Raw genomic sequence first — 103,028 nt, 5'->3', positions numbered from 1 at the left:
GTGTGCTGCTTATACCCATAATAAGGTAACACACACACAGGCACACACACACACGCACACGCACACGCACAGGCACAGGCACAGGCACACACACACACACACACACATACAGGTTATAGTGCTTAAGCCGCTGCATGAAGCTAACTGCACATCCATCATTAAGGATATGGGTTGTGTGTAAGGAGCCTCCTCCCGCCACACACATACCCCCTGGCTAGGGGAAATAAACCCAGTATCAGATTGCTGGGGGTGTAGTGAGGAAATGAGAACTGTAATTAGAACACCTATACCATGCTGTCAATAAATTCTATTACAATGAACAAAAATAAAACGCGACACCTAAAGTGTTGGTTGCATGAGTTGAAATAAAAGATGCCAGAAATGTTCCATGTTGTGCACAAATGTGTTTGGTTAAGGAGCATTTCAAGAAGGTGATTAAACAGCATGATCAATACACAGGTGCACCTTGTGCTGGGGACAACAAAAGCCACACTAAAATGTGCAGTTTTGTCACACAACACAATACCACAGATGTCTCAAGTTTTGAGGGAGCGTGCAATTGACATGCTGACTGCAGGAATGTCCACTAGAGGCCAGAGAATTGAATGTTAATTTCTCTACCATACGCCACCTCCAACGTCATTTTAGAGAATTTGGCCGTACGTCCAACCGGCCTCACAACCGCAGACCACATGTAACCACGCCAGACCAGGACCTCCACATCTGGCTTCTTCACCTGCGAGATCGTCTGAGACCAGCAACCCGGACAGCTGATGAAACTGTGGGTTTGCACAACTGAAGAATTTCTGAGCAAACTATCGGAAACCGTCTCAGGGAAGCTCATCTGCGTGCTCGTCGTCATTACTAGGGTCTTGACCTGACTGCAGTTCGGCATCGTCACCAACTTCAGTGGGCAAACACTCACCTACACCTTCGAAGGCCACTGCCACCCTGGAGAAGTATACTCTTCACGGATGAGTCCCGGTTTCCGTAACGAGATACCATGACGAGATCTTGAAGCCTGTGGAATCCCATTGTGACGTAGAGGGGGACATTATTTGGCATGACAGGCCCATTGTCGTGCCATTAATTTGCCGCCATCACCTCATATTTCGGCATGATAATACACAGCTTCTGATAATCCAGCCTGACAGGCTGATGCTGTGACGGGGACCGGAAGCTTGCCATTGTCCCACCACAGCCTCTCCCTCCCTGTTGGCTGCTGAGTTATGGATCATTAATGAGCTAATACTAGCTACTCGATCTTATCAGACAGTTTCTCTCTAGTCTCTCTCTCTCTTTCTGTCTGCCTCTCACTATCACCCTGTAAGGAAGACTGAAAGTGAGGAATTTCATCTTCTTCATAATCCTTCCAATTTCAGAATCAGTAATCTGTCAGTGTTTTTTTTTTTGTTCAAAAGAGGTAAAGCGGTATAGAGCTAGAAATGAAGAGGACGAGACGGGCTTAACCTATTTGTCTCTCTACTAGAAAGTTATAACCTCCAATAAGACAATGTGATGTGGCAAAACTTAAATATAGAGAGGGCATATGGTCCAATCCACAGTTTAGAAAAGTTTGTGGTCATACGCACATCTCTAAAAAACATAGGTGCTGGGCTAATAAAGAATACTAGTATAGAACAAGAAGGACCGCACACTGTTAAAACTCCCAATTCACCGCTTTATGACAACGTTTCGAAATGTCAATAAAGCGGTGAATTGGGAGCTTTAACAGTGTGCGGGCCTTCTGGTTCTATACCCAATCCACAGTTTGCCACCAAAATTGGTCCTGTCATTCCAATATCTCTCGAGTAATGACATGAAAAATTGGCATGAAAAAGCCTCTCTGAAGTTGCCTCATAAGTAATCTCACGCACCAGTCGGCTCGCGCTAGCAATTCAAGCCTGGAGACAAGGTTACCTCATATGAAAACAATGTCTTCTTGACCCAATTCATTGCCACTATCATGCAACTTTCACCACAACACGTTCACCAGTTACAGGAGGCTGCTGAGGGGCGGATGGCTCCAGCCATTACCATGACCCCGGTCTCCCCAATGAAGGTGCCACCAACCTCCTGTGGTTCACCTACAATAGAACCCGGTCTTTGTGACAGTCTTTATGTATGTATAGCATCTTGTCATCTTATACCTAATGGGATGTAATAGATAAGTGCCCTACATTTACACATACAGTTGATTTGACATACGTGGCCTGATTTATCACACATTGCCACTGGTACAAAGTCCGTAGCCTACAGTTATTTTCATTGAGGAATAAAACACAGATTTTGACCAAAAGTACATAAAGGTTCCGAGAATGCCTAAGACAGTATTGTGGTCTATCTTTGTTACTTTAGTTCTGAATTCACCTGAAAATACAAGGCATACAATATTTGCTCTGGTGCCCATACATACTTGTTTTATGTTCAAGTGTGTATCGAGGGCAACAGTGAACCTGACACAATGCTGTAAAGCTAAAGAGACTTCCTGTGTGAGTTAGTCACATGGCTTTCTTCAATCTACAGAGGAAAATCTCTCTTATGCTGATGATTCTGCTGAGATAAAATGGCTGTCATTGAAAGATTTACTGTGGATTTACTGTAAATTACATTTAGAATGTCTAGATATTTGCCCTTATGAGTAAATTAAAGTGTGTGTGTGGGAAAAAGACTGACTTTGTCTTTGACAAAGTAGCATTTTGACAAAGAAGCATATCTGATCATATACAGGAAATATATCTGTTAAGAAACCTTTAAGTCATGCAACCAGTTCTGTATATCTTGTGTTTATCCTCTTAGCAGAGTTCTCACTTTCTCAGCATCATCTCCAGTAATAGAGGATGAACTGAAAGGGCAAATGATCACCAGCTATCAATGTCATATCATTGACAGAAACATTTTTCAGCACCGCAAAGCACAAGCACACATCCAGCTAATGACAAAAAATGAGTGGTATTTTCCAACTTGCCCTCTTGTAGACTGTAAACATATTTTTCACGTATTTCATGACAAACTGTCAGAAACATGAATTTACTAGTATTGTTTATTTAAAAGCTAGAGGTAACCTTCTCAATATTGTTTGTCATCATTGTTCTGTTTGTCATCATGAACCACCCTCTGTGTCCCTTCTGTGCACCGCTGCTCTCATTTAGGGACAGATACAAGTACTAGATACAGATTCATAATAATGATTGTCCCTTCCAGTGTCCCTCGTGACCCATCCCCTCTCTCCCCTCTGTCTCTCTGTCTACCCTCTCTAACACTATTGCTTCATCTCTCTCTCTCCCTCTATCCCTCTGATTCTGTCTCACCCTTCCTCTGTCTCTCCCCTTCTCTCTCAGATGGTCTCTATGCCACTCTCCCAGCTTCCTGTCTCTCTAATCCTTAATCCTGTGGAAATCGGTCAGGCGGAACGGGGCAGCTTTGATCAGGCTCTCATATCAGACGTGGTAACAGTGTCGGCTCCCTCGGATCTCACAGAACCCTGGAGCCCAGCGGTATGGAGCCAAGCAGGGCATAGTCGAGGAGCTCCAAGCAAGAGGACACACCCAGCCACCCAGCCCGCCCTGGGAGACAGGCAGACTGCCACCTCAGCCACAGCACCAGGACACCAGCCTCTCCGTTTCCAAACATTGCATCATCACAGCGGCATCAGTGACAACTGAGTAACCCTGTTGTATCATTTCACTACGTGATATCTGCATTGTTTTTCCACTTAAGGCAAGCAGTGGCTTTCAGTTTCGAAGAAGATCTTCCATCCCTAGACAATGTGACTCAAATCTGTATGGATCTCGTAAAACAGCCATTGTTTTTGTCGATCCCGTCCCTGAGAATGACTTTCTGGTGTCTGGTATTGTGTGGCACAGCCAGTGATAATATCTGCTGCCCGCCCCGTGGCAGCGATGCCACCCAACACCTGTTGGGTAAGGTGGCACATGTGACAGGAACAGGAAAGCTAGACTCCTGTAAAGGTCAGGTTTGCTAAGGACATCCACCAGAGAAAGGTCCAGACACGGCACAGCTTGTACTGTGTCAAACGGCTTCCCCCTGACACCCACACTCTTCCCTGTCTCGGACTCCTGTCCTTATCAAGAACCTCAAGTACCTCGTACCTCTGCACATTGATCAAGTACTGGTACTCCCTGTATATAGCTCAATTCTTGTGTATTTTATTTTATTCCTTGTATTAGTTATTATTTACTTTTTATAATATTTTTTTACACTCTGAATCATTGGAAAAGGTTAGTAAGCAAGCATTTCAGTTTAAAGTCTACAGGGTGGCAGGTAGCCTAGTGGTTAGAGTGTTGGACCAGTAACCGAAAGATTGCAGAATCAAATCCCTGAACTGACAAGGTAAAAATCTGTTGTTCTCCCCCTGAACAAGGCAGTTAACCCACTGATTCCTGGTGGGCTGCCATTGTAAATAAGAATTGTGATAAATAAAACATAAGCATGTACTAGTACTATGGAAAAGAAAACCAATCTCTCAAATTTTTGTCAGGCACCCAATGCTGCTGTAAATGGGTAATGCATGTCTTCCGATAACATAAAAGGTTAACGGTCTGGGATATGTGGTGTAAAAGAGGATAATGATATCAGACAGAGGAACATAGGGTGTGTCAGTGTTAACAGGGATGTCGCTCCCCTTACTCTACATGATCGGCGGGCTGGAGCTCTCTCCCTGCATCCACTACAATACTGACACTGCGTTCAGACCCCATTTTAATATTCAGTTCAGAAATGTAATCAGGTGTTTTGAATCAGCCTGAGAGACTGTCGCCCAGCTGTGAACAGGATGTGCAGCATCTGATATGACCCACCATCACAACTTATTCTACATCTCCCTCTCTCACTCGCTCTCTCTTCAGATGATTTTCAAACCACTGCTCATTTCCTTCAGGGGGGGGGGGTTTTGAAACAGAAATTAGCACAGTGCAGTTGGTGAGATGATTACATATTTGACTAACACATTTGATCACCCACCAGTTCTCCAAAAATGATCTGCATTGGTATAACTCTGATTGTGCTTCTCCTTCGAGAAGTTCATCCCTGTGCCCTTGGCCTTCATTAGACAGAGAGAGCGAGAAAGATTCTTCCACATAAAATGGTTAAGAGCGATACATCCCCAACCAGAGCTTGGATGCTCTACATCATGGCAGCTAGGACAGATGTACTGGTGATGAATGGGTATTTAATGAGCAGGGATGACACATGAAACAATGAGAGCAGAGAGCAGAGGCAGTGGGTGGCAGGCCTGAGTAACAGAAAATGTTCAATCACAGATTTGGTACAAAGGCGTGCATCAGAGAATGAGCACTCCCCCTGTTGACCTAGATAAAATCTAACAGCAGGCATCGCTCTATCTCCATCTCCCGCTTCCTCAATCTTCTCTTCTCTGTTTGTCTCTATAGCTCACTTCCTCACTGAAAAACATGTATGTAGGCATAAAAAGGAAAATAATATTCAGACTACTCTAGTTAGTAGACAGACAAGCAGATGATGCAGCAACACATTGGTGCCTCTCCTACAAGTCCCTGATGTTGGATTGTGTTTGTGTGGTCGTTTTCTGGGATGTGAGAATGTAGATGGGTTGTTGAGATGATCAATGGCAGCGGTTCAGGTAAAAATCATTCACTGAATGGATCTGGTCCTCTATGGTTCCTGTGCTATCCTCATCTGCTTTGATACCTGCTCCACCCTGGTTTGAATGTAAAGCCCGACATCTAGTGGCCAAATATAATAATGTACCCCATCGATATATTGTATTTTTACACCCAACTATATCAAATCTTAGAACATTACATTTACATTTTACATGTCAGAAACTGGCACTAAGTGAATATAGGAGAGGGGTCATATAGCTAGCTATGACAAACTTTTTCAATAATCCTTTTCTGAAAGTCTGCATTACATATTTTTTGTAATTTTATTGCACTCTAATCCACTTCTGAATTTGTTTTGCGATGCATCAAAACAGATGTATCTAACTTAAATTACAACAGTATTACCGTTCTACAGTTTGGCCCCAAAAAATGGTATTGCATTAACAAAAATAGGACTGTATTATATACTGTAGACTTACTATGAATTACAGCTGCCATGCATTTGACTTGCTGCGCCATATGCATATGGCAGTCATGTATCTCACAAAGTGCCAAAGCCTTGTGCAAACAAACAGAGCTTTGAGCTTATCTCTTTCACACACACAACTGCAGAGTGTAAAAACATACCTACAACAACATCCCTTTTCTGCATACTACAGGTAGTGCTTCACGTCAATGTTACCATTGGTGACCCAAGCATCAGGGTCACAGAAACTGTAACTGGGTGTTATGAAAAGTTTACAACCTTGTAACAATCAGTAATGTAACAATAATGGAGCTTGGTTACTTGTATATTACATGAAACAGCCTCTTGAATAACTGAATCTGTACAGGAAGTGTAAAAAATATGTTATAACATGTGTGCTAGAATGTAGATTCTACTGACTGATCTCTCTGACTGTTCCCCTTTCCAAGAACTAAGGAAATTCATTTTAACATCCATCTCTGAAAAAATCTAAAGAAATTGTATGAGTCACATGCGCCGAATACAACAGGTGTTACAGTGAAATGCTTACTTACGAGCCTCTAACCAACAATGCAGTTTTTAAAAATACGGATAAGAATAAAAAATAAAAGTAACAAGTAATTAAAGAGCAGCAGTAAAATAACAATAGCGGGGTACCGGTACAGAGTCAATGTGCGGAGGCACCGTTTAGTTGAGGTAATATGTACATGAAGGTAGAGTTATTAAAGTGATTATGTATAGATGATAACAACAGAGAGTAGCAATGGTGTAAAAGAGAGAGGGGGGGGGGGGGGTCAATGCAAATAGTCAGGTAGCAATTTGATGAGGTGTCCAGGAGTCTTATGGCTTGGGGGTAGAAGCTGTTTAGAAGCCTCTTGGACCTAGACTCAGCGCTCCGGTACCACTTGCTCTGCAGTAGCAGAGAGAACAGTCTATGACTAGGGTGGCTGGAGTCTTTGACCATTTTTAGGGCCTTCCTTTGACACTGCCTGGTATAGAGGTCCTGGATGGCAGGAAGCTTGGCCCCAGTGATGTACTGAGCCGTTCGCATTACCCTCTGTAGTGCCTTGCGGTCGGAGGCCGAGCAGTTGCCATACAGGCAGTGATGCAACCAGTCAGGATGTTCTCGATGGTGCAGCTGTAGAACCTTTTGAGGATCTGAGGACCCATGCCAAATCTTCTCAGTCTCCTGAGGGGGAATAGGTTTTGTTGTGCACTCTTCACGACTGTCTTGGTGTGCTTGGACCATGTTAGTTTGTTGGTGATGTGGATACCAAGGAGCTTGAAGCTCTCAACCTGCTCCACTGCAGCCCCGTCGATGAGAATAGGGGCGTGCTCGGGTCTCTTTTTCCTGTAGTCCACAATCATCTCCTTTGTCTTGATCACGTTGATGAAGAGGTTATTGTCCTGACACCACACGGCCAGGTCTCTGACCTCCTCCCTATAGGCTGTCTCGTCGTTGTCGGTGATCAGGTCTACCACTGTTGTGTCATCGTCAAACTTAATGATGGTGTTGGAGTCGTGCCTGGCCGTGCAATCATGAGGGAACAAGGAGTACAGGCGGGGACTGAACACGCACCCCTGAGGGGCAACAATGTTGAGGATCAGCATGGCGGATGTGTTGTTACCTGCCCTTACCACCTGGGGGTGGCCCGTCAGGAAGTCCAGGATCCAGTTGCAGAGGGAGGTGTTTAGTTTCAGGGTCCTTAGCTTATTGGTGAGCTTGTGGGCACTATGGTGTTGAATGCTAAACCGTAGTCAATGATTAGCATTCTCACATAGGTGTTCATTTTGTCCAGGTGGGAAAGGGCAGTGTGGAGTGCAATAGAGATTGCATCATCTGTGGATCTGTTGGGGTGGTATGCAAATTGGAGTGGTTCTAGGGTTTCTGGGATAATGGTGTTGATGTGAGCCATGACCAGCCTTTCAAAGCACTTCATGGCTGCAGACGTGAGTGCTACAGGTCGGTAGTCATTTAGGTAGGTTACCTTAGTGTTATTGGGCACAGGTACTATGGTGGTCTGCTTAAAACATGTTGGTATTACAGACACGGACAGGGAGAGGTTGAAAATGTCAGTGAAGACACTTGCAAGTTGGTCAGCGCATGCTCGCAGTACACGTCCTGGTAATCCGTCTGGCCCTGCGGCCTTGTGAATGTTGACCTGTTTAAAGGTCTTACTCACATCGGCTGCGGAGAGCGTGATCCCACAGTCTTCCAGAACAGCTGGTGCTCTCATGCATGTTTCAGTGTTATTTGCCTCGAAGCGAGCATCAAAGTAGTTTAGCTCGTCTGATATGCTCGTGTCACTGGGCAGCTCTCGGCTGTGCTTCCCTTTGTAGTCTGTAATGGTTTGCAAGCCCTGCCACATCCGACAAGCGTCAGAGCCGGTGTAGTACGATTCGAACTTAGTCCTGTATTGACGCTTTGCCTGTTTGATGGTTCGTCGGAGGGCATAGTGGGATTTCTTATAAGCTTCCAGGTTAGAGTCCCGGTCCTTGAAAGCAGCCGCTCTAGCCTTTAGCTCAGTGCGGATGTGGCCTGTAATCCATAGCTTCTGGTTGGGGTATGTATGTACGGTCATTGTGGGGACGACGTCATTGATGCAGTTGTTGATGAAGCCAATGACTGATGTGGTGTACTCCTCAATGCCATCAGAGGAATCCCGGAACATATTCCAGTCTGTGCTAACAAAACAGTCCCGCAGCTTAGCATCTCCTTCATCTGAGCACTTTTTTATTGATCGAGTCACTGGTGCTTCCTGCTTTAATTTTTGCTTGTAAGCAGGAATCAGGAGGATAGAATTATGGTCAGATTTGCCAAATGGAGGGCGAGGGAGAGCTTTGTATGTGTCTCTGTGTGTGGAGTGAAGGTGTTCCAGAGTTTTATTCCCTCTGGTTGCACATTTAACATGCTGATAGAAATTGTGTAAAACGGATTTAAGGTTCCATGCATTAAAGTCCCCAGCTACTAGGAGTGCCGCCTCTGGGTGAGAATTTTCCTGTTTGCTTATGGCAGAATACAGCTCATTCAATGCTGTCTTAGTGCCAGCCTCTGATTGTGGTGGTATTTAAACAGCTACGAAAAATACAGATGAAATATACAGATGAAAACTCTCTAGGTAGATAGTGTGGTCTTCAGCTTATCGTGAGATACTCTACCTCGGGTGAGCAATAGCTCGAGACTTCCTTAGATATCGTGCACGAGCAGTTATTTACAAAAAGACATAGTCCGCCGCCCCTTGTCTTACCAGACGCCGCTGTTCTATCCTGCCGGTGCAGCGTATAACCAGCCAGCTGTATGTTGTTAGTGTCGTCGCTCAACCACGACTCCGTGAAGCATAATATATTACAGTTTTGAATGTCCCATTGGTAGTTTAATCTTCCGCATAGGTCATCTATTTTATTGTCCCAAGATTGCACGTTTGCTAGCAGAATGGAAGGAAGTGGGGGTTTATTCGATCACCTAGGAATTCTCAGAAGGCAGCCCACCCTCCGGACCCTTTTTCTCCGCCTTCTCTTCACGCAAATCACGGGGATCTGGGCCTGTTCCAGAGAAAGCAATATATTGTTCGCGTCGGGCTTGTCAGACTCGTTAAAGGAAAAAAAGGATTCTGTTAGTCCGTGGTGAGTAATCGCAGTCCTGATGTCCAGAAGTTTTATCGGTCATAAGAGACGGTAGCGGCAACATTATATACAAAATAAGTAAAAAAGTAGAGTTTGTGAAGTTGAAATTAGAGACTAAATGGATTAACTAGGAACTTCACTACATGGTGCACATAGCATAGGCCAGTGTTTCCCAACTCCAGTCCTCCAATACCCCCTACAGCACACATTTTTTACACATTTTTCTGTAGCCCCAGAGACAAACACACCTGATTCAACTCATCAAAGGTTTGATGATTAGTTAACAAGTTGAATCAGGTGTACTTGTCCAGGGCAACAACAACAATTTTGAAAACAGTGGGAAGTGGTGAGTTGGAGCTTGATTCATTCACCAGATACCTCCTCATTTCACATAGCCTAACAGAGGCCTCTATGAGCCATCACCACTGCATCAATTTAGCTGAAGCAATGGCCTCTTAAGGCCTGTATCTGAATGAGAGACATTGACATGATGGGCCCTCAACACAGGAAGGCTCAGGCTTCAGTCCTGTCCAGTCTGCAGAGTCCTGATAGATTTTGTAATAAACTGCCCCTGTCCACCGCCTCCCACCTGTCACGCCCTGACCTTAGTTATCTTTGTTTTCTTTATTATTTTGGTTAGGTCAGGGTGTGACATGGGGGATGTATGTGTTTTGTCTTGTCTAGGGGTTTTGTATGTTTATGGGGTGTTTACTAGTCTAGGTGTTTGTATGTCTATGGTTGCCTAGATTGGTTCTCAATTAGAGGCAGCTGTTTATCGTTGTCTCTGATTGGGAACCATATTTAGGCAGCCATATTCCGTTGGGTATTTTGTGGGTTATTGTCTATATGTAAGTTGCCTGTGTCTGCACTTGTTTAATATATAGCTTCACGTTCGTTTGTTGTTTTGCATAGTTTGTTTAAGTGTTCTTCGTTTCGTTAAATAAATAGAAGAATGTATTCTTATCACGCTGCGCCTTGGTCCTCCTCTCTTCATCCAAACGACGAACGTGACACCACCCTATCTCCCTGTAACATACAATGGACTTCCATCAAAATGTAGACGGTGGACATCTAGGGGCCACAAATGACACAATGCAGGACTTTGTGACATATATTATAAGAGATAATTGTTGACTTAGTTGAGCCTTTAAGGAAGTGAATTAAAGTAAGCTTGTGGTAAATACTGAAGGATGCCTCTCTTGCCCCCTAAATCTGTTGTGTTGGTAGGAACAGATTGTACATAATCTCTAAGAACAGCAGCTCCTTGCAGATTTTGGTAATCCTAGGCTGATATGTCTTGGGGAGAGGGAATCCCTGAACCTATGCAGTGGCGACCCATCATCTGTTTTGAGCCCCACATTTTTAGCAAAAAATGTTAAATGTAAAAATAAACAGGCTTGTTTTGCATGTTATTTTGGCATTAATATGTGTTACATATCAGTTTGCAAACAATGTAAAAATATATATCATAAAGCTGCATACAAACATTGTCTCTTTTTTGTTTTCTTGAGTAAAGCAGCTCCTTAATGCAGGTGTTTCAGCCTAGCTCAGTGCTTTCTATGGTGGTGGGGCAAGCCAGCAGAAAATATGGAGCGTTGCGCCGTGATTGGCTCATTGTTCTGTCACTCATGGGGACACTACGTCATCGCCAAGTCTAAGGGTAGAGCTCGAAAATTCAAGCCATTTGGGTGCTGCCATAGAGTTACATTAGAAGTGCCCATCCAAGATGGCTCAAGGTCATTGGCCACAGATAAAATTGTCAAATCTACAGTAGCTTTGATTGAACATCATACTGGACATCATACTTTCAAAATCTTAGCTAGCAGTCATCATCATGAATCAAGTCGACAATCTACTGGCAAATCCTTTTTAATCCTTGTCATATGATGAGAAATAATGAAGAGAAATTATAGATAAAACGTATCGGTGCTCATCGGCCATTCGACATAAACATTCCACAACAAGTTGGAAATCACAAATTCAACAATGAGTAGTTTGGAAGGAATACATCATGCTTTACTTGCTAAAATCTCCACTGACCCTATGTATCGCCTCTTCTTTCATCCCCAGAAAAGGCACCATACCCACTATCCTGTCCCCATGTGCACTATGCATTCACAGGTGGCCTGTCACTGTGGTCACCTATGGCTGTTGCATCCACTGTCTTTGAGTTGACTAGGGTGAAACTAACAGGTTGTACCACAGCTCAAAAATAGCATATCAGCTATGGCATGAACCACCTCAGATCTCTGCTCAGTTCAAGAGTTCAAGGCTAAACAACATTTCCTCTTCAATAATCTGAACATTGATTGATCATCATAGAAAGGACGCTTTCTTTCTTTATTAAGGATGAGATACAGTAGATCACAACATATATACTCCTCACATAATTGGAGTGGTGCTTGCAATGGTCTCACGTTCACTCACTTGACTACACTGGAAATGTGCACTTACTGATCAGAAATATGACTGCCTCATTTGGAGGTACCACCGCCTATGTGAAAACATCTCAATATTAGGTCCATAGTTCTGTACAATGATTAAAATGGTGTGTTTGTTAATTAATGAAATTGACTAACAAAGAGTAAAATGTCACATAATATGGTTCAAGTGGTATTGAGGTGCATTCACCCACGTGGTATCTCCGCCGCTTCCACACTGCTAACTAGCGAAAGAACCGAGTTCAAGTTCCATTGTACTTCGGTGAACACACGTTACTTGTGTAATCTGTGTGAAACTAGCCTCAATAAGTTTTAGCCACAATAATGGAATTTGCGGTTCGCCTTCAAAATAAAAGTTCTAATTGAAAGTGATTGAAAGTGATAAAAATTGTGGAACATGCCATATTTGGACTAGACCAGGGGTGTCAAACTCATTCCATGGTGGGCCTAGTGTCTGCAGATTTTTTTGTTTTTCCTTTCAATTAAGATCTAGACAACCAGGTGAGGGGATTTCCTCACTAATTAGTTACCATAATTCATCAATCAAGTACAAGGGAGGAGCGAAAACCTGCAGACACTCGGCCCTCTGTGGAATGAGTTTGACACATGTGGACTAGATAATGATTAACAAGGTTGGAATGTTGTTATATAAATTAAACAAAAGATAATAATTAGTTAATTTGAAAAATAAAATGTATATCTGTTGATATCGCACTGTGGATATATTACACTTCAAAACTGCATTGGGGGCATACTTATATGCACTGTACTTATATATCCAGAGTCATATTCCTGTTAGGCTGAGAGAGGATCTCATGTCATATGATGTGGAAGTAATATGGCTACAGGTTCATCTGCCTCACCTAAAGGCTATTCTCGTAGGAAGTTGCTATAGACCCCCATGTGCTAAAAGTCAGTATTTGGACTATACAGTATGTGCTCAATAATGTATGTGATATCAACAGAAAGGTATATTTTCTGGGTGACCTAAATATTGACTGGTTGTCATCAAGCTGTCCACTCAAAAAGAAGCTTTAAGCTGTATCCGATGCCTGCAATCTGGTTCAGGTTATCAGTCAACCTACCAGGGTATTTATAAACAGAATAGTGATCATAATATAATAGCCATATCTAAAAATTACAAATAAAAGCTCCAAAGACTGGAACTAAAATAGTGTATAAGCAATCATACAAAATGTTTTGCAATGATTCATATGTCGAAGATGTGAAAAATATTTGTTGGTCTGATGTGTGTAATGAGGAATAACCCGACGATGCACTTGAAACATTCATGATATTTATTTTTCTGGTTACTGATAGACATGCACTTATCAAGAAACTGACAGTTAGAACTGCCAAATCACAATGGATAGATGATGAATTGAAAAACTGTATGGCTGAGAGAGAGGAGGCAAAGAGAATAGGAAATAAGTCTGACAACACAGCAGATTGGCAAACACACAGTAAATTGAGAAAACGCGTAACTAATCTAAACAAAAAGAAGAAAAAACTATACAATGTAACCAAGATAAATGATCAAAAGAATACCATAAATGAAATTCTCATCTCCATCCTTCATTGAGGCAGATGGCCTTTGATGTTACCAACCACTTTAATAACTTTTTTGTTGACAAGATTAACAAACTTAGGCATGACATGCAAACAACAAACACTGAGCTTTCATATTCATGCATATCGTACAAAATAATGAAAAACAATTATTGTAGTTTTGAGTTCCGCAAAGTTGATGTGGAAGAGGTTAACAAAATTGTTGCTATCTATAAATAAGGACAAGCCACCTGGTACTGACAATCTGGATGGTAAATTCCTGAGGTTGGTAGTGGAATACATTGCGACTCCTGTTTGCCACATCTTCAATTTATGCCTAGAAGACGGTGGGAGGCAAAGGTCATTCCGCTGCCCAAGAATAGCAAAGCACCCTTTAATGGTTCAAACAGCCGACCAATCATCCTGTTACCGGTGCTTAGCAAACTTTTGGTAAAAATTGTGTTTGACCAAATACAATGTTATTTTACAGAAGGACTTTCAGCATGCTTATAGGGAAGGGCACTCAACACGCTCGTCACTGACAAAAATGACTGATGAAATGTAAGAAATGTATAATAAGAAGATTGTGTGAGCTGTTTTGTTAGACCTCAGTGCAGATTTTGATATCATTGATCATAACCTATTGCTGAAAAACTGATGTGAATTTACATCCTCTGCCTTATCATGTATTGAGAGTTACCTATTTAATAGAACGCAGAGGGTTTTATTTAATGGAAGCCTCTCTAATGCAAATAAGGTTGAGTGTGGTGTACCGCAGAGCGGCTGGCTTGGGCAATTAATGTTTTCTGTTTTAACCAATGACATTCCACTGACCTTGAATAAAGCCTGTGTGTCTATGTACAGTGCCTTGCAAAAGTATTCATCCCCCTTGGCATTTTTCCTATTTTGCTGCATTCCAACCTGTCATTTAAATAGATTTTTATTTGGATTTCATGTAATGGACATACACAAAATAGTCCAAATTGGTGAAGTGAAATTTAAAAAATGACTTGTTTAAAAAAAATCGATTTACACGGAAAAGTGGTGCGTGCATTTGTATTCCCCCCTTTGCTATGAAGCCCCTAAATAAGATCTGGTGCAACCAATTACCTTCAGAAGTCACATAATTAGTTAAATAAAGTCCACCTATGTGCAATCTAAGTGTCACATGATCTGTCACATGATCTCAGTATATATACACCTGTTCTGAAAGGCCCCAGAGTCTGCAACACCACTAAGCAAGGGGCACCATGAAGACCAAGGAGCTCTCCAAACAGGTCAGGGACAAATTTGTACAGATTAGGGTTGGGTTATAAAAAAATATCTGAAACTTTGAACATCCCACTGAGCACCATTAAATCCATTATTAAAACATAGAAAGAATATGGCACCATAACAAACCTGCCAAGAGAGGGCCGCCCACCAAAACTCACGGACCAGGCAAGGAGGGCATTAATCAGAGGGGCAACAAAGAGACCAAAGATAACCCTGAAGAAGCTGCAAAGTTCCACAGCGGAGATTGGAGTATCTGTCCATAGGACCACTTAAAAAAATAAGCAAACATGTTTGGTGTTCACCAAAAGGCATGTGGGAGACTCCCCAAACATATGGAAGAAGGTACTCTGGTCAGATGAGACAAACATTTAGCTTTTTGGCCATCAAGGAAAATGCTATGTCTGGTGCAAACCCAACACCTCTCATCACCCCGAGAACATCATCCCCACAGTGAAGCATGGTGGTGGCAGAATCATGCTGTGGGAATGTTTTTCATCGGCAGGGACTGGGAAACTGGTCAGAATTGAAGGAATGATGGATGGCGCTAAATACAGAGAAATTCTTGAGGGAAACATGTTTCAGTCTTCCAGAGATTTGAGACTGGGACGGAGGTTCACCTTCCAGCAGGACAATAACCCTAAGCATACTGCTAAAGCAACACTCGAGTGGTTTAAGGGGAAACATTTAAATGTCTTGGAATGGCCTAGTCAAAGCCCAGACCTCAATCCAATTGAGATTCTGTGGTATGACTTAAAGATTGCTGTACACCAGCGTAACCCATCCAACTTGAAGGAGCTGGAGCAGTTTTGCCTAGAAGAACGGGAAACAATCACAGTGGCTAGATGTGCCAAGTTTATAGAGACATACCCCAAGAGACTTGCAGCTGTAATTGCTTAAAAAGGTGGCTCTACAAAGTATTGACTTTTGGGGGGTGAATAGTTATGCACGCTCAAGTTCAGTTTTTTTGTCTTATTTCTTGTTTGTTTCACAATAAAAAAATATTTTGCATCGTCAAAGTGGTAGGCATGTTGTGTAAATCAAATGATACAAACCCCCCAAAAATCTATTTTAATTCCAGATTGTAAGGCAACAAAATAGGAAAAATACCAAGGGGTGAATACTTTTGCAAGCCACTGTATATAATGTATTTTATATATTCTATTTGTTGTGTTTTGTTGCCTTGGCAGAAGCTAATTGGGGATCCTAATAAAATACAGTAAATACAGCTTAAGCTATGGATGTTGCACCCATTAAATGGGGTATCAGCCTACTCAGTGAAAGCCATAGAACACAACTGTGAAGAGTTTTCACAAATATTACCATCGCAGCACTTATTGCAGGACTTTGAAACCAGTGTGAAATGAGCCATATTAAGCTCACCAGTCAACATACTTTCTATTGAACATTCATATTGCAATATACAGCCTTAACTATGAATCTTGGGTCCATGAAATGGGGTATCAGCCTACTTGGTGACAGCATTTAAGATACCCAATAATGACAAATTGCAACATAAATAATGTTTTAATCAGCATTTACTTAAAGAAACAATTTTCCAGAGATCCATAGGTAAGGCTGTACAATATTTGTGGAAACTCTTCACAATTGTGTTCTGTGGGTGTCACCGAGTAGGCTGATACCCCATCTCATGGGTGCACAATCTCTAGTTTAGGCTGTCCAGTCCAATATGAATGTTCAATATGTATATAATAGGCTGAATGTTTAATGTGGCTCATTTCGCACTGGTTTTTAGAGTCCCACAATAATAATATTTGTGGAAACTCGACACAGTTGTGAGTGTCACTGAGTAGGCTGATACCCCATTTCATGGGTGCAACATCCATAGCTTAGGCTGGACAGTGCATATACGTCTAATACATCCACAGATAATTATTTCGTGTCAAATTAACAAATTATTGTATTTTGTTGAATTTATATAACAACATTCCGACCTTGTTCATTTGCATTCTCTAGTCCAAATATGGCATAATTCCACAATTTGAATCAATTTCAATGGGGAGCTTTTATTTTGAAGTCAAACCGCAAATTCCACTATTGTGGGTAATCGTTATTGTGGTTAGCTTCACACAGGTACTTGTGTAAACCTCTCTTGCAAGGGCGATATTGCGCGTGCCCGTGACTCTCTCGCCATAGAAAATAAAGCTATCTGCGCGGCTTCCATTACAGCCGAGGTTGCAGACTTAGGGAATATCTGAATATAGACGCTAGAAAACACCCCATAATATGGATTTACAGCGAGTATAGGATCCGTTGAGACTCAGGCCTGCTTGGGGGCAGTGAGACGGCAGGACACTCGCGAAACTGATGAAATATAGAGTTTTTTTTCTCGGCGTGCTTTGTCTTGGCCACCTAGCAAACCATCATTGTAATTCGATTGGAAGCTATTCGGCTGGTGTTTGCTAGCAGGTCTGGGGGCTGGTGTACATCGCCATGTTGTTATCAAATAGTGACTGTTAAAAAGACCAATCTTGAAGTAAAGGCGGCAATTGTGTCCACCAGGTTCTACCGATTTGCCACAGGGACACGAATATCTACAGTCGCGGAACCCACCACTGCACTGTTGTCGTCGGCGACATGGCGGAACAAGGCTACTCTTCTTGGTGAGTACGCATAGGCATTGCGCGAGCTGGCTAACCAGACTGAATTGATTGGTGTAGTTATGCCATTGTTACACTGCAATTCACATAGATACAGCAACATATTTCGTTCCTACATGAATCAGCCGCTATTTTCGCTTAGTTAGAATGAGATGGCCCTCTTCAAATTGTGTTAGTGAACTAAACGTTAGCTTGCTACGGTCCAAGTTACAGTAGGCTAGCGTGAACGGGGTTAACTAGCCAGCTAGCCGCAAGTTAGCTCTGACTCTCGTCTCCATGGTGGCATTACCATTGCTTTAGAACTACGAAAAGGGTTCAGTGGCATATTTAAGCTAGACGAATGCGCAAGGTTATTGTTAGCTAACGTTGGTTCGCCAACTCATACACACATCATTATTTAATTAGTTTAAGCCCCTCGACAACATTTGTTAAAATAAATAGCTTATTGCTACCTCTCGTAGCCAGTTGCACACAAAGGGAGCTTATCGTAACTAACGTTAGCCAGACAGTTTACGCTTGCTAGCCAGAAAAGCTCACCTTAATTCATGAAATGTCATTGTGATAACGTTATTTATACCACGCCCGGTGTTTTATCGCGTCAGATGAATAGATAGGGACGTTGTGCCATCCATTTTTATTTTGTTAGCGATTAAGTGCGCAGCTGACTTGCTAGCTATTCAACACAGCTAACTAATTTAGCTAGTTCACCAACTAATTTAGCTAGGTAATATTGATTGTCCTAAATAGTAGCTAGCTAGCTAAATAAGGCATTGTCTTTATAGATCTGGGTGTATCAATCACTAGTTACTGTAGCAATCACTAGTTACATGTGCCATAATGATAGCAAACTATTTTCTATTTTGTACATTGCCTACATTTTTTAAATGTATATTTGCGATAGATGCCATTCAGATCAGTATAGTAACTTTTGGGGCTGACTGATACAGTCCATGTCATGTCTCTCTTGTTCACAATTGGAGATCGGGTCATTTGTCTACACTTTTTTTAGGTGTTTTAATTGAAGTCTTGTGCTGCAGATCATGGAATTATTGAAGTCTAATTTTGTGACATCTAAAAATTACTAGTAGTATTTTCCTCTGTCTTAAGTATTGATGTGGAGGCAACCATTTAGGTTATGCCACTAAGACCAAGTGTATTTTTGAATAAGTATGCTGCTCCTGGTGACCAATGTTTGGAAAATAGTGACCCCCCCAGGTTTAGTAGAACTGAAATACTGTAACGCCAGAGCCATGATGTTATGTGGTTATAATAAGCAACACACATGGTCAGCCTAATAGTATTTTGACTGTTCTATCTTTTAAAATGTATGTTCTGTGTCTTGGTTACAAAAATGTATGTCATAATTACTTGTTACTTGTATTTCTTATTTGTATTTTTTTATTGCTATTTTTTAAAACTGCATTGTTGGCGAGGGGCTCGTAAGTAAGCATTTCACTGTAAAGTGAACAACACCTGTTGTAATGTGACTAATAAAATTATGTAATTTGAAGTTAAGATAACGTACCACTTAATTAAATCGCAACCCTTCTGAGTAGATTAAATACGAGTTGTTTTTAACCAGAGTTTGGCAATTTTTTAGCTGTACCTACCATCCTGAGACATGGTCTCACTCAGATTTCCCTCTAGTGAAGCGCATGAGGCCAGACTGAGAAACAATATTTTACCATGCCCATCTGTAACAAGACATGCCTCTCTTGTAAGACCTATAAGGAAGCATTGTTACACTAATTGTTACATTGCCTAATTGGTGGCAACTACCTAATGAAATGTAACAATTCTACCAAAATGCTGTAATTTATTACAACAGCCTCAGCATTGACAGTGTCATGAGGTGTTCTCTTGGTTTTCTGTCTATCACAACTTTTGGGGTAATATCCTACAAAAATTCTCTGTATACAGACATTTGAGAGATTCTGATTGTTTTGCTCATGTAGGGCTACCATGAATAACGATGTAATTTTGAACCAGCACTCATTTTTGTGGGTCAATCAGAATTGTCAATAGTCATTTGCTATAGCGACATGTTTTGAGATACTAATCCTCTGTCGCTTGGTGGCTGAGTCCTCAGTGGCCAAAGCATGCATGCCTTTGGCTTGGTGGTGTACGGTTTTGGAATTGTGTTATAGAAGCCTCGTTTCTCCCAAACAAGGAAGTCTTATGGCTCTTGGGCTTCTGTCCAGCCCTTAACATTCCAGGATTGTATTTGATTTTTAAATGTTCCATTTTTATTTAGCCCATCTCATCCATGTGAGCAGAATTCAGAGGGACAACTTGACCAGTTTACTTGCTGTATATCATTTTTTACTTAATACAATCCATTACTTTGACTTCAGTGGGGATTTTATATTTGTTTATAAATGTCCAAGCACTGTCTGGAGATGTATACCAGGCTCTTAAAACAATAATTATTTAATTTGATCTGAGTGAAATCCAAGACTGGCAACAGAGAAGGCCAGGCTAACCCTTTCTCATTTGAATGCAAGCCTACGGTGGCTGGTTCAGAAGGTGCCTGTTAACTTTTTAGGGATAGGGGGCAGCATTTTCACTTTGGATGAATAGCGTGCCCAAATTTAACTGCCTCCTACTCTGTCCCAGATGCTAATATATGCATATTATTATTACTATTGGATAGAAACACTCTGAAGTTTCTAAAACTGTTTGAATTGTGTCTGAGTATAACAGAACTCATATGGCAGGCAAACTTCCAAACAGGAAGTGGAAATTCTGAGGATGGTCGATATTCAACTCATCAACTGTTCAAATCCCAGTAAGATATGGATCTGTTTGCACTTCCTACGCCTTCCACTAGATGTCAACAGTCTGTAGAACGTTGAATGAAGCTTATACTGTGATGTGGGGCCGGATGAGAGGGGAATGAGTCAGTGGTCTGGCAGATTGCCAGTTTCTGGTCACACGCATTTCAAATGATATCGCCTTGCGTTCCATTACTTCTACAGACACGAAGGAATTCTCCGGTTGGAACGTTATTGGATATATATGATAACAACATCCTGAAGATTGATTCTCTACTTAGTTTGACCAGTTTATTCGACCTGTAATAACTTTTTGAAGTTTTCATCCGAGTTCGCCTGGACCTGCGCGAGCGTTTGGATATGTTTACGAAACGTGCTAGCAAAAGTAGCAACTTGGACATAAATACCGGACATTATCGAACAAAACAACAATTTATTGTGGAACTAGAATTCCTGGGAGTGCATTCTGATGAAGATCATCAAAGGTAAGGGAATATTTATGATGTAATTTCGTATTTCTGTTGACTCCAACATGGCGGAGAAATGTTGTTATATCTGAGCACCGTCTCAGATTATTGCATGGTGTGCTTTTTCCGTAACGTAACACAGCGGTTGCATTAAGAACAAGTGTGGCTTTAATTCTATGTAAAACATGTATCTTTCATCAATTTATGATGAGTATTTCCCGTTATTTGATGTGGCTCTGCAATTTCTCCGGATATTTTGGAGGCATTTCTGAACATGGCGCCAATGTAAACTGAGATTTTTGGATATAAATATGCACATTATCGAACAAAACTTACATGTATTGTGTAACATGATGTCCTATGAGTGTCATCTGATGAAGATCATCAAAGGTTAGTGATACATTTTATCTATTTCTGCTTTTTGTGACTCCTGTCTTTGGCTGGGAAAATGGCTGTGTTTTTTGGACTTGGCGGTGATCTAACATCATATGTTGTGTTTTCGCTGTAAAGCATTTTTGAAATCGGACACGATGGGTAGATTAACAAGATGTTTATCTTTCATTTGCTGTATTGGACTTGTTAATGTGTGAAAGTTACATATTTCCCAAAAATATTTTTGAATTTCCCGCGCTGTCTTTTCAGCGGAATGTTGTGGGGGGGTTCCGCTAGCGCACATATGTCAGAGTCAAGGCCCGCGGGCCACATCCGGCCCGCGAGAAGGTTTTTTACGGCCCCTGGGATGATCTTGATTTATTATTAGAACCGGCCCGCAGACCGCAGCAAGCCGGCAGCCCGCAGATCTTTTACACGCACCAATACTACATTTCCCACAATGCAACGGTGACGCACCGAGCAGTAGGCTGCTTCATTTCAATATTTATTGGCACAGCAGTCGTCAGCATCACAGTAAAATTAACTTTCAGATACCCATCAAAAATGGCAAAACGGAAGGTGGACACTGAGAACCGGGGGTTTCAAACAAGGTGGGAGTCGGAGTATATGTTCACGGAGGTAGCTGGAAAACCTGTGTGTCTTCTGTGTGGAGAAAGTGTGGCAGTACTGAAAGAGTATAATCTGAGACGACATTATGAAACGAAACACGCGGACAAAAACAAGAATATGGACATGGAACAAAGGCTACAAAAGGCAGAGGAATTAAAACGAGGCCTCAAATCTCGACAGGCTCTGTTCAAAAAAGCCAAATCACAAGGCCAGGCTGCTGTCAAGGCCAGTTTTATTTTGGCAGAAGAGATCGCTAAATCAGCCCGGCCATTTACGGAGGGGGATTTCATCAAAAACTGCATGATTAAAGTTTGTGACGAAGTTTGCCCAGAAAAAAGGCAACTCTTTTTAAATGTGAGTCTGAGCAGAAACACCATTGCCGAGAGAGTAGACCAGTTGTCCATCAATCTAAAAGAGCAGCTTGTGAAAAAGGGAAAAGATTTCATTGCATATTCCTTGGCTGTGGATGAGAGCACCGACATTTCTGACATTGCCCAGTTGTCAATTTTCATCCGCGGAGTGGACTCCAGCCTAAGCGTGACAGAGGAGTTTTTGGCTTTACGTCCTATGCATGGCACAACTACGGGGCATGATTTGTATGAAGAGGTGTCAAGATGTGTAAATGAGATGGAGCTGCCTTGGAAAAAACTCGTGGGTTTGACAACCGACGGAGCACCTGCGATGTGTGGACACAGGAGCGGACTGGTGGCGAAGATACGGGAAAAGATGCAAGAGGAAAACGCGACAGGTGAGCTGACAGCTTATCATTGTATCATACACCAGGAAGCGTTGTGCGGTAAAGCCTTGAAAATGGAGCATGTAATGAGCATCATCACGCGCACAGTTAACTTTATCAGAGCCAAAGGTTTGAATCACCGCCAGTTCAAGGCATTTCTGACGGAGTTAGAAACGGAGCATGGTGATTTGCCTTATCACACAGAGGTGCGATGGCTAAGCCAGGGAAAGGTGCTTCAAAGATGTTTCGAGCTTCGTGAGGAGATTTGTCTGTTCTTGGACAGCAAAGGGAAAGACACAACACAACTCCGAGACGAAATGTTTCTGTGTGAAATGGCTTTTCTGTGTGACATTACGAGTCATCTGAATGCAATGAACTTGCAGCTGCAGGGTCGGGATCATGTCATCTCTGATATGTACAGTACAGTGAAGGCATTTAAAACCAAACTGACTCTGTGGGAGACGCAGATGCGGAAAGAAAATTTGAGCCACTTTCCCAGCTGCCAGACCATGAAAGAGAAGCTCTCTACCAGTGCGTTCCCGAGCGCACAGTTGGCTGATAAAATAGGTATGCTTGCCGCTGACTTTCGACGCCGATTTGCTGACTTTGAAGCACAAAAAAGCAGGTTGGAACTGCTCGGTAACCCATTTGCTGTTGACGTGGAAAGCTCACCACCAAACCTCCAAATGGAGTTGATTGACCTCCAATGCAATGATGCACTGAGGGCAAAATATGCGGCAGTGGGTGCTGCGGAGTTCGCCCGTTTCCTCCCCGACACAATGCCCCAGCTGCGCATCCAGGCTGCTCAAACGTTGTCTATGTTTGGCAGCACATACCTGTGTGAACAACTGTTTTCTTTGATGAACCTGAACAAAACATCACACAGAAGTCGACTTACTGCTGAACACCTCCACTCAATTCTGAGGATTTCCTCAGCTCAGAGCCTTACCCCGAACATTGATGAACTTGTGGAAAAGATGGGACACCACCAAGTATCACCCTCAACCTCAAACAAGTGAACATTACTGTGCAATCACATATTTAGAGTTTTTACTCAGTTCAAGTTTAAAAGTTAAAGTTTAATATTTGTTTTCACTGCATGTTACTTCTCCTTAAACAAAGTGTTGTTTTTGATTAATAGATTTTTGCACTTTATTTTATTGTATTTCAATCCAATTATATTTTAAAAATATTTCAGTTGAGTGGATGATAGAAAATTGCTATTATTGTTTTTTTCTTTGAAGTAAATTTAGCCCACTTTTGCTAAAATAGAAAATATAGGCTACTGATGGTGCCTTGAATACCGGTTTCTTTCATTTAATGTTCATGTTATGGGGATTTTTATATAAAGGAAATTTGTCTTTTGTGTCTGTTGAAAATTAAAGATTACTGACAGAGCCATAAGAAAATATTGCTTTATTTATCTGATCATATTGGAATATATTTGTTAGGTTTTCAGTAGGTTCAATTAGGTTCACTAGACTATATGCGTCATTTAAAAATTTTTCAATGAACATTCGAACAGTCCGGCCCTCGGCTTGTAGCTAAATTTTTTATTTGGCCCTCCGTCCATTTGACTTTGACACCCCTGCGCTAGCGGAACGTGTGTCCTAGAAAGGTTAATGGTGTTTTACAGCTCTGTTAGGGATATAGACCAGCATGCTTTTTATGTTATGCAAATAGCATATATAATAAACAAAATTATAAAGGCAATATGCAACAAGATTTTACTGAGATACAGTTCCTATAAGGAAATCAGCCAATTGAAATAAATAAATCAGGCCCTAATCTATGGATTTCAAATGACTGAGAATACAGATATGCCTCGGTTGGTTACAAATATATTTTTTAAAGGTATTGCCATGTATCTGGTGTAACCACCATTTGCATCATGCAGCGTGACACATCTCCTTCCCATAGAGTTGATCAGGCTGTTGATTGTTATCCCACTCCTCTTCAATGGCTGTGTGAAGTTGCTGGATATTGGCAAGAACTGGAACATGCTGTCGTACACGTTGATTCAGAGCATCCCAAACATGCTCAATGGGTGGCATGTCTGGTGAGTATGCAGGCCATGGAAGAACTGGGACTTATTCAGCTTCCAGGAATTGTGTATGGCGCCTGCATTATCATGCTGAAACATGAGGTGATGGTGGGGGATGAATGGCACGACAAAGTGCCTCAGGATCTCGTCACGTGCATTCAAATTGCCATTGATAAAATGCAATTGTGTTTGTTGTCCGTAGCTTATGCCTGCCCATAACATAACCCCACCGCAACCATGGGGCATATTGACATCAGCAGACCTCTCGTCCACACGCCGCCATGCACGTGGTGTGTGGTTGAGACCGGTTGGAGGTACCGACAAATTCTCTAAAACAGGACGTTGGAGGCGGCTTATGGTGGGGAAATGAATATTCAATTCTCTGGCAAAAGTTCTGGTGGACATTCCTGCAGTCAGCATGCAAGTTGCGTGCTCCCTCAACTTGAGACATCTGTGGCATTGTGCTGAGACACAACTGCACATTTTAGTGGCCTTTTATTGTCCCCAGCACAAGGCGCACCTGTGTAATGATCTAGCTGTTTAATCAGCTTCTTGATATGCCAGACCTGTCAGGTGGCTGGATTATCTTGGCATAGGACAAATGGTCATTTACAGGGATGGAGCATTTTGGGGATCTTTTATTTCAGCTCATAAAACATGGGATCAACACTTTACACGTTGCGTTTTATATTTTTGTTTTGGGTAGAGTGCGAGTGCTGTGGTGTGTGCGGAAGGCGTGCGTCACTGTTGTGAGCCTTATGAATGAAATGGACAGGAGATTACCACTTTTTCTCAAACTAATTACAAGTGTGGCATATCGGGCCTGGTGATTCCTGTTTTGCAGAGCGCATGTATAGAGTAGAGCCCGACCGATATGGGATTTTTGAATCCAAATATGATTTTATTGGAAATATGAACAGATGGGCGATATCTGCCGATATTTTTTTTCAATTATTGTAAAAAAACTGGAATTAACTTTTTTGTGCTTAAAACAGCCCCGCGAAGATACTCAAAGATGATTTCTTAAATTTCAGGAAAGAACATTCATGTAAGCACCACAATTTTTTATGGAGAAACTGTTACTCTCGTAAAAAGGAGGATTAACTGCACTGATTCCAGCAAAGAAATTGTCTAGGCTCTGAAGAATGAGCTGCCTCATGCTAACCAGCTGCAAAACAACAACACAGTACACATTTTCAATGTATTGGTATTTAGTTGTGTATTTATTTTTTATTTTTTTGTAGGGCAGTAGCCACTGAATTCTGGCGGCAGGTAGCCTTGCGGTTAAGAGCGTTGGGCCAGTAACCGGAAGGTCGCTGGTTTGAATCCCAGAGCCATCTAGGTGATAAATGTGCCCTAGAGCAAGGCACTTAACCCTAATTGCTCTGTGTAAGTGTGTCTGTTAAATGACTGTAAAATGAAAGGGAAAAACATTCTCAAAATTCAAAGTACTCTCGCACAGCGAGTTAGCTGGCTGGCTAGCTAGCTAAAACTTGTCGTGGAAAAATGTGACTTTGGACCTGTCCTTATCAAGTGGAACCATGCATCAAAATGTAGCTACAAAGTGCTACTTTGTGACTTGCTAAGCTTTTTAGTGTATCAGAAAACATTTGAATGACAGCGCTTGAGGAATACCCTTCACAAAGAGCAAATATAGCACACCAGATTTCGCTGGCTTCACTAAAGGGCTGTAACATTAACGTTACCACAGATTTGAATGTTCTTTGTTTGTCACGACACCCAACACCCTAAAATGACACTTTGTGTAACAGTATATGGCCAGTGAGCATTTTTGGTTTGGTTTCTATCTACTTTGCGGTCACCGTAGAAGAAGTAACAGTTCGTCAGTAACTCTGTGGTAGTTCACTCTTATGAGACTGGTGTAGTTGCGTTGGCCAGGTTATACCTCTGTGGTCCAGTCTTACTGTAGTGCAAGGCAAGATGGGGCTTATAGCCATGTAAAGAGTGCCCCCCCCCCCCCCCCCAGGAGAAATAGTGAAATGCACAGTCATTCAATTAACTGCCTTTATTGCTGAGTGTTTTCTCTGCGTCTTAGTCGTGGCCAAAAGTTGAGAATGACACATTAATTTCCACGAGGTTTGCTTCTTCAGTGTCTTTAGATATTTTTGTCAGATGTTACTATGGAATACTGAAGTATAATTACAAGCATTTCATAAGTGTCAAAGGCTTTTATTGACAATTACATGAAGTTGATGCAAAGAGTCAATTTGCAGTGTTGACCCTTCTTTTTCAAGACCTCTGCAATCCGCCACGGCATGCTGTCAATTAACTTCTGGGCCACATCCTGACTGATGGTAAGCCATGATTGCATAATCAATGCTTGGAGTTTGTCAGAATTTGTGGGGTTTAGTTTGTCCACCCGCCTCTTGAGGATTGACCACAAGTTCTCAATGGGATTAAGGTCTGGGGAGTTTCCTGGCCATGGACCCAAAATATCGATGTTTTGTTCCCCGAGCCACTTAGTTATGACTTTTGCATTATGGCAAGGTGCTCCATCATGCTGGAAAAGGCATTGTTTGTCACCGAACTGTTCCTGGATGGTTGGGAGAAGTTGCTCTCGGAGGATGTGTTGGTACCATTCTTTATTCATGGCTGTGTTCTTAGGCAAAATTGTGAGTGAGCCCACTCCCTTGGCTAAGAAGCAACCCCACACATGAATGGTCTCAGGATGCTTTACTGTTGGCTTGACACAGAACTGATGGTAGCGCTCACCCTGTCTTCTCCGAACAAACTTTTGTCCGGATGCTTCAAACAATCGGGAAGGGGATTCTTCAGAGAAAATGACTTTACCCCAGTCATCAGCAGTCCAATCCCTGTACCTTTTGCAGAATATCAGTCTGCCCCTGATGTTTTTTCCTGGAGAGAAGTGGCTTCTTTGCTGCCCTTCTTGACACCAGGCCATCCTCAAAGTCTTCGCCTCACTGTATGTGCAGATGCACTCACACCTACCTGCTGCCATTCCTGCGCAAGCTCTGTACTGCTGGTGCCCCGATCCCGCAGCTGAATCAACTTTAGGAGACGGTCCTGGCGCTTGCTGGACTTTCTTGGGCGCCCTGAAGCCTTTTTCTCAACAATTGAACCGCTCTCCTTGAAATTCTTGATGATCTGATTAATGGTTGATTTAGGTGCAGTCTTACTGGCAGCAATTTCCTTGCCTGTGAAGCCCTTTTTTGTGCAAAGCAATGATGACGGCATGTGTTTCCTTGCAGGTAACCATCGTTGACAGAGGAAGAACAATGATTCCAAGCACCACCCTCCTTTTGAAGCTTCCAGTCTGTTATTCGAACTCAATCAGCATGACAGAGTGATCTCCAGCCTTGTCCTCGTCAACACTCACACCTGTATTAACGAGAGAATCACTGACATGACGTCAGCTGGTCCTTTTGTGGCAGGGCTGAAATGCAGTGGAAATGTTTTTGGGAGATTCATTTGCATGGCAAAGAGGGACTTTGCAATTCATCTGATCACTCTTCATAACATTCTGGAGTATATGCAAATTGCCATCATACAAACTGAGGCAGCAGACTTTGTGAAGAATAAATATTTGTGTCATTCTCAACTTTTGGCCACGACTGTATATCGGTCATTTTCAGTGGATTAAAAGCTGATACGCAAATATAAAAGCAACATGTAAAGTGTTGGTGCCAAAATCAAAGCTTATTTCTCTCATTTTGTGCACAGCGTTGTTTACATCTGCATTTAGTGAGCATTTCTCCTTTGCCAAGATGATCCATCCACCTGACAGGTGTGGCATAGCAAGAAGCTAATTAAACAGCATGATCATTACACAGGTTCACCTTGTGCTGTGGATAATCAAAGGGCACTCTAAAATGTGCAGTTTTGGCACACAACACAATGCCACAGACGTGTCAAGTTGAGGGAGTGTGCAATTGGCATGCTGATTGTAGGAATGTCCACCAGAGCTGTTGCAAGATAATTTAATGTTCATTTCTCTACCATTAGCGGCCTCCAACGTTGTTTTAGAGAATTTGGCCATACGTCCAACTGGCCTCACAACCGCAGACCATGTGTAAACACGCCAGCCCAGGAACTCCACATCCAGCTTCCTCCCCTGCAGGATCATCGGGGGAAGGGGTGCTGAGGAGTATTTCCGTCTCTAATAAAGCACTTTTGTTGGGTTAAACTCATTGTTTGGCTTGGCTAGGCCTATACCCTCCCAGGCCCACCCATGTCATGTGAAATCAACAGATTAGGGCCTAAATAATTAATTTAAATTGACTGATTTCCTTATATGAACTGTAACTCAGTAAAATCATTGCAATTATTGCGTTTTATATTTTTTTGAAGTGTATATCGGTGAACGGCTAATATTGACTGACAATGTCAGTCAACCAATAAATCGGTCGGGCTCTAGAATAGAGTAGACTAGTCGTAACTACAATGCTTTTTATATGAACGTAGGGCCTGGCTTTCTACCAGGAAAGGATGACTGGTGCCAAAGGATCAGCCCAATTCCAGTAGTAAAGACTAACAGGATTCTCTAAAATGACTGACTTTAAGCCTATAGGACTATACAGTGAATGCCTTATGAAAGTATTCACGCTCATGTATGTTTTATATTTTTTGATGTACATTTGATGTACATCAAACATTTGATGTACATTTAATATACATAATTGAATACTTGCACAGCCAATTGTCTTGCCATATCTCCTGGATGTTAAGTAGGCTAGCTGTATCTAAAGACATAAGACCTCTGCAGTAGGATTAGACTATCAATATTGTAATGCAAGCGGCACTTTTTCGCTATTGCCTTTCATTGATTGCACGGTGCTGGATGAGCGTTGTGGCATTAGGCTACTTCCGCAAAACACAATGTTAGCAGCCTCCACGAAGTCTTGCTTAGACCAACGCCAAGTAGATGTTTGAATACTTATGCAGTCAAGACGTCTTAATTTCTATCCATATGTATTTCACTTTGAAAGTGGTGAGTAGTAGTGCTCTCCCCGACCCCAAAAAATCTTAGTAGCCCGAGTGTCGTCGGTTCTTTCGTACCAATCGATTGGTCGAAATTTTAAAACATCTATTTTTCCCATATACAGTTGAAATCGGAAGTTTACATACACTTAGGTTGGAGTCATTAACTTGTTTTTCAACATCTCCACACATTTCTTGTTAACAAACTATAGTTTTGGCAAGTCGGTTAGGACATCTACTTTGTGCATGACACAAGTAATTTTCCCAACAATTATTTACAGACAGATTATTTCACTTATAATTCACTATATCACAATTCCAGTGGGTCAGAAGTTTACATACACTGAGTTGACTGCCTTTAAACAGCTTGGAAAATTCCCAAAAATGATGTCATGGCTTTAGAAGCTTCTGATTGACTCGAATTATGTCAATTAGCCTATTGGAGGTGTACCTGTGGATGTATTTCAAGGCCTACCTTCAAACTCAGTGCCTCTTTGCTTGAAAACAAATGTAGACCACAAGTCTGGTTCATCCTTGGGAGCAATTTCCAAAAGCCTGAAGGTACCACGTTCATCTGTACAAACAATAGTACGCAAGTATGAACACCATGGGACCACGCAGCCGTCATACCGCTCAGGAAGGAGACGTGTTCTGTCTCCCAGAGATTAACGTACTTTGGTGTGAAAAGTGCAAATCAATCCCAGAACAACAGCGAAGGACCTTGTGAAGATGTTGGAGGAAACGGGTACAAAAGTATCTATATTCACAGTAAAACGAGTCCTAGATCGACATAACCTGAAATTCCGCTCAGCAAGAAAGAAGCCACTGCTCCAAAACCGCCATTAAAAAAGCCAGACTACAGTTTGCAACTGCACATGGGGACAAAGATCGTACTTTTTGGAGAAATGTCCTCTGGTCTGATGAAACAAACATAGAACTGTTTGGCCATAATGACCATTGTTATTTTTGGAGGAAAAAGGGGAGGCTTGCAAGCCGAAGAACACCATCCCAACCGAGAAGCACGGGGGTGGCAGCAGCATGTGGAGGTGCTTTGCTGCAGGAGGGACTGGTGCACTTCACAAAATAGATGGCATCATGAGGTAGGAAAATGTGGATATATTGAAGCAACATCTCACGACATCAGTCGGGAAGTTGAAGCTTGGTCGCAAATGGGTCTTCCAAATGGACAATGACCCCAAGCATACTTCCAAAGTTGTGGCAAAATGGCTTAAGGACAACAAAGTCCAAGGTATTGGAGTGGCCATCACAAAGCCCTGACCTCAATCCTATAGATAATTTGTGGGCAGAACTGAAAAAGCGTGTGCGAGCAAGGAGGCCAACAAACCTGACTCGGTTACACCAGCTCTGCCAGGAGGAATGGGCCAAAATTCACCCAACTTATTGTGGGAAGCTTGTGGAAGGCTACCCAAAACGTTTGACCCAAGTTAAACAATTTAAAGGCAATGCTACCAAATACTAATTGAGTGTATGTAAACTTGTGACCCACTGAGAATGTGATGAAAGAAATTAAAGCTGAAATGAATCATTCTCTCCTATTATTCTGACATTTCACATTAAAATAAAGTGGTGATCCTAACTGATCTAAGACCAGGGAATTTTTACTAGGATTAAATGTCAGGAATTGTGAAACTGAGTCTAAATGTATTTGGCTATGGTGTATGTAAACTTCCGACTTCAACTGTATATGCAGAAGTTTGGGCACTTACTCATTCAAGGGTTTTTCTTTATTGTTACTATTTTATACATTGTAGAATAACAGAGAAGACAAACTATGAAATTGTGTTAACCAAAAAGTGTAAAACAAATATTTGAGATTCTTCAAAGTAGTCACCCTTTTGCCTTGATAGCTTTGCACACTCTTGACATTCTCTCAACCAGCTTCATGAGGTAGTCACCTGGAATGCATTTCAATTAACAAGTGTTCCTTGTTGAAAGTTAATTTGTTGAATTTCTTTCCTTAATGCGTTTGAGCCAATCAGTTGTGACAAGGTTGGGGTGGTATACAGAAGATTGCCCTATTTGGTTAGACCAGGTCCATATTATGGCAAGAACAGCTCTATTGTAAAAATAGGGGAAACCCCTTTCATGAGTAGGTGTGTCCATACTTTGACTGGTACTGTATATATTTTCCTCACATCAACACCATCATCCCGGAAACCCTAGACCCACTCCAAATCGCCCCAACAGATCCACAGATGCTGCAATCTCAATCGGACTCCACACTGCCCTTTCCCACCTGGACTAAAGGAACACATACGTGAGAATGCTGTTCATTGACTACAGCTCAGCGTTCAACACCATGGTGCCCTCAAGCTCATCACTAAGCTAAGGACTCTGGTACTAAACACCTCTGTCTACAACTGGATCCTGGACTTCCTGACGGGCCACCCCCAGGTGGTAAGGGTAGGCAACAACACATGCCACGCTGATCCTCAACACTGGGGCCCCTCAGGGGTGCATGCTTAGTCCCCTCCTGTACTTCCTGTTCACCCACAACTGCGTGGCCAAGCACAACTCCAACACCATCAAGTTTGCTGACGACACAACAGTGGTAGGCCTGATCAACGATGAGACAGCCTATAGGGAGGAGGTCAGAGACCTGGCTGTGTGGTACCAGGACAACAACCTCTCCCGCAATGTGAGAAAGACAAAGGAGATGATCGTGGACTACAGGAAAAGGAGGGCCGAACAGGCCCCAATTAACATCGACGGGCTGTAGTGGAGCAGGTTGAGAGCTTCAAGTTCCTTGGTGTCCACATCACCAACAAACTATCGTGGTCCAAATGCATCAAGACAGTCCATTTAAGAGGGCACGACAACACCTTTCCCCCTCAGGAGACTGAGAAGATTAGGCATGGGTCCCCATAGTAACTCCTATTGCCAATATGTAAAAATAGCCTACATAAAGCTAATAAATAAAAACCTTGTAGTCTGCAGGTAGACAATATCCAGATGTTTTTTTTTTCTTTTTCTTTTTACATTTTAAATAAAATAATAAAATCCAAGAAATCAAATTTGCTAAGCATGGACTGTCTTTAAGGAACTTGAAACGTATCAACTTGGTCCCACCTGAAGCTCTAGTGCTAGCTAACATTACAACATTGTTTAAAATATTCTGGGCCCTCAGGAGCTCACTAGCACGGGAAACTAACAGACACCGCTGTAGGCTATTGGCACAAGGAATCAGGTAGGTCTATTCTCACAAGTGTAGGATTGGTTGTGCCCTCTGCAAATGTCATGTCCACTCCTACAATGAGAACGGTAAGACTGTAATAATAATATTTTGAATGCAGTAACATAATTACCGTAACCAAACAAACATTGTAGATTACAGATTCTAGAAATTAACTGTAAATGTAGGCCTACTACTGGTGTGCAATCCACGTGGCCTCCAATGGATTCGTCCACTCAGACAGGAGCTGAATCAGACAGGTGTCTCGTGTGCCATAAAACATTTTTATTTTTTTTTAAGTATAGATTTGACTGCTTGACTAAAAATCTTGGTCGACCAACTGCCTATCGACCAAACAATTGTCCAGTCAACTAAATGGGGTCATCTCTAGTGCGTGGCGATGTAGATCCCCTCTGCATCTGAATATTTTATGAAAGAAGTGGATTTTGCATCTCCTGGTTTGAAAAGGAGATGTCAGTCAGTCCCACTGACAGGCTAAGGAACAATTCTCTCCAGCGTGTTTGAGAGAATGTTTGTTTGTCAACAGGGCAATCCATTAGCTTTTAGTTTGCCCTATGATTTGCTATGGTAGTGATTGACGTGTTACCTTGCGAGTTCACGCTTCACAGCTCATAAATACGTATGATTTATGCCGTTTCATCGTGTTTCCTAACATTTATCCAGGGGTGTAATTTAAAGGGTTGGAGTGCAGTCATTCGGCAGGCGATGGGATGCATAGTTATGAAGAACGCATACTGTTATTTCTTTTGGGGGTGTGTTTTCAACTCCAGAATACATTTCTCACTCGGGGCTGGCTACAGAGGGACATGAGACGGGTCAGGGGTCAAACCTGCACCTCTCCGATGATGGCAGGGTTGCACAGTGCAACCATTATGCTCTTATTTACTCCCCCAGAGATGAACCTGTCAGTGCTCTACGCTGAGTTTCTTTTTACAAGGAGCGTGTGTGCGCCTAGGTTGAAAAATGTAGGCGCACAAATACAGTTAAGGAGCACAACGAAAAATATTTGAGATATTAAAGATGGAATTCTTTAATTGTTCTTGGTGCCTTGATGTTCCTAAATACAAATTCCAAGTTGCACAGCAAAACATTTAGGCACAAAAGCAAGTAAAATGGTTGTACTGTAGAGCCCTGCCGGTGTGTCATTTTCTTTTTATCTCAGGAAGTGGAACACATGTCTTCCGCTGACTCTCTTCCCCTCTGGGACACCTATTAGTTGATCCACAACTTTACCAGTGATAATTAGCCTGCCATGGGCATACACCACTGAGGTCATGCCTCCGGTCCCATCCACACCTTTAATGTAAACAAACAGATTTGATTACAGCTGGTAACACATGTAGGGTAAGGTTTACTGTGCCAGATACCTGACCAGTCATGATTTCTCCCTCTAAGCCTTCCATCAGCATGGCCCAGTACCAAAAGCTGAGATGAATGTAGGCAGTCTATATCCCATTTGAACAGCTACCTGTTTGTGTTTTCTCTGTTTATATATGTGCTCCTCGGATTTGTAACCCTGTGTATTTTTGATCATTTTTAGCTTGTGTATGTGCTTTTTAGGCACGCTCAAGCTGCTACTACCGAGGAGTATGTCTAGGAAACCAGAAGTTGTCAGCCGGCCATGTCTGGCAGATAAGGTTAAAGCTGCAGATTAGTGGGTTTAGAATGTTAAATCCATAAAAGTGTCTCTGTGCTGCAGCTCTCGTGCCACAGATGGTCCACCATCCTTCCTGTTAGTCAGCTGTCGTAATTGTCTGGAACACTGACATGTTTCCTGTGCTATTTCTACAGCCTAACCAATTGAATAGCCAGTGTCCCTATTAAGATTCAATGGAGCGCACACTACTGGTCTGTTGTGAAACAGTATCAAATTGCAATACATATTGGCATCTACATATTATAGTACTATCGTGAGGTCCCTGTTAATTCCCACCCCATCTGTACGTTTACTTTTGTTTGTTGCACAAAGAATTGCATAAATAAATGTGGCTAGAACAAGATGAACATACACATACATTAGATTAATGCCAGTAAGGGTTAAGGCTACGCTTTCTCTTCTTTGATTGTGTATTTTCAAACTCTTTCATTCAGTCCCAGTCCTCCAAACCAAAAACAAACAGCCGTTAGAAACACAGAGTATAAATAGCAACTAGTATGTCGCGCTCCTTTTGGGGCCCTTTCTCCTTGCTGAAGGAAAGAAAATCTATTGATTTGGTGTCAAAATAAATCCCATAAGGTTTGACTAAAGGGATTATGAATACCACGATTCCAAATGAGAATATACTCTTCAATAATATGTCATTGTAGTCTTATGACACAACTGACCAATGTCAAGCTTTGTTGACATATGCAACACTGAAGGTATAGTATGGGTTACTCTATTATGTACTGGGTGGGTTGAGCCCTGAATGCTGTGGTATATCAGACCTTAAGACATTTTTCTTTTTACTGCTATAAGTTGGTAACCCATTTTATAATAGCAATAAGGCACCTCGTATGTTTGTGGTATGTTGCCAATATACCAATGCTAAGGGCTGTATCCAAGCACTCCTCGTTGCGAAGTGCATAAGAACAGCCCTTCGGGCCAGACTTAAGCCTAGTCTGTGGAGGAAATGGAATCTAAAATCTTTCTCTCTCTCTCTGTCTATAGGGCATACTCCCTGGTCGACTCCAGCCAGGTGTCCACCTTCCTTATCTCCATCCTTCTCATAGTCTATGGCAGCTTCAGGTCAGTCTACCCTGTCCAACCCTCTTCCATCACAGATAGGCCAACACTGGTCACTGTGGGTCTCATCTTTATCATGTTACTTCCATTACATTGAGCGCCTATGAGCTATCCAGTCATTGTAAAACAAGTCTTTGACAGAATAGCAATGTGTGAGCAGCTTGATTTTATTTCAGATAGTCAACCTCTATCCACCTTTCCCTCCATCTCTCCCCGTGCAGATCATTAAACATGGACTGTGAGAACCAGGAAAAAGATAAGGATGGGAACCCTGTCCCGAATGGGTCCTTCAACAATGGCAACACAAACAACAGTGAGTCTCACATATTTGGTGAGACATAAGACATACAGAGCGTGTGTTTTTTAAAATTTTATATATAAGTTGGAAGTCGTCATACCGTGGATTCCGTATATTTTGTAGTTGGTTGGTTTGCTGTTACACAGGCTGTAGACGCAGCACATGCAGAAATGTGTGTGCCTGTCTCTGCCTGTGTGATTTGTCTTTCTCAATCCCTGTGTGTTTGAGCATTCTCACTTGTGCATGTATTGTGTGTTGTAGGTATTCAGACCATAGACTCCACACAGGCTCTGTTCCTGCCCATAGGAGCCTCCGTGTCTCTGCTCGTCATGTTCTTCTTCTTCGACTCTGTCCAGGTGGTCTTCACCATTTGCACCGCAGGTACCTGACCGTCACCCGCCACACACACGCGCCTTAATGTCACAAAGCAGTTTCTTGCCCATCTTTTGTCTAAAGGCAAGCTGACGTATTTATTTCCTTAGAGCATGGTGTTATATTGATGGTGTCTTATGGTGCATTGATTTAACAGAAACATTTTCTCTGCATAATTCTTATTAGGCTTGGGCAATACCCCGGCATACGGTATAAATGGTATATTTCGAAATACCGACGGTATGGTTTTCAATATTGTTTTCGGGGGGGTGCGTGCTATGCCACTGCTTAAGTTAAGTCTAAGATGTGTCAAATTAAAGCCAGCTCGGGGCTCCAGCTATGCATTTGGTTTGCTAACTTGCTAGCTAAATGGCTAGATGTCAAGATCAAGCTTCTTGGTTACAGCAGAGACAATAAAATGTTTTTATTTAATAGTGCCCCTAGTGTCCACATTCAGTAATACTGTATACCCCTTTAGGGTACAGAGACTGTATGACAATCTGGATACCTACCGCTCAACTAATTCTTATGATGACAATGATTGCCTCTGCTAAACTGACTGAAACCAATGGAACGGAACAACAAACTGTCTTGCTGCTATTTCTTTCTCGTTCTCTTATCGATCTTCCTCTATGTTGTTCCTCTTCAGTTCTTGCGACAATTGCTTTTGCGTTCCTCCTGTTGCCAATGTGCCAGTACTTGACCAGACCCTGCTCACCACAAAACAAGTAAGGAAGCTGAGAGGCTGCCATGGCCTACAACCAATAATAAAGTCTTTAATTCCCCTTTTTATGTTTGACAATGTGAAGCATCTGGCCTTAGATTTTTCAGCTTAATCGGAATTCTTCAACCTGAACCCCTGTGGGTGTGTTGAGCACATTTTGACTCAAATTGGCTGTATCTACACTTTTGACCCCGTACATATCGACTTGCGTTTAGAAGTGATGTATTTTCCAGTGAAGTGATTTTGTTTTGTCCAGTGTGTATAAACCATTTCTCTCTCTCTGCCCCCCTGTAGGATCTCGTTTGGTTGCTGTGGGCGCTTCACTCTGGCCGAGCTCCTCTCCTTCTCCCTCTCTGTCATGCTGGTGCTGATCTGGGTGCTCACTGGACACTGGCTGCTCATGGACGGTATGTCAGTGTGTCATGACTGCCTTGTGTTCGTGTGTGTGGTGGGGGGCGTTGTCTTGCCATTGTAAGGTTTGCCTTTAGTTTCTCTCTAATCTCATGTCTCTCTGAGCTCCATTACAAGTTTTTGAGCTGTGTGTTCGTCTGGTATTCCTGTCTCTCTCAGCGCTGTCTCTTCTCCTCTTTCTCTCAGCGCTGTCTCTTCTCCTCTTTCTCTCAGCGCTGTCTCTTCTCCTCTTTCTCTCAGCGCTGTCGCTCTCCTCTTTCTCTCAGCGCTGTCTCTTCTCCTCTTTCTCTCAGCGCTGTCTCTTCTCCTCTTTCTCTCAGCGCTGTCTCTTCTCCTCTTTCTCTCCGCGCTGTCTCTTCTCCTCTTTCTCTCAGCGCTGTCGCTCTCCTCTTTCTCTCAGCGCTGTCTCTTCTCCTCTTTCTCTCAGCGCTGTCGCTCTCCTCTTTCTCTCAGCGCTGTCGCTCTCCTCTTTCTCTCAGCGCTGTCTCTTCTCCTCTTTCTCTCAGCGCTGTCTCTTCTCCTCTTTCTCTCAGCGCTGTCTCTTCTCCTCTTTCTCTCAGCGCTGTCTCTTCTCCTCTTTCTCTCAGCGCTGTCTCTTCTCCTCTTTCTCTCAGCGCTGTCTCTTCTCCTCTTTCTCTCAGCGCTGTCTCTTCTCCTCTTTCTCTCAGCGCTGTCGCTCTCCTCTTTCTCTCAGCGCTGTCTCTTCTCCTCTTTCTCTCAGCGCTGTCGTTCTCCTCTTTCTCTCAGCGCTGTCGCTCTCCTCTTTCTCTCAGCGCTGTCTCTTCTCCTCTTTCTCTCAGCGCTGTCTCTTCTCCTCTTTCTCTCAGCGCTGTCGCTCCTCTTTCTCTCAGCGCTGTCTCTTCTCCTCTTTCTCTCAGCGCTGTCGCTCTCCTCTTTCTCTCAGCGCTGTCTCTTCTCCTCTTTCTCTCAGCGCTGTCGCTCTCCTCTTTCTCTCAGCGCTGTCGCTCTCCTCTTTCTCTCAGCGCTGTCTCTTCTCCTCTTTCTCTCAGCGCTGTCGCTCTCCTCTTTCTCTCAGCGCTGTCTCTTCTCCTCTTTCTCTCAGCGCTGTCGCTCTCCTCTTTCTCTCAGCGCTGTCTCTTCTCCTCTTTCTCTCAGCGCTGTCGCTCTCCTCTTTCTCTCAGCGCTGTCTCTTCTCCTCTTTCTCTCAGCGCTGTCTCTTCTCCTCTTTCTCTCAGCGCTGTCGCTCTCCTCTTTCTCTCAGCGCTGTCGCTCTCCTCTTTCTCTCAGCGCTGTCGCTCTCCTCTTTCTCTCAGCGCTGTCTCTTCTCCTCTTTCTCTCAGCGCTGTCGCTCTCCTCTTTCTCTCAGCGCTGTCTCTTCTCCTCTTTCTCTCAGCGCTGTCTCTTCTCCTCTTTCTCTCAGCGCTGTCTCTTCTCCTCTTTCTCTCCGCGCTGTCTCTTCTCCTCTTTCTCTCAGCGCTGTCGCTCTCCTCTTTCTCTCAGCGCTGTCTCTTCTCCTCTTTCTCTCAGCGCTGTCTCTTCTCCTCTTTCTCTCAGCGCTGTCGCTCTCCTCTTTCTCTCAGCGCTGTCTCTTCTCCTCTTTCTCTCAGCGCTGTCTCTTCTCCTCTTTCTCTCAGCGCTGTCTCTTCTCCTCTTTCTCTCAGCGCTGTCTCTTCTCCTCTTTCTCTCAGCGCTGTCTCTTCTCCTCTTTCTCTCAGCGCTGTCTCTTCTCCTCTTTCTCTCAGCGCTGTCGCTCTCCTCTTTCTCTCAGCGCTGTCTCTTCTCCTCTTTCTCTCAGCGCTGTCTCTTCTCCTCTTTCTCTCAGCGCTGTCTCTTCTCCTCTTTCTCTCAGCGCTGTCTCTTCTCCTCTTTCTCTCAGCGCTGTCGCTCTCCTCTTTCTCTCAGCGCTGTCTCTTCTCCTCTTTCTCTCAGCGCTGTCTCTTCTCCTCTTTCTCTCAGCGCTGTCTCTTCTCCTCTTTCTCTCAGCGCTGTCGCTCTCCTCTTTCTCTCAGCGCTGTCTCTTCTCCTCTTTCTCTCAGCGCTGTCGCTCTCCTCTTTCTCTCAGCGCTGTCTCTTCTCCTCTTTCTCTCCGCGCTGTCTCTTCTCCTCTTTCTCTCAGCGCTGTCTCTTCTCCTCTTTCTCTCAGCGCTGTCTCTTCTCCTCTTTCTCTCAGCGCTGTCTCTTCTCCTCTTTCTCTCAGCGCTGTCTCTTCTCCTCTTTCTCTCAGCGCTGTCTCTTCTCCTCTTTCTCTCAGCGCTGTCGCTCTCCTCTTTCTCTCAGCGCTGTCTCTTCTCCTCTTTCTCTCCGCGCTGTCTCTTCTCCTCTTTCTCTCAGCGCTGTCTCTTCTCCTCTTTCTCTCAGCGCTGTCTCTTCTCCTCTTTCTCTCAGCGCTGTCTCTTCTCCTCTTTCTCTCAGCGCTGTCTCTTCTCCTCTTTCTCTCAGCGCTGTCTCTTCTCCTCTTTCTCTCAGCGCTGTCTTCTCCTCTTTCTCTCAGCGCTGTCTTCTCCTCTTTCTCTCAGCGCTGTCTCTTCTCCTCTTTCTCTCAGCGCTGTCGCTCTCCTCTTTCTCTCAGCGCTGTCTCTTCTCCTCTTTCTCTCCGCGCTGTCTCTTCTCCTCTTTCTCTCAGCGCTGTCTCTTCTCCTCTTTCTCTCAGCGCTGTCTCTTCTCCTCTTTCTCTCAGCGCTGTCTCTTCTCCTCTTTCTCTCAGCGCTGTCTTCTCCTCTTTCTCTCCGCGCTGTCTCTTCTCCTCTTTCTCTCCGCGCTGTCTCTTCTCCTCTTTCTCTCAGCGCTGTCTCTTCTCCTCTTTCTCTCAGCGCTGTCTCTTCTCCTCTTTCTCTCAGCGCTGTCTTCTCCTCTTTCTCTCAGTGCTGTCTTCTCCTCTTTCTCTCAGCGCTGTCTCTTCTCCTCTTTCTCTCAGCGCTGTCGCTCCTCTTTCTCTCAGCGCTGTCTCTTCTCCTCTTTCTCTCCGCGCTGTCTCTTCTCCTCTTTCTCTCAGCGCTGTCTCTTCTCCTCTTTCTCTCAGCGCTGTCTCTTCTCCTCTTTCTCTCAGCGCTGTCTCTTCTCCTCTTTCTCTCAGCGCTGTCTTCTCCTCTTTCTCTCAGCGCTGTCTCTTCTCCTCTTTCTCTCAGCGCTGTCGCTCTCCTCTTTCTCTCAGCGCTGTCTCTTCTCCTCTTTCTCTCAGCGCTGTCTCTTCTCCTCTTTCTCTCAGCGCTGTCTCTTCTCCTCTTTCTCTCAGCGCTGTCTCTTCTCCTCTTTCTCTCAGCGCTGTCTCTTCTCCTCTTTCTCTCAGCGCTGTCTCTTCTCCTCTTTCTCTCAGCGCTGTCGCTCTCCTCTTTCTCTCAGCGCTGTCGCTCTCCTCTTTCTCTCAGCGCTGTCGCTCTCCTCTTTCTCTCAGCTCTCCTCTTTCTCTCAGCGCTGTCTCTTCTCCTCTTTCTCTCAGCGCTGTCTTCTCCTCTTTCTCTCAGCGCTGTCTCTTCTCCTCTTTCTCTCAGCGCTGTCGCTCTCCTCTTTCTCTCAGCGCTGTCTCTTCTCCTCTTTCTCTCAGCGCTGTCTCTTCTCCTCTTTCTCTCAGCGCTGTCTCTTCTCCTCTTTCTCTCAGCGCTGTCTCTTCTCCTCTTTCTCTCAGCGCTGTCTCTTCTCCTCTTTCTCTCAGCGCTGTCTCTTCTCCTCTTTCTCTCAGCGCTGTCGCTCTCCTCTTTCTCTCAGCGCTGTCGCTCTCCTCTTTCTCTCAGCTCTCCTCTTTCTCTCAGCGCTGTCGCTCTCCTCTTTCTCTCAGCGCTGTCTCTTCTCCTCTTTCTCTCAGCGCTGTCTCTTCTCCTCTTTCTCTCAGCGCTGTCGCTCTCCTCTTTCTCTCAGCGCTGTCTCTTCTCCTCTTTCTCTCAGCGCTGTCGCTCTCCTCTTTCTCTCAGCGCTGTCTCTTCTCCTCTTTCTCTCCGCGCTGTCTCTTCTCCTCTTTCTCTCAGCGCTGTCTCTTCTCCTCTTTCTCTCAGCGCTGTCTCTTCTCCTCTTTCTCTCAGCGCTGTCTCTTCTCCTCTTTCTCTCAGCGCTGTCTCTTCTCCTCTTTCTCTCAGCGCTGTCGCTCTCCTCTTTCTCTCAGCGCTGTCTCTTCTCCTCTTTCTCTCAGCGCTGTCTCTTCTCCTCTTTCTCTCAGCGCTGTCTCTTCTCCTCTTTCTCTCAGCGCTGTCGTTCTCCTCTTTCTCTCAGCGCTGTCGCTCTCCTCTTTCTCTCAGCGCTGTCTCTTCTCCTCTTTCTCTCAGCGCTGTCTCTTCTCCTCTTTCTCTCAGCGCTGTCTCTTCTCCTCTTTCTCTCAGCGCTGTCGCTCTCCTCTTTCTCTCAGCGCTGTCTCTTCTCCTCTTTCTCTCCGCGCTGTCTCTTCTCCTCTTTCTCTCCGCGCTGTCTCTTCTCCTCTTTCTCTCAGCGCTGTCGCTCTCCTCTTTCTCTCAGCGCTGTCTCTTCTCCTCTTTCTCTCAGCGCTGTCGCTCTCCTCTTTCTCTCAGCGCTGTCTCTTCTCCTCTTTCTCTCAGCGCTGTCGCTCTCCTCTTTCTCTCAGCGCTGTCGCTCTCCTCTTTCTCTCAGCGCTGTCTCTTCTCCTCTTTCTCTCAGCGCTGTCGCTCTCCTCTTTCTCTCAGCGCTGTCTCTTCTCCTCTTTCTCTCAGCGCTGTCGCTCTCCTCTTTCTCTCAGCGCTGTCTCTTCTCCTCTTTCTCTCAGCGCTGTCGCTCTCCTCTTTCTCTCAGCGCTGTCGCTCTCCTCTTTCTCTCAGCGCTGTCGCTCTCCTCTTTCTCTCAGCGCTGTCTCTTCTCCTCTTTCTCTCAGCGCTGTCGCTCTCCTCTTTCTCTCAGCGCTGTCTCTTCTCCTCTTTCTCTCAGCGCTGTCGCTCTCCTCTTTCTCTCCGCGCTGTCTCTTCTCCTCTTTCTCTCAGCGCTGTCTCTTCTCCTCTTTCTCTCAGCGCTGTCTCTTCTCCTCTTTCTCTCAGCGCTGTCTCTTCTCCTCTTTCTCTCAGCGCTGTCTCTTCTCCTCTTTCTCTCAGCGCTGTCTCTTCTCCTCTTTCTCTCAGCGCTGTCTCTTCTCCTCTTTCTCTCAGCGCTGTCTCTTCTCCTCTTTCTCTCAGCGCTGTCTCTTCTCCTCTTTCTCTCAGCGCTGTCTCTTCTCCTCTTTCTCTCAGCGCTGTCTCTTCTCCTCTTTCTCTCAGCGCTGTGTGTTTATGTCTGATATTCTCTCTCTCTCCTCAGCTCTGGCCATGGGGCTGTGTGTGGCCATGATAGCCTTTGTACGGCTACCCAGTCTGAAGGTGTCTTGCCTGCTGCTATCAGGGCTGCTTATCTATGACGTGTTCTGGGTAAGATGGCTGCTCCCATCCCTCCACCCAGCTGACCCAAATACAACCACTAAAACACAGGCAGGGCCATGAGTTATCAGACACAAAGGACCCCAACTATAGACCATGGCTGAATCTCAAACTCTAGTTTGTCGAGCCATCGAGACCTCCACTGAACCCTTCGGAAACCTCTTTATCGAGTGGCATCCTCTGCTGACTCAGTGCCCTCAGCAGCAATTCCTTCCCATGAATCTCAGCACGTTACCTAATAACATAATTACTATTTTTGACACGGTCTTAGTCACACAATTTTAAATCTAGCTAATGAGTCCAGTGCTTGAAGACGCAGTATTTCTGACATTTGATAATGTGCACGAAAACCTGTCCATTCTCTTGCTAAGCCTGGGCCAGTCATGCCATGTCAAAGCTTACTAACTAGTGCAACACTAAGGAACATTATTTTATCACAACAAGTTTTAATGAAGCAGCAACTGTCTGTTCTTCTCCGAGTCAGTGCACGGGGTTCAGCTGACTCAATTACAATATAGCGATTGGTGCTTTGGTGAATGGTGAAGTATGGAATGCTAAGTAGAGGTCAACAACTTCATCAGCAAGCTGTCCAACTATCATAAATAAGTCGCATCCGAGCTACACGCTGTTTACTTGTGCAGTGGTGCCTAAAATCCTTGCCTAACATTCGCTTGAATTCCATTCCAACCCTGTTTGTTAGTGAAGCTAGCTAACATCAGACAGGCTACAGCCAGCTAAATTGGCTCATGAAGTCACTTGCGACAAATATACCTGCACATATTTTGTGCATGAGTCGCTACAGAGTTTACAACTTTCTCACCGTCTATCAGAGTAAGCGTGTCTGCCCATGTTTCATATCGAGTCATGCTACAAGACAAGTCGCAGGAGACTGTGCTTGCAACTGGATTTCAACGTATGGCAGTCGTGACATTGAGTGTGTATCGTCTCAATTCTAATTTTGCCCAAAACATGCAGACTTGAGCGATCACTATCGAACACAAGGGCCACTCCAATAAAGGGCTTAGGGGCCAAATGTTTGGTTTGAGATTCAGCCACTGTCAAAGCAGCTTACTAAAGGTGTGAAGACCTAAGGTACAGCGAGTGCCGCTCATTCAGGTCTCTTGTGTTTCTTGAGGTGGACAGAGCAGCACACCATAGATAGACGGATATTTCCACGCTAACAGGACAGTAGCCGTTTTTCCGCTGTACACCATAGAGATGGCATTGTAGGCTCCACCATCACCTTTATCGTGGTTAGACTACATGTCAGACAGAACTACAAACATGGCTATTTTCCAAGGATCGCTTGAGCCACCGGAGATGACTCCTCTGTCTGTCCTGCAGGTGTTTTTCTCGGCCTACATCTTCAACAGCAACGTGATGGTGAAGGTGGCCACCCAGCCGGCTGACAACCCCTTAGACGTGCTGTCCAGGAAGCTCCACCTGGGCCCTGGGATGGGCCGCGACGTACCCCGATTGTCCCTGCCGGGCAAACTGGTCTTCCCCAGGTACCACAGCCTCGCCGTGAGGAGTGGATCTATGTTTAAACCTCCAGCTGCATTCACTACAGCTGTTCTTATGAGCTCTGAAACGCACGCTTGCATTTCCTCCCACTCTGTCCTGCTTTGTCCCCTCCTGCTGTCTCCTTATTACCCTCCTCTTTGCATCCTGCCCTTCACCGTGTTTTGCTTGTCTGTGTTTTCCCTCCCTCTTTTCTCCCTATATCTCATCCCTCTCTCCCTCCAGTTCCACAGGCAGTCACTTCTCCATGCTGGGGATCGGGGACATAGTGATGCCGGGGCTGCTGCTGTGCTTCGTGCTGCGCTACGACAACTACAAGAAGCAGGCCAGCGGGGAGGCGGGGGGACCAGGCACGCCCGGACGCATGGGGCGCGTCTCCTACTTCCACTGCACTCTCATAGGATACTTTGTGGGTAAGGACAGGGTGAGAGATGGATGCGGGAGGGACCATCATGTAGCACGAGGCTGCCCAAATCTGTCCCTGGAGAGCTTACCCTCCAGTAGGTTTTCTCTCCAACCCCAGTAGGTAACTAACCTGATTCAGCTTATTAACCAAGTTAAAGGTTGACTTTGGGCGCAGAAATAACGTCTTTAAAACTGTATAACTGATCATTTCACCATCATACCAGGTCATTTTAATGCTGAAAAACAAAGATGAATAAGATATTTGGCTACAGAAGTGCCATTTGTTACTGAACTCTACAGCTTCTGTCCAAAAACAAATCCTGTGAAATGACGTCATGACATACTGGAGGAGTTAGCTAGGTCAGTCACAGCACGCATGACCAGAGTAACACAATGATGAATCACCGAATGCACACCCCATTTCTGTTTGAAAATTGAGAAAGAGGCGGAGTTGGACTTTTTTTTGGTGCCCAAAGTCTACCTTTAATTATTAGAATCAAGTGTGCTAGATTAGGGTTGGAACAAACAGGACGGGAGCTCTGCAGGAACAGAGTTGGGCAGCCCTGGTGTAACAGAGAACCACATTCTGACTTGTTGAACCCAGTCAGTAGAGCGTGCTATTGTCTGGTTAACTAGACATGTGGCAATAGTCAGCCATATGACAACATATAAAGGGAGGTGACTTCATGCTTAGAGAATTAAACAACAATAGAGTCATTCTTGGCTGATTTGAATTTAATTGTATTGTGTATGCAGTACAGGGAAGCCTCCCTCTGTACACAATGATGTCATATTGCTTAGTCTACCTTAAACTCCATAGTATGAGTGTTTCTGACCTGTCGCCGTTTCTTCCAGGCCTGCTGACTGCCACTGTGGCCTCCAGAATCCACCGCGCGGCTCAGCCTGCCCTGCTCTACCTGGTACCCTTCACCTTGCTGCCTCTGCTCACCATGGCCTACCTGAAGGTACATATGGGGTGGTTTCTGGAAAAGGGGGGAGGGGTGGGGGATAATGTGATGGCGTCATTCATTTATGTAAGTTAAGAGGTCAGACAAAATAGCAGTACTGCTGGGGAATCATTTTATAGGACTCAAAAGTTTGTGTAAATGTGTTTTGACTGAATGCTGACAGTCAGAAGCTATGTTTCCATTAACTTGTCAAGAGTTTTTTTTGTCGACATTTCAAAAGTTGTCATAGAAAATGGATGCAATTGCCTGCTACGGTGCATTTCCAGTTAACTGTCTGTTGTGTAGATAAAAACAGCTGGATGTAATGCCATCACACAAAAGAAAGAAATTTTGCAACAAAAAAAATAGAATGTCTAATAAAAATGAAGTGTTTCCATTATCCATTAAGGCGAACTCCCACTTATGTTTCATGTCTCAGGTAGCCTACCAACGTATCGCCATGGTGAAACTTGCACTCCTGTAGATCTTTAAATAATTGGATGATGGAAACTTGCATTCAGCCAACCTGAAAAGCAAGGCAAAGCAATTCGGGCTTTCTTGAAAGTCAGGACAATCCTTGTCCTGCAAAGAAATATTATTATCGCTGAAATAGATTTAGCAAGCAGTGGGCATTTTAAGAATTAAATGTGGAGTGATTATGTCACATGCCCAGCTTACCTTAAAAATACAATTTATTTGAAAAACACTGTTTCCATCTTCATTTTCTGCAAGTTTGACAAAAAGCTGCCCCTGTCAAACGGATAAAAATGTTGACGTCTTTAGAACATGTCTCCTATAGCTGCCGCTTCCATTACACTTCGCAATGGTGTGACATTTGCTTTTGTCGAATAAACCTGGGTCAATGGAAACTGAGATGAACCAATGGAGGCAGTGCTTAAGTGGTAGAGGCCTAGAGGAGTAATCCAGGATCAAGGCAGATAAGACGCCAGTGACCAGAGGTAATGGATGTCGATGTTGAGGATAGCCTCTAACACGGGTGGGAGAGTAGGCAAAGATGGGTGATATCTGTGGGTAGGGCTGGGCGGTATACAGTATTTCATGACATACCGGTATTGATGCAGGGACCGGTTTGGGTTTTTACTTTACCTTCTATACCGGTATTTGAATGTTTGGTTTGTTAAATGTGATACGCCCGGTGTAATGTCAATTTTGATAGTTTACTTCGCTACTTGAGTCATCTCTCCGCTCTTTCTCTCCGTGCCACTTTCAACACAGACTTGTCACTCAAGCAGCGCATTTGATGTGCCTCAACCACGAGACACTTGCGTTCAGTCTGCATGGTCAATGCAGCACATGCAACAATGTTGACAACAACAATGCTGTTTTCACTTTGCTTCTTAATATAAATCCACTAGCGTTCTATAAAGGCACTATTAGTTTGTTTCTTACATCAGCAAACAGCTAGTTTGTCTTAGCAAGTTGCCCTAAATCTTGTGAGACGCTAATGTTATTTGTTAGCCGCAAATGCTAATAGCTAGCTAGCAAATAAACGTACTGAGAAAGAGCAAACGTAGCTAGCTAATTAATACAGCATGATAATACCAGTGATGGTGTGGACCTAAATCAGCATGTTTGTGCAACAGTATCTTCTAAATCAAAGAGGAATATGCAAAGCAAAAATATGTTAGCTACATGAAGTAGTTAAGAGAGAACATGCAATGTAGCCAAAGCTTATAGGCTCCCCTAGGAAACACTTATCACTTTAGTTCTTACCCTGTCACAATAACTCCACCCTGGCATTTTAATTCGTTGTCATCTCAAACAAAAGTATATTCTAACTATAGAATTAGAATAGTCATTATATTTCCATGATTCCAACAGTTTTGCTCTAATTCACAAGTCAAATTGCAATTGCAACATTTTGTTAAAAATAAGTCCTAGATTATTTGCCCATAACGTGCAGCCCTACGTGGCAGTGTGGAACTTCTCAATTGAGCACTGGTGTAAAGTACTTAATAAAATAGTTTAAAGTACTACTTATTTTATTTACTTCACTACATTCCTAAAGAAAATACTGTACTTTTTACTCCATACATTTTCCCTGACACCTAAAATTATTCATTACATTTTGAATGCTTAGCAGGACAGAAATGTTCCAATTCACGCGCTTATCAAGAGAACATCCCTGGCCTCTGATCTGGAGGACTCACTAAACACAAATGCTTTGTTTATATATTATGTCTTCGTGTTGGAGTGTGCCCCTGGCTCTCCGTAAATAAAAAAAACAAGCAAGTTGTGCCATCTGGTTTGCTTAATATAAGGATTTTGAAGTGATTTTTACTTTTGATACTTAAGTATATTTAAAACCCACATACTTTTAGACTTTTATTCAAGTTGTATTTTACTGGGTGACTCACTTTTACTTGAGTCATTTTCTATTAACGTATCTTTACTATTACTCTATGACAATTGGGTACAGGAAATGCAGAAATGATAAAAGTGCTGAAATTTGTTTTGGTTGAATTGAACAGTATAAAACAATCAGAATGGAGAGAGACTCATTGAAATCACTTAGAATGTCTGAGTTGCTACCCCAGGAACACTCACTACTCTTAAAGCAAATGTAGAACTTTTATAATTCAAAAACTAAAATACCGTCCAATTTTTTAATTTTTTATACCATGATATAATATTTTGGCCATATCACATCTTGGTGAGGATTGTATTCAATAGTGTGGTAGTTAAAGGGAATCACTTGGGCTCCTGAGTGGCGCGGTGGTCTCAGACACTGCATCTCATTGCAAGAGGCGTCACTGCAATACCTGGTTCGAATTCAGGCTGCATCACATCCGGCCGTGATTGGGAGTCCCTTAAGGTGGTGCACAATTGTTCCAGTGTTTGGCCGGGGTAGGCCGTCATTGTAAATAAGAATTTGTTCTTAACTGACTTGCCTAGTTAAATATAAATCGAACCCTGGTGTGTCCTACAGGGAGACCTGCGGCGCATGTGGTCAGAGCCTTTCCACACCAAGGCCAGCAGCTCCCGCTTCCTGGAGGTATGATGCACCCTGGGAACACAGCCAGCGTGGGGAGGACCATGAGAGAAGAGGGAGAGTGTGCACTGAAGAGAGGCCTCGTCCTCATCACTCGTTCATTCTTTCCACCCATCCTCTGAGCAGCAGACCTCTCATATGGACACCAGTGTGTGGACCTCATTGCCAGACAACTCCTCTTTGCTTCCTTTTTCTTCTCATTCTGTCGCCCTCCTTTTCTCTCACTTTGTGACCTTCTCTTTCCTTCCCTCTCTATATTCTCTCCTTTTCTATCCTTTCCTTATTTTCCATCCCCCCTTCCCATGACCCATTCCATTTTGCTAGGCCTCTCACTCTCTCCTTTTGCTCTTGGTCTCTCTTTGTCTTACTGCCGTACCGCCCCTCCATCCCTTCCCATTTATGTATCTGACTGACTCTGCCGGACTCCAAGGCCAGGTCTCCCCTTATATGGATTACTGTTTGTGGGACGTGACTGGGTCTTCGTCATTACAAATCTTGTAATTATTATTCTGGAATGATTTGGTATGAACCACAGAGAGAGTAGGCAGAGCTGCTGCTGCTGCCACTACGCAGGACAATGACATCAGTGCACAGGACCAGCAGCTGACGGGAGAGAAAGAGAAGGAATGGTTCATCAGTCTCTCCCTCCCTGTCTCTGCCATCCATCTCCCCCTCCTGTCCCCTGAACACTTCTCTCTTTCCTCTACACCCTCAACCTTCCTCCCCCTCTAACAATCTCCCACCTTCTATCATTCGCTGCCCCATCACAGAAACATGTATTTTATTTAGAAAAGATTTTATTCTTGGCATATACAGAAATGATGTATTATAAATTGTGAATGTGTCCCTGCTATTGATGGGGATGCATCTCTCTTTGTAAATATGTGTACACACACATTTGGGTGTCATGATGTTTGAGTGTGTGAGTGAGAGAACATAGAATGAGATTGTGTTATTACATTATGAACAATTTAATAATGTTTTAGATCCAGCACAGGTATAAAGACATCGACAATGACTCGACTTATGGAGTGGCAAATCTCTGACTTGGATCACAGCTTTGTTCTGGAAGGATAGTCACACTAGGGGAGGTTTCCTTGTGTACACATTTCTTCCCACAAGTGACAGAATGGACATTGGGAAACCCCTAGATAACCTTTGACATGTGCCATGGCTGTACCTGGAGGTGTCTGTTTGTGTGTGTGTGATCATATAGCATAACCTCCATGATGTCTAATGGACCTTGAGAGAGAATCTCTATTACGCCCCTGGGGGATTAAGCTTAATAAAGGATTGTAATCAATGGACCCTGAGAGGTTCAAACTAACCCATAGCTAGTTTTTACTGTCAAAGGTTTAGTATCCCAGCAGTTTTTGGATTGTCATTCCTCCCACAGTTTGTGGTGCTTGTCAGTTAGATCATAGCTTCAACGATATTGGAATTAAAGTATGTATGTGTGAGAGCGAGAGAATCAGAGGGAGAGCGAGACTTGAATGGAACATGCAGTTTGTCTTGGGTTTTCTTTACCTGTTTTCTTTATTTTTTATGTTGGTTCTCTGGCCTTGCATGTCAAGTGTACAGTGTGTGTCATTCCTCAGACTGCATCAACAGCTCAAACTCTGCTGGCCAAAACCAAGGCACTGAGCTTTGCCAGCAAGGCTGCACAGAGGAAAGTTACATGGACAAAGGCCAGGGGTCTGGAGGACTCGGAACAGTTCTGACCCAACAGGCCAGCTGGCAGATTTGAGACTCGTTTAGCCCTGACTTCACTCTGGCTGATCATTACCTGAACATTATCTGGCTGTGGGACAGACCAACGTCAGACGGCCTAAACATCATGGACTTTATGTAACAACAAAAAATCAACTCTCCTCTGCCTCTTTATGGACTTGGCAAAGAAAATTAAAAAAAAAAAAAAAACAATGCCGCTCATTGTGATAAATAATTGAAGAAAATTTTGATGATTTCATTTTTTATGGAAGATCTTTCTTTTTATCCCCTTTGTATTCGTTTTTTTCTTTTCTTAGTGCTGTAGGTTTAGTTCCATTTTCTACCTTTCTTTCCTCTTCTCCCTTGCAGCAGAGGGCTCTAGCTCTTTGGTGCATTGACATTACAGCTGAATGGATTCTGTATACAAGAAGTTGAATAAAGTAAGAACTGTTTAGTGAAACATGGACCTTTGATAAGCTGAATCTAAAATATTTTGTCTTAATCCCCCTTCCTGTTCCTCTCCCCCTTGTCAGGATTCTGCTGTAAATAAACATGACTCTAACTGTACGGCTCCTGTGTACGGCTGTTTTTCTACAGGCTTACGTTGGGGTCATATCCGAGTCAGACTCATTGTTCAACTTACACTGGTATTGGTTCTGTATCAGCTACTCTGGTAGGAAGTTGAGACCTTTCGATAGATTACTTTCACACTAGCTACATTATCAGGGGATAATGTTTGATCAATTCAGGCATACTCTGTGTGATGAGGCCAATGTTACTGATAGTTTATATTCAGAATTTTCTGTTTTTTAATAAGGAATAGATGTCAATGTTTTCATTAAATAAAATATGAGCAAAATGCCATTGTTAGGGAAAGATACTGTATTTCCAAGATAAACCACTTGATGGCGACACTGGCCAAGTCAGATGCTTGAGGTCGGTTGAAAATTAAACTAGACATGAGCAAGCCTGATATGAATAGCTTCCTCATCCACACTGCATGTGAATTATGCATATAGTATTCTTCACAAAGAATTTACTTAGGATCCCACAAGATAATTTGTATTAGATGCTTTTGCCCTTTATTTCTAAACCCTAAAACAATACTGATATTCTCAGTTTGAACACTGTTGAAAGTGTCTGCTGATTGGTTTTAAAGCACTGTATGGTCTGTCAGTGGTTCCCAACATTTTTCGGTTACTGTACCACCTACTCATGAGTCTTCTCAAGTACCCCCTGGTTGGGATCCACCAATCTGTATGGTGAAAGAGGTGTGTTGTTGGGCTGTGTCAGGGGTTTCGTATGCATCCCATGATCTGAAACGCTACCCATTTAAGAAGCATTTAAGGTACAGTATGTTATGTGTGTTTTACCCCTGCGGAGCATCTGACAGAATTGACGTGTATCATTCTATGTTCTAACGATGCTTTTATACTCTGTTTTCCATGCTCTAGACTAGGTCCACCAGAGAACGTCGGAGGACTGATGGAAGCTCTAGCATGGAAGAGCCTTTTTAGCTTCTGTGGGAAAATGGCTGCCTCTGTGTCGCACCAAAGATGCTGAGTCAGGGATTTCTATAGAGCACAGTGTGAAAGGTCACTGGACCAGCGTGGCGATGGGTGGCAAAACCGCTGAGTCACCACCTCTGGTCCGGTTTCTCTTGTCTACCTAAATAGGAAAGTGGGAATTAAGATGATGCATTTTGTCTATTCAAAATCTGTCCGCAGATGAATTTGGCCAGGATCTGAATATGCTGTTGGAGGGGGGTGGGCCGTGAAAACATGAGGTTGAATTACCAGAAGACAGATCTATTATTACAGACCCCTGGCTGAAATGTCCAGCTTACTGAAACCACAACCACCCCACCTTTCCACATTCAGACATTTATCAGAATTACTACAAAATGCCTGTCAATCAAAAGGCTCTCACACCTAGCAAATATGGCGAGGAATTCTGTACCATTTGACAGAAGTAGAGGGAGTGCTGGTGGGAGAAGGACCAGATTGAACTAGTTAAAGGTGGTGGTAGGGGGCAGGGAGGGAGAGGGCTTCCAGGACGTTGGAGGTTGGGAAGGGTCAGTGAGGTCAACGCAGAGAGAGCGAAAGACCGGGGCTTTTGAATTCCCAGGGTCCGCCCCTCGTCACGTATTGGCCAGTTAGACGAATCCACCGGGGCCATGGGGATTGTAGCATGTCATCTGGAACACGGTTCGTCAAGCTAGGTGTCCTAAAATAAGAAGTCAACCCACCATTGGAATGTAGGGTTCGGTCTGAAGAGGTCCATAAGTCCCTTTCACATGAATCCTCATCTAAGACAGGCAGGTACAAGGGCAGCCCAAGAACTAGCCAACCACTGAGTAGAGATTTACTTTTGAGAGAGTAAGGTTATCTGAGCCAATTCATTATTTTCTATCTGCCAAGGAGAACTGTTTTGACAATGACATCACTCATGTTAGCATATTATGGTCAAAAACAGAATGATGAAAATCATACTTAATGTAAAATTTGTTATATAATTACAGAATAAGCATGTTTATTATTCAGTAATAACATATTAAAGTCTTTTGTAGGCCTTTATAACTTCTGCAAAATCAGGTAATCTAGTAAAATGGTCATTACCCAACTCAGGTAGCCTACATGCATGTGCTGGTTGTGGCCCATGCTCACACCCATGCTAATGGAAGAGGTTTCTCCCCCCTCCTCTCCCCTTCCATCATGTCCTCCAGCCTGGAATTCCAGGCTTGTTTAAATAAGGTTTGCCTGCCCGGGCGCAGGTGGATTCCCCTCTGGCCCTCTGACCCGGAGGGCATTCAGTACATAAAGTGAAGTATTCCTCTGAAGTTCAGTTAATGTGGTTGGGTTTTCATTCTTTGGACTCAAACAGTCACAGAGTGGAAAGAAAAACAATCCTACACCAAAGAGCGGAAGAGACATAGGTAGAGTGGGCTGCTCTTTATATTTACATATAAAATGCCATTCTTACAAGAAGATAGATCTCAACTATGTTGATTTATGTAATTATTATGATGTCCTTCATTTGCTTTGGATGGTGGATATAAACGTGATGGGATTGGCTAAACTGAAAACAAGTTTTTAAATAAAATAAATTTAAAAAAAATTAAATGCACTTGCATTACCAGTTACTCTTATAATGATCTACTATCCTTTGGTCAATTACACAATCAGTTGTATGAACTTTTAACACGCTGCACAAACACTTCTCACCCAACTTCACCAGCTGAACCATGACTACATTCAAAAGCAACACTCCCAGGCGCCTGGAGAAACTGTCAGGCTTAAGATGGAACATCTGACATGTTTTCTGTGGTGCTGAGCTTCAGAACCAGTCCCCATACTGCTGGAGACGCTGTAAAAGGCAGTGCCACCCACACAGCTGGAATGTCATGCATGCAGTGGATAGACCCTGTTTCTGGAGGGAGAGAGGAGGGGAGCCTTCTGTGGTAGAGACAGGGTACACAGCACACACAGGGGCTGGGTGCTAGAGGGGTCTACTCTCTGTGTGAGAAAATATGGGGAACACTCACACCCCACCCCCACACTCACCAAAAAAACGAATCCATTAACATTTTTGGGTTGGGAAATTATCAATGACTATCCATCAGTTGTTTGCCCTTCTCCTGATGAGACAGAATCTGGAGAGAGATGGGGGATGGAGGGATGGGGGTTGGGAGAGGTTAAAGGGCAGAGGAAGAAGGGAGGTACATTTTCAGAGGAAGGGAGTTTGGAAAACAGAAGGGAACATTAACTCCAATGTTTAAAAGGATCCTCTCAGCCCCATGACACCTCACAATTCAGAGTTTAGAATCAAAGCATGAAAAATTAAATTTCACCAAATTTTTCAGGATTCACACTCTCCAAATATGCTATTGGAAAAGGCTATTAATTATTGGCTTGGATTTATTTTTTGTTCTTTGTGTGTGTGTGTGTGTGGTAAAGTACATCAAGATGGAATTTGAACTGGCCATCTAAAGGACAAAGTTAAAGCTGGGTAGAGGATTTTATGCTCATTTCCCTCTATTTGTAACGTAGAAATAGCAGGGAATGTCTATCCTTAGTGTCACCAATACTTTGGTGACACTAGACTGCAATACAGTCTACGTTGAATCTTGAATAGCAGCATATTCAAATAAACATGTCTGAATTGTTACATTCTTAATCATATGTTTGCAATGGTTTGTTGAAACAGTAAATTGCCTAAATATTGAATATATAAATATCTATGACCAGCTTTATTCAAGATTTTCATTTGAAATATTAAAGCATTTGGGTAAATATTTAGTTTGTAAGTAAATACACCTCTGAAAACCTGTGATATAAGGTTGGAAAATACTTATTTCGTTATCTTAAAATATATTTTGTTCATTTGCAAAATGTATCTTATTTTGGGAAGGATATTCCTTTTCAATAAAATACAATTGCCCTTCCAAAAGCACAACTAAAGTAAATTCTCTCTTGATGTTTGTTGTTTTGAGTTAAACAGTACATCAACATGTTCATGATTTTATCAAGTAAAATTCAGAAAATATTATGATTAAATTATGATTCAAATGCTTCAATCACATCAAGGAGTTTAAATGAAACTTGTATTGATGTTCATTCTTGATCACATGAATGAAATCAGTATACATGTATAACCAATGCAATTCTGTTTTTAGAGTTAAATGAATAACTAGATGTAATAGCAATGAGCAAACAGTAATGAATCAAATCATATTTCTCAATTATTTTAAAGTTACCACTTTGCACAGGGAGGACAGAACATATCTAGTTTGAAAACCTAGACTGTACAAATGCATTATTGATTATATCAGTGGTATTCTGCCACAAAAGATACATTCATTAGTTAATTTAATTTTAAGTCAGTTAATTATAAAATCTATTATACAAATCTTTTGTTTAATGTATTTTGTATTTTCTATGTAATTATAATAAGGTCAACAACACTGATAATGATAGAAAGAATAAATATCTAATTAACAAGATACTTGTTTTTATCATAATACATTTTAGTATTTACATTACCACTCATAATCTTGTTTTGTTTGTACCACAAACTCAAGTCCTTGGTACAAAACTCAACAGACGAATAAACAAATGCTTATTCCTTATTGTATGAATCATTATTAGAAAGGTTGAAGTGGACATTCTGGATACTATGAGATGAAAGTTTCTTTATTCTGCTGGGATTATTTTTACTGTCTCAATACTCACACTCATCTCATTCTCTACCTTGCTCTTCTCTCTCCCAGAGAATCATTTATTTATTTTAGATTGAATTCAGTTCCCCTTAGGAATCCATAAATGCAGTTCCACAAATGTTTTCCCATCAATACCTCTTATTTGCTGTCCATGGCACAAGTCTCTCTCAGACCAACAATAAAGTTTATCTCAGTGAGACTATAAATGACAGTTAATTGGCCACTATCTTGTAAAATGTCATCCCCTTTCCATTCCTTTAGCTTCCCCTCTATTCTATTTCATAGATTGATCTATTGTATATTGTAACTCATGTTCATGAAAATGTTTATGTTTTTCTATTCAGGTTCTATGTCAGTTTGCAATCTTGAACAAAATCGATAGTAGTTATAATTTGTAATGATCTCTTTGGTCTGCATTGTGCTCTGACATGGCAAGAGATCCACTGCATCCTATACTAAGCCGGGGCTTTGAAGACGAGGTCGAAGAGGGATGAATGAGGTTTGGGGGGGCAACAAAGACTTGCTATCAAGAAACTTGTTTGCGTGGCACCTTTCACAAACCTTTCAACTTCCAGAGTGGAAGCATTGATCAATGTTTGTGACTGTTGTCTGTTCTCCTCTTTTTATATAGAAAACACAGTTTGATCAGACTACTTCTGATAAACTAAGGAGTGGTGATGAAGAGACTTTCTGTAGCCTACTGCTTTATAAAAAGAGACGAGTGAGAAACAGAGGGACAGTGAGACCAAGAACTCCTCTTCTGTGGTGTTTAATGGCAGTGTGTAAACCAAGAGATAGAGAACATCACTGGCCTCCTATAATATCTCTGTATCCCTCTGAATTCATCATGCCCCGCCTTATATCAAACATTTTTTGCCGATTGGCAGCACAATCAGATCCCTTCAGAGTGGGGTAGGGTGGGGTGATGAAAAGTGGGCCCTCTCCCACAGGACAATACCATTATTTCAGCTCCCCTGATCAGGAATGCCAGATTTCACAGCCCGCTACTCTCCTCCAGGCGTCAATCAAAGCTTTGCAAGGGTTCAATCGCCTACTGGGACCGCCCCCACTGGTCCTCTTCACAGTTATGAACCAACCTGAGAGCTTCCAAAAATCTATAGTCTATATTCAAGTCATGAAACAATTCAAACAGTCGTCACTACTGGAGACAACAGTCCTTATACTTAATTTGGAGTTTAAATGAGCCCAATTACATACTATTCATACACTTTTGGGTGTTTTTAAGAAGTGTCAAATGTATTATTTGCTTATTTGAGTGGCATAGCTGTGTGTACAAAAGTGTGCAGGAGTCAAGTCTTATTAACTAAATCTTGGTAATTAGATGGGTGGAGGACTATGTCCAAATATCTACATCTCTGACTAAAATATTAATAGGTCTAACATTTTAAATATGGGGTTATTTAGTTAATCACAAATAACTGTTTATTATAGACTAGGCTACTTTATACATATCTTGAGTGGGATTGAGGTTAACATATGTTCTAAAGCCAATCCTTCTTATGAAAATGGTGGCTTCTTGTCTCCCACCTTAACCACCAGGAAAAACACTTACAAATTTCAGATAATGACACAAAATATATGTTTTTGTTTAAATTTAAGTGTTTTATTGTTAATAAAACATATGTAAGACAGTTAAATTGCAAACATTTTTTGCAAACATATTGTAGAATACGGTCAGTACCAGGAAAATGTCTGGTCCTTCGGGTCAGGAGTTGTGGTTTAGTGACATATTTTGAGTAAAGAAATATATTTTAAATGTCGTAGTACAAAAGGAAAGTATTATAGTTATTTAGTGGATTACTTAAACTAAAATATCAACTAAATATTAAAAATATCAATTTCATGTCACTGGTGTTACCCTTCTATAAAAAAAATATATATAATAATAAATAATAATAATAAAAACATTTTTTTTAAATGCAACATCCTTGCCAACTTCTTACTGTGTCAAAGGTTCATGGTGGGTCTGCACTCTCTCTTCATTTGTTAGCAATTTGATGATTAAGTTGGTAATTTCAAGCGAAGCGTTAGGATGTGTCACTGGTGTTACACAGTTTATAGTAAGGGGAAAAGGACATTTGATTAAAATAATTTATCAAATCACATGATTTTCTGATTAATTTACAATTTAAGAAGTGTGGTTTGAGCTACTGTGGCTGCCTACTTAGGTATTCTGTATTTTCTGAAGATTTGGTGTTACTAGTCCAGGGTTTCCCAAACTCGGTACATGGGACTCCAAGGGGTGCACGTTTTGGCTTTTTGCCCTAGCACTACACAGCTGATTCAAATAATCAACTAATAATCCAGCTTTGATAATTTGAATCAGCTGTGTAGTGCTATTCCAAAACAAAAATAAAGTTGTACTAGTCACTGGGGTTACCATCACTGGTGTTATTATAGAAAAATTGGTTTTGTTTAAAGTCCATTATTACTAATCAAAAACATTTCTTAATATTATCATGAACCTTTTATGTCTTTGATTATATAAGCAAATTAAATAGTCAAATTATATTCTGGAAAGCCTGAATTGTCATTAAAATATAGCTGACACCAGTGACAAAAAGGCAACACAAGCATATTTAATGTAGTACAAATATTAAAATGCATTACATTGTTAACTATTATCTGACTAAGTTTTGGTTAAAACATTTTTTTTTTTAAATGTTGTTGAGTTGGCTAGTCAAAAAGCCTCGACCCTAATAACATCCACAAGCATAGCCTTATCGTAATCATTATGGTTGAATCCTGTTATAATCAATTTAAAGGCGCGTGTGACTTTTACAGTCGAAAAGGTGGATAGAGTGTACTGAAAAGTAATGGTGATGAGAAATTTGTGAATGGAAGATAGTTAATCATGCATTCATTATAGGCTGTGGTGCTCCTTGTAGCCTATGTGACCAATCCTGGAACCGATAAAACGTTGAACACCTCGAAACTAAACCAATGGCTTATCATATGGCAAAGACTAGCGCAAGAAGAAGCCAATCAGTAGAAGGCATGCAAACGAGGAATTTGCTCCGGCAGCCTCTGAATGTCAAGTAGTCAAAGATGGAGGCTGGATCTGGGAGGCCGTGCGGTTGTGCATGAAAGATTTGCTATTTTCTCTACAAGCGCGAGAGAAATGTCTTTATACTTACGCGTTTTGAAAAGACGGGATGAATTCCTAATGTTGCGGACACATAGTTGTGGTTCATAGTGGGTTTTGTCCCTATATTTTTGGTCAACTTTTCATTTTTTTTGGCTGACGGATTGATTGTGGTCCCTCCCTTGGCTAGGTATCATTTATGAATTTGGGGGGTCCTCTGTGTGAGTAGCATTGGGCGGAAATGGCGGGAGCTCAGGGCGAAATTGTGAAGGGTGGAGAAGAGTGATATTTAAAAATAATTAAGGGAAGAGAACATCAAAATAAGGGTTTATCATTTTCATGCGCATCAGGACCTTGCTTTAAAGACTGTGCAAGGAAGAGCTCCCTCTACAAGATTCGACCAGTTTGTGTTTTCCTCATTCTGGATTAATCAGGAAAAATGCATGTTTAGTCCTACATCAATGCACCACGTATAATTTGCTGGCTATTAGAATTGTGAGCGACATTCACGATCATGGATTGTGCACAGAGTCAATGTAGGCTATGTAACAAGTCGTCTGTGTGATAGTGCGAGAGCTGGCACGTTGGGTTTGCAGATTGTATCCATTCCTGCTACTGATAAGTATCCTTTTGACATAGAAGTTGAAAGCTCAAGAAAAACAAAGGTTCGTTGACAAGTTTGTGTTCTATGTTGGTATTAGGCCTATGTGAAATATCTGAATTATGTAATTATAATCCATGGGGACTACAGAGGTAACACTGGTCTACTTTGCAATTTACACGTAGGCTATTCGTTTTGCACATTTTCCATCTTTTTTTATTTGTCTTGTTATAAAGTAATACCACGTTTATTATATTACAGGGCCTAAGGTAGTCTATTCACTAGCAGCTGTAGAATAATTTCATGAGTTGGGCAAAATGCTATGTTCAAAAGTTGTCGCCTGAATGGCTGACCAATGATAGAAAAAAGGATTAAAGCCTACCTAATTATCTTTTAAATAGCCTACCTCTGAGTTTTTATTTTGTTGCACAGATAATACAACAAATAGGCATAATAAATTATTGGTTGTTGAGGTAAGATTTCAGAGTCTAAACACAAAAGTGAACAAATGATAAATGTGCCTGATTAAGTTTCAACTATGGTTTTAAGAGTACAAAGTCTACATGAAAATGTTGCACAGTAACAAAATGTCCCCGTTCTCAGAATTAGAATACATTTCATTGGAACTAGTCATGATTCAGGGAAAAACCCTTTTCTCTCAGTTGTGTGAGGAACAACTTTTTTTTTTAATGATGCATCTCAAAATGATATAGGCACAATTAAACCTGTATAAAGTAATTAGATGATTGACACATATGTGTGTTTTGTATTAAAGGGAAAGAAATTAAAATAATTAAGTTTAGGCCTATGTGATAATGATGCTTTCAACATAATTTTTCTGGCAAATGAGTTCTGGTAAAAATGTAGGCCTCCCTTTAAAAGATGTTTGCGTGAATTAGAGGGCAAGTAGTCTACTTGCATGTTTTTTCTGAATTGTCTCTAGAAACTACTTCTTGATAACTGTAATTATTTCCCTCTCTTAAATTGCTGCATTTCCTGAACTACTTGGTGTTAACTATAGTGACTCTCTCTAAACATTGTATATTTCGTGAGGAGTAGCCTATTCTTGTTTTTAAACTGGGTCAATTAATCTAGCAGATTAGAGTTGGTCAGCCATTGCTTGTTTGATAGTGTCATGGTGGAACAGGAGGATTGGAGTAAGAAGCACTACTATCTTCAGATGAGGCTGATGGTGTCCATGTTGTCGTCCATTGCCCTTTTTCTGTTGTACTACTGGGCATTGAGATGAGCAGTGCAATATTAAAAGGGCATTGGCTGATGAAACGGAGAGCCACACCTCCCTCTATTGCCTTAACCTCTCACCCCTCTGAGTTGACAGACAATAAATATGAGGGGCCTACACATGTGGCTGTGTGTGAGGCTACAGGAACACTAAATATCAGGCTCCTTAATAACTTCTTTACAAAGATTAAACTTATGTTGTTTGTTTCTGAAGTTGAACATGTAGACCGCTGTCAGAAGATTTTAAGTCAGTACAGCTTTATATCTATAGATATTAGTGTGCCCACATAGTACGAGTCAATTAAACAGTATTTTGCAGCTATGATCATTTTACATCTGGTGTGTACAGATATTTGTAAAATTGTTAGGTTTGAATATATATTCTATTTTATGGCAATCTAACCACCCAAGTAATGTTCAAACTATTGATGAGAAATGTGAGCTACACACGGCTGCTTATTTAAAAGTGGTTTAGTTTTAGCTGAATCTCTTCTATTGGCAATGGAGAATGGCTGTCCCCATGTCCACGTGCTGACACATGCTGAGGTCAGCTGCTTTGACAATGTTGCACTACTGTACCATTCATTCTAGCAGTGCAATAGTATTGTCATAGCATTTGGCCTCAGCCCTCTCTGAATTGGTGGTAAGGGGATAGTGGGTGAGACAGGAATAGTTTTATTGCTGTCAAAGTCTGTGTTTCAGAAGTATAGTAGTTAACTCTTGTGAACTATAGACATGTGGCCCCAGTATGTTTTTAGAACAGAATCTAAAAGTAGCCCATATAGCACTGTAAAAAGTTTTAAATAGCTCACTCCAACATCCTAATTTAATTGAGTAAAATATGTTTTCCAGATTCCAAGTAGTTATAGTGGTAAGTTAAACATCAGTAGAGCACAGCTGTATAAATTAGGAAACAAATGACATCCTAAGACTGAAAATATTTCAATGTAGTTAAAGGCAAGAAACTAGACATTTGTTTCTGTGTAGTTATTTTGTATTCCGATTCTTGATGTTTTCTAAAATATGTCCTTTTAAAATGCAACAAAAATTAAATAAATGCTTCAATTTCTGTCTCTTAAGTCAGTTTAAAAAGTTGTACAGTAACTTAGTGATAGTATCTTGTTGTGTACCCATGTGTAAGTTCCCCAAATTAAATGAGCACCCTCTGTACTGGGCAATAATTTACATATACACTAGATGACTATTAGGTGGCGCTGTGTTGAAGCCACCGTTCCGCCATTTTGGCACTCTCCACTGTTGTAAGTTTTTTAAAATTGGAAGCCATAGAAATGCATTTATTATTATATATTCATTACTTTTTGTCACATTTTTTCTATTACAGACACATTAATCCAATGCTTACTTTTAAATTAGATTGTTTGCGAAACATTTAAAAAATGAAGACATATGAATATATTTTCCTTCAAGTTTCATTTTTAGAGATTACTAATGTTACTGTCCCCACAACAACAACGAATAAATACACGTAATTTTGTCCTTGAAATGTTCAAATTAAATATTGTAGAATTCAAATAATTCCTATGTAGAACTGCTCTTACTAGGGAGTGCCAATGTGGCCGACCAGTGGTTTCAAAGCCTTTCACTGGCCAATACACAGGATCAGCAATCCAGGGTTTATATACATCATTGGTAGTAGTGGCAGGCAGATCGGTGGGGGAGGGGAGTGTTTTGGAGGAATGCAGTGAGGCAGGTCCTATTCTGTGTATGGTGGTGGTGGGGAATGGGGTGAGCTGGGATGGGGGTGCAGGGAGTGCTCCTGTGTGTGCCTCATCCGGGAGCCTTTCAAAGGATCAGACTGCTGGGAAGTTGGTTGTGAGTGTCATCAGGAAATGTATTAGATGAATATGTATGAACTTTCCAATTTGTAAGTCGCTCTGGATAAGAGCGTCTGCTAAATGACTTAAATGTAAATGTAAATGTATTGTTTTGCTTCAAATAATTATAAACTCAGCTCTGTTTTTAGCTCAAAACTAATTCAAATTCATGTTTAAGCTAACATTCAACTGCCAAATGCAATTATCTTTCAGTGGAAGATTAAACATTTCTTAACTGTACAGAGAAAAAAGTTTGAGTGTTGGAGAACATCAAGGCAAAGCTCCTTGATCAATGTCACACAATGTTGGTGTACTTTTGTTTAAATTTTTCTCTTTAAAACCCCTTCAACTGCCAGTCTGAGCAGACAGTCCCATTAATACATTATGTTAATGTATTTTCTGTTACTGAGCCTATTTGATATTTCTGCAGCTACACTATGTATACAGAAGTATGTGGACATCCCTTAAATTTGTGGATTTGGCTATTTCAGCCACACCCATTGTCGAGCACACAGCTAATGCAATCTCCATAGACAAACATTGACAGTAGAATGGCCTTACTGAAGAGCTCAGTGACTTTCAACATGACACCGGTATAGGACATCACCTTTCCAACAAGTCAGTTCGTCAAATTTCTGCCCTGCTAGAGCTGCCCCGGTCAACTGTAAGTGAAGTTATTGTGAAGTGGAAACATCTAGGAGCAACAACGGCTCAGCCATGAAGTGGTAGGCCACACAAGCTCACAGAACGGGACCGCTGAGCACGTAAAAATCGTCTGTCCTTGGTTGCAACACTCACTACCGAGGTCCAAATTGCCTCTAGAAGCAACGTCAGCACAAGAACTGTTCGTCTGGAGCGCCATGAAATGGGTATCCATGGCCTAGCAGCCACACACAAGCCTAAGATCACCATGCGCAATGCAAAGAGTCGGCTGGAGTGGTGTAAAGCTCGCCGACATTGGACTCTGGAGCAGTGGAAACGCGTTCTCTGGGATGATCAATCACGCTTCACCATCTGGCAGTCTGACGGACAAATCTGGGTTTGGCGGATGCCAGGAGAATGCTACCAGCCCCAAATGCATAGTGCCAACTGTAAAGTTTGGTGGAGGACGAATAATGGTCTGGAGCTGTTTTTCATGGTTCGGGCAGGTGAAGGGAAATTATAACGCTACAGCATATAAATGACATACAATTATATTCTAGACGATTCTGTGCTTCCAACTTTGTGGCAACAGTTTGGGAAAGGCCCTTTCCTGTTTCAGCATGACAACACTCCCGTGCACAAGGCAAGGTCCATAAAGAAATGGTTTGTCGAGATTGGTGTGGAAGAACTTTACTGGCCTGCAAAGAGCCCTGACCTCAACCCCATCGAACACCTTTGGGATGTATTGGAACGCCGACTGCGAGCCAAGCCTAATCACCCAACATCAGTGCCTGACCTCACTAATGCTCTTGTGGCTGAATGGAAGCAAGTCCCCGCAGCAATGTTCCAACATCTAGTGGAAAGCCTTCTCAGAAGAGTGGAGGCTGTTATAGCAGCAAAGGGGGGACCAACTCCATATTAATGCCCATGATTTTGGAATGAGATGTTCGACGAGCAGGTGTCCACATACTTTTGGTCATGTAGTGTACTTACCCAGGCTTTGTACATTTTTGAAGAATATTAATTAAAAAGCGACTTTGTTTGCTTTAGGGAGGGACAAGATATGTATTGATCATTGAGTTGATTTCATCTTGAAGTGAAGTCAGTATTAGTAAGGTGGAGCAGATCTATCTCAACCACTTGACTGTGCGAAATTCCCCCAGAGTGAAGAATGTGACTTGTTGAGGCTTGCTTGCATTGCTTTCTGGGAAATCCTGGAATGCGTGGAATGGGGGACGGTGCCATGGGTGTGTGTGTCTGCAGTCATATCTAACTGGGTAGAGCACTGAGAGTCCTGCACTGAATCCAACAGGTCAGTGGTTTGGAGCACCACTTGTGTGTGGCTCAGGCAAGCTCCATTACACCCTGTTAACTGCAGAGGATAAGTTAATGAGTTAATTAGCTACTCATACAGTCTCACAAGGCTGTCTGAGACACAAAGTACTCCCAATTGTTTCAGACAATTTTTTATTTTTTTTATTGATTCCCAAAAACATTTTCATAATGTTAAAATGTATGCTTTTGAGTGAGTAAATGTGCTGTGAATAAAAGCTATGGTTTTGTGTTGGTCTGCTGTTAGAATAAATGAGGTAGCCTATATGTTTATTTGAGAGAAATAAGATCAAAAAGAAAACTGCAAACATTTAATCATTAGGTTAAAATGAACTGTTGCCATAGTTGTATTACTTTTCTTTAGATGCCTGACTTTATTTTGTCTTTATCTAGATTGAGTCTCAATAATGAAATGTTAATACTGTACATTGAAATATTTAGATTCATCATTGAAATTGGTCTTCATTGTATAGTTAAAGAATCATTTGTATTTCATTTATTTATAGATCTATTTAGTAAACTGTAGGCTATGTAAAGGCCACATTGCCTTGAACAGTTTTGTCGTGTTTTTGTCTTGAAAAGCAATGATATGCAATTAAATCTTGTGTAGCTATAGTCACGGCTAACTGCAACGATTGGCCATTGTATAGGAAGGGCTCGTGAATAATGAGGAACAAGGGCAAAGTGGATACACATGACGCACCCGTGTTCCCAAACGTGACCCAGCTTCAATCTGTGGGGCCACCTTTAGCAGTGATAATAGGAAGAATATGCCATATCTTTTCAACCGGAAAATATCAATTAGGCCTAGGTTTTTACATTTCTGAGATGTAGTAAATATAACTAAGCCTATATTTCTTGTATCATTTGAAGGTTGATTAAATAAATAATTTTAAACTGCTGAAAACTTGGACGATTAGGATATACGAGCAAATGACTTAGCTTAAGTGCTTAAATTCTGCCTATGAATCTGTGTTACTAAAATCAAATCTTTAAGAAAATGATTTTGACAGCAAATGCAGTAATCGGATGTTATTAACATTTTCAACGATCTGGCGAGAGGCAACGAAAGAAACATCCTTTGGGCCAGTAGCACACGCTTGCACCTCAATATGACTGTAGCCTATTTGAACATTCAATATTTGTGTTATTCCGATTAATTCAGTTACATTATCCACTTCACATTTCAATGAACCAATGCTTTCGATGGTAAAGGGGTTTTAATCCCTGTTATTTTGAATGTGGAAGAAACACATTATGAACCTACAGTATAGTCTTCCAAGTTTCGATGATAAAAATGACATCCCACCCATAGGTTTGCATACAGTGCAGTTGGCTGCAAGCGTTTTGCACAGAACAGCGATTTGATGCCATCCAATGGGCAGAGAGCGTACATACACCTCAAGAACCTTGTTTGTTACACTCAAATTAATGTTAAAATGCTGTAATTTTGTTTCACCGTTCTAGAAAGGATACATGTTTTGGACTCCTTACTTTTATTTGATCTATGCATGTTTAAGACAAACAGCATGGTCCCTTTAGGCTAGGTTAGGATTCTAAAACTAAAATAGGGTATGCTGTGAAGAGTAGCCAACAAGAGATAAGTAAATATTTGTTATACTGTATGTAATAATTGTCATAAATCCATCTAACCTTGGTCTTGTAATAACCACCAAACAAGCATATCCACCACAAAGGAGCTAGCTACATCCTTATTGAACATAGGCTAATGAGCCAACCTGCATAATAATTCACCACAAATGAGTAACATTTCATTAATGGTCACTGAACATGTTTCAGTTTACATGCTCATTGAAGTTAAAATACATTTGCACAGGGAACAAAATCAGTATTGCATATAGGAGTGTAAAAGTACTGTAGCTAAATAGATACATAAAAAATACATGTATTATTAAGACAAATATTCACTTATATACATTAACCTAGAATCAGTGTCTATCCAAATAGTATTTTCCCTAACCCTTGGCAAACTGATCACATGGGGAAAATGCAGGGGTGATTGATGAAAAACTAGTTATAAAACTGTCTTCCAGCAGGTGGCGCTATATATATCGTATTGTGTCTTAAAAAAATTGCCAGTCCAAAAAACACAGACACCTTTCTTTTTGATCTGGACGAACAGTCATGTCAAAACGGAATAATTGTTTTGTCAAATACATCCTCACGTGTCTTTCAGTTCCGCTGTGTTATCCTCACTCGCCCTCTGTAAGAAAATAAAAGTTATATTTTAAAATCAATATGGACTACAAAGATATACTTTTTTCAGGACTTAAAGCAAGACTGTCTATTTTAACAGATAAATACAGTGTTTATTTAAATGGAAAATGCAACATAAATAACAGATAGCTGTGTAGGTATGAGTGTCAAACCTTGGCTTCAGCTATCTTCTGGATTTGGTCCAGAACAGAGAATTGAGGTGAAGGGAAGTCAAGGGGGTGATTATCCACCGAGGACTCATGGGGCATCTGGACAACATCAGGAAGAAATGTTTTTTTCATGGTCATTTCAGCATGAGATTTTATGCAAGAAGAGATGCATGTCCTTGTTATTATCACAGGGATATCTGAGGTGGGACTCACCAGGACAGGTGGGGCTCTGAACAGGTAACTGAAGGGGTAGTGGAGCAGATTGATGCAGGTGGAAGAGTACAGGTCAGCGTAACGCATGAGCTGGCTGGCAAACAGAGTCTGTCTGGAGCCACTCCGCAGCAGGCTGCCCATCTGCCCATAGGACAGATCCATCCTATAGGTCACCACCTGTAAAACACAAGGCGACGTACCGCACATTAAAAAATACTACAGTTTACTATAGAATACTACAGTACTTACTATATCATTCTGTAGTAAACTATAGTATACTTAAGCAATAAGGTACTGTGGGGTGTGGTATATTGGCCATATACAACACCCCCTCATACCTTATTACTTAAGTATACTTTAGTTATATACCTTATTTCTCTAGTATTGATGCCCTCAAGGAGAAAGCCTCCACTTCTATGTTCAAGATAATAAAACAAAAACAGCAGAGTAAATACTACAGTAAGGTCTGAAAAAACACCACAGTAAATACTATTATTGAATCAGTTTTTTTTTGTCAGAGGCTACAACAAAAATGTGTGCTGTTGGGGGTACTCGAGAACTGGAGTTGGGAACCACTGTATTAGAACATTTCTCAGAGAGGGGTTATGTGTCAGTGGGCATGGTTTACCTTCATCCTGGTCTGAATGGCAGTGATGTCTGGGCACTCTCTACAGCTACTGTCCAGGTGCCTAAGGAGAGAGGCCAGTCAGATTGACAACATCATGCACAGCTCTGTCAAGTGAAATAATAGGCAAGTGTCACTCATAGAACAAAGGAAATGCCCACTCACTTGTACAACTCAGCTAAAAATATATCAAGATGCTTCAGCTCTTCAAAGAGATCTTGAGGAAAAAGAGACACTCATCAAAATGGTGGCCAAGATTACATTACCTAAGGTATGTAAAGTGGCCACGTTATGCATGTGGTATATGATAGGTCAGTTTTAGGGTCACTGTGAGGTCATGAAGAGGAGGTTGACTGTGTTTGTACTCACGGTTCTTCTCTGTCCACACCTGCAGCTCTTTGGCCAGCTCAGGCACCACCAGGAAGGTCTTCCAACCTTGCCTCTTCTTAGACTTTAGGATGTCCCCAAAGATGTGGTCACCCACATAGAGAATGTCCTTCCCCTTCACGTCCAGCAGGTCACATACAATGTCTGAGGAGCCTGCAGGGAGGAGAGACAGATAAAAGAGGATGGAAAGTTGAGGAGATGTGACACCCACTGATATGACTCCCACTGAAACCAAGATGGGTGAAACTCACTATTCCTCTCTCAATTTAATACCATCTTAATCCCTTTCTCCTATCTTCCCATTTCCTCTCTGTCCCTCTTCCTAGAATATGTTACCTTTTTTGATGATAATATCCCAGCTAAAACTTTTGGTTGCTTGGCAGTTGGGGGAATGTACATTTTTGGTTTCTTATTGGTTCTGAGAATGAAGCCATATGTTTCCTGACTTGTAAAATTCTGAGAATGGAAGTGAAAACCTTTGCCTGTTCTGGAAACATACATGTTTAGGTTGCAGGGAGGTTCTGAGAACGTTTTACTATGGTTCCCTGAAAGTTTTCCCGGGAGGTTTTAGTAATGTTCTGAAAATGGAAATTATAGGTTATATGAAGATAATTAAATAACGTTCTGAGAACATGTTTCAACAAGACTGCTAGCTTACTTTTGGTTAACTGTTTTGAACGCCAGCACAGATAGGACACATGAAAATTATTTTAATTAGGCATTAATCATGCAAACACATTTCTTTTTAATTGTGGCAGTCAGATTCGAACCTATGATCTTCTGTTCTCTATCTATGTAATTAGTCCACTGTGCCACCAGGATTGAACTAGCATACCATGTTTTTTTTACACATACAAAGCTGGTCATTTTAGTCTACTCAAACAGACCCCATTTCAAAAGAAAATAAACATTCATTAAGCCAATTAGTGGGTGCGGCCAACACACTTGAGCACACTTAAGATAGAGTTTTGTTGATGCTGAAAACATAATGTATATGTTTTTAAATACATTCTTAGAACTTTCTCTGTACGTTACTAAAGTTTTCTTGTGTTTTTTATGGAAAGTTTTCTTAACATTCTCAGAACAATTTGAGAACATGACTTTAAATAGGACAATGAGAAAACCTGTAGGAAACGTTATGCTGAAGTACTGAAATTCCCACAGAAGAGCGTTGTTTCTTAACGTTCTAGTAACTATTTGAGAACATTCCCAATGTCAGACCAGTTGGAGAACGTTCCTAGAACATTACCAAAATTTTAATGAAATGTAACCATGTTTTAACTTTTAGGAAACGTTCTGTTAAAGTAATGAAATACCAAGAAAATCATGTTTTTTGTCAAGTTTCTTAAATGTGCTGAGAATGTTCCAAAGCCAATCAACTATCCTGCATCATTCCCAGAAAGTTGTGGGAAGGTTGTGTGGAAAATAACCATAGGACAACCAGGCTCTCACCAACCTCTAAGAAACATTTTGTTATGTGCTAGCTGGGATTAACATTTGAATTCTTACCGCCAGAGTAGACAGTTCCATGCTGGAGGTCTCCAGTGTATGTTCCAATACGGAGCTTCCCTGTGTTCTATGTTGGATAGATATGAACAGAGCCATGTATTTAGAGAGTTGAGCCAATGTGGTTTCTGCATTATGAAGCATTTACAGTGCCTTCAGAAAGTATACACACCCTTGACTTTTTCCAAATGCTGTTGTGTTACAACCTGAATTTAAAATCGTTTTCCCCCCACTACACACAATACCCCATAATGTCAAAGTGGAATTATGTTTTTAGAAAATTTTACAAATTAATAAAAAATTTAAGCTGAAATGTCTTGAGTCAATAAGTATTCAACTCCATTGTTATGGCAGGTCTAAATACGTTCAGGAGTAAGAATTTGCTTAACAAGTCACACAATAAGTTACATGGACTCTGTGTGCAATAATAGTGTTTAACATGTTTTTTCAATGACTACCTCATCTCTATACCCCACACATACAATTATCTGTAAGGGCCCTCAGACGAGCATTGAATTTAAAACACAGATTCAACCACAAAGACCAGGGAGGTTTTCTAATGCCTTGCAAAGAAAGGAAACTATTGGTAGAAGTGTACAAATTAAAAAAATATTACATTGAATATCCTTTTGAGTATGGTAAAGTTATTAATTACACTTTGGATGGTGTATCAATACACCCAGTCACTACAAAGATACAGGCGTCCTTCCTAACTCAGTGGCCAGAGAGGAAGGAAACCAATGGTGACTTTAAAACCGTTAAAGAGTTTAATGGCTGTTATAGGAAAACACTGGGGATGGCTCAACAACATTGTAGTCGCTCCACAATACTAACCTATTTTACAGAGTGAAAAGAAGAAAGCCTGTACAGAATAAAAACATTCCAAAACATGCATCCTGTTGGGGGACAAGGCACTAAAAACATTCTGCAAAACATGTCCTGATTACAAAGTGTTATGTTTAGGGAAAACCACACTCCATATTTTCAAGTATAGTGGTGGCTGCATCATGTTATGGGTATGCTTGTAACTGTAAAGGACTGGGGAGTTTTTCAGGATAAAAAAATAAACAGAATGGAGCTAAGCAAAGGCAAAATCCTAGATGAAAACCTGGTTCAATAAACTCACCTTTCAGCATGACAGTAACCTAAAACACAAGGCCAAATATATACTGGAGTTGCTTACCAAGAAGACAGTGAATGTGGCCAAGATACAGTTTTGACTTAAATCTACTTGAAAATCAATGGAAAGACCTGGAAATGGTTGTCTAGCAATGATTAACAACCAATTTGACAGAGCTGGAAGAGTTTTTAAAATAATAAATGGGCATGTGTTGCACAATCCAGGTGTGGAAAGCTCTTAGAGAATTACCCATAAAGACTCACAGTTGTAATCACTGCCAAAGGTGATTCTAACATGTATTGACTCAGGGGGTTGAACACTTTGACGTTAGAGTATTTTGTGTAGATTATTGTCTTTTTTTTTTTACAATTAAATCCATTTTAATCCCACTTCGTAACACAACAAAATGTGGAAAAATTCAAGGGGTGTGAATACTTCTGAAGGCACTGTACATGACACTCAACATTCTATGGCAGCCATGTTAGCTCCCCATTAACATTACATGGGGAATACTTAAACAATGCTATATAACTGAATGTATAGAATTAGAACAATACACAATTCTAAAAACTGGCATAACTCTAAATATATAGCTCTGGATTAGAACATTAATCTAATTGCGAGGTGTGTTAAAGGATATTTTCTATACACACCATGTGATGATGAGTGAAAGGTTCTTACCGTGTCCACTTGTCTCAGCACAGTTCCCTCGGCAAAGAACAGTGGCTTCCTGGTATCCACGACGACAAGGTCAAAGAAGGCGCGCCACGTTTTTTTGGGGTACTTCAGGAAAAAAATATTGAAATGTTCATTAAAATGAATGGTAATTTGTTCCCCAAAACCCTTTTCCTTAATTTGAAACTGGAGACACCTAGACTAACCTTGGCACCTGGTGGAGTTTCAAGCAAGTATTTCATGATAGCCTAGGGAAAAGAACAAAGACACATCCTTAGTATAAAAGTGAATAGAATAGAATGCATTGAACAGACATCATGACCCATGCAACATTAACAACTGACCTCCGTGTAGTTGTAATCACTGTTGGTCGCCAGGAACACTTTGGCCACCTCCTTAATACGAGTCAGGAGAACAGGCAAGTTTAGCTATCGAGAAGAAGAGAAAGGGAGAGGGTTAATTCCTCTGGATAGAGAAAGTTTAGGTAATCTCAGAGACTTTGTTGAATGTCATTAATTAACTGAGATATCATCTCATAAATTATGTCCAAAACACTTGGTCAATATACTGTATCCAGAAAAGGTATCCAGTATGGAAGAGCAATTAAGGGAGGTTCAAAGTTATTTTCACTCACGTCTCTGACGACATATTTATCCAAATTCCTCAGAGTGCTTTCCTTCAGACTGCCCTATATGACAAAATGGAGAGAGTCGGTCTTTACACAAAGGCACAGACAGTAATGTTTCATAATGTGTGAGTATGTGTGTCGGGATGGGGTGGTGTATGTACTGTATAATGCTGACCGTATCATGAACATAGTCCATTGCATCTCGGACATCCTGGAACATGCTTCTGAAGGACATGAACAAGTCACCATGTTTGAAGCCTTTCTGGCAGCTAAAAAAAAATAAAAAAAATACAGAAACTACAGTCACATTATTCACTTATGTTTTATGATTTACTATTCTCACAGCTGTAGAGAAAAAGTGTCAGCAACGAGAAGAGGGAGGAGGATAATAGAGTCCACTCACTTTTCGTATCTGCTGCATCTGGTGAAGAGGTCCACAAGGCAACCATCCAGATACGTCTCTGTGGGAGGAGCAGGAGGGCGTTACAAAGTCATTCTACTTTATTTTATTTGCAGCATGATTGTACAGAACTACACAAAATAACACTGTTGTTGCTACCTGAAAGGTTGAAGAGAGTACTGAGGATATAGAAGCGGTCAGTGTTGCCTCTCTGAATGAAGTTGTTGGGGTAGTAGTCTTGGATCTTGTCCCTGTAGCGAAGGAAAGTATGTGTTCAACTAGCAAATTAAGGAGTAGCCACAGGTGCATATAAAGAAGTGTAACATGATAAAAACATGCATACTGTGTAGTAGAACCTCATGAAGTAAGCTGGTCTGACAACCTCCCCAATAACACCAAACAGCTACTATTGGAGCATTTCTGGATGATGAGTCATTCAGAGAGAACCCACTGAGCCAGAAGATAACAAGATAACAGACAGAGTGCACGTATCCCACCAGCACTATCAACGTCACAAGACCTCTCTTTTGGAGTCTCTTGACTATGACGTTCAGCTAGAGCTGGAGAAACATCCACTGGCCTTCTCCAGTGAAGCAACACTGTAGTCTGCCTCACTGTAAGAGTATGAGGCAAGGATCCAGTGGCGATTGAGTGGATTTGAACTAGAACCGGAGCCTCTTGATAGCTCAGCTGCTGGTAAGGGATCCCAAAGACATCTAAATCCTGATATATGAATGTAAGATGGGCACTATGTACATGTCCAGCTAAAGAATAATCAATATAGTCTTTCATCTTTCATGATAAAAAAAAACAAAATACACATAGTCCTACTTAAGACTCACAATAACCCAAAGATGAACTCATAAGGAACTCACGTAATCATGCAATAACACACATGTAAACACATACAGACATTCATTTGCAAACGGCACCAGGTGGTGGATATAAATATACTTTTTAATATTTGTGAGCTGGTTACATCACCATTGTAAGCCAATGGATGAATAAAAAATGTGAAAATAGTGCTGCTATATCTGCATCCAACTAATGTTTAGAAAAAACGTTTAACATTCCTGCACACCTTGTGGAGTATCATGTTAGCTGTGAAACAAGTTTTAGAGGATATTATGCGTTCATTTCTCAGTCCTCCATGAAACAACCAGGAACATGGGGGCTGTTTTATGTTGTAAGCTTAATATAACGGCAGTATGTAGGCCTACTGAGACAAATGCTCACAGTTGGATCTGACCAATGTCAGGATCAGGCTCCCTTGGTCTCCAACATCCTCTGTTCTCGTGTAGAGCAGGGCAACCCACAGCCCATCCCCCTTTCATCTCATAGCCTAGTTTCTCAGTCAGTCCATCTCCTGTACCCTCGACAAGATAAAAACAACTCCTTCATACAGCTGCAATATATAGCCTACACATAGGTAGTGTATTCTGCTTCTTCTATGAAATGTAACCAGCAGAGAATGACAAAATTCACTGGATTCAGTTTGATAAGATGTGTATAATATATCGGTCTTTCAGAAAACATGGTATTTTAAATGAGACATATGAAAATAGTCACATATTGACCTTGTGGTTTTCTGTGATCGTGCTCTTTTGATGTTTGACAGAAGAGCTGTTTCACCCTGATGACCCACTGAGTAGACATGCCGATTTGCTGTGTGTGCGCGCGTGCGTGTGTGGGTGTGTGTGTCATTCCCCTGTTCCCCTGCTTAGATGACTTTGCAAAGTGGTTGTGCAGATGTGCCCTCAGTGACAGTGTTGACCCAAGGACATCCTGTTACAGAATTACAAACAGTATACTCACAAACAAACAAACACACACACCAGTCTTGTATAACTAACTTTGTGGGGGTCACACAATTCAGTCCCATTCAAAATCCTATTTTCCCTAACCTAACCCTTATCTGAAAACCTAACCTTAACCCTAAATCTAACCCTAGCTCCTAACCTTAACCTTAACCCTAACATTAATTCTAACCCTAAACCCACTATAAATAGCATTTGACCTTGTGGGGACTAATACAATGTCCCCAAGTGGTCAAATATTTGTTTGTTTACTATTCATGTATAATGAAACACGTCCACATGCACACACACACACACAAACTATTGTATTTCCTGTGATGTATCACTCACCTTTTTAGAAAGGTGAAACCATGACTGCACAGCAGAATGTTTCCATTGGAGTCCACCTTCAGCAAGTTACCATACATTGTGTCAAACACCAGGCCGCTAAGGAGGGAGGAGAGATTGGGATGAAAAGGAGGAAGAGAGAGCCAGGGGTGAATATGGTTATGCAGAGATAAGCAGAGAGAGGAATGGATGGGAGAGGGATAGATGATATCTTTTAGATTTGTGGCTGCTCTTGATAGTATCAGTAGGTTACTTTTTATTTCTGCTCTATTTTGACCAATCTTGTTATTCAACTGTTACCAGGCCTTTGGGGAAACTATCTCTGCAGGAGGTCTATCTGCTGATGAAGTGATAAAATGTCAGATGTTTCTCCAGCATAGTGTCCCCCTGAGGCAAGGATACAGAAAATAGAATGCACAGAGCAACAAATGACTTGAAAAAGAATGGTTAGGGGTCATTTCATAAGTAGAGTCCCATGAAGAGCCCCATCCTAACTAAACATGCTTTGCATCAACACAATGCTAAGGAGCTCCATTTCATGGAGAACAGAAGAAAAAAACATATTTGTGAGTAAAGGGTCATGTTATGTATTACCAAACTGATCATGTAAAAATAAACAGTATGCAAATGTGTGTGGGATCAACAGGAAGAGAGAACTCACCGTGTGGGGAAGGTGGGGTCGTAGGTGTAATGCAGTAGCTCATGGGGATAGCCTATAGACACCAGCCTGTCTCTGAGCAGCTCAAAGCCCAGGTCCTCGTAGTCAGGAGACTTGTACTCTACACACACAGGACACATCAGTATTCATCAGTGAAAATTTAACAATGTTGCTATCCTCATATACTGTTCAATATAGTTCTGAGCGGTATACTATAAAGTAGATTCAAGCTAACATGCCTAAATATTTTGAAATAACTTAGTTTGTTTTAAGGTTAAGCTTGAAATGGGCATAGTCTAACAAACAAAAACAAATTTAAGTTTAGCTTTCTTAATGAATCAGGAAATCAAGTTATTTCTGGTTGTTTAGGCTAACTCATTAATCCTGCTTTGTAGTATACCCCCTGATTGCACACCTTAAATCTTTGAGACATAGATTTTCATATTTTCTCCAAAGGTCAGCCTTTTTTGGCCCTTTACCAGTACAATCACATTTTCTCTTTGTTGGAGTAGGTCTACTGGGGCCTGTTGCACAAAAGTAGAATTAAGACATCCGGGATAAATGACTCAGCTGAGCTCAATGAAGCCAAAACATGTGCGTCCAGGCTTAATTGGTTGCACAAAGACCAAGCCAGGATGAGCAGACACGGATTCATTAAGCCAGGTGAAACCAATCCTGGATAGGTGCGCGCTCACGGCTCACTCAAATAGACCCCGCCACAGATCACAGATTAATTGATTTACCATGGCAACTAGAGCCGCGTACTTTTCCCCGTCGGAAGCACAAATCCTCATGGAGGCATACGAGGAGGTAAAAGATATAATTAAGAAGAAAGGCAACACCGCCACAGTGATAAAGCAAAGAGAAAAAGCGTGGCAAAGTATTGCAGACCGCCTGAATGCGTAAGTAGTGCACAATTACACACTCACCGCTCCGCTGAAACATCACAATTACAATTCAAATATTTAATTCACATCTCCAAAAATGCAGTTGTACTGTAATTATGAAACGGTTACATTTTTAATTGAAATGCACTGCAGATATGAGTGAAATTGTGTAAAGTAACTCCATCACACTGTATAAAGCTATGATACATTTTTTGATATTTTTACTGAAAACAAGACAAAAATACCAAGTAATTTTTTGCAGTGTGACTCCATTAAATGTGTGTGTGTGTGTGTGTGTGTGTGTAGATTAAACATGAACGGGCCAAAACGGACATGGCAGCAGGTCAAAATCAAATACAAGAACATTCTGCAGAATGGTATGGTCCCTGACTAATATTTAACAAAGCACAAGCATATATTGTACCCAGAAGGTGCCTGCTCACACATTGTCTGTACTGTTTTAGCAGTGAAAAAGAATACCCACAGACAAGGCACGGGTGGTGGGTCACCAAAGGCTGACCTTACCCCAGCAGAGGACATGGCCTTGGAGCTAAATAAAGGCAGGCCCGTCTTAGAGGGGATCCCTGGGGGGAAAGAGACGAGCATAGGTTCCTCCCAAGATGCCACCCGCTTCATTCAAGGTATGTCCTTCCATCTCTACATGGGATACAACCACATTCATATTGAATCAATTTGGACTGTCTGACTTTGGTTTACCTATTGCCTTGCAGTGTCTGGCAGCACTGTGTTCCTGTTAGAGCCACCAGCACAAGCACCAGACGATGCTGATCCAGTGAGTACTCCATCAAAGGCATACTGTAGGCCTGGCATGTCTTGTCTACTAGCTTCAATATGAATCCGATTAAATGTGATAGGGTGAAGGCCCCAGTGCAGCAGCAACAGCACATGATGGAGACGATGATGAGGAGGAGACCATCTCTCTGGATTCCAGAAGGCATGAGGTATCATGTTAAGACTGTGAAAGTACTATTTACTCTACAATGGTGAGGAGTCCTCATCAAAATCAAAAAATCTAATTTCTTTTACAGGACCCAGATGCTATACAGTGGGAAAACCAGCCTGGCAACATAGTGCGTATTAATAAAAGGACACCACATCCTGCCAAATTCCAGCTGCGCTAATTGTATTGTGTTCACAGAGCTCACAAGCTATCAGAAAGTTGTATGGCAACCACCTCCGGCGCCAAATAGAACTGGCAGACATAGACATTCAGTACAAGAAGAAAAAGATGGAAAATCTTGCACTGGAGTCCGAAATAAAAAAGAGGACAATTAGGAAACTGGACCTTGAAATAAAAAAACTTGAGAGGGAGGTGAGATATGCCTTCAATGTACACTGTATGCTAACTGTAACACAAATGTATTAATCATTATTTTTCTTTCCTCCCCCAGCTCCAAGAAGATGACACAGCTCAAAATAAAAATTAGGTATATTCTCGTAAAGTCAAGTGAGCCATGACATATGAGCTCTTATTGTGAGCACACAGGACGGTGGCATCTTTCTAAGGTTTTTTTTATTTTCCCAGCAATCAGTACAACCAAGTCATCGTTATAAGGCATCGCCCTCTTTTGCCCACCCCCCCAGCACCAGGTGTGGCCACTAGCCTATATGAAGGCCCAAAATTGTGTGTTCCTTTCTGCTCTGACAATGGCATGCCCATTCGTGCGAGATGTGGTGGATGAAGAAGCACTTGTGCTGAGGAGAGCCTTCAGGCGAGAAAGGGTCTTCAGGGACCGGTTGGACCCACTGGCCTTCCCTGATGACCATCTATATGAAAGATACAGGTTTTCTGCAGATGGCATCAGGTATCTATGCAGACTACTGGGTCCCAGGATTAAGCACCGCACTGCACGGAGCCATGCACTGAGTGTGGAGCAAATGGTTTGTGTGGCCTTGCGCTTTTTTGCTAGTGGAGCCTTCCTGTACTCAGTGGGGGATGCAGAACAGCTGAACAAGGCCACAATTTGCCGCACAATAAGGAGTGTGTGTCTGGCTATCAAAGCATTAGCAGATGTCTTCATCTCCTTCCCTGGCCACAGAAGACTCTGTGACATCAAAGAGGAGTTCTATAGGATTGCAGGTAAGAGGATCTACAAATTACAGGACAACTGTTAACACATAGTAGGATACTCATTACTTTGTGTGACAGGTTTCCCCAATGTCATTGGTGCAGTGGACTGCACACACATAAGGATAAAAGCCCCCTCAGGTGCCCATGAGGCCGATTTTGTGAATAGGAAATCCTTTCACAGCATTAATGTTCAGGTGAACATAACTTTTTGATATTGTCCATTGACGAACACTCTGCATTGCCAGTGATGTGCATTGATTGGTGTAATATTCCTCATCTTATGATTTCAGATGGTCTGCAATGCTGACTGTGTGATCAGCAATGTTGTGGCAAAATGGCCTGGCTCAGTCCATGACTCCAGAATCTTTCGGGCCTCTGAAATCTATCAGTGCCTATCACAAGGTAAGCCACACAACCCCTATTTATAACCATCATGGCTGTGTCAAGAATATCACTGTGTTTATGAGGTAGTAATGATGAGATTTTGTGTTGACAGGTGAATTCTCTGGTGTGTTGCTGGGAGACAGGGGGTATGGCTGCCAGCCTTTTCTCCTGACACCTTTCACAGACCCCCAGGAAGCACAGCAGGCCTACAACCATGCCCATGCCAGGACCAGGGCCAGAGTTTAAATGACCTTTGGCCTCCTGAAGGCACGCTTTCACTGCCTTCACAAATTAAGGGTCAGCCCTGTTAGGGCATGTGATATTACTGTGGCTTGTGCTGTCCTCCACAATGTGGCCTGCCTGAGGAAGGAGAGGGCCCCCAGAGTGCCACCAGCCATGGACTGGGACAATCCGGCAATCTTCCCTGATGACGACAGTGGTCGGCTGCTGAGGGACCAATATGTGTTGAATTATTTTAGTTAGTATGTGTGCTTTCAATTTTGGTTAAATATGTCCTGCGGTGGCAGAGGAATTTGGGTTTTTTTGGGTTCGTTTTTTGACGAATTTGGCCTCTTATGATGTTTGTGCGGTATACTGTGTGTAATACAAGGCTGCAGGGAGGCTACTGCATCCATTCATTTGTCTGTTCAGTTGATGTGTATGGATTTGTCCTGCATTTATTTTAGTGTGCAGACATGCAGGGTGTGTTATATACAGACCTTTGAATGTGTATGTATCATTTTGTATAATATGCTTGGATTCTGTGCTTTCCATCTTGTAGAGTCACTGTGACTTCAGTTTCGAAAGGAGCTGATGGTTTACCTGCTTTGTTTTGTCCTTATTCAATAAAGGAACATAATGTTACACATTGTGTTTTTATATTCATATGGAATGTGTATTTGTTTATATGACAGAGTACTAGGGCCACACTGAAGAAAAAGGATAAAGTCATAAATTTATGAGGCTGGTTCTTTCTGCAGAAAAGCTACATATTGTTTTGATACTTATGACAATGTGATACTTAATATTCTGGCACATCAGCATGTCTTTGTTTATGAAACCATACTGAAGTACAATTTCACGAAATGCCCCACATCTGTCATTTTAACAACTGTCCTCCTTTAAAACAACTGGTTACAATATTATGACTTGTGTTTTTTTCCCCTCTGTGGCCCTAATATTCTATCATTTTATATATAGCCTTATAGTCTATGGGAAACTGTAAATTATCTAATGATAGCAACATCATCTAAAAATCATTTTTTATCCAAAATCATTGAAATTAATGATCACAAACGTTTAAATAATAACAGTGGGTCTAGTTATATGTGATAACAATGTATAGTGAGCAGTGAAATAACTATTGGTTTCCATTTGTGGTGACTGCTGACTGACATTAGGGATGAGATTAAATAGATCCTGGAATTTAGCCTGGTCTGGAGCAGGCTAGCTCCACAGAATAAATCTCCATGGTAATTTATACCATAACATATCCTCCTGCCCCCTATCCATCTTTAGTGCAACCGGATTACGGATCAATTGAGCCAGGATCACCAAGATATCCTGGCTTAATCCCTTATCCTAGTTTTGTGCAACAGGCCCCTGGTCTACTATACTGAACAACAATATAAACACGACATGCAATAATTTGAAAGATTTTACTGAGTTACAGTTCATACGAGGAAATCAGTCTATTGAAATAAATTCATTAGGCCCTAATCTATGGATTTCAGATGACTGGGAATACAGATATGCATCTGTTGGTCACAGATAACTTAAAAACAAGTAGGGGTGTGGATCAGAAAACCAGTCATTATCTGGTGGGAACACCATTCACGTCATGCAACGGGACACATCTCCTTCGTTGATCAGGCTGTTGATTGTGGCCTGTGGAATGTTGTCCCACTCCTCTTCAATGGCTGTGCGAAGTTGCTGGATATTGGCGGGAACTGGATCACGCTGTCGTACACATCTGGATCGATGTGTACGACACACCACTCTATGCAATTGTGCAATTGTCACACCACTCTATGCAAAAAAATGCAATTGTGTTCGCTGTCCGTAGCTTATGCCTGCCCGTACAATAACTCCACCACTGGGATTCTGTTCACAACATTGACATCAGCAAACCGCTCGCTCACACGACGCTATACACATGGTCTGAGGTTGTGAGACCGGTTGGACGTACTGCCAAATTCTCTAAAACGATGTTGGAGGCAGGGTATGGTAGAGAAATTAACATTAAATTCTCTGGCAACACCTCTGGTGGACATTTCTGCAGTCAGCATGCCAATTGCACGCTCCCTCAAAACTTGAGACATCTGTGGCATTGTGTTGTGTGACAAAACTGCACATTTTAGAGTGGCCTTTTATTTGCCCCAGCACAAGGAGCACCTGTGTAATGATCATGCTGTTTAATCAGGTTCTTGATATGCCACACATGTCAGGTGGATGGATTATCTTGGTAAAAGAGAAATGCTCACTAACAGGGATTTAAACAAATTTGTGCATTTGAGAGAAATAAGCATTTTGTGCATATGGAACATTTCTGGGATCTTTTATTTCAGTTTATGAAACATTTAATATTTTTGTTCAGTATAGATGAACCTACCTGCCAGAGTGTAGTCCATGTCAAAGCCATAGCATTTGATGTTCTCCAATGGTACACTCCTATTGACAAACACCCTGTAATCAAAGGAAAACAGGACAGTTGGAGTTTCTGAAGTGATTATCTGGGAGACAAAACAGGGGTCAGTTGAGGAGAAGCAGATCTCAGATGGGCATGTCAAAGCTTTTCAGAATACCCAATCAGCTGTACAAGAGTATTTAATGGCATGGCTTGAATATGGCTCCAAATCTGACCTATTGTCTAAGACCAGTTGCTGAAACCTTCAAGAGTAGAACTCATTTTGACAAATTGACTCAACTTTCTTCAAGCCCATGGAAATCAATCAACTTGAGCACAATGCTGGTCACATTGGGATATGCCTCACCAACTATATTCTTGGGAAGAAACCATTAAAGAATATCTTATGCTGCACATTCAGCTCGTAGTGCCGTATCGGGCGCTATATCCTACTGCACTACATCACATCATCACAGTCCTACTCTTATCAGTTCATTAACATATGTCTTCAAGCCTGCCAACATGGACAGCCACGTCCATCTAGACTCTAGAGGAAAGATATTTAAGGCAATGTTTTTTTTAGGAGGCTGCAATGGTATTGGCAAGGATTTCCGAGACTTGGCACTGCTTATTTTTTGATGACAGTCACGTACCGTGATTAATGTATCCTGATTCAACTCATTGAGCACACTCTGCATGTGATCAAACTTTGCAGTCGGTGGTGCTGCAACAGAAACTGTGGTCAGTTCTCTCTAGCCTCTACCACACAGAACTCCACCTAATCATCAGTAACAGGTTTATATTTCAGTAATGGACAGCCTATGTAATAACTAAATCCATATGTTATAACAAAAATATCTTTGTTCAATCAAGAATGGAACAAAGACTTGGAAACCACAATGAAAAGACAGAATGGGCAACTTCTGAAAATAGATTGCTGTATTCAAAAGAACTACCAAACTAGTTAAAGAGAGATCGCTTTCGTACATATCAAATCAGGACTCTGATCAGTTCAGTCATTCACAAGGTAACCACAGAGGGGTTTCCTGTGTCACCAGGTGATATGGAGCCTCTATCAGTGACACCAGGGGAGAGAAACCCATCTCCCTCCTGTCAGAGTGGCCTACACCTCACCCCGTCTGTCTGTCTGTCTGTCTGTCTGTCTATCTGTCCCCAGCTCCTGCCAATAGCAGCCAGTTCAAACATATAGGGTAGCTGTTAATAATTCACCTGACAGCTCGTGTTCTGGAAGCGTGTTGCTGAGGAAGCCTCACTTGAGGAAGCCTCACTTGAGCGAACAACAACAGTCACCCTGAGACAACAATCCCCCTGAGACAACAGTCACCCTGAGACAACAGTCACCCTGAGACAACAGTCACCCTGAGCCAGTGGGTGTCTGGGAAGTATGAACAAGGCTACTGATGGAGTATATCTGGTTTGAAGCATGAATAGCGTACACTGACAGTAATTGGTTAAATAATATACCTGACACTGGTGTAAGGGGATATTGAAGTGTCCCCCCAAGTGTGATTTACACCTGAGTGACTGAGAACTTTTATCAAGGCTAGAAAAGACCTAAGATGCTCTTCTCTTTTAGACCTCAGCCAAACAACTAGCCTATAATGTGGAGGAAGAACAGAAATGAGTGACTCTTACAATCGAGGTGTGAAAGAGAAGGCGTCCCTGACCTCACATACCATTCCTAATCTCCACTCCCATTCACCAATCAGAACAGGTAATGTGAGTCTGTCTGACAGATCTCTGGGGTGGCAGGTAGCCTAGTGGTTAGGGCGTTGGGCCAGTAACCGAAAGGTTGTTAGATCGAATCCCCGAGCTGACAAGGTAAAAATCTGTTGTTCTGCCACTGAACAAGGCAGTTAACCCACTGTTCCTAGGCCGTCATTGTAAATAAGAATTTGTTCTTAACTGACTTGCCTAGTTAAAAAAAGTAAAGAATCTCTGTGCATTGTCAGAACCTGATACAGCAAAGGTGTCGGATCACAGTAACAAAGCGTATAGGCTACATTATCACAAAGTTATAAAATGCTCATGTAAAAAACAGAAAGCACATTTTCTCCAAGTTCCAAGTATTTGAAAAATGAAAATAAAATAAGCTGAGCCAATTAGTGTATATGACACAGGACATGCCCTATGACCTTATGCAAACCTGTATGATATAACCATACCTGGATTGGCCTCTACAGCCTACAGGTTTGTGTCACATTTATACTACAGCATTGCCAGTTTTGTAAGCACTAGTGTAGGATTGGACCCAATACTGAGCTGCACATGTCATATCTTTATGGGTGTAATAAATATTATGCTACATCAAATAATAACTCACTTGTGCTGATATTCCATGTTCTTCACCAAGGGCACATCGGGTGAAATGCTCTGGTCTGTAACAGATTTAGTAGGTTGATCTGTCACAATCCGAGTCGGATCCTCCATAGTCGTCGCTGTAACAGCCTCTCCAGATAGGGGGATAGTGAGATCTGACATGGGTAGCCTAAGTCCTAGCTGTCATCTCACTAGAAGCTTACTAACTGGAGGCTTTTAAAGCTCCAAAATACGCAGATCTGTGCGTAAAGGGTTTCACTACACGTCAGTAAACAGCCACTCCCATGCTTTAAACTTCGTGGTTCGGTAGTTAAAAGTGGGTGCGGGGGTTCTGGGACCTACTGCATCCTATCTTGTCTATGAATTGGTCAAACTCACAGCGGACTGGAAACTGGCTTAAAATACCGAGATAATGTAATCAGTCGCACACACGCAGAGAGGAACGTGCGTATGGCTTGAGTTTGCTGATATCACTTCTGCGATATGAGCGAAGCTGGACGATATTCAAAAAAACAACACAATGAAAGTACTAAAGAAAACAACAATTCGTTTTACATTAGGCCACATACAGGTAACTGCCCAAATAAAGGAAACACCAACATCGTGTCTTAATAGGTCGTTGGGCCAGCACGAGCCTCCAGAATAGCTTCAATGGGCCTTGGCATAGATTCTACAAGTGTCTGGAACTCTATTGGAGGGGTGAGACCCTATTCTCCCAAGATAAATTCCATAATTTGGTGTTTTGTTGAAGCTCCAGAATCTCCCATAAGTGTTCAATTGAGTTGAGATTTCTGGTGGGTGGGTGGGTGACACGCACGCACGCAGGCATGCATGCACACACACACTTTATACCCCATATGATCCTTTGAGACCCGTCTTTCAAAGTCACTGAGATATCTTCTAGCCATGGTACCCAAAATAATGGGCAACTGGGCATTTTTATACATGACCCTAAGCATGATGGGATTTTAATTGCTTAATTAACTCAGGAACTACACCTGTGTGTAAGCACCTGCTTTCAATACACTTTGTATCCCTCATTTACTCAAGTGTTTCCTTTATGTTAGCAGTTACCTGTATATCTATAACACTTACCCCCGAATACAGGTGAGAGAGAGAGAGAACACATTGAATAATTCTGATACTAATCCTGAACACCACAGTAATGGAAAAAAGTACTACCTCAAAATGAGTGTAATAAGTCAAACAGTTAAACTGTGTATGGCAGCCCAGACTCACTAATAAGAAACTCAAGGCGAGCTGATTGAATCATTCCCTAAGGGATGTAACTTGTTCATCAGTAAACAACATACAGTATGCTGACTTTAGGAGTGTCAGAGGTAAAACCTCTCCCTCCCTGATTAGCGCCTGTTTGCCTGGGGCCAGAGCCTGATAACAACAGAGACCTGGGCCTGTTCACAATACTAAACACATTTCTTAAAGAGGACCCAGAGAATTAACAGTTTTATCACACTGTACTCACCTTCCCAAAGGTCAAAATTATTGATTTGCCATTAAGGTGTCATTAGACTGGAAATGGCTTGGGGGCAAATCTTTACAGAGGAGTTTTAACAAATACAATGTTTTAACAGGAAGGACACAACGATGTACAAGTCAGACACAATGTCATTGATGATGGCAAATGTTCAGAGTTTGGTGGTTGTGCATGCCTTGATATGATGGGGTTAATGAGGTCAAGTCTATCCCTCCCCTGAGGATCCCCTGTTGGGATGCATCCTGTGAATCTCGCCAGTGATCTCCATCATGGTAAGGTTCCTAGTCTCAGACATGTTGTACCACCCAAACACCCCAGACAGCAAACAGTAGTAGTCCAACTTCTCCTGTGTATAAACATACTGTGAGTGCATGTGTATGACATCAGCTGCCACGGTCCCACTTATCAAATAAGAGTCCCAATACCTATGTAATTACCGTGTAATTACAATCTAGGTACTCCTTGTCACTGTCACATAATACTTACAGTACCACTGTTATACCTGTTTGTGTAAGTGACAAGGTATGAGAGAGAGGCTGATGTGCTCACCACTGTTGAGGGTGCGCCGATAGTGAAGGCTGCTGACTTGAACGACTGGTTGAAGTGGAGAAGAAGAAGGTGAAGATGAGAACTATACTGCAGTAAGGGATCCAGGAGATTTGGATCTGAACAACAAATAACAACAAATGGTGTGGCTTATTGATGAGCCACTGATGTTGCCACCTATTGTAAAAGATTGATGTAACCCAGTGATAATATATAGGGACATTCAGTGGCATTATGAATGAATGACATTCATTCATAATGAGCATTGTTCCATTCATGGAAAAGATGTCACCCATGATGACAGAGCAGTGTGTTGCTTATAAAGTGTGATTTACCTGCAGGTAGAGTGACCCAGAAGACCATGGGTAACTGCCATGCATAGGTAATCCTTGTAGAGGAGCAGCCTTTTTCCTGTGCTATCAATGGCGAACATGCATTAGGATGGCAGATATGGCGTCATTGTTTTAGCACTATACATTGAATTTTTAAACTACGGTGCGCAACATGGTTCAATGTGCCAATAAATCAGCACAATCGACTTTGGAGCTAAAATTGGGATCATGTATACTATGCAAATGAACATACAAAAAAAGAGCAAACCCCACGGCATTGTACAATATGGCAAACTTAGCAAAAAGAGGAATTTGTGGTAAGTGCATGGGGCTGCCATCTGTATGCACCTCTGATATTACCATCACCTGTCATACCAATCCGTGTCAAGTAGTTACGGTAGAAGTTTCACTGTCGACTCCAGATAAATGACACGCCACGGGGGGGCACTCTGAGTACATACAGCGCCTTTAGAAATTATTCCACATTTTGTTGTGTCACAGCCTGAATTCAAAATGTATTAAAATGTATTTATTTTATCACCTATTTATAAAAAATAATGAAAAAGTGAAAGTGTTTTTATAAATTTCTGCACATTTATTGAAAATAAAATACAGAAATATCTTATTCAGATAAGTATTCACACCCCTGAGTCAATACATGTTAATTACCTTTCGCAGTCCTCCGGAGTAAAAATTCTTCAAGCTCTGTGAAATTGGTTGTTGACCATTGGCCATTTTCAAGTCTTGCCATAGATTTTCAAGCCGATTTAAGTTAAAACTGTAACTAAGCCACTCAGGAACACTCAATGTTGTCTTGGAAAGCACCTCCAGTGTATATTTGGCCTTGTGTTTTAGGTTATTGTCCTGCTGAAAGGTGAATTTGTCTCCCAGTGTCTGTTGGACTGCAGACCAAACCAGGTTTCCTCTAGGATTTTGCCTGTGCTTAGCTCTATTCAGTTCCCTTTTATCAGAAAAAACTCCCTAGTCCTTGCCGATGACAAGCATACCCATAACATGATGCAGCCACCACCATGCTTGAAATTATGAAGAGTGGTACTCAGTGATGTGCTGTGTTGGATTTGCCCAAAACATAACGCTTCGTATTCAGGATAAAGTTAATTCCGTTGCCACATTTTTTGCAGTTTTACTTCAGTGCCTTATTGCAAACAGGATGCATGTTTTGGAATATCTTTATTCTGTACAGGCTTCCTTAATTCCACTCTGTCATTTAGGTTAATATTGTGGAGTAACTACAATGTTAGTGATCCATCCTCAGTTTTCTCCTACCACAGCCATTAAACTCTAACTTTTAAAGCCACCTTCGGCCTTATGGTGAAAACCCTGACCGGTTTCCTTGCTCTCGGTACCCTTCTTTGTTAGCCATTGGAAAACCTCCCTGGTCTTTGTGGTTAAATCTCTGTTTGAAAATCACTGCTCGACTGAGGGACCTTAAGGATAATTGTATCCTGAACTTATTTAGGCTTGCCATAACAAAGGGGTTGAATACTTATTGACTCAAGACATTTCAGCTTTTCATTTTCTATTAATTTGTAAACATTTCTAAAAACATAATTCCACTTTGACATTATTAGGTATTATGTGTATGGCCAATGACACAAAAGGCTGTAACGCAACAAAATGTGGAAAAAGTCAAGGGGTGTGAATACTTTCTGAACGCACTGTAATTACAGGCTTGATAACATATAAGCTCTGTCAAACCCCTCCTTTTAAAGGTCAACCAAAACATGAAGAATGGTCATTTTCATTTCACAGTGTTCATAGTTCATCAATGTTAATATAGGGTTAATTAGGGTTAGTGGTGAGGGATATGTGAAATAGGACTCACACAGGCGGAAATCTCACACAGACCGGTTCCCAAGGCAACATGGCGCAACTGGTGGGTGGGGATCCTTGCCATATGCAACATGTCAAATTAGTAAAGGCACATCTGAAGAGGAGCAGAATGACAAAGTTCATCACTCAGTCAATCAGACATACTGTATCTAATTGAAAAAACGTACGATTCTAGGTAGGCTTTGATCAGAAAAGGACATGACCATGCCATTCTACATTTGTATACCCTTTTGCTCACTCTAACTCTAAACACACTGATCTCATGGATCGACTTCCTGCATCAACTCACAGCATTGAAGGTGACGAGGACGGTGAGGAGTTGCCAGCGTACGGCCTGGTCCAGGTCCAACACAGTGTGGCTGCGGACCCCAATCATTGAGGCGTGCTCCACCAGCATCTCTCCACCTCCACACTGTGGTCTCTGCTGCCCAACAGCCTGCGGATGGCTACAGAGGGGAAAGGCCAAATAAGATACACAGGTGGAAAAGGACATAAAGACAGCTAAATCAGGCATAATGGTAATGATGAGGATGACTATGATAACACTAATTGCAAGTACATTTTTGGTGAGGTAGTTTTCCTTAGGCAACCTGTTACCTGTTCATATTATCAAAGAGCTTCACCCAGGTGCTTACCTTTCTCACAGCCCTGGTGGTCGCCCCGGTCCAGCAGCAGGTATCGGGGTGACTCTGGGAGGAGGGGCAGGGTGGCAGGCTAGAGCAGGGCGGCCGCACCACTGAAGCCCAGCAACCACTGCCACCTGTCCTCTGTCCCCAATAACTCACTGCAAGGACAGAAGGCTATCACATGGCATCACATAGTGTTCGTTCACCACAGGTTAAACTGATATAAGCATCCCTGACTGACACACTAGAACCAGACAGCTCACCTGATCCCTAGAAGCTGACCTGAGAACTTCCCCATAGACACAAAGGTGGCTACAGACACAAACCACCATTCCTCACAGCCTTTAAAGGGTACATTACATTACCACATTGGTTGGAGGCTAACACCTGCAGCACACACTGGAAAGGACAAACCATATCGCAGACACAGTTAAGCAGCATAATTCCTCTAGTGAGATATTAAGACAGGTATAAAGATGACCTTGTTTTGTGGCCTACAGTAAAATAATGATATCAATTCAAAAGATGAAAATCAGCTGACCTGCATTAACGCCGTAGAGGAAATGTCGAACCATGATCATCTCAAAGGACATGGCCGTTTTGCTCAACAGCATCATCACAGCACCGCCAATGACAAACAGGTTGTTCAATAACAGGCATCTCTTTTTGGAAAGTGTGGTGGACAAAATCATCATAATTAATGTCCTACTACATCAAATAGTAACCACACCTTCAAATAAACAGAAACCTCTGGAGGCACCAGATGCAGACGATGAAGGACCAGATAAGTCACTTTCCACTGCTCTTAGGAGATCCTATGCCGCTGCAGGCATGTGGTGTTCACCACCTCCTTTATGACCTGCAGTAACACCAAGAGGGTGGCTGTGACGCTATGGAGGTTGGGTCAATCAAACATTTATGGTTCTCAAACCATTTCTCATTTTCATTGGCATGTATCCAACTGAAGTTGTTAGTTTGTTGAGATTTTTTTTTATTCAGAGCTATTACACTCAGTTCCAAAACAATAAGGTAACAATAACTGCACTTGTTTTGCAAAGCCACATTTATCTGGTAATACTGTCGTGGTCTACTCTTGACATTTTAATACTTTTGATGTGGATTTACAGTACTCACAGAAGTGAGGTCAGGACAGATACACAAAAGTATGTGGACACCTGCTTGTCGAACATCTCATTCCAAAATCATGGGCATTAATATGGAGTTGGTCCTCCCTTTGCTGCTATAACAGCCTCCACTCTTCTGGGAAAGCTTTCCACTAGATGTTAGAACATTGCTGCCGGGACTTGCTTCCATTCAGCCACAAGAGCATTAGTGAGGTCGGGCACTGACGTTGGGCGATTAGATCTGGCTCGCAGCCGGCTTCACAATTCATCCCAAAGGCGTTCGAAAGGGTTGAGATCAGGTGTTCCGTGCAGGCCAGTCAGGTTCTTCCACGCGGATCTCGACAAACCATTTGGACCTCGCTTTGTGCACTGGGACATTGTCATGCTGAAACAGGAAAGGGCCTTGACCAAAATGTTGACACATAGTTGGAAGATTGTCATTGTATGCTATAGCGTTAAGGTTTCCCTTCACTGGAATAAAGGGGCCTAGCCCAAGCCATGAAAAACAGCCCCAGACCATTATTCCTCCTCCACCAATCAATCAATCAATCAAGTTTATTTTATATAGCCCTTCGTACATCAGCTAATATCTCGAAGTGCTGTACAGAAACCCAGCCTAAAACCCCAAACAGCAAGCAATGCAGAAGCACGGAGGTTAGTACGGAGGTTAGTTAGGCACCAAACTTTACAGATGGCACTGTCTAGGCATGTGACATGTATGTAGCTAGTCCCTGGTTCAATGTAATGTCTTGAATGAGGGCAAATGTGACATCCAAAATAAAGATGCTTAACTGAAACTGGTGAAATGTTAACTCATACAGCTAAATGAATAACCAAAAGGATCAAACATCAAAGCAAACACACCGTGCCCTTATAATAACAAATGCACATCCTCGTAGGGAAGAATAAGATACAACTTATTATGTGTATCCTGCAATGTCAAGTGGTACCTGGAAAGAGATTCTTACACATTGCACACAATTGACATTAATATAATAATTGATCCAAAAGATTTGTTTAACTATTATTTAAAAATATATATTTATTGCCTTTCTACCTATATAAAACATGGTTGTTATGGACAAAGTCACATTGACAATTAAAATGAGCTAATAAAACCTTTGAATTTAAAAATAAGTTTCATGAATGAAACTACGTTCAAATACTAACCTCCACCCACCCCAAACAATTATTCTTCACTAGGAACATATACGTTTTGAGCCACAACCACTATTCTCAATATAATTAATTGTTGTATTTTCACCCCTCCCTCAGTCAATATGACAGATGTTGTAGCCGATCATGCTAGAGACAGAGGACAACTCAATGTATTCAGATCAAGCTCAGTGACAACCCCCCTTTCTCCAGCTCTGCTCCTTTCACAGCAGGACGTAGCGTGTGATACCTCCCCCTCGCTGTTCTCGCAGACGCTGGCAGTGACGCAGCATGCTGAGGATGCTCTGGAAGCGCTTGTCCACCTTCATCCGAGTGAACTCTTTAATGTCAGCCTCTACAATGAAAAACAGACCTGTAGGGAACACAGAGGAGTAGTGTGATAGTTTGTTTCCATTAGTATACAGGTTGTCATAACAATGCCATCTGGGTCAGAGAAGATAATGGCCCTTGCTTAGAGACAATTACTCAATGCAATGACCAACGTTGTTGTGTGTCAAAGGACAGCAAAGCAGAGAGCCTTCTTTAGAACAGAGTAGTTTGACTGAGGTACCTTTTGTGTCCTTGTTCTCTTCCTCCTTAAATCGTTGATGAAGCTTGCGTGTGGCATTATTAAGGGTTTTTGCTGACTGGTTCAAGATCTTGTACTTCCCTGTTACGGCTGTGTTAATGCTTTCCACAGCAGTGTTTAGCTGTTCATATGTCAAACGGCCTTTCATGTACCTAGAGAGAGAGAGAGAGAGAGAGTTACAGAGGAAAGATATCTTACAATAATAAAGAAAAAAACTTTTAAATAAATAAAGCTGCATTGCAGTATGTGGATATAGTGCTGCTGAGGAAGACTCACTGAGGGATGGTATCAAACTCTGGGCTGGTGATGAATTCCATCTCTCTGATCTGGTTTTTGGAGGTTTTCCTGGTGTGAACCTGCTGGACTGGCTGCACATTCACAGGTCCACTCTGACCCGCAGGCCCTATTCCACTGGGATATCAAAGGAGGGGCAAAATAGAGGACAACACATTTACTTGGTTTGTACTCAGTAGCTTCTCCTCTGGGCTCCCGAGTGGCGCAGCGGTCTAAGGGACTGCATCTCAGTGCTAGAGGCGTCACTACAGATGCTAGTTCGATTCCAGGCTGTATCACAACCGGCTGTGATTGGGAGTCCCATAGGGCGAAGCACAACTGGCCCAGCGTCGTAACGGTTTGGCCGTCATTGTAAATACGATTTTCTTTCTTAACTGACTTGCCTAGTTACATTTAAAAAATTATGACATCCTCCAACACACACACACACTATCCTTACTGGACTGCTGGCTGTCCCTTCCTGGGCATGTGTGTGGGCATGTTGTCCCTAAGGTTCTTTCCATCCTGCACATCCTCCTCGAAGAAACCCTCTAGTTCCTGTGAAAGAAAAAACAAATTTCACACTGACATACAGTACAAATAGCATACTTAAAGATATTGCAATCCAGACAAGCTAAAAGGACCCATCTAAAAATGTATTGTGAAGAATGCATGAAATACCTTTAAATGCTTCAGTAGGTCTTTTTGGCGGCCAACACATTTCTCAAACTGGTCAAGGAGTCCATCTATTGCAAGGATATCTTGTCCTATCTTCCCTAGAATGACCCGCTTGTCTTGATCTTTTGCTGAAAATTGGGAATAAATCATGATAAGTTTAAATTAAGTTATGCAAAACCATTGAGTTCCTGTTAGCTGAAACATTGTTTAAATACATGAGATAACAAGCTATAAATGACTTAAATGTAAATGTAATATATATATATATATATATATATATATATATATATATATACACACACACACACATCTCAGTTACCAATTGTCCGCAGCTCCAAGACACGTCTTGTGGATGAAATCCTGTCACTCAAGTGCAGGGTTATATCCTCAAGCTCACAATGACTCATATTGCTGAAAAGGAAGATGGGAAAAGGACCAGCTGTTCATTAAAATGAAGAAGAAAAAAAAGGCACAGGCTGGAAGACTTCCTGCTGTTCAGTCAATGTTCATTTTGACATATGAATCTTGAAGAATGCCTTAGCCTAAATGCCTCATGGGCTTATTAAATGTCTTCCACTATCATAACCCAAAATATAACGGTTAATTACCCCATTGTTTGTTTTTGTTGACGCTTGATGTCTTTTGTCTCAAAAAACAACGTTTCAGGAAAACAATGCCTTTCTAAAAACGTTACAAGTAACAGTTGCCAATAAAGAACGCATTTGAAGCTTTACAACATTCTTACAGTAGCTAGTTATATGTAAAGTTTTGGGGGGGGGGGAGTAGCTAGGAAGTGAAAATACATAATCAACCTCCTAGACTGTCAATCCTATCTAGCTCAATATTTGAATTTCGAGTAGCTGGCTGCATTCAACCACATCGAGTTAAATCATGGACACTTACTGACAATTGTGGCTGCTTCGCGTGATGTATTGCTGTCTCTACCTTGTTGCCCTGTGCCAAATAATGTTTGTACCATGTTTTGTGCTGCTACAATGCTATGTTGTTGTCTTATGTCTTTACGTATATAGTAGTGTTGTGGTGTCTCTTGTCGTGATGCGTGTTTTGTCCTATAATTGTATTTTTTTTTAAAATATTTTTAACCCCAGCCACCGTCCCTGCAGGATGCCTTTTGGTAGACCGTCATTGTAAATACGAATTTGTTCTTAACTGACTTGCCTAGTTAAATAAAGGTTCAATAATATTACATTTAAAAAAATGTAACGTTAGTCACAATGATGGCTAGCTAAGTTAGCTAACGTTAACTAGCTAGATAGTTAGCTAGCTTATCTGAATCCTCTCTGGCTCAACCGTCCAGTTAGTCAAAAACATTTCCTGACGTTAAAAATCCAAGTAACACAGAGTAACTTACCTAAAGTTATCAACTCGTAGTTGACTTTAAGTGTTTCCGAGATAGCTAATGTTCTGTTCTTCAACCTCCCTCACGCGGGCACAATTCGAATCTTACCGCTGTGTTCAGAATGATCATTGCTGCAATGCAGTTGCGCAGCCAACCAGATGGATTGCCCTGCCAATCTTTAAAACATCAAATCAAATGTATTTATATAGCCCTTCGTACATCAGCTGATATCTCAAAGTGCTGTACAGAAACCCAGCCTAAAACCCCTAACAGCAAGCAATGCAGGTGTAGAAGCACGGTGGCTAGGAAAAACTCCCTAGAAAGGCCAAAACCTAGGAAGAAACCTAGAGAGGAACCAGGCTATGAGGGGTGGCCAGTCCTCTTCTGGCTGTGCCGGGTGGAGATTATAACAGAACATGGCCAAGATGTTCAAATGTTCATAAATGACCAGCATGGTCAAATAATAATAATCACAGTAGTTGTCGAGGGTGCAGCAAGCCAGCACCTCAGTTGTCAGTTGGCTTTTCATAGCCGATCATTAAGAGTATCTCTACCGCTCCTGCGGTCTCTAGAGAGTTGAAAACAGCAGGTCTGGGACAGGTAGCACATCCGGTGAACAGGTCAGGGTTCCATAGCCGCAGGCAGAACAGTTGAAACTGGAGCAGCAGCACGGCCAGGTGGACTGGGGACAGCAAGGAGTCATCATGCCAGGTCGTCCTGAGGCATGGTCCTAGGGCTCAGGTCCTCCGAGAGAGAGAATTAGAGAGAGCATACTTAAATTCACACAGGACACCGGATAAGACAGGAGAAGTACTCCAGATATAACAAACTGACCCTAGCCCCCCGACACATAAACTACTGCAGCATAAATACTGGAGGCTGAGACAGTTTTCGTAAAATGTTTTTAATAATTGACATTGGTGGGGGCCTTGCGAAACTGCAGTACCCCACTGCAGCCATGGCTCTGAATAACCTGACAAATCAACAACCGTTAGGACCCCTCCAGACGAATAAATAAAGCCCCAGTGATGCCTTCGGAAGAAGGAAAAGACGGCGGAAGTGTATGCTGAGCTCGAATGAAGCAGACCTTCGAGCTACAGTGGAATTACCTGGATTTCTGCATAAATTGGTCATAAAATTTCATCTGAACTTCATATAGGTCACAACAATAGACAGTCTGCTTAAACTAATAACAAACAATTATACGTTTTCATGTCTTTATTGAACACACCGTGTAAACATTAAGCGTAGGGTGGAAAAAGTATGTGAACCCTTGGATTTAATAACTGGTTGACCCTCCTTTGGCAGCAATAAACTCAACCAAACGTTTTCTGTAGTTGCGGATCAGATCTGCACAACGGTCAGGAGGATCTCTGTACTTTGCTCCGTTCATCTTTCCCTTGATCCTGACTAGTCAACCAGTCCCTGCCGCTGAAAAACATCCCCACAGCATGATGCTGCTACCACCATGCTTCACCATAGGGATGGTGACAGGTTTCCTCCAGACGTGAAGCTTGGCATTCAGGCCAAAGTGTTCAATCTTGGTTTCATCAGACCACAGAATCTTGTTTCTCATGGTCTGCGAGTCTTTAGGTACCTTTTGGCAAACTCCAAGCGGGCTGTCATGTGCCTTTTACTGAGGAGTGGTTTCCTTCTGTCCACTCTACCATAAAGATCTGATTGGTAGAGTGCTGCAGAGATGGTTGTCTTTCTGGAAAGTTCTCACATCTCCACAGAGGAACTCTAGAGCTCTGTCAGAGTGACCATCAGGTTCTTGGTCACCTCCCTGAAGAAGGCCCTTCTCCCCCGACTGCTCAGTTTGGTCGGGCAGCCAGCTCTAGGAAGAGTCTTGGGGGTTCCAAACTTCTTCCATTTAAGAATGATAGAGGGCACTGTGTTCTTGGGGACTTTCCATGCTACAGAAATGTATTGGTACCCTTCCCCAGTCCTGTGTCTTGACACAATCCTGTCTCGGAGCTCTACGGACAATTCCTTCGACCTCATGGCTTGGTTTTTACACTGACATGCACTGTCAACTGTGGGACCTTTTTCTAGACAGTTGTGTGCCTTTCCAAATCATGTCCAATCAATTGAATTTACCACAGGTGGACTCCAGTCAAGTTGTAGAAACATCAAGAATGATCAATGGAAACATGATGCACCTGAGCTCAATTTCGAGCCTCATAGCAAAGGGTCTGAATACTTATGTAAATAAGGTATCTGTTTTCGATTTAATTCATTTGGTAAAATTTCAACTGTTTTCCCTTTCATTATGGGGTATTGTGTGTAGATTGCTGAGGATTTGTTTTTATTACATCAATATTGTAAGGCTGTAACGTAACACATTTTGAAAAGTCAAGGGTTCTGAATACTTTCCCAAGGCACTGTATGTGGGAAACCTGTTTTGAGGTGTTAAATGCTGAAGTATGTGCTGGGAAAAGTGGAGTCTATCAGAGTGACCAGGAGTGGTCTTATTTTGATTAATTGTATTTCTTAAGAACAGTGTAAGATTGCAGTGAGCCTCAAAATAATCCTTACATCCCAAAAATGTTGTGTTTTGAACTTCAGAGTAGAGCACCCGTCAAAAGACTAATCTCAGGGGTGACGACAGATATTCAGGTTGAAAACCTGAAGAAAATTCCTGGTGTGGTTGGTGCCCGTCGTCTGACCCGCTGGGTCAATGGAGAAAAATAATTAAGTCTGACGGTCTGGTTGTTTTTTTGATGAAGAGCAAATACCTACGCATGTGAAGCTTGGTTATATAAGATACGCCGTAAGAGCTTTCGTTCCCAAACCATTGCAGTGTAAGAATTGTAAAGGATTAGGCCATGTTTCAATTGTGTGCAGACGGACAGAGTATACCGAAGAACGGTGTGTAGAAGGACGACAGTGTTGCAATTGTGGTGGGGATCATGATCCTGAGTTCCTGGAGTGCCATGTAAGGGTGAAGGAGATTGAGGTGGCAAAAGTTTGAGCGGTCAATCGAATCTCCTATGCGTTGGCAGTTAAAAGAATTGAGAAAACAACTGACGCACCACAGCCTGTGGTAAATGTTTGCTGCCAGTCAAAAGACACCGTGTGTTAAAAAGGTGGATTTTGAGGAATTCATTGCCATAGTTATAAACTGTACGGCACAATCCTCAATGAAGTCTAAGAAACTTTGTGGCTGCGGCAGAAAAGTTTTTGGGACTTAAGTATTTTATCTGAAGACTTGCAAGGGGTACTGGCGCTGGAAGACCCGTCCTCCCAGGTTTCCCTTAAGCCTGTGTAGAGATCAGATCTGTTTTATTTTTTCACAGATTAGTTGTTTAGTTTATTTTTTGGTCGTTTTTTTTGTGGTATTCTGTTCCATTTTTGGGAATCCTGTTTCCGTCCCGCACAGTAGGTGGTGGGATGCACATTAAATTGTGTGATCGCCAATATACCATAGAAAAAGATGATGCCTTCAGAAGGGAGCCATGTACTCTGGTATCGAGTCCTCATCTCCTGACAATTTAAATGCATCTAGTTTTAGCCCGTAGAATCTATAATCAACTGTCAGAGACCATGTTCATTGGCAGGCTATATGAAAATGAACGCTGTTGTGTTGGTATGAGCATGCGAGGTACAGTATATTGTGGTTCATGTGAGAGTTAGGAGTGGGCAGTGAGCTCATCATCCTGGGACTGAGGCAGTCATGTCCTCTATAGAGTCCTTAACGCTCGATTACGTTCAATGTCCTGCAACATAAAGGTAACAATTTTACTATTGGGCATATACACTCACATCTAGTATATGAGCAACACAAGCTCAAAGGAAGCACACAAAAAAAGCATAGCCTGGGTATGGCGGGTAACATTAGCAAAAGGCTTGTGTGTAAACAGTTTCCCCCCCCTCACTGACCTTGTGACAGCGGTCCTGTCCCTGCCTATCATTATAGGGGTTGCATTCGATGTCGTGCAACATGACCATATAGGCTGAGGTCAGGTTGATGCCCAGGCCTCCAGCCTTCGTAGACATTAAGAACACAAAGATGTCCAGCTCTGTCTTGCACTGGCCAATCAAAATGATTCTACAAGAGGATGGGAGAGACTTGGGAGCTAAAGAATCGGTTTTCTCCCCCCCCCCACCCCCATTGACATAGAGATTTCAATTAATAAGAAATAATATTACAGTTTTTGTCAATTGCTAACAAGCATCAGTCAATAGTGAAGCCACTTTTTCAAAACACTTCGGTCTGCATTACCAACATTCATCTTGGCCAAAGTTAATCTCACCTCCAAAACTCAAACCACCAAAACAATTTATACATGTCTCAAAATAAGCTTCTTTGACCATAACACTGGAAACAATTCTAACTCAGAAAGCATACGTTGTCACTCATAACACACTGACCTAAAACACACTAACAGGGAGCATTACATACATTAACTTTTCTCTTTTAAGTTTGAATGATTTTTCACATAAATCAGTATTTCATTATAGAATAAGAATAGCACCTTTTCACTTTATTGACTGTACTAAAGTATATGTAACAAGAATGAATCAGAAATGCAGCAATTTGCTTCAATATACTTTTTTTCTTTATCTTTGCATATAGTAATTTACTTGTGAAAAATAAAAAGTTCAAACAAAAAACAAATTCCTGAAATTACAGGGCTGCAATAATAATGACAAAAAACAACAACATGTATAGTATAATCACCATTACTGTACAGTACTGTGAAGGTTCTAGTTCTCCCTCTCTCCTGCATTTGGCCACAAGTTCTCATCAACATCACATCTTATGTCATTTCTGGCGATGCAGCTTGGAAAGTATCTTCTGGAATGTCTAATCCAACCCTGGTAGTCTTCAGGAGAAGTGTCTCCACACCCTGGTAGTCTTCAGGAGAAGTGTCTCCACACCCTGGCAGTCTTCAGGAGAAGTGTCTTCACACCCCTCATTCATGGCATCCAGTAAGGACATCTGGTCATGTGGATGGTGGTCATAAACCTTCCACCTCCACGCAGAGAAAAACTCCTATGGGGTTTAGGAAGGGGGAGTATGGAGGCAGGAATAGTACTGACATCCTGGGATGTGCAGCAAACCAGTCTGTGACTGCAGCAGAGTGGTGGAATGCCACATTATCCCACACAACAATGAAGGTAGGGGAGTTTCTTGCCCCTCTCTCCTCCGCTGGCACAAGTCGATTATGCAGGTCATCCAGAAAATAAATGAGCCTCTCTGTATTGTAGGGGCCAATGAGTGGTATGTGACACAGCAAACCATCATTGGACAGTGCTGCACACATTGTGATGTTAGCTCCTTTCTGGCCTGGGACATCCACGGTTGCTCTCTGTCCAATCACATTTCTTCCCTTGTGGCGTGTTTTTGCCAGATTGAATCCGGCTTCATCCACAAAGATGAATGTATGCCCAGTTTGCCTGACTTCCATCTCCATTACTCTCTAAAATACAGTAAATCCACAGTTTTACAGTACTTTACATTATGCATAGCTGTGTATGTACCCTGTTTGGTTATTGAACAGACAACTTACCTGGACATATTGATACCGGAGTTCTTTCACACGTTCACTGTTTCATCCTTATTTTATGTTTCTCTACGACTCTGGCAATTGTCATTGTGCTGACCGTATTCACATTCCCAAAAGTGATATTGTCTGCCAGCACTCTGTCCCAAATTTCTAGCAGTTTTATTGTCAACAATGCAAATTTCCTGCGCATCTGATAATATTCTGCCTCTCCCTCCTGTGGGAGGCAACCCTTGGATCCTACTGAAAAACACAAAACAATCAATATATTTCAAAATGTCAGTACATGTAAAAATGTGAACATACTGTATCGTATTGTAATATGTAGTTCAATTATCATTGAAGGATGCACATCTCACCTGTTGTTTTGCAGGAAAATTCCTACTATTGATGCAACTATTGAATGCTGCAGATTTGGTTGCACCTTAAACCAGCCTCTCTCAGAGAGACCATGGTTTACAACATGGTCAATAATTGTGGCCCTTATCTCGTCAGACTACCGCTCTTGGTCTTCCTCTCCTTTGTCCTCCACGCATTCTCCCTCTCCCTGCCACTCTTCTTTCCCCACCAACCTGTCTTCCTTGATTCATGTTTCCGAACTAAATCATTCCGAAGCCATCCTCTTTTGTCTGTTTGGTAACGAAACTAAAAACAGGACACGTGGGTAGGCTTTCAGCTGAAATTGCCATCAGCTGTGTTTAGAATGATTAAATATTCTGCTGAGATGTTCTATATGTTTCAATCTGGTTACTGCAGAAATGCACGACATTTGCCCTCTTTCTGTTTTGAATGTGTTTTTAACAGTTTTGGAAACGGTGTGTTAGCATTTGAAAACGTGCTGCAAATATATAGTTTTGCAGGTGGTGGAGTATGAATGAGAAAAGAGTTCATGGATTTCAGAGAATGTGGTCATTGAATGCATTTTGTGTGAAAGCAATGAAAAATTATTCACAGATTGTACCACATACACTTCTGTTTCACTGACTGTGAAGAGTTTTGACAATGTGACTTCAGTTTTGACCAATGCATGTTAGCAAATTTTAAAAACTAAGAATTTTTCAAAAATTGTGATGAACAGTTAATGTCCAGATTAATGTCCAGAGTCCCTGCCTGTGACCATTTTCAGTCCAAACTACTTATCAATCAATTCCTAAAAGGCAAAAGCCTTTTATATCCTATTAGGGGGAAAGTTAACAGCTCAATGAAACATAACTCATTTGATAGATTGTTTCTACACATGTACAGCCTCTGCTATAGGCACTCAATGAAAAGCATAGTAAGGTAAGTCTGGTAAAAAATGATTTGCCTTGCGAGATGTAGGGACAGAGTACAACGCCCTGATTCATCAGACAATTCCTACCTGTCAAGACATGGGTGTTGACCCATCCAATCGAATGTAGCGATGCTTCACGTGCTTCAGGAACATCTCCTAGAATGTCCAGCATCATGGTGAACTGGCTGAAAAGCACCACTCTATCCCCCTGACAGAAGAACACAGTCACTGTGATTAATGACTACAGGACTGGAGGGATCAGAGAGAAATGTGGTTGACTGCATGTTAGAAGAGGAAAAGCCAAGGAAAGAGTGATTGTAATTGAGAGCAGGGAAGAGATGGAGTGTCTGACAAAGGTAGAGGAACGGGGAATAAAAGGGTGACTGGTTTTATGGGGGGGAGAAGAAACCCCCGGGGAGGGCGATGGAGAAGGCTATAGCTGGTTCATTACGGGTGAGGTATACTAGTGCATAATAAAGAAGCTGTCTCCATTTGTTCAACTTCCACTTTCACTGTAGCTTTCTTACCTTGTTTTTGAGAGGTCAGAAGCTGTGTGAGCAGACTGAGTTTTCCTGAGTCCAGGAGCATGTCTGTGTTCAGCTGATAGTCTTGTACGGACGGGTACTGCAGAGCCGGTGCAGCTCAAAGTCTGTCATGACGTCCATATCCTCCTTGATCAGCACTAGGTCTGCGTCACGGTGGGTCGGGTCAAGAGTCAAAGCAATTACAGACTGACCAAAACACACTGTAACACCCTTAGCTTCCAGAAGCCCCATCAACAGCAGTTGCTGTAGTGGTAACAGTAGACGAAACAGCAGTAGCTTTCATATTAGTGGTAGTGGAGGTAGAACTGCCAATAGCAGTTACAAACTCATTCAATAACTGTAATTCTCTTAAAACAGGTAAGTGTTCAGGTCTGACCTTGAGCATGAGTCGACTCATAGCAGTCAGTTTAGTAGTGGTAAAATGCTACCGGTGCAGCAGTGGATGATCGACCATCTTTTTCAACTGTTTTAATTTATTTCACCTTTATTTAACCAGGTAGGCTAGTTGAGAACAAGTTCTCATTTACAACTGCGACCTGGCCAAGATAAAGCAAAGCAGTGCGACACAAACAACAACACAGAGTTACACATGGAATAAACAAACATACAGTCAATAAAATACAATAGAAAAAGTCTATATACAGTGTGTGCAAATGAGGTAGGATAAGGGAGGTAAGGCAATGAATAGGCCATAGTGGCTAAATAATTACAATATAGCAATTAAACACTGGAGTGATACATGTGCAGAAGATGAGTGTATCATCCCATTGGTCAGTTCTCTCTCTGAGGACACATGGACACATGCTATGGTCTTAAATCAGTTAATCTGTGCATCTTAAAATTAAACTTGTTTTGCTTTTTAGTATTCCCTTATGTATATTATCACTTTTCAAATGACCAAGATACCTTTCTCTCATTATTCCTCTCCATAACATACTCTCTCCATTGGTGGATCCCTACAGCTTCTGTATCAAGGTGTTGTAGACCTGCTGCTTCTTGTCACTCATGGCACAGAATGTTGGTCATACACTACACAACTTCTAAAATCTTAACAACTTGGACATGCTCACATTTCCTGATTTCCTTGTCCCAAATGTTTCATTCCATCCATCCTCAACCCCAGGACGTGGATGCTCACAATACACAACGATTCCCTAGTTGATCCTGCCATGCTTTTCTCGGTTGTCGTAGGGGGGAAATGCTGACGTAAACAGTGAGCTGCTTTATTAGTGTGCAAATTCTCAGGTGCAGAAACATCAAAAAGAGACAGAGGTGCAGAATATGGACTTAATATGAAATTATCTTTTTGTTTTCTCTCATGGTAGGACACAGATCTTATATTGGTGGAGTTTGTTTTGCATGGCCTGGTGGCCCAGGTGGGTGGAGATTTCACTTAAGGACCATGGTCTAAAATGCGCAAATTCCACCCATCTCAAATCAAATCAAATTTTATTTGCCACATACACATGGTTAGCAGATGTTAATGCGAGTGTAGCGAAATGCTTGTGCTTCTAGTTCTGACAATGCAGTAATAACCAACGAGTAATCTAACCTAACAATTACACAACTACTACCTTATACACACAAGTGTAAAGGGATAAAGAATATGTACATAAAGATATATGAATAAGTGATGGTACAAAACGGCATAGGCAAGATGCAGTAGATGGTATCGAGTACAGTATATACATATGAGATGAGTAATGTAGGGTATGTAAACATAAAAGTGGCATAGTTTAAAGTGGCTAGTGATACATGTATTACATAAAGATGGCAAGATGCAGTAGATGATAGAGTACAGTATATACATATACATTATATTAAGTGGCATTGTTTAAAGTGGCAAGTGATACATTTTTTATCAATTCCCATCAATTTCCATTATTAAAGTGAGCTGGAGTTGAGTCAGTATGTTGGCAGCAGCCACTCAATGTTAGTGGTGGCTGTTTAACAGTCTGATGGCCTTGAGATAGAAGCTGTTTTTCAGTCTCTCGGTCCCTGCTTTGATGCACCTGTACTGACCTCGCCTTCTGGATGATAGCGGGGTGAACAGGCAGTGGCTCAGGTGGTTGTTGTCCTTGATGATCTTTATGGCCTTCCTGTGACATCGGGTGGTGTAGGTGTCCTGGAGGGCAGGTAGTTTGCCCCCGGTGATGCGTTGTGCAGATCTCACTACCCTCTGGAGAGCCTTACGGTTGTGGGCGGAGCAGTTGCCGTACCAGGCGGTGATACAGCCCAACAGGATGCTCTCGATTGTGCATCTGTAGAAGTTTGTGAGTGCTTTTGGTGACAAGCCGAATTTCTTCAGCCTCCTGAGGTTGAAGAGGTGCTGCTGCCGCTTCTTCACAACGCTGTCTGTGTGGGTAGACCAATTCAGTTTGTCCGTGATGTGTACGCCGAGGAACTTAAAACTTACTACC

The 103,028-nt window shown here is 42.0% G+C and overlaps 5 protein-coding genes across 19 annotated transcripts; 2 read left to right on the top strand and 3 right to left on the bottom strand.

The window, feature by feature from the left end:
- Positions 1 to 17,046: 17,046 nt before the first annotated feature.
- sppl3 (signal peptide peptidase 3) lies at positions 17,047 to 50,767 on the top strand. 6 transcript variants are annotated; one of them, XM_071350442.1, is made up of 11 exons: positions 17,047 to 17,578; positions 35,422 to 35,499; positions 35,718 to 35,809; positions 36,056 to 36,175; positions 36,816 to 36,894; positions 37,182 to 37,297; positions 42,489 to 42,595; positions 43,949 to 44,112; positions 44,351 to 44,538; positions 45,386 to 45,495; positions 48,428 to 50,767. In XM_071350442.1, exons 1-11 carry the CDS (start codon positions 17,553 to 17,555, stop codon positions 48,497 to 48,499), a joined length of 1,152 nt encoding a protein of 383 aa, XP_071206543.1. In that variant the 5' UTR covers positions 17,047 to 17,552; the 3' UTR covers positions 48,500 to 50,767. The 6 variants fall into 6 exon arrangements, with proteins under 6 accessions (XP_071206543.1, XP_071206546.1, XP_071206544.1 ...); XM_071350443.1 differs by having other exon boundaries at positions 17,048 to 17,578; positions 37,185 to 37,297; XM_071350440.1 differs by having other exon boundaries at positions 17,048 to 17,578; positions 35,718 to 35,827.
- Positions 50,768 to 57,016: 6,249 nt separating this feature from the next.
- nt5c2l1 (5'-nucleotidase, cytosolic II, like 1) lies at positions 57,017 to 83,567 on the bottom strand. 4 transcript variants are annotated; one of them, XM_071350429.1, is made up of 19 exons: positions 83,253 to 83,392; positions 81,562 to 81,632; positions 80,894 to 80,967; positions 74,923 to 75,040; positions 74,265 to 74,360; positions 72,277 to 72,368; positions 72,121 to 72,178; positions 71,893 to 71,986; positions 71,724 to 71,777; positions 71,434 to 71,517; positions 71,296 to 71,337; positions 71,096 to 71,197; positions 69,298 to 69,364; positions 67,771 to 67,941; positions 67,567 to 67,618; positions 67,405 to 67,465; positions 66,777 to 66,953; positions 66,567 to 66,662; positions 57,017 to 66,400 (listed from the first exon to the last, which is right to left on the bottom strand). In XM_071350429.1, the coding sequence occupies exons 3-19, from the start codon at positions 80,910 to 80,912 to the stop codon at positions 66,359 to 66,361; spliced, it is 1,425 nt and encodes a 474-aa protein (XP_071206530.1). In that variant the 5' UTR covers positions 80,913 to 80,967; positions 81,562 to 81,632; positions 83,253 to 83,392; the 3' UTR covers positions 57,017 to 66,358. The 4 variants fall into 4 exon arrangements, with proteins under 4 accessions (XP_071206530.1, XP_071206529.1, XP_071206532.1 ...); XM_071350428.1 differs by lacking the exon at positions 81,562 to 81,632 and having other exon boundaries at positions 83,253 to 83,559; XM_071350431.1 differs by lacking the exons at positions 80,894 to 80,967; positions 81,562 to 81,632; positions 83,253 to 83,392 and adding an exon at positions 74,562 to 74,648.
- On the top strand, positions 75,445 to 79,167 carry LOC139543908 (putative nuclease HARBI1). Of its 7 annotated transcripts, XM_071350439.1 has the most exons (11): positions 75,445 to 75,821; positions 76,113 to 76,183; positions 76,271 to 76,447; positions 76,538 to 76,599; positions 76,682 to 76,768; positions 76,856 to 76,897; positions 76,966 to 77,139; positions 77,219 to 77,254; positions 77,353 to 77,907; positions 78,189 to 78,300; positions 78,395 to 79,167. In XM_071350439.1, exons 1-8 carry the CDS (start codon positions 75,664 to 75,666, stop codon positions 77,252 to 77,254), a joined length of 807 nt encoding a protein of 268 aa, XP_071206540.1. In that variant the 5' UTR covers positions 75,445 to 75,663; the 3' UTR covers positions 77,353 to 77,907; positions 78,189 to 78,300; positions 78,395 to 79,167. The 7 variants fall into 7 exon arrangements, with proteins under 7 accessions (XP_071206540.1, XP_071206539.1, XP_071206538.1 ...); XM_071350438.1 differs by having other exon boundaries at positions 76,966 to 77,254; XM_071350437.1 differs by having other exon boundaries at positions 76,966 to 77,907.
- A 1,381-nt stretch (positions 83,568 to 84,948) lies between the features above and the next one.
- slc2a11l (solute carrier family 2 member 11, like) lies at positions 84,949 to 89,291 on the bottom strand. Its single transcript, XM_071351964.1, is given in 9 exon segments — positions 84,949 to 85,089; positions 87,765 to 87,877; positions 87,880 to 87,921; positions 88,111 to 88,259; positions 88,365 to 88,488; positions 88,643 to 88,809; positions 88,844 to 88,888; positions 88,890 to 88,991; positions 89,236 to 89,291. Coding segments are annotated over 9 exon segments (939 nt in total).
- A 956-nt stretch (positions 89,292 to 90,247) lies between these two features.
- On the bottom strand, positions 90,248 to 93,460 carry ska1 (spindle and kinetochore associated complex subunit 1). Its single transcript, XM_071350427.1, has 7 exons — positions 93,293 to 93,460; positions 92,240 to 92,331; positions 91,924 to 92,048; positions 91,703 to 91,800; positions 91,246 to 91,380; positions 90,952 to 91,121; positions 90,248 to 90,753 (listed from the first exon to the last, which is right to left on the bottom strand). The coding sequence occupies exons 2-7, from the start codon at positions 92,325 to 92,327 to the stop codon at positions 90,605 to 90,607; spliced, it is 765 nt and encodes a 254-aa protein (XP_071206528.1). The 5' UTR covers positions 92,328 to 92,331; positions 93,293 to 93,460; the 3' UTR covers positions 90,248 to 90,604.
- Positions 93,461 to 103,028: the final 9,568 nt, after the last annotated feature.

The sequence above is a fragment of the Salvelinus alpinus genome, chromosome 18, assembly GCF_045679555.1.
Source record: "Salvelinus alpinus chromosome 18, SLU_Salpinus.1, whole genome shotgun sequence".
In the NCBI taxonomy this organism is placed as follows: domain Eukaryota; kingdom Metazoa; phylum Chordata; class Actinopteri; order Salmoniformes; family Salmonidae; genus Salvelinus; species Salvelinus alpinus.
The sequence above is the reverse complement of the archived record's forward strand: the minus strand, read 5'-3'. Positions and strand labels throughout refer to the sequence as shown.

Coding starts and splice junctions, on each gene's coding strand:
- sppl3 (XM_071350440.1), top strand. CDS start 17,553: ATGGCGGAACAAGGCTACTCTTCTTG. Junction 36,895..37,181: donor CCCTGCTCACCACAAAACAA/GTAAGGAAGCTG, acceptor TCTGCCCCCCTG/TAGGATCTCGTTTGGTTGCT. Junction 37,298..42,488: donor ACACTGGCTGCTCATGGACG/GTATGTCAGTGT, acceptor CTCTCTCCTCAG/CTCTGGCCATGGGGCTGTGT.
- LOC139543908 (XM_071350435.1), top strand. CDS start 77,436: ATGAAGGCCCAAAATTGTGTGTTCCTTTCTGCTCTGACAATGGCATGC. Junction 77,908..77,976: donor GGAGTTCTATAGGATTGCAG/GTAAGAGGATCT, acceptor TTTGTGTGACAG/GTTTCCCCAATGTCATTGGT. Junction 78,093..78,188: donor TTCACAGCATTAATGTTCAG/GTGAACATAACT, acceptor TTATGATTTCAG/ATGGTCTGCAATGCTGACTG.
- nt5c2l1 (XM_071350428.1), bottom strand. CDS start 83,410: ATGTCAGATCTCACTATCCCCCTATCTGGAGAGGCTGTTACAGCGACG. Junction 72,179..72,276: donor TACTCTCTTCAACCTTTCAG/GTAGCAACAACA, acceptor CTCCTCCCACAG/AGACGTATCTGGATGGTTGC. Junction 66,663..66,776: donor TCAGAGCCCCACCTGTCCTG/GTGAGTCCCACC, acceptor GATGTTGTCCAG/ATGCCCCATGAGTCCTCGGT.
- ska1 (XM_071350427.1), bottom strand. CDS start 92,327: ATGAGTCATTGTGAGCTTGAGGATATAACCCTGCACTTGAGTGACAGG. Junction 92,049..92,239: donor CTTGGAGCTGCGGACAATTG/GTAACTGAGATG, acceptor CCCAATTTTCAG/CAAAAGATCAAGACAAGCGG. Junction 90,754..90,951: donor AGAGAACAAGGACACAAAAG/GTACCTCAGTCA, acceptor TGTTCCCTACAG/GTCTGTTTTTCATTGTAGAG.